The following is a 141,115-nucleotide window of genomic DNA, read 5'->3' as shown; positions in this document are numbered from 1 at the left end:
GGTTTGCTAAAACCTTATCCTTTAGATCAGGTCTCCAGATCAACCCTAGACACATGATGAGTAGCAAACAAAACAAGTGAAAGGATATAAAAATCAGCTGTGATCTAACTGCAAGATTTTATCTTTTTTCTTTCTTGCTTCTTTGCTCTCTAGATATTTACAGGAAAACAGTATCTTTGTTACTTAAAAGCCATTCCTATTGGCTGTTTATCCCCTTTAAATCATGACCCCTATGGTATCCCAACAGGTTGTTCTGAAAATGACTGAAGCACTGACATTTACTACATCCAAGAATCAAGAGTGGCAACAGATGAGCGGTTAAGAAACAAAGAACCTATTTTCAAGTAGTCTTCCTAAATAAAAAATGTCTGGTGAAGCATGGAGAAGACATGGAAGTGAAGATACATGTTTAGGGATCCAGCACAAATCCCACTGAGTTGCGTAAAGAATAAGCATGGCTGAAAGAGCTGGTGAAACTGGACCTCTGAGAAGCAGATGGCATGCTGGGACCTGAAAGTTTCATGACAGCTGTGAGCAGAGGAGGTCCATGAAAGAAGTAAGTGCAAGAAACTGGTAAGGTCTATGCACCGTGTATAAATACTGTGTATAAATCTCACTAACAGGCAATAAGAAAGAGATTTTACTCAAATACTTTAAAAATTAAGTCTATAAATCTAGTAAGAGAAACTGCACACCAAGAAAACGTGAGCCCAATGGCTACTGTAAAAGATCATGTTTCTGAACTCAGCAGATGAAAAATGACTGCATTTTCCAAAGTGCACTGACCTGACTCTGAAAATACAAGAGAAACACCTCAAGACAGACTGGAAGAGTTTCCACCGTAAGTTAAAGCATACAAAAAAATCCATTGCAAACACAGCAGGTGAACAATAATTCAATCTGAGAAAGACAGAGAGGGAATATAAATTAGAAGCTAATGTCACCTGTATGAAACAGTTGTAGAATACATGTTCACAGCACTACAGCATTAGGATGTTTGAAGTATTTACTATTTAATCTTCTTTCATGAGCAATGAGGAAAATTTCTGGTGAGAATATAGGACTCTGACTAGTTTATTAATAAAACTCAAAGTTTATTCCTCTTTGCGATATCTAATACATAACAATGAAATAAAAAGAAGAGCATCGTTGGATGTAAAATTCCACTAGAAAGACACTTTTCCTTATTTCTTTCCTAATCAGTAATCCTAGATAAAATAAGATTGAAATTGAAACAATTCAAATCTAGTTCTGAAACAAGTTCTGATTTAGTTTCTGAACTTCTTGCTGTTTAAATCAAAAGGAAAACTTCTCAGGTTATTTTTCTTATGACTACAGTGACAATGTAATTTTCAGACACATAGACAAATTTTATAAACATTAGAAATTCTATCTAAATCTAAAAATTACTCAGAGTTTATATAAATACGTCCACCCATAAGTTTAACAAAAATCCGATTCTTAACCTATTTCAATTGCCTGGACTTCAAGTAAAACTAACAGGTAACTTTAGCTGATAATTGTTGACAGTGCCTAGAAGAAAGTACATTTACTTCTTGACAGTCATTTTCAGATGTTCTTAGCAAATACATGACTGAAGTCCTACTGTTAATCATTAAATACACATTTCTCTCTCACTACCTTTTTAATCTATTCTGTCCCCCAAACACATTACATTTTAACACCTGAGAAACATTTTCTGAGTTCATCTTCTCACTTCCTGTAACCTGTACAGCATCACGTACCTGAAGTGGTCTCAACATACAAGTCTGCGTGACCACTTGGTCTTGCAAAAGCAGCCATTTGCCTTACGGACCAACGTGCCCTTGCTTGGCCTCGTTTCATTAATTGGGATTCTGCAACCTACGTCTGTGTTACAGTTGCTGCTTCCAGGATAAGAGCCCCGCTGAAAGGCGGTTTTGGCAACTCTAAGGATTCAATATACCTCGCAAATGCAAAATGTTGTTACAAACTATCAAAAAGTGCAAGTGATTAAAGTAATTCTTTTTTTAACCATTCCATAAAAGTATAATATAGACTCCAAGAAAACATTGCACAAATATTTAGACAAATATTTTATCCTCTTACCACATAAAGTCCAAAGGGGAAAAAAAAAAAAAAAAAGAAAAAGAAAACTGATATAACCAGTTGGGTAATACCGCCTGAGCATTTTCCTGGTTTGGAGTGTTATGTAAAACATTAAATGCCCTTTAAGTGGGCTAACCAGGTTAGCAGCTAAATGTAGACATAAAATAAAATATTTATGATGTGGTTTAAGAAGTAATAAGCAATTCCCAACAGAAAAAAAATAAAGAAAGAAATGGCATGTACCAGCAGCTAACGCTTTGCGGCCATACCTAGAGCCAGACATCTATCTAAGGCGACACAGGCGCTTCTCCTCGCGGGGGGTTCAGCTCTGCCGCGGAGCGAGGGGTGCCAGGCACCGGGAGGCCGCTGAAAACGGGGACTTCCGAGGAAAACCCTCGCAGGCGGCGCCGGGCCCCGCGCGCCGCGGCGGCGGCGAACCCCGGGCCGGAGCTCCGGCAGCGAGGGCGGCACACGCCGGGGCCGCACCGGGGCTGCGGGGCCAAGACCGGAGCCGGGCCGGCCGAGGCCGGGGCTCTCGCAGCGCCCCCGCCCCGCCCGCCCCCGCCTCGCTCGTTTCAAACGGGCGCAGACGGCTCCGGCCTGCCAACGGCCCCCGGGCCCGCCTCGGCCCCGGCCCCGGCCCGCTCCTTTCGCGCCTCAAAGCCGCCGCCCGGCCTCGGCTCCCCCCACCCTCCGCCACTAGCCGGGACCCGCTCGGCTCGGCTCACCGGCGGGTCTCGCTGCTCCCCCGCAGCAGCCGCGGAGCCGCTCCCCTGCCAGCGGCCGCCGTCACCTGATCGCCCGGAAGCCCGGCCCTGACGGAAGGGACCGGCCTCCCCGCCGCCGCGCCGGGCCGCGGGGCCGCGTTCCGCCTGCCCGGGGCTGCCCCGCGCCCCCGGGCTGCCCCGCGCCGCGCCCCGCAGGACGGCTCCTTGGAAACGGGGCGGAGGCGCCTCGGGCCGGGCGCGGGGTGCCCCGGGGGGGCGGCGGGGCTCTCCGGGCAGGGGGCGGTTAGCGCTGCCGGGCTGCCCGCCCTTCCCCCAAGCCCCCGAACTGGTCTCCCGGCCGGCTGTTACCGCAGCGAGAGAGCCGGTTCGGTGCGAAGCGCTCGGGCTGGCGGTGCATTCAGCCCCTGCTCAGTCACCACCACCACAACCCCTGCCTGCGCGCTCCGCGTGATTTTTAGCTCTGTTTCTATTGCATTTTTGCTGCCTGCTCATTATGAGGTGTTGCAGGGGCTGTATCCAAATGCCTGCCTCTGAAAAAAGCAAAAACTACCTATTGTCAACAGCAGCAAACGTTCGGCCCAGGCAGGGAGGGAAGGAGGGCGGCAGCTTTGAGGGAAACGAATTGTTCAAATGTGTGTGTAGAGTGCTAGGATCTGAGCAGAGGAGCATCTCCAGTATGGGAACACAGCGCTTTATAAAGGTATTTACACAGCTGTGAGAAACTGCAAAGATGGAGAGAGGGACAAAAGGGAGGGAGAAGAGGGGACCTGGTGCCTGAAGGAGAGGTCAGAGCTGAGAAAGGTGGCCAAGGAGGCACCTCTGAAGGGTTTTGTCCCTGCTCTGAGGACACTGAGGCAGAAAACAGCGCAAAAGTGCTTGTTGTTTTACACAGTGGAGAATGAGTGAGTCCTAAACAAAGGTCTCCCACTAAAGGCAAGTCTTACAAGGGAATAGCTAAGGTCAGAAGTGGAGGGAGGTTAGTGCTAAGGGAGCCTACCAGAAAGAGACCAAGGATATTGTCTGAGGCCTGTCTGCTGACAGAGATGGCCTGAAACTACACGGCTCTAACGTGAAGGTTGGAATGTGCAAGCCAGGAAGTGTTCAGCAATATAAAAACACAGCGGTACTGAACCTTCATATTGCTTTCAGTAGCACGTCGGCTTGGTGAAACCCATGTCAAAGTGGTCATCCCGCAGCCCTGCTGGAATTGCCATACACATTGATGTATCACACTGGAAAATTTGTAGTTGAGGTGAAGATGAAGATAGTATCTCAAAATGATAGTGCTTATGGCATTAGGACACATGTTGTAAAGCTGTCCTACCCACACTAGCAGTGTATTTGCTGTGTGTGAAAATTTATCTAACAAAGCAGGCTATCTCAACAAGACAGTAAAGCAGCACAGTTTGGCACAGCTTCAGCATTCAAGCAAAAATTTCGCATCTCAGTGTAGTATCAGATTAATAAGAACTTAACAAGTCCCCAAAGGTATAAATGGTATCCTCCAGATGCTGATTAAAACAAGGATGAGCTTCTGAAATTTGGTCTTAGTCACCAAGTATGTCTAGAGTCAAAAGAATTTCAGTCTAAAAAGTAAAAAAAAGGTTGATTTTTGGTACTATAATCATGGGAATAAATAATGCTCAGAACAGCCATCATTGTTTGGGTATCGTAGGATAACTAAAGCAACTGATAAGAAATACAGTTACTGCCATAGACAACATGGCCAGGGAATACTTTCACTGCCCAGTGATAATTTTAACATTTTATTTATGTTTTAAGTCTCAGAAGAATGGAATGATATTATTATGCATTTCTATAGTGACTTATTTACAGTACCCCTGTTCCACTTCTAGCAAGTGTTTTCTTTTTAAAATGGAAAAGATCCAGAGACAGGCAATGAATAAGATTGGATGAATGGAAAGTGTGGTGTACAAGAAGAGAATGAAAATTTTAATCTTGTTTACAGCTAAGGTTAATAGGAGGGGATCAGTCTTATTTAAAACAGTAGGTCAGCTGGAGAATATACATGAGACATTCAGATTTACTCCCATTGGCAAAGAATAATTACATTGAATGGCAATAATAAGTGATGCAAGGGAATACATTCCTTACTGAAGTTAAGAAATCAGCAAGAGCCATTTCCAAGAGCTTTTGCTCATTTCACTTTTCTGTTTTCAATACCACACCAGAAAGGTGGCAGACTGTACAGCTATTTCTGGTATGTGACATGCATTTGTTTGGTTTTTTCTGGCTTGTATCTCTGGAAACCACCGTATTTCAAAGAGTAGGCCCCTAAGCACACTGAACTTTGCCTGATCTGCTTGAGTAAAACATGCTTTGAAGCATCTGGCGCTTGACATCTGTGAAGGCAAATAATTGAGCTGAAACACGGTCTCAATCTGTTACAGAAATCCCCATGCCTCTAACAGCCACTTGGAAGGAAATGGCCAGAAGAATATCGTTAAGCCAAGATGAAAGATCTGCCAAGGCAAGTTGGTTAAGAGCACTAAACAGAACATCTCCCATGCAATCTTCAGGTGTTTTGAGTTAAAGATTTAATCCTTTTTTGAGGTCAGTTTGTTATCCTTGGAACTTGTCATTCCATATTTATGGACAAAGCGATTGCAAAAGGCACAAGCAGAGGAGATGCACGTTTTCTTTTCTCTGCCAGAGGTGGGGGAATTAGATGCTTTTTGCCTGCTACATTTCACATATCTTAATGAATCTTGTGTGTCTAGTACCTTTTCTCACCTGCTTTCAAAAGATAACTTCCTACAGCAGATGGATCCCATCCTATCTCATGCTTTCATGGTAGAAGATTTTTGTGCTGTCTGCAACATAACAGCGTCTGACTCCCCACCCAAAACTCCACTGGAGTGCTGTCAGTCAGTATTTCTGAAGCGGTGAAATTACCATCTCACAAAATGCAGTAAAGTGCTAGGAATTTTATTACAGTCACTCACTCTTTCCACACCCTTATTCTTTAATGCCTAGCATTCTCTCTTTCTCTACAAACACAAAAGCATTACGGGCTTTCTGGTATCACTGGTGTGTTTTTCACTCTTACTTTGTGTGAGCTGTTACATCTGAGAAACATTAAGGGATTTGCCTCTACAGCACACGTGAAAGGAGGCTGTTCAGCACCAGATGGACGCGAAAATAAGCGGTGCTTACTTTCAGCAATTTCCCATCCGCGGGCACCGCTCTTCCCAGTAGCACAAACCCAAAGAACGGGCAGGGGGAAACGGCGCCTGGGCCACCCCGGTGCCCCCGCTGCCCTTCTGGGGTTTCTCCACGGGCGGCACTGGCAGCAGCCCCGGCAGCACCGTCTGCCCTGCTCTCCTCCAGAGGCTGGTACAAATATCCAGCGTAAATATTAGATTTTTAAAGGAAAAATCCTTTTCGTGGTATCTCACAGTTCTGCCTGTGACGCCCAGTTCCTCGCGGTTCCTTCCATTTACACGCTCATTCCCAAGCTTTCTTGGTTTTTGGGAAGACCTGGCCTGCTGCCCCCCTGGACCGCCCCCCCGCTTTTCCCGTGAGCACAGCCTTCACCCGGCGTCTTTCACGGAGAAGTGACGAAACCGCGTTCGGAAAGACCCGGAGGAGCCCACCGCGGCCCTCGGGGGCTGCCGCTCTCCCGGGGTGGCCCCGCCGCGGACATCTTGTCGGACGCTACCTTGGAGGACTACAGCCCCCGGCATGCTCCGCGGCCGGCCGGCTGGACTACAACGCCCAGCGTGCCCCGCGGCTGCCGCGCTTTCAAGATGGCGGCGCCCAGGGGCGGCTCAGGCCTCGACACGGACTCGGAGTCGGACAGCAGCGGCGAGGCGGCAGCGCGGTTCCGGGAGGCCGCCTGGGACTGCGCTGCGCAGGCGGCGGCGGCGGTGGTGCGGGCGGAGTCGCGCGGCGGTGAGGGTCGGCGGCCAGCTAGTCTCCAGTCTTCTGGCAGTGTCGGCGTGTCCTGCCCGCCCGCCCGGCCTCCCTCCCAGCCGGTCTGGGCCAGGCCCCTCCGCAGCTCCTCCTGCCCCGGGGCTGTCCCGGTGGTCAGGCAGGGGCACCTCTCTGCCGCAGTGCCGGTGTCAGAGCCGAGCCGCTTCGGGAGCCGCCGGCGCCCAGTGGAGCCGAGGCAGGGCTCTGGGAGGGGGGCTCGGCCCGGCCTTGCCAGCGGCCGGCTGCGCTGTGGCGGTGCGCGGCCTCCTGCCGGGGCCGGAGCCCCTTCCCGGGCAGATTGCCAGCTACAGCCTGACCGGCGGGAGGTTTCCCTTTCCCCTCATAACTGGTTTCCCCCGAAGGTGGGCGCGGATTGTCTTTCAGGCATGATTCTTTATGCTATAAAATCACATGTGCCGGAAGGGGGATTAAGGAGGAACAGGTCACAGGTCTTTTAAACTTGCCTTTACTTCGTCCTTTGTCAGGTGGCCTTAAAAAGGATCGGTTACAGCCCGCTCAGCCTAGCCTAAGGTATTTTGCTTCTGTTTTCAGATTTATGTTTCACTGAAGAAAAATTTAATATATATTGTATTTGTGCTACTCACAGTTAATGCCTTGTGATTCTTCCTACTGGAAAGGCCTGTTCTGTTTTAGGAGTTGGTCCAACCATAATCTGAAATGCTGCTTAAATCTGAAAAAGCAAATAGGGTTTTTAAAAGAACATTTCTTATCCCTCTAGCAGCAGGGGAATATAGAAGTTGAAAATGTATTACTGCTGTCGGTTACAGCATTAGTGCTAAGTGTCAGAAGTCTCCTGACTCTGTAAGTGTCCCATGAAGGAATTAGTACAGTTAGATATAACAAAATTTATTTTTCTTCAAAAAATGTTGCAATTGCAAAGCCAAGCACTTGTTGGCTTGAAAGTAACACCTGAATTAGGAACCTTGCCATGGAGGTGATGCGGTCCTATCTAAGTTTGCACCATTTCTGTAGGCTCAGTGCTGAAGGCTGTCAGCCAGGCAACTTAATAAAAGCCTTTCTCCTGGGACAGGTTTTGCATGAATTGTGGCAGCATACACAGGAACTACATGCAAGAGAAGGGATGTCCTGATGTAATTCACTTGCTTTTGTGGGCTATTTCAATGAGAAAAATAATCCAATTATTAACTGTGATGGAGGTAGCTAAATAATGTTTAGCTCTCTCTTGAGAACTGAACTGTTACTACCGAGCTATTTTCTGTCTTTCTTAGCAGTCTTCCCTATTAAGTATGAATTGATTACTAGAGGGCGGGAGATTTTACAGTCCCTTACCTCGTGTTTGGGTGAGAGCACCAGATGTTAATTGGCCTTGAAAGAGATAATCATTATTCTTGTTTTAAACAGGCGTGAGGTGAACAGTCATGCTGAGGATGGAAATGAGCTACAGACGACACCAGAGTTCAGAGCACACATTGCAAAGAAACTGGGAGCAATGCTAGATGGGTATTGGCATGCAATACTAAAAAAGTTTGTTCTATGGGTAAAACACACCAATGCTTTTGCATGCTAAAAGCAGGAGATTAAAGATCTGAGTGGAACTTGGATATGGAGGAGACGTTGTTTCTGTTCTTATCTCCATCATTCCTGTATTTAATGCAAATTTCCAATATTCTGTGAACTAACCTGGCCCATGTGCTGTGCCCCTCTGGTGAAGACTCCCTGTGCAGCACTGCCTGTCTCCATTTGCCTCTGTGGTGAATGTGTTGTGGGGAAGAAAAAGTAGAAATGATGAAAGCACTTTCATCATTTCTACTTTTTCTTCCCCACATTTAAAGGCCGGCATGAGAATATTTCATTTATTCTTACAACCTTATTTCATTTATTTTTACAACCTAAGCCAATACCTGATTCAGGGTTGTGCCAGCAGTATGCCTCTGACTGGGCTGCCACTGTCTTTATTTATTGTGTAAATATGGCCCTGAGAACTAGAATTCCAAGTCATTCTTGTGGCATGCATTGCTGAGGAGAGAAGGTATAGCCTGCTCTGAAAGCAGGGAGGTGAGATGGCTTCACTAAGGAAAAAGTAAAAAGCTACGTAACATCTCCCTGTAGTCTTGTTTCCTAGAAATACCCAACTTTAGTTCAGCTTTCACAAATGTGTCTAAGATCTGACTGGGGTTTTCTGTTTAGTTTCATCACTGTCTTGAAGGAGTCATCAGGACCTTCACAAACTTCTGTGCAACAGTCTGACTCTGGAGATGATGGTGAGTTCTAGTCACAGCCATTGTGGCTATTTTGTGACATTATTAGTTAAATGATGACAAGTGGGATGGATCCTGCCCAGTGCCAGTTGTACACCCAACTGACTAATAAGCATTTGCAGTAGAAGAATTTCTGTTAGCATCAGTGAAGGCTGTTACTTCGATGTTATGATCTCTGTGCCCTAACTCCGCTCAAGATTGCTAGTCCCGAATTATTGCTGCCAAGGACTATAGCAATGCATGAACAGCAGTGAGGCTTCACAGGGAGGTTGCTGTTGATCGCTTTCATCTCTGTTTTATATTGTGGCTAAAATTCCCTTTTACATATTTCAGGTTTTCGCCTCTTCTCTTCCTCTGTCCCGGGAGACTGTGGGAAATCGGAGCCTTGCCCTGCAGCAAGGAGGAGACAGCCATCTAGCTCCAGGTGAGATGGTGTCAGCTGCTTTGCTCGTGAAGTACTATTTCATCCCACGTTTCAGAGCTGGCTGGGACTCTTGCAAGGGAACAGGAGGCTGAAGAGCTTGAGAATTGTGTATTTATGACTCCTGTATTTGTCTAGAGCAGATTTATTTTTTTTTTTAGTGCTGGGGAGCTAGAAATGTTTGTGGGATATTTCTTTCCCCTCCTAGTATGTGTAAAGAACACCTCAGCCTTCAAACTGGTTAAATGCTAACTGTAGGTATTGGAGTCTTGGAGCCACTGGTGTTTATCAGGTGTTCTTATTGTAGATTACTCTGCTCTTTGTGCTTTGGGTGAATTCAAAGCAAAAGTGTGACATAAATTCCTTCCCCTTTTGTTACCTTTCCAGTGACATGGACAGTGACCAAGAGTGGCAAAGGTACCAGGAGGCTGCTGTGTCAGCTGCAGACATTCTGAAGCAAAGTGCTTTTCCTGCACTGTCCCAGGATTCCAGCCAGGATCAGAGTCAGGGTTATGTAGAGCACAGCCAGAAAAAAAAGAAGAAAAAGAAAATTAGGGGAGAGAACGATATTCAAGAGAAAATAATAGATGCAGCAGAGTGTGACCAGATCAGCAAAGATTTGCCACGGTTGGTGTCTGCAAATGGACAGCATGAGAGACAGGACAGCAATCATACAGAGAGCTCAGTGTTGCCAGGAGTTGTGAAGAAGAAAAAGAAGAAGAAAAAAGGAGAATGAAGATTTTGCTCTGCAAACAGCAGGTGATTATGATGGATGAAGGATGCTGGAAAAAAAAAAATCCCAAACTAACAAAAAGAGTTGCTGCAGATGAGGGAAAATTAATTGGCAAAGCTTCTGTTCTAAAAGCCCGGTGGCCTGACAGTCTAATTAAGTGACTTCCTATGTTGTTGGCGTCCCTTGGGGAAGGGAACATTGTTCTCCTAGCACAGCAGTTATCTATGCTGATGCTTATGCAGACCTAGCATAAAAGGATTAAATACTGTGCACAGACTTGCGTGACAGAGGGTCAGCAATCATAACTGCATCCCTCCTGGTCTGTTCCTTCACATCACAAAACCAAATCTTGTGTCCTGGAGAAAGTATATGATGAATTGAATTTGGTTTACATGGCAACAGGTGATCGACTCCTTTTCCTCTTTGCCTCCTCCTAAATGCCTACTAAGAATAGCTCCAGCCTGTGGGAGTCTCGTTTATCAAGTGTCCTGTCAAATATCAGGGCCCCCTTATTTTTTTTCCTGTGATCATCATGACAATCTGTTGTTGAAACCTGCCATGTTACTAATCCTTCTGTAATCTGCACCTCTCCAGGGTCCCTGCATGTAAACAGAACGTGCAGTGAGCTTATTTCAGAGTTGTTATAAATAGGTAGTTCTGTTCAAGTTATAGCCTTTGAAATTTCTTTTTGTGTATAGTTTTTTTACGGCATTTGTTGTTATTAAATTCTACTACACTATTAGTCTTATTTAATTTGGCAGGTTTTGTACAACAGTGTCTTTCTTGCTGTATTCAGATGGCTCCTCCCACAGAGGTAAAGATGGCTGAAGATGGCTCTTTAGTTGCTTGGTGATCAATGCTATGAAATTGCTACAGGAAGGACTTAAGTCTAACTTGAAAGTCACTGTGTTTCAGTTCTTATTTTGGTTGATTGTGACTTTTGTCTCTCTGAAATACAGTGGGTTTTGGTAGTTTTCAGTATGGCTCTTAGTCCACTTATACTTCAGCTCCAGTATTTCAGGAAATGACCTGTTATTTGATAAATACTCCATTCTTAAGATTGTTGGGTTTCAGTAGCTCTAACTCACTTGACCTATTCAGGACACCAGAAAGCCAGGATAGAGAAACCGAAATAGTGAACTGTTGCTCTTTGAGCGTGGGAAAGCCCAAGATGTTTTCTTTCCTACTGTAAGATCCTTGCTGTTTTTTAATCAAGAAAACACAGTTGGCATCAAAAAATGGAAAGGCTAAGTAGAAAATTGGCTTGTAATCTAACTGAATGTGCCAGCAGAAATTACTTGTCTTATGGCCAGTTAAAACTTCAGTATACTGAAGCTAGTACCCGGTGTTTCAAATGCATAGTGGTCTAAAAATTATCTCTTGACTTGTTTTATGATGATTATTTTTATGCCAACTGGAAGTTATATGTATTTCAAATAATGCATATGGGAGATTAGGAAACAATTCTATGATAAAATTCCTCAAAGAATCTAGTTACTGAAATTAGTCTTTGATGGTTGATAGTATCCAGAGGAACAAACTGTAATGGACATCTGCAATTTTGAAATTTCCAGATGGTGATAACTGAAGAGTTTGCTGTTGGGCTTTTTCTTTTTTAGTTCTCCCTTATATCTTAACCTTTTAAGAGTCTTGAGCACTTTCTAGTCTCAAGGATTTTAATCATTTTACAGTTGAAAGAATAGCTCTGTTTCGGTCACAATGACAAAAACATGTTAATTAGGGCTTTTTTCATGTCTGGCTAGTGACATATCAGTGATGTGAAGGTTGAGAATAAATAGAGAAGAGACGAATAATTAGAAGAGGAATTATATAAGTAGATCCTTAGGGCTAAAAACCTTCACTTAGTGCAAGTAAGACTCTTAGACCCCAGGGTAATTATTTGCATATCAAGAACTACAGAATCTAGCCTACAGGGAAGCTAAGAATGAACAGCATTCTGTAAAATGAATCCAAGCTGACATCTTTATAGAGAACAACTGAAGGAACCGCTGCTCTTTGTGGAGCATGGGAGCCTCCCAGGTGTTGTGCAGTGTCAGGGACCTGTGGAGAATGCCATCCCCTGGCTCATTCATCAAAACACGAGATGAGAATCCACGTGGTTAATGCAGGGAACTGGAATCTCTGTACTGCTGTTAAACTTTAATTTCTGCATTTAAAACAAAGCAGAGCTATATCAAAAATAACCAAGCCATTTCCACAAGGACAGCATGATTTTAGAGCAGGTCATTTTTAACTGAGAATGTTTGGTATTTTTGTAGTTAATTAAAGGATTTGTAGCTTGTAGTCAGTGATCCCATACTGACAGATTTGTGCCAAGCCATTCCTGAGTCTGTTTCTTGGTGATTTTCATTGCAGCCAGGAACCAGGTTGTCTCACTCTTGCCTCCAAAGTACTGTTATTTCTCATAATTCCCATTGGTGCTTCCTTACAGCAAAGGAGGTTAGTGTTTTAAAGATGGTGTCCCTTCTTTGGCAGCTCAGCTTTGCTCTTTCCTGTATGGCTTAGTCTGGTGTTGGCAGGTTTGTACAGGCCCAGTTTGATGAAGACTGAGCAGAATGAAAGTCCCATCCACACCCTGGCATTCTTGCTATATTGCATTCAGATCCCTATCTTGATGGGATTCCTTCTTGGGCAGCCACAAAAGGATGTCTGGTTGTTCTAGGCTGGCTTGTGGGGTTTGGGTTTGCTTGGTTTTTTGGGGGGCAGTGGATTTTAGCAGTGCCAGCATTATTTTTCCATGGCTTCTGTCTTGAGCCTGAGAAATCTCCTCTCACAGAGGTGGCTGAGAAGGGAGTCGTATGAGGCAGTGGGGGCTGGAGGTCAGCTGAGTGCAGAAGCCTTTCCTTCCTGTGGAAGGCAGTGGTGACAGTGATGGCAAACACAGTTGGAGTTGTACCTGACAGGTTGGTCATGGCAGTCACACTTGAGCTAGCTGTCTTGATTACTGAGTGGAGGATGCCATCTGTGTGGAGATGAAGGTCTCGATGACATTGTGAGTGGATGGCAGCAGCTGACTGTGGCTATTGGCGGAGTCAGAGCTTTGGTACAGCACCAGGCTGCTGGAGGATACTGTCAAAGGCACAGGCAGAAGTTAAGTACAAATTGTCACTGCAGTCCTCTTATGTTTGCACACATTCAGTTTTCCAGCATGACTTAAACTTCCTGGCATAGGGGCATAACTCCTTTTCCTATTTCGTGTGCCATTATATACCTAGCTCAAGTACAAAGCTAGCCTGAAAGCATTGACAGTGTCAGGGAGTTCAGATTTGAGGATTCTAGTTGATTGTTAATGTCCTAGTTCTTCTCTTAAAACTGGGAAGATCCAACTGGAGTCTCTTCCTGAGGGAGTCTTGGGCTTTTCAGCCCTGAAAACTGCCTGCAGGATTTGCTATGCATGGACACTTGAGTTTTGTCAATATCTTTAAGGTTATTTTCCTCTCTAGATTCTGAAGAAGAGTCCCATTTCCACAGTCTGGCCTTACACAGCCTGCACAGACTGTGCTCTGAATCTTTTCCTCGTAACAGCTTTTCAAACCCCCCAAGACACTGGTGGAGCCCTCTTAGAGAATGGTGAGCCCCAGTTACTATTTTCTGTCTGGGTTTTACAGTGTTGGCAAGAGAAATGGCAATATGTGGTTTAAGACAATAGTGGCTGCAGCTCTTACCAGCAGGGCTCGAGGTGAGGCGAGGGCCTGGCTGAAGGTGCTGGATGGTTGTGTCTTGGTTCTGTAAATGTATCGTTGGCGCCTGTGACACTGGTGTATGCATCCCAGACTCTGTGTGAGTCTCTGAGTCAGATGTGAATGCCTAGAGAAAAGAAAGTTAACAGTGCCTGGTTTCCACATCCTTTCTCAGAGGCACGAGGGAAGAGTGAGCAGGTGCTGTCTTCAAGGAGATTAAATCCTCCCTGATGATGCAGTGAAGAGCTTGCTCTAATGCCTCCAGTATTGCAGCTGATAGCAGCAAGGCAAGGAGATAAGAAAGATCATCCTGCTGGGATGGTGTAGACCACACACCCAAAAACTATTTGACAAGCAAGGAGCTACCTGCAGACTGGTGCAGTTCTAAGGTGGGGGAACAAAGGCATGTGCTAAAGGCTGTTACCTGTTTAGTTGGTGTCAGGTTAGTCAGGGCGCTGAGATTGGCTGTATCTGTTATCACCATGGTTTGTGGTAAGAGGCCTGTATGTGTGTATTGGGCCACTTCAGACTTGGGGCCGTAGAGAGCTGTGCATGAAAGAAAACAAGATCATGTGGATGCTGGAGTTTTGCATGAGACTAGTTTGGCTGAGTGGTTCTCCTCATGCACGTGGACCTGCTGTCTGTCTCTGGAACAGTGGGAGTGGAGGGACAGGGAGATGAATGCAAGAGAAAAATAATTTCATAATTACAGCAACAATAACAGAAGAGGAAAATAGAGTGCTGCAAGTCCAAGGACCCAGCAAATGCTCTAGAACAGAGCCTTTATTATTTGGTTTGCTTGAGCAAATGAGTTCATGTTCTTACCATGAGGGTTCTGTATCTGGGCCATGGTAGCCATGAAGGGGCTCTGGTTGATGTGGCTCTGGACCTGCTGCATGAGGGGCTGCTGGTAGGATGGGTGCAGTTGCTGGGAGAACTGGACAGGCTGCAGGGTGGTGAGGCTGCTCCCCATGCTGTTTATTACAGGTACGCTTTGGGGCTGGGTTGAGGCCAGGCCTGAAAAACAAGGACTGACAGTAGTGTCACACACTATGGGAGGAGTGTGGCCGCTCTGCAATAGGGGTGTCTGAAACGGTCATCATGGCAGGCCTGTTGTCGCAGGGTGATTTCGGATCCTGCTTTTCAGGTGTTCTGTTTGTTATCTATGATTATTAATAGATTTCATGCCTGTGAAAATGAAGTGGGAGTGTGCAAAATGTACAACGCAGACAGGTACCATAAAACCACCTCTGATGTCCAGCGTTCCTGTGTGCATCCTTGTGTACCAGTATAGGTCACTTTCCAGTTTAGTGATAACCTGATAGAGTTCCACCGAGGAGGCCTTGCTCAGAAGTAAACTCAGAGCATCATCTCATGTCCAGTTTATTCTATTATTTTTTCTATGAAGCTGTTGGCAACAGAGACAACTATGCTGTAGCTGTCCAGCCACATGGAACAGAGTTTAAGCTCATTTTGCTTGGGCTGCCAAATTATGGAATTTGGACCAGTGAGGAAGAGGTCGAAGGTTCCACACATTACTACCCATTTCCCACGACTGTCCAGACCCTGTGCCTGTAAATCAGCAAGTCTCCAGCACTGAGAGATTTCCACGCAGTGGAATTTTTTGTTTGTTTGTTTGTTTCTTTGCACAAAATTAGAATCCATGTAATAATCTTGGGTATAAATGAGGAAATGGAAATTAGTTCACAGCTGTCACCATGGAACAAAATAAGGCCTCTCTCTTCCTGGGAAGAAAGTGTAAGAGGAGAGTATACATTTTATTTGCCTTTATCTAATGAGATGCACTTTGGCAGTAGACTAGTCTTGGAATGCAATCTCATACAAGTCCAGAAAAGCTGTCAAAGTGAAAAATATAAAAAAATAGTAATTACTGCTGTGCGTTCCAAAGACATATGCTGCTCTTTGCAGGAAGTAGAACAGGATGTTTTGTCTTTCAAGCACTACAAATATGCTTCAATTTTCATAGTTTTAAGGAAGTATTACATTTATATTTGGGAAGATGCAGAGCAGCAAAACAAAACATTTGCATAGGACTAGATTGCAAAAGTCCCTTGCTCTTAAGATGTGGGTTTGTGTGTAACTTAATTCTAACATGAATAAGGAACATCTGTCCCTTACTTCCATTGGTACTTGTAAGAGACATTACAGAACACTACTCACCTATCACCAGGGTGGAGGCACCTGTGTTGGTGAATGCTGGTGTGAGGGATGAGGTCTCGCCAGCTCCAATTGCCATTACACCTGGCAGTGATGCCATGATAAGGTTCTGAGTTTGCTGGCTCAGTGCATGTGGATTTTGCTCTAGGCTGTGCAAGGCAGTCAGGGTGCTGACAGGAGGGAGAGTTCCTCCAGGAGCTGAGACCTGTGTGAAAGGAGAACTATGAAAGTGCCATCTGCAGAAGGTTGAGCATGGCGAGTCCCAAAGCTGTGATAAACGTCTTTCTCCCTCTTCCTGCCTGCTCTGACCACATGCTAACTAGAAAGACTTCACGTTTGCTTGTCTGTAGTTTCCCCGTGCTCAACAATTAACTAGCAAAGGTCAGCTGTTGAAATACTAAGTGTAAATCCATGCTATTCTAGTTCTTTCACATTTAAGAAATCATAAAGGCTTTACAAGAATGAGATTAGTCCCACTGCATTCTCTATAGGGAAAGTTTATCTTCTGTTTTACAGCTGAGGGTAGAAGACGATGCTCAGAGAAATTAAGAGGCTCAGGTAATTTTACATAGTGATTTTAGCTGCAGAGTTCAGCACAGAATCCAGGAGTTCCTCTTTTCTTGTTCACCTTTTCCTCTGAGAAATGCCTGTAATTTCCCTTTCTCCCAGGAAGTGTTTTTTAGTGGCCAGTGAGTTTTTGGACTGAGATTTTAAAGGAGTCGCTGAAAAGTTTCCTTAGACCTTTTTCTCATACAGTATGTTCTTCAGGCTGCATTACCTGGCAGTTCCCTGCTGTTAGAGAGGAAACGTACCTGTTAGAGAACTGGACTGTTCTGTGCTTGGGTGTCTTTCCTTGTCTGTCCTTGAGTCATTGAGAAATTTAATAACTTGACTGTTTTCTCAGCCTCTAAAATGAACCATGTAACCTGCATCTATGCTCTAATGCGGTTTTGAGTTTGAAAGGCCCTTTGGAGACCTGTACTTGAAGTCCTGGGGAACATCAAAATAGCACTCTAATAATTTGGCTGATAGAGAAAATTCAATGCTTAATTATACTTTTTTCTCCCCTCAGGCAAAAAGCTATAAGGAATATTTAGGAACAGTAAGCACCAACAGGTTAAACAGTGGGACAAATCACCTTGATACCAATTTTAGAAGACAGTTGTAGAAGATTTTCAGCATCTCGTGAAAGACTTTTTTCTTCAGGAAGAGACCAGAAAGCCAGCAAAGTGAGTGACTGATGAGGTTTAAATCATACTCATTTATAGTGAACTTAAATTTGCCTCAGGCCAGTATGCAGTAATGCAAACTTCTGCCAACTGTTTCCCTGGAAGCAAGGGAACATGTGCAAACTGAAAATGATCAGTCATGTAGTTCTAGTGCTTCATTGCTAATTGTGTAGGAAAAGGTGTAGTCAAATCTCAAAAGGAAATTTGCTTTGAGAAGGCAGAGTGCTACAATCTAGATACCCAGTAAATGTCTCAATGGTACGTGCTGCATACAGGCTGTTGGGCTTAATTTTTACAGGTAAGATAGATGTAAGTATGGGTCTCTGTTCTGTCAACCCCATTGGTGTCTGATCAACTATCTTGAGATGTGTAGAGTTCAAATGAGAGCTGGAGATGACATGACAAGAATCTCACTGGGGAAAGGAGGAGAGAACAGGGCTTCCTAGGAAGAAGAAAATTATATCATACCTTGAGCTCTGTTTTTTCAGAATAGACTTTTGATTGATCGTAAGGAAATGGCTATACTTCCTGCTTTCATGCTCTAATAGCTGCCCTCACCAGCAGCCTAGAGGGCACATGTATTTCAGGACTGCTCGTGTTACATGGTCAGTGCATTGTGGCTATGTAGTATATGTATAAAACAGTCGTTTTAAGAGTATTCTAGAAAAAACTACTTCTGAATAGTCCATAATGTGACCACAGGCAGAGGACCTGTCATCCTCCAGTCACCAGAACTTAAGTATACATCACTTACCAGCTTAGTGTCTGTGCTTAGTAGGTTCTGGCTGGGCTCTAGTCCAGGGGGAGAAACCTGATGCAGGATGGTTTGGGTGGTCACCATGGAGCTGTTCCCGTGGTGGTTGCTGCTGGAGGACTCTGCCTCACTGGCTGGCTGCTGGTTGTACCTCACTCCTGCATCACAACAGGAGGGAAACCAGTTGTCAAAAATGAGAAACTGAGAAACTTTGGCAAGTGCTAAATTCAGTTTCCTTTGCAGGTGCTTACCTTTAGATGTTTGAGGCAGAGACAAGTTGGGTAGTAGGGGAACCAGGAGAACAGGCACTTTCGCCACCTTGCCCTGGCTTTCCTCTGTAACTTGGCTCAACTGCTTCCTCAAATGCTGACTTTAAAGTATGGTTGTGCGTGCTACAGGGAGCAAGCAGGGTTCACTAGAAACCACCCCTCTGGATGTGGGTGTACAGAGAGATCCTATCTTCCCAGAGTGAGAGCAATTACCAGCTCTGGCCTATGATGCTGAAAAAGCTCTGCTCTTTTTGGAGGGAGAATGACGTTTCCTGATGCTTGAAAACTCAGTCACAGAGTCTGATGGTGCTGATATATGTTGGAAAGAGTAGGAGGCACACGCGTGAGTGAAAGGATATGGAACTGACTTGTGACGGTAGCCAGTGTAACACTCCTTGAAAGGGGATTACTGCCTGCCAGCCATGAGGGAGTGCAGGATGTCAAAAGAGTAAGTGAGGAGATTTGGCTGAAATTTTGTTACTAAACTTTGTCACCCTTGCTATTCTAGCCACTCTCCTCCCTTGGAGACATGGTCTCTTTGTCACTGGTGCTCTTCCCTTGTAGCAAGTCTGCTTTTTCTATCTGTAGATTCACCTCCTAAAGGGCTGGACTTAGGAGATAGTTTTGGTGACTGACTTTGAGTAGGTTCACTGGTATCTCTTTCAGATCTCCCTCTAGTTGTTTCTTACCGTGAACTTTGCTGGGTGAGAGAGCAGATGGTGGCTGGAGGGAGGAAGAGTTGTGAGGAGTTAGAGGAGGAGCAGAGGTGGGCTGTGGTCCGCTGAAGGTGTCCATGGCCAGCTTGTGCCGGAAAGCCTCCTCCTTCCTGCGATTGGCAAACCAGTTGTAAACTCTGACCTCTGTCACCAGGTTCGAGCCCAGTCCCTGGGCCTGAGATGGGGAAACACCTCTCTGAATGCACTCTGCTCTGTTGGGGGAAAGCACAAGAAGAGACTTGCTGAGCTGGGCTTAGTCAGAGAGACAGAGTAAGTGCGCAGCCCCAAAGTGGCTGTGGCCTGATGCACTGTGTGGAAGGATCCTGCCAGGTATAGCAAGACATGAGGCATCACTGATCCTTTGTGGACAGTGAATGCTCAGTTGTGGCATTTCATTCCAATGTGGCTGGTGTCACTGGTGACATCCACTGCCATACCATTAGCCTGCCTCTCACAGGCACTAGCAAACACCAAGAACACAGAGAGGCCCTGCTATGCCCCTCTTCCTCAAAGCCAGACACCCATCTTTTACCTGTTGCACTCTTCCACCAGCGCCTCTCTCTCTTCTTTGCTGGGGTTTTTCTGTCTCTCATAGGCTTGGAACAGGATCTGTTGTGAGGCAGGGCCCCACTTAAAGCGGTTTCTTCTTCCCTTCTTGGTGGGCAAGTCATCTCCCATGGGCTCCTCTGTCAGGATACCCTGGCCAGCGTGCGTGAATTCTGCAGGCACAAAGGGGCGAGGGAGTTTGCTTTCTGTAAGCATTTCCAATAGTACTGTCTATTTGGGTGCCTAGTAGGCCCAATGCAGCTTATGCTTGGAGAATATCTCGTACAAGACGGATGGTTGCATCTAAATGGGGTAGAAATAAAGTTCCATAATCTGCTAAAACTGTTAAGATGTTCCTAGCAGGACCATATTTACCTGTCCTTTCTCTTGCATGCATTGCATCTCTGCTCCCACCTTGGAGTAGTGAAAGGAAATGCAGCTGAGTTTAGAGTAAGCATGACTGGAGTCCTGCTTTCCAAAACCATCCAAAGGCCAAATGTCTCATTTTACTTGCAACCTACCAATACAAAACTAAAGACAGATTCCAGACAGGCTTATCAATGTAGAAGTGCGTGCTGCAGGGATGGGTTCCCAGTGGGTGCCTGTAACGAAGGGACTTAGAGGGCAAGAGGTGATAGCGCATGGTGGTTTTTTGCAGTGAGTACAGCAGCCTGCTGCTTTTTGCAGCTAGAGGAACTGTTGCTTTAGCTGAAATTGCAAAAGCATAGTTCTTGGGCAGAAATTCTGTCTCTGTCATCTGTCCACTACACTGCTTTAGTCTGAGCATGGGTGTAGAACTCTAATTGCAAATGGAGAGTATTAGTTTGCTTCTCTTTAGCCAAACAGAGGGTGGGGTGGGTGACTGCAGGCTGTTTCATGAGAGAGTGTTTTTCCCTGTATTGTTTGGTTCACCTCACCACAGAATACTGACCTAGACTTCTCTAAGCTTCCTGCTAAAATTGTCTTTCCTTCTATTTTTGCTTGATAAAAATAGGGAGTAAGGATTAGCAAAGGAGAGCAGAGGCCTTTATGAAATTGAGATATGATAACAGTTGTTGCCATACTTACGCTGGGCCACCTCTCGCTGCTTGCGGACATACCAACTGTAGAGGGCTTCCCTCTTTTGAGTCTTCATGGGAGTGCCCTTGTTGAGGTGTTGTGAGAGGTGAGATTGGTTCAGACCAGTAGTGTCCACCACCTCACGCTGAGGGATGTTGTGCTGCTGGAGGTAGGACTTCACCATCTTTGCTACTCGCCAGGGATCCTCTCTGGAAGGAACAGAAAACACTTCTCAGGAGAGAGAGATCCAACACCTGCCCTCGGCAGACCTGGATTCCAAGGAAGTGCACTAGTATCTCCTGAGGTGCACCTTGCGTGTCAGTCATCACCATTGTGTTTGGTGAGGCCAGAGTGTTAACTGGCTGCATAAGGGAAAGCTGTTCCTCAGTTTGGTACCGTATTCAGTTTTGACTCTGCATTCAGGGTAAAAACTGCATGGTATTAGAAATGAAGTGCAAAAGATGTAGCCTTAGCTTCCTTTAAGTTGTTCTCTGTAGGCACTTTGATTTCCTGTTAGAGGGGGACTCTTTGGTTATCAAGGGAATTCTGCAATACATGGCCATAGTCTTTGCTGTCTGTGCTCATCTATATACAAGGGTTTGGCCTCTTCTGTCTAGGCAGTTGTCATCTGTAAATGATAAAGTGCTGACCAGTGATGCAAGCAAGGAATGGACCTTTCTGCTGAAGAGTAATGTGAATATAAAGCATTTTTGCCGCTAGTGAGAAATGGTACGAGGAGAGAAGTGATGCTGCATTTCAGTATTCGGCTGGATGTTTTATGACTACAGATCTCTCTTTCAGAGTTGGCCACTCTCTTCCCTTTCCCTATGTAACTTTTTTTCTCTATCCCCCTTTCTTTAAGGCATAGGTGCTCTGGGTAGGTGTACTTAAATTTTCCAAGACAGGTTTGTTGTGATATTAAGCTGAACCTAGCTCATGCCCTAATTCTGCTCCAGGTTGGGTTGCGTTGCAATGATTCATGAAATGAAGGCAGGCTTTCATTATACTGTGACGTGACAACTATGTATGCATGTGTATACACCATGCCATCCAGATCCAGGATTATGTTCTTGCACATCTTCTATGTGTTACTCAAACACACAGATTCACATTTAGATCCACTCAAAGCTTCTAAATGCAATGAAGAACAACAGGCGAACCACTAATTCCTCCTATTGCCACCCTCCTTTAAGGTAACAGCTGAGGGAATAGACCTATTTGAGATCTACTCACAAAACTTGAGAAGCTAATCTGATTTGGAATTTCATAATGCATACGAGTCTCTGGTTCTATGTGAAATGTCTGGTGGAAATGGTTTGCATGCTGCAGAAATACTGGTGTCACATCCCACACCAGCATCAAAGGAGCAATGGGGGGTGAACTAGGATTGAGCAGAAACTGTCACAAGAACACACAGGTCTGAGCAACAGGCAATAACTGTACTGTTCACTGCTTTTGTTGACTCAGGAGGTTGCCAGAGGCTGCAAAGTGATAAGGAGGACAAAGTCCACACCTGTTCTCTCAGTACAAACACCCTTATCTCTGTTCCCCTGCAGCCTCTCTCCCAGTGGCTGTATAGTCCAAGGAGCAAGCTCCACTGCAGTTAAAGTGTGACTGAAGCAGTGTCAGTTACAGCTTTCTGAAGAACTTGCTTTCTTAAAATAGGAACATTTGTTTCTCTTTTACGATGGGACACTTGCTGTAGAGGTTTCTATTTTCTAGCTTCTTCCCTTAACCATCTTTGTCTTTCAAAAGCCTCAAACTGGGCTGAACTTACGAAAGCTTTTCTTTCCTCAGTGTGGGTTTTTTCTTTTTTTCTTCTCCTGCTGTCCAAACCAAGGACCAATCTCCTCCCTTTGTATTTGTAATAGTCTAGCCAGCACCTGTACCCTGAATTCATTACACAAGTCCCTATACAAAGAAGAAAAGGCTCAGACTTGGAACCTCTGGTTTCTTAGATTTGAGTTCTGGCTGAGATGGGAAGAGGAAGGACTATGTTATTGCTGATGGAAACCTCTGTTACATGTCTATTTCCTTCCTGCACCCCAATCATGAGTTACTTTTGTCTCCCCTGTTGAGATTCTCGTTTTTTCGTGGTAGGAATAAAGTAGGAAGTATCTGTGAGTCTCTTCTCACAGTGGTTAAAGCCCTGTGTTTTTTCTGTTGTCTTTTGAGACAAAGCAGAGAGCTTTGTGAGGCAAAAGAGTACAGGGGAATCTTAGTACAATATGACTTCATAGGACAGTTCTATGAAATCCTAGCTACTCTGTACCTTGTCACAGCACAGGATGTAATATCAATGCAGCAATTCCCTTCAGCCCAAGGCTACATCACAGAACAAGTGAACTGAACTTGAGCTGAACCCTCGCATGAACCATTGCCCAAATACGTAGTTCCACCTGCAGAGCCTTCACCATTGTCTAAGACGTCGTAAGTTGAAACCTTCGCTCTTTCACTGGCAGTAAGACTGTCATTGACTGTCAGAGGGTAGGATTTCACCCTAAACCTAGTTCTCCTGGTTGTAGTTGCACTAAAATCTCAATTGCTTCAGTGAGCCAGAACTGCAGAAATGGGTCTGCCTTGCTCTAGCTCCCCTGCTCTATCTCCAAGACTGTTTTCTGCTTTTTAGCTTCCCTTTCTCCCCAGATGCAAGCTGTCTCCCCATTCCTCTCTTGTTCTCCAAGGTCTAAGCTCTGTCTCCAAATTCTTCTCACACAGTTAGTTTTTCCTTCTTCTTAAGTCTTGCTCTTCTGCTGTCAGTTGGTTATTGCCATCTGAGCGTAGCCCCTCTCCCTGGCTCATCTCAGCTACAGGGGCCTGGGTCCTCTCTCCATGCCAGCGTCCCATTTTCTTAGTTCTGAGGCCACTTTTTAAGGGCGTTTTCACCTCCCTTTTGTTACCTGAACAATAAGTAACCCAGGTAGTTAGTTATAAACTCAAAGGGAACAAGAGGCTGGTTGATAATTTATAGCAACATCTCAAATTTAAATGGAAAGTAAATATCAAGTTGTTAGCATTAAAGAAAACCCATTCCAGAGAGCTGGAGATGTAACATTCAGGGGACCTTCTCCCTCCTTCACTCTTCCTGAGTTTTCTCTTTCTTTTTCCTTTGTTCCTTTCTTTCCCCTAGTCTTCCTCATTCTCTCTGTCTCTTCTTCCCTTCTTTCCTGTTCTCAGATTCTCAGGCAAGAGAAGCCTTCATTTCCTTGAGGTGGGTTCTGAATTGCTGCTTTGGACCAGACCTTGCTTAAACAGAGGTTCAGAGCTGTGAAGTACTCAGGACCGTCCTCTGGCCCTTTCCTCTGGAGCCTGCTTTACAACCCTGACTGATGTCAGTGCACAGCCTGGAGCCGGGCTAGGCAGAGAGCAGGGAAGGTAAGACCATCCCGGCAGGGTTCCTTTCTATTGAACTTGGCCTGGTTTGCCTCATCTTGGTTTATATGTGGAAATGAAAGGGGTGTGGCAGCTTCATGTCTAGATTCCCCAGCTAGAGCCTTTCTAAGACACCGCTTACACGCGGAAAAGACTGAACCTTTATCATTATATCTTTGTTTTCTTTTTTCCTCATGGAAAACACTCTTTTATCCCTGCCTCCAGGGGAAATCTGTTGCTTATCTCAATTTCTCTCTTTCCTAATGGAATTTCACCCCTTGCCCTACAGGTGAATTGTTGCTATACCTCTCTCCATTTGCTGTACCTGCCATAGTATGATCTGTCCCTTCCCCTAGGGTAGCCTCTCTCTTGCTTTCTACTCTGGGGGGTATCTGGGAGTTGCTCCACACAGCTCCATCTCCCTACTGAGTTATTTATTCTTTATCATAGATGCAATTTGTTTTCTGTCTGGAGTGATATGGAAAGAATGTTTTTATTCAAACTGCAAATCTATGGAAGATCAGTGAGACAGATTAAGGGACCAAATGAAATTATGTTAATTCCTCACTAGAGAAACCTTTGTCTGAACTGCCTTTAGCATTTTTTTCTGTAGGGACAAAATCTAATCAATACCCACAGGTGTACCCAGTCGTGGGGGTGTATCTGCTCTACATTCTGTTTTACTTAGCTTTGACTAATGCTTTCCAAACTGTGGTTTCAATTTTAGTGGTCCTGTGAGGACATACTTGGTCTCTTGGTGCTGTCATTTTTTTCCTTCCCAGCTCCTGGAAAGCCTAGCAACGGACACTTTCCTGATTCTACTTTGTAAGCAATGGCTGCAGTTACCACAAAGACTTTTGTGTATCACTTATAGCTGCCCACAGGTCAATCTCTCTGTTAAAACGTGATCTACAGCATTAGACCAGGAATTGTTAATAATGCCCAAAGAGGCTTCTGCCTAAAGGCTGACGTGCCTCCCTCTGGCTTCTGGCTTTGAAATCCTTATGCAAATGCTGAAATAGCTTTGCAAGCACTGACGTTTTACTGGGAATCCCTGAGCATGGAGATTCTTGCCTGCCTTCCTTTCATCTATTGCTGGGAGTAATTTCTATTATAGACTGTTCTGCCCTGTCTTACAATACTTATAATACTATTTTAAGGACATTACCTTTCGGCATCTATTAATAGAAAGGTTTGTTCTTAAAAACAGAAAAAGTTTATTAGTAGGTAACAACTGCTTACGTATTATCAGACACTGATACTGGTTCAGATGCTTTGAATAGAGTCTCAGCCATACAGTTGCTTTTTTTAATCTTTGATCAGAAATTTGAAACATGTCAATACAGACCTCCTACTATTTTCATTTTACCTTGACTAATTTTGATCTATTATATTCCTCTGTAAGTATACTCATAACCAGAAACTGAGGCTTCTGGCCCCCTTCATACTGTCCTGAACAGAAGTCATTTGCTCTCTCCTGTGATACTGGGGACTGGTGAAAGAAAACTCTGAAGTTTCAGAACAAAACTGCCATTAAGACCCAGTATGAGGCTTAGGAGATCCTGGTTCTTGCCCAGTCCTCTCTGTGCTATCTTAGGGTTTTAGGTAGGTCATAGAATCTCTCTGTACATCAGTTCCCATTTGTAAAATGGGAATGCTGCTCAACTGACTGTCTAGACAGAGATGTGAGACTGTTCATCGGAAAACATTAATATCACAGGTTCTCAAAAGAGGTAAGACTGTTGTGCTGAGGCTGGTAGTAAGCACAGAGAAGACTGGCAGCAAGCTCCTAGAAAGGTAGGAAGGATCAGAAACCAGAATTCATCCTGAAGTGAGGGTGACAGGAAGGAATTCCATCCATCCGTGTGTCTGTTCTTAGATCAGAGTGGATGGCACCTCAGTCCTGCTTCACCCATTCATTACAGAAAATGGGACAAAGCCAGATGCTCTTCTTCAACTTCCATGGCTTCCTTTGTGGAGAGATACCTGATAAACCATCAGAAGTTAATGATCAAAAAGCTTATCAGGGTCTTTTCATCTATAAATTTATAAGACAAAAGAGAAATAATAAAGCCATTGGATAATTAGTAACTAGCCAGGGCCCGCCCGGTGCCACTGGGCTCAAACTACCCCAAGACCTGTACGCAGACTCAGGAAGATGAGAAGGAGACAAGGATGAGGGGAAGAAAAAGTGGAAGGGAGAGAGAGAATTAGCCAAGACGACAACAAAATGGGAGGAATAGCAGCAGACACAAAAGTGAGGAGGGAAGGGAAATACATAAAAAGAATGGGAAAGAGGTAAAGGGAACAGAGGAGGCTAAAAGATGTGACAGAGCTGGAAGTGGGGGACAGATGAGAGAGACATACTGGGCCAGAAAGACGACTGAATTATTGGGAATGCTTTCCCCACCCAGGTAAGAGCTGATCCAGTGAATTTTCCTCCGTTGGGTACTGCAGAGTCATCAACTCCCAATCTGCCAGGGAGCTTTCTTCTCCGAAGTATTTACAGTGAATGCTAACTCTTCTCATGCTGTTTTTCTAGCTTTGTCCTTTTGTGGTGGGATTTGATGTTTGCTTCTTGTTGTTACATTTTATCTTAATTTCCTTTGCACGTGAAGGGGAGTGATCAGAAAGCCTGAGAAGTTCTCGGGATGGATTTTAGTTTTAGTGAAGATTTTAAGTGCAGGGTGTTGCTGCATCTTTTTGTCTTCTGTCAGCTTGTCATTTCAAAATACCTCCAAAACAGATGGGCAAGAATCTGGTTCTGGTGTGATAGATAGGTTGGATGAACCTGATCCTTTCTTGGACAAACCTCTTAGGTTGCCCACGGGAATTGTATCCCAGCAAGAATCCCAAATGGGAATCCTGGTGAATGTTTCTTTGAGTCTGTCATGAGGCTTATTGGTTCAGGGAACTTTTCCTGTCTTTTGATCTCAAAAATGCTTTTATGCAAAGGCAAAATTGTGTGGCAGTAAAACCTGTAATTGTTGCTGCATAGGTACTTTGTAGTTGCGACAGGGAATGGATGGTAGAAGCAGAGTGTTCTGCCCAGGTTTTAACCTCTGCATGTATTTGGTGTGTGCTCTTCCTACAAGAAAAATCCCCACGGAAGTCAGGAGAACTTCGCACTCACAAGAATGGCAAGAACAAGTTCTCTTGGTTTGTCTTTGACCAATAATCTATAGCAAAACCCAGTGAAATTAACAATATTAATCTCCTTAAATATAGCAGGGAAACATTACAGCTTCACTTTACTGTATGTCCTCAGGCAAATATAGCACCAGTTAAGAGTGACCAGATTTGTTTTCTTTATTTTTTTCTTTCCTGATGACTGAAATTGTGAATCCTATTAAAAATTTAAATCCCAAAACCTAACATTCAGTCAGAGGGATGCAAGTTATACAGGCCTCGGACTATTCTGAAGCCTGATGATATGTAATCAGGCTCCATGGCTCCCTTCGTGCATTTTAAGTGAGATGAAAAGGAAGGTTTGAGCATTTATAAAGAATTTGGGGAGTGTTTTAGGAGGCTGCTAGCCCTGGCATGGATGAAGACTGTCCCTGTGCAGCTAGATTAACTGTGAATACCAGGGACACTGAGTGGAATGGGAAAGGAAAAGAGATTTAGAGGGAGAGTGCAAGAAAGCAGCAAAGAGGAGCAGCAAATCTGTCCTTACTGTAATAGTCTTTCCACCACAGCCTTCTGGTGAGCAGCCTCCTCAGGGCTCAAGTTTTCCAGCTCCTTCATTATTGGAGGGGTAAATTCCTCCCCGTCATCAGAGGTTTCATCTTCCGATAACCTGGACTCCCCCATTCCATTGGGGAGGTTGGGGATGTCGGGACAGGGTTCCCCTTTCTCTGTCTGGAGGGCATTGATCGCACGCTGACTTTCACTCTGGAGCACGTAGGGTTCCACTTCGCTCAGCGCCTTGATCAGGGTCTCCTTGGTTAGCCCCGACTCCAGCAGCGCTCCCAGCAGCTCCACTTGAAGATGACTCAGCTTCGAGACCATGGTCTTCAGGCTGGTGTCTCTTGGATTTGAATTTCAGGTTATCCTGCTTCCAGCTTCCCTACACCATGTTCCTGAGGTAACACGCCCGACTGTCAGGAGAGTGGGCACAGCGCAGCCTCCCGCCTTTACGCCCCCCCAAAAAAAACAAAATACAAAATTGAGCCACTTCAGACCCCCCACGACTGTCCTGAGCCAGTGCTGATAAAGGGACCCTTGGCTATCTGTTTACATTGGAGCAATGTAAATTCTCCAAGGTTCATATTTATCTGTGTGCTTAGCAAGTTACTGAACTTTGGACTTCAGCACTGCAGCAGCAGTTCACAAAGTGCAGAGGGAGAGAAAGCAGGGGGAGGGGGAAAGGGAGGGAAGCAGAAGAGAGAAAGAGAGTAAAATGAAGGGACAGAAGGTCTGCAGCATGGAAAAGAAAAGTAGGCTATGGAAAGAAAACTAGGAAAATGAGGACGGAGAAATGTGGCTTATTTCTGGCCCTATTAGTTTTAGAGAAGGAAGGAGGTGGAATACCCAAAAGGAAGAGGTACGTTTGGCTGTGCGTGGTTCAGGAGAAGGTGCTGCCATTGGAAGACTGCAGAGCCTGTTCAGAGCTCTGGCAGTGGTGAGGTTCAGCCAGTCTCAGACCCTGCCAAAGGCTTTGGGCTGAGAGAAAGCCACACTGGCAGCTTCACTAGCCTTTGTGCAACCCCCCAGCAGAGAAGTGTGACCACTGGGTTTATACAAATGTTCCCAAGACTCACAGGATGTTCTGGAGCTCCAGCTGACTTCTGTGGCAGAGCATCAAGTGTTAAATACGACTTTTTTACTTCTGGCTTTGGCTTGCTGGGTATCTTGATATGCAAATACTAGTACCTCCATTATAACTTGCTATGTTTGTTGCTTAATTGATGAGCAGGAGCAGTGTACCCACATAATTTTGGGGGATTACAGGGCTTGCCCCACTCAGCTTGTGATTTAAGCACATGATAAAGAATACCCCTGGGTATTGGTTCATGCTGAAAGTCCCTGCCGTATCATCAATTGCCCTGCTTCTTCTGAGAAGTGCTCTGGGCAGGCTTGTGGTTACCATTTATCTACCTCCGGCCCCTTTTGATACCAGCCCTGTGCCAAGGTTCTGCTCCCACCTGTTGGGTGACTTCCTAAAACATGTTCACTAGCTCAGCTGGAGTTGCTTAGTGCAGTTCTCAGAGAGTCCTTATGACTAAATTGTCTTTTCCGGTCTGAAAACATATGAATGAATCTGCCTACTTTGAGTGGCTAAATTAGGGAATAACTTGATGTGCACATGTGGACTTGATGCACAGGCATCTCATGCAAGTGATTCTTTGTCTGATCAACGGGAGAAGGATTTAAAACTATTGTATCAATGGACGTTTCCTAGGGGTGGCTACTTGTCTCTTTTTATACACTCCCCTCAAGCCTATGCTAAGAGGAGCATAGTAGGACTGTCCCTAAACTGAGTCATGTCCCAAGACAATGCTGCAGAGTGACTTTGGCCCCTGTTTTCACTTTGTGAGCACCATTAGCCATGCTCTCCAGGCTCATGCGACAACATGCTAAGTCAGCAGCTGAAGGACAGAGCTCCTTTGCAGATTGGACCCCCTCTTCCCTCCAGGCACAGCAAGCTGCGGTGGGGCTGCTGGGCTGATTCTTTCAACCAGGACTGCTGTTAACTGTTAGCTTTTGTTTCAGATGGCGTCTGTACCCAGAGTACCAGGTCCCCTCACTGCAGTGAGTTAAAAAAGCTCAGATGGATACAGAAGACTCTCTTTGTGTGGCTGAAAGGAAGCAACAGTTTGGAGACCATGTAAAAACATTTAATGTAAGAAATTTTCATGTGAACATTAATGTAAAAAGATATCTTTAGTTTCTAAAGATTTTTTTTCCATGCTCTTAATAAAGAGTATTTAAAGAATGGTGAGCTTTTTTGGCATTGTTCTATCAATTTTCGATACAATTTCCATGCATTTTATTTTTATTGCAGTTTTCCTAATTTCCTGCTCCCCCAGGTAGGCATGCCAGCAATACTGGCTGATAACAGTAATTGTCAATTGTAATTACAGTATCCAACCATGACATATAGTTTATGCATGATATGTCCTTATAATTCAAAGACTTTGCAAAGAGAGACAACAGCTTGTGGGCCTCCTGCAATATGTGACAGAGAAGATTCTGTCATACTGTGTCACTTATTTCTGTCTGTCTTTGGCATTGCGATTTCTTTTACCTAAACTAAGATGGAAAACATTGCCATTGTTCAGAAGATTGTCCAATTTATGTTCTGTAAGTATATATACCTGTTGAATGCTTGAGGGGGGATCGGGACACAGACCGTTAAGTTTTGACAAAGAACAGCAGTATTTGTCAAGGGAAACTGTAAAAGGAAGAAAACATAGCAACAAATTATCTGTCTATATTGTGTGGTTTCAAGGATTCCTTATGCACCCAGAAGTCCTGTTGCTGTTGTTTCTGCTTGCCTTGAAGACCTTCAGCTGCAGAGGCTTTTAAAGCAGCCTGTCTTGAAACCAGTGAACTTTGAGGTCTATAAAACAAGAAATGAACATCTGTTTGTATGTTAGGACCTCACTGAACGCTACAACTGGATGCCATGTGGAGAATCCTTAGCTGAATATGGAGACCTTTCAAATACTGAGGAGGAGGTAAATATTCTCTATCACTTTATCCTGAAGGGCTTTTTCCCTTGGTCTGTTAGAATTGTCCATTTGAAACTGTAGGAGCCTGGACAATTAACAAACAAGAAGTAAACTTGTACACTGTCATCTTTACATTCACTGTAACCTGCCAGACTGTGCTAATGAATAGTTCAGCACTCCATTAAGTATTTCCAATTCTTCAATGCAGGAAAACCAGCAAGCTTTTCAGTGTTTCTTAAATGTTATAAATTGCTAGTGGTCAGACTGAACATTTGGGAAGCAGGAAGGAGACTCCTGCTGTGAATTAGCCAGCACCCCTGTTTTATACCCTGGTGCTAACGATTGCAGTATCGTATTTCTCAGATTATTACAAGTGCCACAATATGCAGTTGTGAGGCAGTAAGAATAGCAGAGGTCAAGGGTGGAAGCTGCAAAGATTAACCAGCTAGATTATAGTTCTGGTAGTAGAGCAAGAGCTATAAACTACATGTAGAGTGCCATAATCCAGAAAACATTCTCCTGTAACTGAATTGTACTCAGGGATTTTGCCTTGAGGATGAATATTTGAAAGAAAAGGTCTTGGTTTTGCTATACACATCTTGATCTATTACCAACGTCTAGTATATGCTGATTTCCTTAATGGCAACAATTTGCCAGGCCATGACTTGATTCTTAAGTCACCCTGACTAATGTGATCTTGGTAATTGTGATAGGGGAAACTTTTGAACTTTGAAGACACCGAGTGATACCTGCTTGTTTTTCTCATGTTTGCAGTATCTGGTTTTGTATTTTTTTTCCCTGAAGAATTGCTTGTTTTTCCTTAACTGCAATTAATATGGTGGTTGAGACCCCTCAAATTCAGTGCGTCACTGACAAGACCTAAGCAGCTTTGCAACACTAAACTGGTCAGCTTAATAGCAAGCTCATGAACTATGTTACATTAACAAATCAGTTTGGATGCAGATTGGAGAGATATATCAATTAGTATTCACAAGAAGTCCGATTTCTATTTCATTTTAATGGCAAGTTTAATAAAGATTATTTAAACATGTTCAACTACTTTGCATTGTTCTATGTACACTTAAATACAACTTCTATGCAATTTTTTCTATGATTTTATTCTTTTCTTCTGAAGTAGCAAACAGTCTGATAACACTCTGTGACAGCTATCTCATAAAACTGGGTGCCTGCCATTCACCAATACCCTTCCAGGCAAGGATGTCTTGGGTTCCTCTAATAGAATTCTATTTTATTGGTAAATAATAGTCTGTTTTGATTAACTGTTCCAATGTAATCCCTTCTCCCTTACATGTAATAAAGTAGTTGAACTGTGGCTTACTTAACACTGAGAACGACTGCATGAAAGTGTAAATGGGTATACAAGAGGAACATTATTCTTATTTTAGATTGGTCTGTATTCTGCTTATTACACTAGGGAAAAACCAAAGTAATAGCAGAGTCCTGTGAACAGAATGGAAGGCAAAATAGACTCCCAACGCCTGACTTCTATCAATCACACAATTTTTACCTTTGATGTTTTCATTTACTGAATTACATCCATTATTAAGTGCACATGATGAAAAATACAGTAATTTGCAGGGATAAAGCCAGCGTAATGTGGCTTCAAGGAGCATACAGAGAAGGAAAAAAACCTAAATACATTTATGATAAAAGTGCTAGCAGAGGGAGCCTGTATAGTTCCATGAATATGGTGGTAAAATTGCCATTCGCAAAAGAAACTGTTCTTTTAATAATTCTTTACCATTTTACTGTTCTTCCTGCTGAGAGTGCTAAATGCTTTATTGGCCTGAATGACATTAACATCATCCCCTCCTTGAAATGTGAGAGCTATTATTATAATGTTCACCCTTATTTCTATGGTTGGGGACAAGAAAGCTACACAAGTACCGAAACTGATTATTATTTGTGCATTGGGAGCTTAGTCCCAAATGGCACACAGGAGTGTGAAAAAACTGAGATAATTGTCATTTATATGTTGTTTTTGTAGGGTTGGATTTCAGCTGTTTGTGCAAACCCTGAGTATCTCAGTGGGAAAGGACTCACTTGAATAATGGTTTTAATGTTCCAAACATATACCCATTTACATTTTGATTTAGTAGTCTTTGTTGTAAATATGTGATTATAATTGAAAATGTGATTTTACAGAGAAGAAAGCTGTGGTGTTTTTTTTTTTTTTTGTTGGTACCTCCTTCTGTACTTTCAGTAGTACAGTCAGAAGCAGAACAACCAAAACTTTCAGAGCCAAGAAGGGGCAAGGCTACCCCTTGCAAGACTGAGACACTGGAGTAACTTCTGAAGTTTCTCCGTACTACTGTTCGCAGGATTCAGCAGCATTCAGATGAACAAATATTTTACTCTTTATCTCTAAAGACAACATTTGTTAAGCTTTGGGCGTCTCGGTGAAACCCGAGGCTAAGGTGTAACAACCATTAAGAACTGGCCTGGATGCAGAGCTAGAAAGCATGGTGTGATAATGCCATAGGGCATAATGGGTTTAACTGGCTGTCTCTCTCTATGTTCCTCGTCCTGTATGGGGAAAATGGACTGCATCCTTCTTCCCAGTCATCCGTCTGTTACCCCTTCACTTACTCACGGTTTCTACCATCAGGGTGAGGATGAGATTGGAGAGCAGGAGCAGCTCTAGAGTTCAGTTAATGAAGGAGTTTCCCACTAGGTGGTAGTGAAGAGAATCGTGTCACATGTACTGGTCAGTGCATATTTTAATTATTTTTATCAAGGGGAATCCCACAAGGGTCTTACAAGGAGAATAGCCTAGTGTAGCTCTGAGCTATACTGTCAAAACCACATCTCTTAGTTTTTCTTGCCTCCCCTTTCTGCTAATTTCCATACTACTTGTTCCTCCCAAAACCAAGCAGTGTTGACAACTATACCTGTCATGTCCTTTCCTGAAAGGTGAAGTATCTACATGTAGCTGCTCTGGTTCTCCTTCCACCTCCATTATAGCAGAATCAAGCCACGGTTAGCTAAATGCCATCTAATAACATTTAAGCAATTTGGAGGTGAGGATTCTTTGTAGCCAGTACTTTCATCTGATTTTTTTCCACCACACTTGCCTCTGGGAGCTACCCTTCCAAACCCAAAAAGAAAAAAAACCACCTTATTTTTGTTTGCTGCTAGTTTTGAAATATCTTGACAGGTGTAACTAATGCATCAGTCTACATCAAAGAGTCCAGACAGAATGGGTATTTTGGAAGGACTTTATAAAGTCAGAGTAAACTGTCACTGAAATTCAGAGTAAAGCTCTCTTGTCAGCCCAAAGAAAGTCTGTACAAAAGATATGCTGAGAAAATTATCTGGAGAATGCAAGCAGTGCTCCACTTTGCAGTAAAAGCAGATGCTGGGTCTGCAAGGGGGAATAAATTTCTCCTGTGAATTCATCCCACCACTATCCTGTAATGATAGAGCAAGCTTGCAAAATCATTTAGTAGTCTAGTCACAAAGCCTGAGATGCTGAAAAAAATTATACTTTAATTGCTCATCAGCTATAAATCATTTGTGCCAAATTAATGTGCTGGAAATTTTGCAAGACCGAGAAATTGGAAGTTATTTCAATATGGACACAAAGCAGGGATATTGTTTCATAGATACCAAGATAGTTTTACATCCTATTCTCAGAGAAGAAAAAAAAAATTAAGAAAGGCTCTTTAGTACCAAGATGAGGCTGAAGCACTGATTTATCTTTCCCTGCAATGATTAAAAAAGATGGAGAGGTTCTTTTTTTCCTCTTGAATTTACTCTATCATAAACAGTGAAAAGGGTAGCATAAACAGGCATCCCAGAGACACTGGGGTTGCACCACCGTGGAGTGCGGACTCCAAATTATTTGTCCATTTTCTAATTGTTACTGTAGATTTTTCTGCTGAGGGAGAATGAAGGCAGGGAACTTCTCCATTGTGCAAGTCCTACCCAGAGCCTAAGCATTTTTTATCAGGGTATCTGTGTATGGGGGAACACCAGAATTTCCACCAAAACTTGATCGACTAGGCTGTGTATCCCACAGCTCAAGATTCTGAGCATGACTTACTCCTCTCTCCTTGCCCACCAAAGCTTTCTATACCTACTGAGATGGGCACAAGTACTGTGTATGGGGTGTAAGTTGGAGGGCAAAGAGCCAAATAGGCGAGAAAGTTTTTCAAGGTAGCCCAGCCTGAGCTGGATGAGAGGAAATGTTAGCATTACTCACCATCTAATCCTTCCAGCACTCCTAGCTGCCGTGACTGACCCCAGCAGGGACCCCAGTAAGCTAGTCAGTCACGGTACTTTGAGTATTTCCACCTCGTAGTTGATAAATCTGATTCTCAAGCAGATTTTAGTAAGTGGATAGAGTGCTGGTTATGTCAGGAGCTCTAAGGTCATTCCTGTTCTCAAGGCCAAAGGGCCATGAAAAGCACAGAGGATTTGGATGCTGAGGTGTGACAACAACCCAAATCACTTGTTTTCAATGCATAAAGATACAGGCATACAGGGGGGGAGAAGCCTTCAAAGTCCAGCACCACCTTACTAAAAGCACTGTTTAAACAGAGCACAAGAATCCCAGACATTCCCTCCACCGAAACCAAGTCAGTCTGCATTGCATATGCAGCATCTTCCTTCTGCAGTGCTCCGAAACTTCAGGTGGCTGGAACATGTTGCAGTTTCTTCTTTATCGATGAAGGAACCGAGCTAGCAGAGGTGAAGCGAGCCACCCAAGGTTACCCAGACAGCTGGTAACAGAACTGAGAAGAAACGAGCCATTCCCTTCTTGGAGTCCTGTGCCATTACTACACACCAGCCCAAGTTTTTTTCCATTTAAGAGAATAAACAAGATGGACAAAATGGAAATAATTTATTCAATCCACTAACAGAAATAAACTAGAGTGGGCTCCAAATGCCATTTTAGAGGCATCTGGCATCTCTGTAGACACAATGAGAACGTCCCAATCTCCCAATAATTTTTTTGAGATTTTAGCAAAATTATATTAAGGCATAGAACTTCTCCACACTTTTTTTTTTTTAAACAAATAGCTATTTTTACCAGAGCTGGGGCATTGTTCTTCTATCTATATTTAATGCAGTTACATCACCTCCAACTGTAAGTTAAAACTGGCTCCTCTCCCCCCACACTAAAAGGAACAACGAATGAGACCGCACAGCTGGACTGGAACAACGGCTCTCAACGCCGCCGAGCCCCGCGCGCACAAATAGCTGCACGTGAAGTAACAGGAGGCAAGGATTACTCAAGTGAACAAGCCCAAGAGAAGACGCTAGTTCTGCATTTGGCAGAAACATAATCAAGGACTGAAGATTTGGCAGCAGCACCGAAGAAACCCCCCGGGAGGAGAGAGAGAAGACCGGTATCAAGGGTGGCCAGTTCCTCTGCCTGGGGCTTGCACTGTTTCAGTATAGGGCTGGTGATAACATGAAGCATATGGGTTTTATTTGGTCGAAGTATCTTGAATGTGATTTTCCTTCCTTAAAAAAAGGATTTTTAGCATTTGATCCTATTTATTTTACTTGCTTTGTTTAAAGGATGACAAATTCAGAGACAGAGCCACCTCCAGAAACACGCTGTGAATTTAAATTCGACACCGAATTTATGAATTCTCTTACCTGAGCTTTGCATTTACCACCTAACCCTCCCTCGGGGGGGACCCACCAGGGCAGCCGCTCGGAGCCGCTCCCCGCCAGCCCCGGACTCCTGCGGGAGGGCGGAACTCAGCGGACGCGCCGGCCCGGGCGGAGAGCCGCCGGTGCCGCGCGCAGCGGAGGGGCCCCGGGGCGCCGCCGACACCCCGCCGCCGTGCCCCTCCCGGGCGTCTAGGCCGCGGCCGAGCAAGCCCCGCTCGCCCCCCCGCGGCACCTCCCAAGCCCGGGAAGCCTCTGCTCGCAGCGCTCTGCCCCTGCTCGGCTTTTCCAGGCGGGACCCCCCCGCAGGAGCGGGCGCTTCACGCGGGCAGGGCTGTCGGACGAGAGCGCATCCCCCGACCCCCGGGCCGGCGGGCGAAGCCGCGGCCGTGCCCGCCCCGCTGCTGCCGAGGCAGGCGGGACGCACCGCGGGGCCCGCGCCCCCGCTCCCAGCGGCGGCCCCGGGGAGCTCGGCGCTGCCCCGGAGCGGGCGGGCTCGGGGCGGCCGCTTCCGCGGCTGCTCGCTGCGGGACGCGAAACGCGGGGTCGGGAGTGACGCTCCCCCGCCTGAAGCTCGGAGAAGCCCCCCCGGCAGCTCGCTCTCGGGCTGCGCTGGCGGAGAAAGCTCCGGCTCTGCCGCCCGCTCCCTCCTCCAGACGCCGGGCACCGGGCGCACCGCACCGCGGGGGGGCGCGGGGTGGCCGCAGCGAACTCGCCCGCCCGCGGGGCCGAGCCGGAGCAGCGGCGCGAGGCGCGGCCGGGCCCGACAACCAGCACACCTCCCGCCTCCTCCTTCGCCCACAGCGCCTGCGCGCGGCCGGCGGCGGCGGCGGCATGTGAGGGTGTTGTGGGCACGTGACCCCGGCCCCGCCCCGCCCCGCCGTGCGCGAGCGCGGGGACGCGGCGCGGCCTGGCCTGGCCGCCCGGTGCCCGCCGCCTCCCCGCCCCCGCCCCGCCCCTCGCCGCCGCCGCCTCGCCGGCCATGAGGCCCAGCCGCCGCCGGCGCCCCAGCGCGGCCCTGCGTCGCGGCTGCTGAGCCTCCGCCCTCCCCGCCACCACCATCGTCCTCTCCGCCATCCCCTCCCCGCCCGGGCGGGGACCCCCCCTTCGCTCCCCTCCCTCCTCACAGCCGCCGCCATGTTGGGCCGGGAGCCGCAGCGGGGCCACCACTGAGCCCCGGAGCCTGCGAGGCGGAGGAGGAGGCGGAGGAGGAGGCGGAGGAGGAGCCCGGGGCCTGGCCGCCCCGCACAGCCCAGCCGGCCGGCCGCCCAGCCGCAGCCATGGCGGAGCAGACCTACTCCTGGTGAGCCGCGGGGCTGAGGCCGGGCGCCGGCGCTGCGGGCCGCGGGGCGGGGGGGGGGGGGGAGCGGCCCCGGCGAGGGCCGGGCCGGGCCGGCCGCAGGGGGTGTTCCGAGCCGGCCTCCTTCCGGCCGGCCCGGGGACGAGCGGGTCCCCGCCGCGGGGAGGGGGGGTTCGCAGGTGTGGGGGGCGTGCGGGGGCCCGGCGCCGCGCCTCGCCTCGCCTCTCGCCGCGGGACTGCCGGTTGCGGGCTGCGGTGGGGGCTGGGGCATAAAGGGAGCTGCCGGCGGAGGGGCTGTGGCCTGAGGTTTGAGCGCGGCTGAGTAGGAGGGATTAGGGGGAAGGGAGGAGGGACGTCGTGCGAGCGAGGGGATGGGGTGGTGGGGCTGTGAGGACCCCCCCGCTGCCAGCCGGGGAGTGGGAGAGGATCGCCGTGAGCAGTAGTGTGGCTGTCATCCTTCTCTGTCCCGGAGGTCTCCTTAGGTGCGCTGGATCTCTGCATGGCTGGAGCGGGTACACAGCGATCCTCGGGGCCTGGAGTAGGGACAGTCCCTGCTCTCACGTTTGTGAGGCTGCAGGTAATCTCTCTGCCTAAAGGGAGATTTATGTCAGTATAGGCTGGCTGGTAAGTCAGTGGCATGTGTGTGTGTTTTCACCCGGTGACAATAGGCTTGTTCTGTGTACAGGAAATAGAATGAGGAGGAAGAGACCAGTTCCTGTGGGAAGACATGAAGTATAGCAAATGAAAGCAGAGGGCATTTTTTCCTGTGTCCTGACACTGTCTTGGGCCTAGCTGGCAGTGGATCAAAGAGACAGGGTTTGGTTTCATCATGTAGCAGGGTTGGGTTTCTTCATATAATTCTGTTTATTTTGTATTGTCACGGATCACAACCAAAATATCTCAAATAATTTACCTGTGTGTCAGCTCTGTTGACCTGAGCACTGCAGCAATTTGTGATACTCGTACTGCATTTTAAATCCGTTCCAGTGATATCAATCAGAGTTGTTTCATACATTTTTTGAAAAAAGTTACGATATCTCTATTAAAAAAGCAGTTAAATCTCAGCTTTTGACCTTGGTGTGTGCTGAATGTGGGCAAGGAATTGAATATGCAAGGAATATTCCTATTCTGAATGGTTCTGGAAATCTTTCCCATTACTTTTTCAAAACTTGGAAACCAAAAGGGATTTCTGTTCTGCCACATGTTGAAACTTTGGCAACCCCTTCTCCCATCTTCTGTTGCTTCTCTCTCATTCATATACGTATTGGCCTTTTTCTTTTTAGATGTTCTTATTTTGTTTAACAAGCTCAGTTCAGGCAGTGGTCTGCTCTGCTTTAAAACAACAGCAAAAAGGCAGCTTTTTTGACTTAAAGGATTAACAACATATTGTTACAGTTAGTGAATGTTGGTACAGATTTAGGCCATTTAGTGTAGTTCAGTTAGATGTGTCTAGTGAACTATTGTCTTAGTGTGTTTTAATTGCAGAATGAAATTATAAGTTTGTAAACTACCCTGGGATTTGTCAGCTTTCTTTAAAAAACTAAATTAAACAAAATGCCAATCGTACATTATTTTGATCTTTAACTCCCTTGCTTTTTTGAATGAGTGTCTTTGCCATAGTAGTATTCTAAAGTGAGGGTTTTTAACAGAGGCTGGGAGGAGTATTAACTCTTCTTTATGTTGCGTGTTTTAGGGGCGTGAAGTTGGGATTTAGGTTGTTCTTCACTGCTTGCTAGGTGGATCACAAGAATGGTAGTTATTTCTTACAGTATTGAGGTTGTAACAGAACAAGGATATGAGGCTCACCTCTCAAAACACTGTAATTTTGTGTCTGTATTCACTGATGTGTCCTCATGTTTTTGAGGTTTCTGACACTTTGCATTTTGACCCGTGATCAGCATCGTCTGGGAGCTATGGAAAGACCAAAAATCCAGTTTCAGACTAAGGAGTCCTGTTCTATAACTTGTGCACCTTTCTCTGTGGGTGCATGTTTAATTACTTACACTTCTAGCAGCAATCTTGCATTCGTTTATTTTTAATTATGGTAATGCAGCTCAGCATAAAATTGGCAAGTGCTTTATTGCTTTTAGGAAAACTGCACATGTTGTCAACTGACGAAACCGGTGCTTCTGTAAAGCCATAGTACAGAATTGTGTCCAGTAATGAGTGCTGTTGTACAGTTTTGAAGTTGGCAGATCGCATCCTGTGCGTTTGCTGGACCCGGTCCTTTTTCTGTGTTGCAAAGGCTGCTTCCTCAGAACGAGTGCTTTCCGTGTTCCTCGGTGTAGTGTCTAGCTGCTGTGCAGATACCTTATTTGAAATCTGAAAATACATAATTTGACAGTAAAAAAAACCTTTCACGAACCTATCTTTGTACAGATGCAAATTGGTTCCTGGCTCCAGTATGCTTCCCTTTTGTCCAGGAGTGTGAGGCTTGATTACGCCTCTTTTTGTGCATGACTATCAACATGCATCATAGAATCACTGTAACTTCATAAGATATGATAAAGGTTTCTTTTGGGTTTGATTTTTATAAAAAATTGTCTCAGATGTGTTGGAAATACCTTGTAAAAAGTGTACTTGCAAGATATGAGTACTGGACATTAGCATTGTCAAACACGCAAAATAGGGCTTTTTTCAGTGATTGACGCCTCTGTTAATGACGGTGTTTTGAAAGATGAGAACGAATTCTCATTTTGCTATATTCATTGTTTTGAAAATATAAATCTGATATTTTAAGGTGGGTTTATATTTTTCTTCTAATTACCAAAGGAAATTGATTGCAATTACTTTCTTTCATGAAGATATAAGGAGGCAGTACTTACGCTTTTTCCTCACCCCTTTCATAATTTGAAATACATAAGTTGTCTTTTGTCACTATTCTTGTGAGTTATTTCTTGCAACAACCTCTTCTCCTTTCTTTTCTTCAGTAGTGCCCACACCTATAACCGTCTGTACTTTTATTTAGCTCTTTTTTAATGTCTTAAATAGTCTTGCTGACCCAGTATTTCGGATATGTGTGTTATCCCTGAAAGGAGGATCTACTGAGAATTTTGCTGGTGAAACTGAATACTGTCATCCTGGAAAAACTAATTTTAATATGAAATGTGGGATGAGTGCCAGATGGAAATACTCTTTCAAAGGATACGGACTTTTTTTAAAAAAGGGTGTTTGAATAAAACGCTTGTCAGTAGTAAGTAGAGAAACTTTCTTTGTCAAGCCTGCAATAATAGAAGGAAGTTATGAGAGCTGTGTATTGTACTGTTGTTACTCAAATCTGCAAGCCACAGAGGAACGCAACTGCTGCATCACAAGGTTGTTCATGATTTTCTAGATTAAATGAGAGCTGAAATTAATTTTCTGTGAGTGGAATGGATCAGGAGAGGAAAGAGATTCTGGAATACCCGTTTTTCCTTTGCTTCCTGTCTGTACTCCAGCAAGGAAATGGAACTGGGTAGTGACAAAAGTTCCTGCTACAACAGAGGGAATAAATATGGGAAGAGCTGTTTGCCCATCACCGATGTATACGTGTGTGAGTAAGAGGTTAGTAAATGCCAAGGATTTTATCTTCAGGCACCAAGCTGTAGGAAGTATTACAACAGATGAATATGGAAGCAGCAGGACCTAGATCGTGACTTCGTGAAATACTTGGTCTTTCCTTAACTTCTAGCACCGTGTGGTGAGATTTTTTGCTCTGGGTCCTGTTTAGAGGGCACAGCAGCATGCGTATGTTGTTTATCTTCAGTTAGTAGGTGTTTAGTGTTTTTCAAGGCCTGGTGTACCACCCCCTCCCTTTTTATTGTTGCCCAGTCTGGCAATAGAGATTGCTTTGTTCTTTTTTTGCCCGTTGAATACACAAAAGGTTTTCACAGCTTCCTTCATATGTGAAGAGAGAAGGGGATGGAGATTTCTACACCAAAACCAGATATATTTTTAATTTTTCCTTTCTCAGAGCGTTGTGTAAGAGTAATATGGATTGCAATGTGTGCGTGTCCTGTCAGGGTGACGATTAGGAGTCAGACTGGGAGGGTAAGCTAAGAACAAAAAAAGAAGCGTCTGTATTGAGTCACTAATCTTAAAAACAACTGAACTCCCTCTTAAATGTTTTAATCAGTGGAATGATTCTTGTATTAGCCATCAAATGTTTGATGAGTGAAATGGTGATATATTTAGAAACTTCTCTACGTCATGCAACGGGTGTGCAAATTAAGTCTAATGATGTGTCAGAGTAATCAATAAAGCTGCTGGGTTCTAGAATAAGTGTAAATGTACAATGCCGTCTTTGCTCTTGGGAGAATTCAAATTGGTTGGTGTTAAAAGTCTTTCTAGATTCAGAGGTCTGAGAATTTCGTTTCATTGCATTTAAGCGTTTAACATGCTACAGCCATGAATTAAAATACAGTCTCTTCCAGAAAACTGAGGTAGTGCTTTTAAGTCTAAGTTGGCTGGATTAGATGTGTATGTGGGAGGGCAGGGAGTAAGAGGAGCTACCGCTTGTTGACAGAACTTGTCAAGTACTAGTAAAATAATTTTTTGCATTCAAGATTTTTCACTTGCTTTGCTCAGTTTAGGTTGAGAGGATGGGAGGCATTTTACAATAGAAACAAAACAAATCGCTCACCTGAATTTTCAAAGTATTGCACTTTTTAGGTCACAGATTGCAAAGCATATAGATGAAATTCTGTTGTGCGTATTGTCTAAAGTCTTTTGTGAAAGCTTGGCATAGAAACATGGAGTTTGGCCTTTAAATTTACATTTTTCGGGAACTGAAATTACCAGCCACGTTCCATTTTAACGATTGTTAGAAGCCTCCCGAGGACAAGGATGTCATTGTATGAATGTGTGTGAGTATCTGGCATCAGAAAAGTGACTTAAACCTCAGTAAATTTGAGAATAGCAGGATTATAGTTAATGTGTTTGTCTTTCAGTACCAGCCTCACTTCACTTGTTTGTTATCCTCCCGCTAGCTTTTGCTATCTCAGACTGTATGTCATGTAGGCAGGGACTCTGTCTACAGCACTGGACTGAAAGGCAAATAAGGCAAAGAGCATGGGATTAGTTGAAGTTTACAGTTACTTGAATGTACATATATATAATGACTCTGATTAGCAAAGGGAAAAAAAATGTTCTGCTTCAATGCAAAGGCTGTATTTACTAATATATTAATAATTCTGTAAGAAGAATTTTGAAGTGCAGAACAGAAATCAATGTTTTCTTGGTGCTGGTGTGCAGTACCTATTTTAATTAAGATTTCTGTCACTTCTGCCTCTAGCCTTTCCAGGATATTGTGGCAGTGGAAGTTAATGGTTCCTTGCTTTTTACCCAGTGATTAGAGAACTTGGACAGGATATAGGAGACCAGTTCCATCCCGCAGGGTTTCTGACCTTGCATCTCTCACCTTCCAGGGGAGTGCTCTCATCACCAGACGATGTGTTATTCAGAGGTTGAGCTTTGTGTGCCCACTTAAATCTGTGTCACTTCATATACAATATTGTAAATACTTGCTGGGCCAGGGAGCAGGCATGCCTTTCTGCCTTAATGATCGAAATACTAATTTGGGATTGGCAGGGACCTGGGTTCCACCTTCTGCCTTGATACAAATGCAGTTTGGAAGACTGAAGGGGCTGTATGTAGTCTGTGGGGTAGTTCAGGCTGTTTTTCTAGAGATGAAAGTTTGAATTCCCACAAACAGAAGACGACCTGAATATGATTTCCTGGGTCGTAGGTGAGTGAGCTGTTAGGTATGTGGACCTGCCATTATGACTACCTTTTCTTGTGTTTTGTATCAGGTTTGATGAACCTGAGAGCATCTCTTTCTTCTATTGAAGGGTGTGATCAATAAAGTAATTGCTTATTTTGTGCACTTTGGGATTTTGGTATGAGTTAAGCAACTTGATGCTGTTGGAATTTGAGGAATTGTGTGGGGACCACCAGACAGGTCAAATTAATTGAGAATAGTAAGTTCTTCTGCGATTAGATGTGTTTTGGTGAATACTGACGTTTTAAATACTAGATTCAGGTGCTGAAATCTCTGTCAGTAATTGTTTCTCACTGAAACACAATGCCAAAAATTGTGTACTTTTGAAACCTTCCTACAAGAAGTAGTTTGAAATACATGTCATGCTTTTTAAAAAGCAGGGATTTCAATTTCCTAAAGTTTGGAAGATGAGCGGAATGGATTCTGGTGTGTGTGGGTTTTGGTTTTTTTTTTTAGTATCTCAGCTATTTTATTTCATTATTTCGATAATGTGATGTATCAACATCTCTGGCACGAGTGCCACCATCCTCATTGCCCTTTGACATTTTATGATGACTCTAAGCATTACAATATACTCTAAAAACAAATAATTGACACAAGCTGTTTAGTCAAACAGTCAATCTAATTCTGGTGACATTGGGGTAAAGTTTCCAGGAAGAACCAAGGCTGAAATTGGTAGAAAAAATCATTGTACACATTTTCTTTTTGGTGATACATTGCTTTAGTGTAACTGATTAAAATTTGAAACGATGTAGCCAGTTATGTGGGCTGAGTGAAGTGGGGTGAAACACAAGCTGGTGTGCTAGCTGAACTGGATCCAGGCAATCAAACTGACTGTGAAAGGTGATGATTTAATAAGATTAATGGAGCATATGTGTCATTGCAACACTTCCTGATCCCCTTTCTCCCTCTTTAGTTCTTCCAAGGATGCTAACATTGACGATTCTTTCTCCTACATCTTTTACAAGTGGTGTCTCTGCTTGAAAGACAGTGATCTGCCAGACCAGGATTCTTCTCTCATGGGCCATTCCTGCAGAAACTCAGCTCTCATGATACATTAAGTGTGTCTTTGTCCACGAGAACCACCATGATGACATTATCCTGGAACTGGTTAATTGTGTAGCTGTTGTGCTGTCATCTTCATGATTAGATTCTTTTGAGTATTTCTTTTTAGGGCCAGGTGTAAGCCTCAGGTCCCAAATTCCTTTGGATAGCCTCCATATCTGTATGTCACATTAAGTGGCATGGTATAGTCGGGTGTCAGAAAGTCAGAATGTTCTGCTGACTTTTTGGAAAGATACTCTGTAACTGATAACTAATCAATTAAATCAGAACATGTTTAATATCCTATGACAATAAGTGTTCAAAATAATAAATACATGAAATGAGACTATCCTTATACTTTGCTTGTGTGGGGACAGAGTTTAAGGATGGAGTGACTTTTTTTTTCAGGATGTCAGAACAGAAGTTATTTAAAATCATCACAGCTGGTGTCCTGAAGTAGAGGAGAGCGCAGTAAGAAAATTATTTTCTATTGCACAATGTTGTGTTTAAGACGCCTCCCCTATTACTGAAGTTGCCCCCATAGAAGTTGGAGAGATATAATCATATATTGCAGTTTACATATGGTAGCATTTTCCGTAACCAGTGGAATCTGAAAGGAAAATGATGGTGTTTGACTCTCATTTCTTCTCTCCTTCTTCCTTCTGAAACCAGTATTTTCTTCTGTGTTGTCAGGTTTGGATATTCTTCCTTTACTTCCTGTAGCTAGTTCATAGGCTTCTGACCCAAGAAAGTATTGTCCCATGCAGCACGGGTATGTAGCTGAAGACTGTGAAATGATTCTCCTCTGGTTTTACGCCTTAGCTGCGTTTCTGCAGGTGTCTCCACGACCGAGGTAGTGTGGGGGAAGCAGGAGGAGACCCAGGGGGTTCCACCCTTTCTTCACACACACAATCTCTAACTTTAGACATGAGCTGGCAAATTTACCTGCAGGAATAGGCTTAAATCTAGATTATTTTTCAGTCCAGCTGCTAAAAGAAAAAAAATGTGCTGTGCAGAGTGAACTACGGGGTTTTAAAGCTGAGCCCCCTCCAGTTCTCTGGTGTTACTGATTAGTTCTACTCCGTCAGTGCTTGTCTGCTTGCCACCTTCTGTCTCAAAACCCCAAATTTACTTCTTCGTTCCTGTGGACTCTGCTGGTTTTAGACAGAGGTATCTTTAAAAATCCTTTTGTTCGTCTGGTAACTATCCAGAAGATAACTTCTAGGAAATTTGCAATGATACATAATTTTAAATAACTTTAAAAGATTGTCAGAAGTTTCCAGAGATCAGTAGAAATGTTAAGAATTGATAGTGTTCCACTGAATCACAGAAGTTTGCAAACTCTTTCCTTACACCATTTTCTCATGTCAGTAGTACAGCAAATAAGAACTTCATGCTAGAAGAGCAAAAGCACTGCACAGATGGATTTTTAGTGCAGCCTAATTTCAGGTGGTACAAAAAATCAGGTGGTCTCAGCATGTAAATTTGGTGCACCTGTCTCTACAGCAGTGATGCAGGGATAGTTTTGCAGGGGGTTTCTCCACGCAGGTTAAGGTGGTAGCAACTGTATATCCTCAAGGTTTATGTTAATTTCAGTAGTTACTTGGATTAATAAGTTCAGTTTACTCCACTTGAGATAGTGTAGCTTGGACAAGAGCGAGCCTTATAAAATGTTTGAGCTCTGCGGTAGTGCAGTTAGCAGGACAGAGGCGAACACAGCAGCTGAGTTATGGCTCTCTCTGCCGCCTGTTAGTTCTGGTGTCTGTGGCACTTAGCAATCTGCCATCCCTTCTTCTGTTGGATAGGTAGCTCCAATTTAAAACTTGATTTAAATTTATTTGGAAACTTTCGTAGCGGGTAGAAATTCAACAATGAATTCTGAATATTCATTATAATTAGGATCAACCAGCTGTTAGTACAGATATGTTGGATGTATGAGACCAAAGCTGAATGATGTGTTGTGATACAAAGGACTATTTTTACTAGTACAAATTTACCGCTTTCAAGGCTACAGTTGTGATTTATCTCACCATCATCTGTGTCAGACCCATTTGGCAAGATAAAATAGGTGTAGCATGACTTTGACTTACTTAGTCAATGGGAAGTCCATTTTCCAGGTGATTGTTAGGCAAAGGTGGGGTTGGTGAAAGAGCAGGAAGCAAACAGAGCAAACAGAGCTGGATTATGTGGATTTCTGTAGCCTGTATTGCAGACTGGTGAGGTGAGGTACGTCTGTGTCTTGCTTTCTAGGTTTGGTGGCGCAAGGTCATTCTGGTCCTTTTTAGAAGTTCAGATTGATGGTCTGTTTGCTGGAGGAAAGATTACCTGCTTTGTGAACTCTTTTCTTGAGGCGGCTGATCCTATACCTTCACTTGAGTAGCTGCTCTGAGAAGTTATCACAAAAGGCTAAAAGCTCTTGTGGGGGATATTATGATCTCCATAGGGTTTTGAAGATGAAGAGTAGAATCTAATTAAGCTTTATGTTGAAAATAGTTTAAAGAGGTTTTTCTTGTTCCTCTCAAAAAAGGAAACTTTAAAGCTGAATGGTGAAGAGCTGGACTCTTTTTTTTTTTTTTTTTAATTTTCTGCTAACTTGACTGCTTCTAAAGCAGATGCAGCTGTCAGTAGTTACAGATGGTGCAGAACAGAAAGAACCTCTTTATCGTACTTAAGTGCCTTACAAGAACCCCAATGTTAGTTTTACAGCTAGTTATCTTTCTCTTTATTTTTTTATGTTTTTGCAGATGGAGCATAAAAAAGAGCTACCTTAAAGCTAAGTCAAAAGATGAAAAAAGTCTGCTATAAACCAGATATACTTCTCTGCAGGGTGCTTTACTGGAAGAAATTTCATAAGCATTCCAAAGCACTCTCTCTAAAGAATGTTCTTACTTTTTGTTGTTGTCACAAACAAAGGCTTTCAGATATTTGGGCTAGAATTTGTTGAAAACAACCTCCATCTGTTCTGCTGCTGCCTGATTTTTGCACGTGGAACTGAAACTGCTACCTTAAGCCTGACTGACCCTCAAGCGTATTAATGTACCGTGCTTCTCTTGCACACAGGTTGTAAGCAGAGATCAGGCCCTGACCAGTCTATCACAGGACAACTTCTCTCATGTATGTGGTGTGTTTATCTGTACACCTTTGTTACTGTCAAGACCTCTTTTAGAGTTTGCCTCTCTCTTGATTGGAGGTAGCAAAAACAGGGTGCCTGTTTGATGGGCTGTATCTTGTATTTTCATGCCAGCTGAATCCCCTTTCTTCACTTCCTGCAGTTGTGAATAGTCATGTTCGCTTCAGAATCTCGCCAACCATCATCTGACGACATTATTTTGTCTTGATACAGACCCGGCACGATGAACTCTGGCTAGACAGACTGGCTACTCTATAACTTTGACTCATACAGGAATGTACTTTCAGCATTGTCACTGAAGAGTCATAGTTTGGTGCTGATGGTGTTAACTCATTCTTTTATGGAATTTTTATGAAAAGAGTGTTTAATTCTACCCAGGCATGTAATGATAGAGTATATCATAATCCTGTACTGTGCGGGTAAGTCAACTCATCAATAGCACTCAGAGCTGCTCTTCTTGTACGACAAGGTCATATTGATCAGTTTGACTTTGGTTTTGGCTTGTTGATTGTAAGGCCTGATTGTTAAATGCTTTGATTAAACTATTAGTCGCTAGTTTTATTTTTTGATCTGACTTCTGAATACGTTGCTAGAAAGAGTTTGGATTTCCAAGCACATGATCAATAAAATACTGCCCTAAGTGTCAAAGGTATGAGGTGTGGTTTTGTTTCCATTTTTTAAGTCAACAGTAGGTCAATATAGATGACATAACATCCTCTTTTCTGACTTCAGTGATAAAAACAACCTTTTTTGTCATTAGAGAGCCTACTTCATTTTGATATCTTAAAAAAAATTAGAATCAAAATATTCTGTATATTTGTAACTTAAGTATGGGAATCACTGTGGAAGTTACACCTAGAAATGAGAAAAAATATTTTTTTGTACTGGGATGGAAAGATGTGTTTTGTCTAGGAAGCAATGCAGCATTCAGATAAATATCCTCCACATTTGACAGGACTTCATAGTGTCTTTGTACATTAAGTCTTAGATGAGTGTTCTTCCATCAGTTTGTCCAGCTGCATTTTTTAATCTATGTAAACTACAAAGTGATGATACTTAGTTGTTGGAAAAGATAGAGCTGGGGTATGTTCCTGGGACCTATTCTAGGATTTAATTTAATTAATTCTTCCCAGTAGTGCCTGCATATGTATATGTTAAGCTTTTCTGTAGCGCTTGTTACCAAAACACCTGTATCTCGCAGATAAACCAGTTGTACGGTTCTAGTACAAGTATTCTTGCACTTTTCTGTCTCTGAACCACTGTGAAGCTTCAGTTATTGTATTTTCTTTACGAGGAGGCAGTGACTTACCAAAGAGGTGGGATTTGCAGCATGTTCTGCCATCAGAGTTCTGCTCTGTTTGATCAGTTCTATCATTTACAGAAAGAAACCTTATGAATGTGAATAAACACCTCTTTTATTAGGCCTTGGCTCCAGTGAGTATTATACTCTGGGTAGTTAAAACAAGGTTAGCAGTAGAATATCTGTACTGCTGGATCTAGATGTGTTGACAGTTACAACGTCCAGAACTGGGCACAGACTTTACAGTCGTCTGGGGCAGTTTGCTCTCCTGGGGTGAAGCTTTGATTACAACATCAGGATACCCATGCAAAATGAGGAGCAGGGCTAGAGTGAGAGCCCGATGATAAAGGGTGGAGCTGGTCAAAAGGAAAATAAGTTAAACAGGTATATGCACAGAATGTTTTTAGGTAATACTCTTGAGAGCGAGTTAGGCCACTCAAGATGGACTCTCCAGTATAATGTATGTGTCTTGAGTGAACCTGTACACATAGAAGAGGACCAACTTCATCTTTTGGCTTCTGGATGAGATCAAAAATAGCATTGAGTAGAGGTATTCCTTTGTGTGCTGTTAGGAAACCTGCTGTACTTTTCCTGTGTGTTCTTCTCTGTTGCTTCAGATGGAGATACTTCTCTCACTCTGGTCTGAACTTTTTTTGTTTTAGTCACTTACCTGACTCTGCGTCCCGTAAGAAGTCAGATTACGGATTTGTTAAGATTTATTGTCTTAAATATTCAGGTATTTTTTTTGCTTGGTGTGTTGTTTCCTGTCCAAGCAAAGCTGCCAAAATGCTTATATATTTATCTTGCAGTGCTTTACAATAAGATTTACATGGTGAAGTCGGTTATTAGGTCCTCAGAGGCAAGACAGTTGGTCCTGTCTCTTGTGCTGGATTATTTGTGCTTTTCAGATGAGGGCTGCCTGGTTAGCTCTTGGTGTAGCAAGCTGAGCAGTCTCTTCAGTTCACACAATTAAGACACCTTGGCAGGCATCTGACCACGATGGCTGTGCAAAACCTGCACTTGCCTGAACGGGCTGAAGGACAGTCTCAGCACAGCAGTGTTGGCGTGGGGCTCTGCCCTTTGCACTGGGTTTTCTCTTGTAGAATATTGCAGGCTAACAGATGTACAGAAATTTCCCTGCATATCCTGAGAGTCCTCTCTTTCTGCCACATAATTAATCTGTTTTCTTTTGTCATTGCCCTTTTTTAACTGCTCGCTGGCACCATGACAACCATAATATTCTGCATATGATTGAATGTTGATAAATACCTCTGGGATGATGCACATTGGCTCAGTTGCACATTAAATGAATTGAGCCCTAGATCTTCAGAGGATGATACTCGGGTAATATAGCTGTAAGAGGAGGAAGGTAAAGTTGAGCTATTAGTTGTATAGAGTATTTATCTTGAACAATCTTATTCAGAAGAATGCCATTTCTGGACTTGGATGACTGACAGTCTCTGGGATGAGGCTGAATTGCATTACTAGAAGACAGGCTGTGTTTTCTTATGTTAAAGACTCAATTGTCTGGAACCTTGTTCAGATAACTTACTGCTTCAGTTCTGGAAAACACTAATATAGTTTGCTTTCGTTATGGTAAAGTGTGAAAATTTGTATCCCTTGTTACTAATGGTAGCTTTGAATTTACTGTTTATAGTTTAACTCTTGGAAGTTTTTTGTAATGGAATTTTTCCGTGCTATTAGGAAACTTGCCGTTGAATATCCTGTTTCTTGGTACTGCATAGGAAACGGATAGCTTTGGATGAACAGGGTTCTAGAACTCCATGGCCATTTATTAATAGCATCTATATGTCTAATTTGGAAAGGCTGCAATGTCGTAGTCTTTCAAAATTTAGACCTGTTTGTTGAAGTAAGATAACAGAATTTCCTGACCCCTCTGGACACTGAATAATGCCCCCAATCAGCTGAAGAGATCCAACTTACCCTCCATTTCTCTGGCTTATTAATTCTTTTGCTGGCAATTTGTGCAAGGGAGAGGAACAAAGGAAATAATTTATAAATAGTTGTAGGAATAGTGTGAATTCATGATTCTTAGAAGGTATGGTGCCTTATCAAGGGAGTGATGTCCCACATTTTTTCCATGCAAGCTATTCGACACTGTAAAATTAAGCAAGTATTTAGATTTTCTTAAGGTTGTGGACACCTGAGGACAGTCACTCTGGAAAATGCCCAAGTAATAGAACCTCAGAGTGCTCTTATTTTGGAAACAAAGTTTGTTTTGAGTAGTAGATGTTTTGTAACTAAAAGTGTCTTGGCTATATAATATGTCAAAATGTTTTTTAGAAATCAATGCTAAGTGGCTGTTTTTTTGGTGGTGGTGGGTCCTCAGTTAAATTTTTAGCATGTTTGTAACTAAGCTTTTTTTTCCTTTTTTGTTTTCTTTGTTTTTTAAGTTTTAATTCTTGTGTTACTAAACTTAAAGATACCCCTCCCTCACCATTTCTAATACATGGCAAGTGGGGAACATAAGGCCAAATGGTAATAAAAATCCTGCACAACTCTGTAATACCATTTGCAATTTTCATAACAAAAGTAATTTTTTCAAATCTTTTTATTATGGTATAAATGTAGCGGAGATGTACCAGAGCTTGCTTTTCATTTTGCAATTAGGAAAGTGATTAACCTTTGTCAAGTTGGGGCTCTCTTTCCCTGAGAAGAAAGATCACATAAATGGAAGAAAGATCACGTGAATGTGAAGGTGCGCTGGGTAAGGTTCGAGATACGTGTTGTAGCTCTGCTGCCATGTGATGAGCAGTGTGGTTCCTAATTCCTCTTAAGGTGTTGCTCATTTGAGATCAGCTACACAACCTCCATGCTGCCTAGCCAAGCCATGCTTTCCCCGCTGGAAAAACTCTCTTAAGAAAAAAATGGGAAGAGAGCGGCTGAGAAACCCATTATGTGACTGTGTTTGTTGGATTTAGGATCCGTGTTGTTGTTTTAGTGACATTAAGAGAGAATTGGAGGTCCGTGATCTCAGCAGAGTTTAGTGGCAAGGTAATCAGTTACCTGCTTTGGTTATTAACAGCCACAGTGTTCTGTACCAAGTGTAATTTTCACAGTAAGACATATTCCATCTCTATGGTCGAAACGGGAGTTACAAGCTGATATGTGCTCCTGAATCTAGGTCTCCTGTTCAATCTGGGATGTAGCCATTAGTCTGGCATTTTGTCTAATAGCAGCTTTGGATTGCATATGCTGGAGTTGAAAATATTTCTGTTATATCACTTCTTGGACTCGTTACTGTAAAGTGCTTGTCTCTTAGAAAATACAAGCAGTGTTACAGATCATTAGTATCAGCAAAAAAATGATAATATTAACTGTTAAAGGACTCTCCTTAAAAAGAAATTCCCTGGAAGTACTCATTAAACTTGCCTGTATGGACAGTTAGCTCTGGGCAATTCTGTGATGCTTTTTCTGGCTTATTTGTTTATTCTGACACTTAAGATTGTTTGGTTTATTTGCTAATTATAAAGATAAACACTTCTGCTGTTCTAGAACATCCTCTGTTTTAAGATGCCAGAAACTTGGGCTGTCTTTCGTAGTGTCACTCGACTACTCCCAGCTGTTCAGGAGAAAGAATGATTGACTCTGGAAACACTAAACTTAAGTTTATTTTAAATTAAGCAACCTGTATATACAAACTTTAGGAAGAGCTTCTATACTTTGGGGCATTCACTTGGACTGGGTTTTTTTGTTTGTTTTAGGAATTCATAATGGTTTAGCTTCTTGAAAGAAAATAATTTCTATTGAATGGCTTATGCTATGGCATCAGAAGTCTGTAATCAAATGCTACAGACACTACTGTTTTGCTACAACTTGCCTGTGACAATTGTCTGAACATTAAGTTAGGTAACTGTCATGGATGTGCTAGGACATTTCCAGGCTCAGCTGCTTAGATTTCTCATAGCTCACCGTGAGAAGCATCATGGCATTCATATAGCTATACTGTGTTTTGTAAAGGAATTTTTCACTTGTGCAGTAGCCTGGGCTTGGACGTGGTAGAGATGCTTATATTTTTGTTTGTCTTTTGCTAATAATGTCTCAGGTGGCGTATCTCTAGCCAATGTCTTCTGTTTGAACTTTCAGGGAAATCATCATTCTGTGCTTTGGTTATTTCCTTATTACCATGGCAAATAACTCATGCTTCTAATTGAGACACTGTTAGAATTGCACAGAAAGATGGGCAGGGAAAGAATACAGCCTGCTTATGCTCACAATTTATCTGTCTTACAGATTTATAGAACAGTTATTGCTAAGGTAGCTCACAGTCTACGAATGAAAATATATACCCTTCTGATTCATGGTATCTATCTACTGAAGGTAGAAGGGAAGAGCCACATATTTTGAAGAGCCTCGTTTTGTCTGGTGTGTATGTAGGAGAAACATTGTGCCCCGAACTAGATTTGTGTTCCACCAGAGAGGAACACATTCAGTTTAGTACTGAGGGCCTGAAACTGGGAAGGCCATGAGTTCCCTGAATAACTGATGACTGGCAGTTTCATGCTTTAGCAGAGTTTCTCATGCAGGTCTCAGAAACCAGAAGGAGACATCTTTGTAAATTGTGAAATGATTGGGAAGCCATTGCAGAGTCTGGGAAGTAAGTAGTAAATCCAGAAGACTATTTTAGTGTTGGTTGGAGTTCAAAGAGAAATTAGGAGGCCTGATTAAGGTATGTGTTAAACATCTGGGAAATATCAACACTGAAGAAAAGTGATGGTAGTGTCTTTGTTGTCCACATCTAGTAGTGGAGACTACAAAACTAATGATAATTCTGTCATATGTTGCGACTGCATATCACAAGCCAGAATGCTGCTTCTGCCTCTTCTCTTTTCCTCTTGTTATAAGTAATAGGGATTCAATTCCGTCTTGTCTGAATTGTGGTGGATAATTTGCATAGTCTTTCCTGTCTTCAGAAAAAGTTATTAGTAATTCTTGTTTAATACAAAAAGATGAAAATCATCAACATTGCCAATGACATTAGAGTGAAAGATGTCTCCATTATGGCAGTTCATACTGCACCATGTCTGTAAGTGGGTAGTGCTGCCCGTTGCACATCTACTGCAAGAGAAAATGAGATGCCTAATGTTGAAAGACGTGCTTTTCTGGTCTTTCTTAAAAAAAAAAAAGATACTGTTTTCCTTTGTCAAGGACCTATGTGATTAGATATTTATCCTCCTTCATTCCCAGGGGAGCAGACATTGTAGCTCATACTTTCTGTTTTGTGAAACAAGATTTCATATAGATGATTATGTCTCTAGAATCTATGCCATTCTCCCCTTAAAAGGAATTGATAAGCAATTTGGCTTTCTAAAACATGAAAGAAGCCTGGAGCAAACTCCTTGTCATCACATTCCTGATCAAATCCAGCATTTGCCTTCCACAGAGTTCCTAATATTTAGTGATGTCTGTGGTTTCCCGTGGGGTTGCTTAGGTGAACATAATAGGTGAGAGCTGTTGAAAGAGAAAAGAATGAAGACTGGCTTCATCATGAGCTAAAGCAGGTGAAATCTATTTTGGATTGTATATGTGTTTTGTAGGTAGTTTTCCAAAATCATACTAGTGTCAATTCATAAGTTTCTTACCTTCACAATAAGCTATTCATCAGAGAAAGAAAATACCAACTATTCAACAAAGTTTATGTAGATTATTTAATTCTTACTCATATCTGCTTCAGAAATTATGGGGTGATTATTCACATCGTCTTAATTTTAAACTCCAAATGTAGGACTGCGTAAATACCCGAACTGAATGGAGAGACCAGAGGATAATTGCAAACCCTCGGTAGAAGCGTGCCTCTCTCCACTGTCTGCGTAGGGAGCACAGTCTTGTAAATTAAGTGTTTCAGATGCCCTAGGTAGGAGGACTTGAATAACCTCTGTATCCATTTGCTACAGCACCATTTGACTGAACATCTCAAACAAATTTATAGAGAGCACGACAGTTGAAAAAAAGGGAAGTGTTCCCATTTATCTACTGAGGTGTCAGCAAGTACGAGTTGCTGTCTTAAAACTTCGCTCTGACTTGCACAAATGCAATTGCCTCAGCATCTCCAGCAGTATCACAAACAAATGTGAGCCCTTGCCGTAAGATGTATGCTGTGAGTGTGGCTCTGGATGCGTTTAGCATTTTTAGAACTAGTTTGGGGTTGAAAATATGCTTTTCAAGAGTTGCACTGTTACAGTAATTTCTGGAGAGATTGGAGGAAAACATTTGGACAAACCAATGTTAAGTCCTGAATAGAGAAAAGGCCTCTTCAATTTTTCATTCAGAAATCACATCTGTCACTTTTTTGTCACTTTCTCACATTAAGGTGTCACCCAACTTTGTTCCTTTTACACAATTACTCGCTTTTTCTTGCATTTCAGATACCTTGATTTAGAACTTTCTTAAAGTTAAAATACAGGAAACGAAACAGGCAGGAAAAATATCTTAAGCTTTGTGCTGTTTTGATTTTAAATGGCTTAATCCTGCACTTTGCTTCCTGTGAAGAGTTAGAGCAGTTTATGCCTTGTCATCAGCCTCTGCTCGTTTCCAGAGTGGTAGAGAGAAGCCTGAAGAGAAAGTCTTTTGCATATGTGCGTGTGTGCTTCTTTCCAGATACAGTGACAGGGACTTCAGCTGTGGTTTGTGCCTGCACTTGGGAAGCTCCTCTAGCCATGCTTTAGTCCATCCCTGGAACAGCATCGTTCTAGCCTTCATTTGCTGGGCTTGACAAAAATCTGGTCTGGACTGTCTGGGATCGCTGATGTAAGTCTCAAGCAGTCACTTGGATCTTCACTGTTGGAATCTGGGGAAGAATAATATTTAATGGAGATAAATTCCAAAGCTCCTTCCTGTTTCTCATCCAGAGGCTTTTGATATTTTCACACACTAGCAGCTATGCGAAAGTGACTGTTAAATGGCTGTATAGGAGGTATTAGTACTTGTATGTAGACTGAAATCACACTTCCCAGAGTGTTGTGGTTTGTTTTTTTCTAGCTTGGGATGGATTTGAGCAGAGCTGATTTTTTTTTTTTTTTTTTTGTAATAATTTAACAGACAGAGCATGAGTTTGTTCCAGTTAGAGGTTACTTATAAACTTCAAATATTAAAATTACTCTTTGAACGTCCAGAAGCAGCAGTACGTTTCTTCTTCTGCTTTCTGTGTCTTTGTTTCTGTAAACCTTTGGAAGTGATGTCTGTGAATGAAATGTATGTAGTTTACTTTTCTGTTTCTGATTGTAGTGTTTGATTTGCAACTTTATGCATGGCTGATGAAAGTTAATCACTTACACATTGATTAAGATAATTTTCTCTTTTTGTATTTCAAAAACACAAGATGCAGTTGCTCATGCATAAAATCTTAACTTAAGAAGTCCCCCAAACACCAAGCAGTGATGAAATAGTGTCTTAAAAACAGCTTAAAATTTATGGTAACTACATCCTCACTGTGCTTTACATCTTATGCAAAAGTTTTCAAATAAAATATTAAGGATGATTAAGCAATATTTTTAAATTATTGGTTTTACTTTGTTCACCTCTCTGTCCATTCAAATCTGAATAATGCTGTGAAAGTGAAATAGCATTTTAATGTTATTATGGACTCAAAACAGCATATAGTTTTTAGTTACAGGAATCAAAGCAAAGTGACAAACTGAATGTGAATTATGTCTAAATTTAGTAGGTGGCTTATGTATAATACTTAAACTAACAATCAACACAAAATGCTAATATGTTTGAGTCAGCTTTGTCATCTTGCTACTACGTTTTTCTGAGTTTAACTGTTGTAGTTGAGTTTGTCATCTTCTAGTTCTGATGTGAGTGCTTTTGCCTGTAGGATGCTCTGGGATTAAAAGAGTGTTCCAAGGGTGAACGTGGTTATTTTTAGGAAGGTTAAACATCTGGATGTTCACTATAAAACCTTTTCCAGGAAAGCATTTTGTTCCTGAGCAAGAAATATCAGCAGAAATATAAATGCAGCACAACAGCATGTAATCTCTAGCTTCCCAGGGGACTCTGATATTTTCAGACTGGTCTGTTGCTTAAAGTAACTCTGAGGATTACGGAAGGATATTGGGAGGATTTACCTGTGTAGTATTTTTGTAGGTGGCTTTGAGACACGGGAATCCAGAAGAGGGATGAAAGCGAGCAGAGGTGCCCAATTAGAAAGGAAGGAATGGTTATGGGGGACATAAGAAATCCTTTGTAATGTTTCTAAGACTCCGGGTGTTTGCATTTTGGCTGAAAAAAAGTAGATAGGTTCATTACTAGAAAATTGTCCTCTGTCAGTGTTAAACAGTTTTCTGGATTCAGAAAATACAAAAATGTTACAGGTACAATATAGGATTTGGAGAAGAAAACTTAGGCTGTACATAATGGGTTTAAGGCATGCCCATATACAGGGTGTGTGTAAGGGGAAAAACCTCAAGAAAGTTCTGAAAGTTAAATGAATTAAATGTGTTTAACTGACATAACTTTGTAGAGAGCTAGACTTCTGTTTTATATGAGCTGTCTTACATCCTTGATGATACACTTCTGAAAGCAGTATTCTGTATCCTGGCTGCCTAGCTTGAAACTTGAATGGCTAGAACAAAAGTCTTATGCAAATATGCTAATGTGTTTTGAAATTCCAAATTTCAGCAATATCGATTGCTAAAAAATTGCGTTTGCAGATGAGGGGTGTTTTTCCCCCCTTATCAGTTTCCAGGTGCTGCTTAGAGAACTCTGACATTCTTTTTTCATTTTCTTCATACATTTTGAGTATCTTTAGCTCTACACTTTTTTTTTCGCTCAAGCAGGAAAACTTAAGATTTTCCCATTTCAGTTAGTTACTATACCAATTTTCTAATACTGTTGGTATGATGGTAAATATATTTGTGGTGAGGCAATTTTTTTAACTAACTGATGCGTAGGTGGTTTATGTACCCCTTGAGGGTTTCAGAACCTCTTGTGTTTATGTATTGAAAAGCTTATGTCTCTCCAGTTGTATATTAGCTGGTCTAGTAAGAGATTGCTCCTCTCCACAAATACTGTTTGATTTTACTTGCACGTGTTACGATAGCATGAGACTGTTGCTGAGTTGAAAAAATGGTTTTGTTTATCTGAAATGCTTAAATCTGGTCACTCACTTTAATTTGTATTTTGTTATTCACTATGTCTATTACATGAAAATGTGGATCGAAATAGATGCTGAAGGATCAGCATTCAGGCTTCCAGGATGTAAAATTTCCTGGAAAGCTGAGTCTTCTACTATAGCATCAGCAGCACGTCTTCAAAACCACATAGTGTTTGTTTTATAGTAGCTCCTAGATGCCAGGCATATATTAAGTCATTCTGAGCCTGCTGGTATATGGACATCCCTATCAAGCCCAGTGGTTCTGTATTTTTCCTAAAAGTATTGAGCTATTAATTCCCTAATCCTTAGGGAAATTATTTTAAGTTAATGTAAAAATTAGAAACTGCTGTTTCGGTGGTCTTCAGGATTCATACAAAAGTGTCAGTTTGCACTTTTCAAAGCAATTCTGTTAAAGATGGGAAAAATAGAAGTTAACCAGTCTTGTATTTATGAGTTTTCCTTCCTATCCATGTGGTTGGAGCTGTCATGATTTTTAATACCACCTGAAAAATCTGATGCGGCTGCTCCTAGCAGCGCTGGATTGCACTTCTGTCTCGGTTAGAGTTCTGTTGTTGAAGATTTAATCTGACTCTGCTGTAACATTTAATGAATACCTAAGTAAAACCATATTTTTAGAAGTGGATCAGTGCTCTGATGTGTTCCAGTTTGTCTAGTGTACAACACCAATTAAATGAGTACAACTTGAATTAATGAAATAAAATGAATGTTACACTGAGAGGGAAACGTGAACAGAAGTTACCATCTTGGGTCCTTTTGCTACGGACTGTCAGTTGTATATTAGGATGACCATTGCAAATTAATGGATGACCTGTGAATAGGAGAGAACTTACTATCCTGCGTAGTTGTCTTGATGCCTTTACGTAGACGTTCGCTTTTTAAAAGGCAAACATTTTGTCCAGTAAAAATCTTTTTGGTTTCGTTTGGATTTCTAGGAGCTTTTGAACCTAGTTCCCCCTGGGCTTGTGGAAGTATTACAGACTCACCCTCTGTGTTGTCCGACACTGCAGTTGGTGCGTACGTTTCAATTCTGTGTTTGTAGAAGAAGAATGGTACATAATGCAATGACAATATCTCTCTGGTAGAACTAGTGAAAAGTTTCAAGTGGGCGTAATTTGATACTGGTCAAATATAAATTTCACTTGGTCCTGTACATGAAGCCTCATACTTCAATATGTCCATAAGGTTTACGTGGTGCAATACTGAAGACATGACAAGCTGCTGTTGTGAAAGTTTGCTGTTAATAAGCCTGGCAATGTTCAGAGGCTCAGCATGAGAGATGCCTCTAATAATCTGTCTGAACATTATCGTTTCATTAAACCTCTACTATTTAGAATAAGTGAGTACAAAAGAGCAGTAGGACACGTTCTCCTTCTTTTTCTTGTTTCTCAGGACTGGAAAGAGCATACTGGATAATATGGTTGGAATGGGTCTGTTTGTTTTTTGTGTTGTTTGGGTTTTGGTTTTCCCCCCTCCGAAAGCGCAACACGTGAAAGTGGAAGAACTGCCATCTCTTGTGTTGTCACTAGTGTTCTCGTGACTATGGAGATGATAATCTGAAAATGAACTTGGATTTCATGGTGAAAAAATCGTTCAACCATATCACTTTACCATTTGGTGTCAGGAAAGAATATGAATTCCCCTATTGCTAGTAACACAATTTTAGGTAATTTTAATCTCATAGTTCCCGCATTTGGTGTTTCCTTTTGCCTGTGTGTCTGCTTCTCCCCCTCCCCTGTATTTTTCTAGGCTAAATAAACTCAGTTCTTATCTCTCCTAGTCATCTTAGAAACTCTTCTGCCCTTGTTCCAGTGACAGGCTGATAATTCTGCTCACAATAAAACTAAATTCACACTTAAATACCAATGCCTGCCTTCCCCCTTAATAGTCCTTTCTCCTTCCTGTGCTGTATTTATTATATGCTCTCACAAAACAGGATTAGAAAGAAGAGAAATGAAGAGGAGAGAACACCTCAGGAAAAATGTGACTACAGAAGTGTCTACCCAAAATACTACTATTAGTAGGCTCAGTAGTATGGGAAAATCATAATGCTCATAATGTAAAACCTTAATTGACTTCTGTACGAAATCATACACAGTTTTAACAAGTTAATTGCATTAGAGTCTGTTTATATGCATTTAGTGCCATACTAACAATTTAAGCTGAAGTTCTACTTCCTAGCTTCATGCTACCCTGAGTCACCGAGCCTTTGGCACGGGTACCTTGGAAACATGCTGCATTAATTGTCTGTATTTCTTTGTAGTGTATCATTTTGGTGCTTTATACTCAGAAATTTTCTTCCTTGTAATAAATACATTCAGTTCTCTGGTTCCCTTGTTTCTGTTTTCTTTCTGTACTGAGTAAAATAGCCATTCTTTCCCTTTGATTAAGAGACTGTGGAGTGTGTGCTTGTGGGTGTGAGAATTTTAACTCGAGTTAATGGGGAGTGAATGACTTGCATCAGAACAGGAGCAAAATCCCAGTTTTAAGCTTAATTTCCCCCCTCCACTGCCTCAGCTGTAACTGAACTAATCATGGGAATTGTTGTGTGTTCAAATACAGCTTTGTGCATTCTCTCTGGGTGGGATCCATTCAGCAGCGAAAAGCTGCTGTTTGACTTACTGGTAATGTAGAGCCTAATGATGCTTGGAATTTTTTTGCCTGTTTAAAGGAGTTTATTCTTTGTAAAGAAGTTGTCTTGCATTTGCTTTTAAAAAGCTTTTAAAAAGCAAAATATGTTGCTGTTTGATTTTTTAGAATTACACATCTGATTTTGGGAACAGCAATGCATTATTCCTCTACAAATGAAGTACTGGAACCATGGAATAGTATCATTACAGTATTACAGAAAACCTGGTGTGAGATTTTTACTTAAAGGTTTTCATTCACTATGTGTAAGGGATGGGGTTTTTTTATATTTTAAACTCCTTACTTTTCAATTATATTGGAAAGTAGAAGGGGTGTTATTTTCAGTCAGTGCTTTTGCTTCAATGAAGAAATTAAACATACCTTAAATTTTCTGGGTTTAACTGCTGGTAGTTCCTTCACCCACTTGAAGCTCATTTTTCCCCTGCTAGCGCTTTTTTCTTGTATTATCAGGAATAACGGTGATACTTTCTGCTTATACCAATATGCCTTTTGATCATATTTGTATGTTTGGAGACTAGATTGATTCATCTTACATGTTTGACTTTTGTGTGTGTGTCTGCTAAAGTAATCTGATATTACTGTAGAGCTTTTAGTCTACTACAGACCCGAAAAGCTTCTTGTTGTTCTTGAGATGAACAAGTATAGACCTGAAGTCTTACTATCCCCCACTTTTCTAAATATAGAAAAACTTAAAGTCTGAGTGGCATGGTTTTAAAGTACTCAAAAATAAGGCTGGTCCAATGTGACCAATTTTATAAGCTTATTTTGGTGCTCTGGGAATATGTAGGAGAGAAGGTTGGGTTTGGGGTTTTTTTGTTTGTTTGTTTTTTGTTTGTTTATTTGTTTTATTCTTTTAGTGAAAACATAATTTTGTGTGTGTGTGTAAGTCACTTTTACAGGACATATTATTGGCAGAGGTTGTACATTAATTGTTTGGCAATAGCTTGCAAAGTCAATATGAATCTCTTAATTGTGAGACAGAGATGAGATATTTGCTCACCACTCTCTTCCTGATCCAGATGGAGCAGCAGTGAAGAGGGGGACAAATATTTGATTCCAAAAAATGAAAAATCACACATTTTATCAGCTCGGACAACATTTAGTTATGGCTTAGAGTCCTCTGAGATGCTGTTGGCTGAAAGTAATAAGTTGTGCCATAGTAGCTGTTTTAACAGTGTTGAGTCATGATATAAATTGCTTGTCAGCATTTTTTTCACTGCAGTGGCTTCTAACCCTGCTCGGAACAGGTCTTCCTGCTCCTGTAAGAACAAAATACCCACACTGAGCCCACATCAAGTGCGTTCTGACTGTACTGTGGCTGGCAGCAGTAACCGTTAGGTTGTAGACATCTCACTGTATAGCTTGGACGGGCTTTGTTATTGAACGAGGGATTCTTGTGCAGAAGGGATTTGTACTCATTCTTCAGGCAGTAAATGGATTTTATTGTAAGCTGGAAGTAGGGAGCATCCTCATGTTTTAGGTGATTACAGTAATTGTTAATGAGCTTTTCTGTTCAGTAAAAAAAGGCTTACAGAGATCAAAACATAGATGGGAGCCTAAGGTGAAGATTTCGGGGAAGTTATCATCATCTTCCTGTAACTAGAATTAAGTGCCATAAAATGAAACCTAGCACTAAGCAGTCTTCTGTCTAATGCAGAACTGTACTACCAAGGGGTTGAAAACTCTGGGTTGCATATATGACTGGAATATAAATTGATACCTTTATAACCCTAAAAGGTCTTAGCTGTCAAAATTGCAGAAAACTTTCCTGCGTCAGGGATAACCACTGACATTTCCAGATGGCCCTTCCTGAAAGCGCAATGTTGTTTGGATCATGACGAGGCTGTCTAGCATGAAACTGTAGACAGTTTGCACAGTGGTATGCTGTAGACTTAAATTACAGTAACCACTCCCTTGATTTGCCTTTTTTTCTGATGTAAAAAGGGCTATTTGTGGAAAATTCATACAGTTGAAAGTGGTAATTTAGATAGAAGAGCTGTTTCAGCAAAGCTTTGGGGTAGGCTAAATACTGGACTGACCTTTGCAGAGTTCACTGGTCTGTTGGAATCTGAAAATTTGCATAAAGAAATAAGCTTGTGGCTCTGGTGAGAAAGGATTGTGTGTAACAGATCTTGATTTGACCTCCTGTCTTCTCCCTCCTTCCAATCCTCCTTTTGATTATTTGTGGAAGGTGGAAACAGTTTTCCGGATGAGGAAGGTCTTCCTATGCGGTCAGTTTGTTCTTGTGGCTAAGCCGCAACCTTCTTGCTTTGTCAGATATCTCATTCATATATTTATGTATATTTTCATAGTTATATATTTACATCTTGTTCTGGTATTTGTTGATCTTAATTCTTCCACAAAAGCATTATATTCATATTTTTGTTTGGCAATTTATACACTACTACAGCAAAACTTGAATCTATCCTCTACAGTACACTGAAGTCTTCTATAAATTGAAGACAATTACAGGCAAGACAATTGCTTTACTTAGTTCAGCAAATGAGTCTTATCTCTTTTTCTCATTCTCATGAAATATTTTTTTTAACATACTAATAGTTCAGCCCTTGCAAATACAGTATGGGTTCTTCTTGTACCTTACTGAATACCCTTACATGTTAATGACTGTCTTGTTAATTGATGGCCCGTGCGTCAAGATGTTACGCTGTGGTCGGACCATGCAGCTGTAGCAAAGGTATCTGGAAAGCTGGGAGTTATAAAAGTGTACAGGCGCTCAAAAGGCTTGTGGGGACAGATAACTTTATTATAGTTTTCAAGAGATGGATACTACTGCATGCTGCAACTGTAGAGTTCACTAGTGAAAACAAATCTGGAAGGACTGAAGTAGTACAAAATATGATAAAATGTTGTCATAGATTGCAGCAATTACAGTACCTGTGGTCTGTTTTGAAAACCAACTTAATTAAACCAGTGCTGACTTCTGTGTAGAAGGTTAGTTACAGGGAAATAGGAAGGTTAGTTTTGTTTAATTTACATTAGCTCCTTTCGTCTTTGCGTCATACCTAGTAATTGTGCAACTGCTGGCCTGAATGAAAACTCACTTCACAAAAACGATAATTTGCCAGGTCAGCTTGCTGGTTTGCTGGGGTAGTTTTTCCACCTCTTTCTTCTTTTCCTGCCCATGAATAAAATTTTACTGGCAAAACCCAAGCTAATTGTAATGGCAAATGTTTGAAAAAGGAGGTTTTGTTGGCAGAGCTCTATTAACGTTGCTGAAGTCAGAGGTGAGCTAACTTAAGGTGGGTAAAATTTACAGTGTAGGGCTGGCCTGTTAGCCTCTCTTGCCTCAAAGTTTTGATTTTCAAACCAACATAGGCAAATCCTATCTTAAGCGGGACTCCTTTAGATTTAACTGTCAAGAAGGGGTAAAAGTAATAGCTGTTTTAAAAAGTAAGACCAGGGCTGTGCCTCGGCTCAGCAGTTTGCTGGGGCTGGTCTGTAGTAGGATGCCAGTATTCTGGGACAAGTTCGCTGATCTGAAACAGCTCCATTGAAATAAACATGACACAATTAAAATACAAAATTGAGTAAAACATTCACTACTAACAGGCTCTGTGTTTGGATATCAAATGTGTTTTTCCATATATTCTTGTTCAGTTTAACTCATTGAAATGATACCTACTAACTTTTCTTCCATGGGGATCCATTTTTGCAGATGTCATAGTGTGGATTTTGTTCACATTTTCAGAACATGTTTGTAGTCATGTATACTTGTGATACAGTTTCAAATCTACTTCTGGAGAGGATTCCTTGGCTGGTGGTGAAATATATTTGGCAGTAAAAGCATGCCCTGTTTTTCATGACATCTTGTTTTTTCTTTCTTTGAGAAAGAAAGAAAGAAGGATGGTTCCCAGGTCTTTGTCTGTTTTAGAGCAAAAACCCCCAAACAAATCAACCAACCAACCTTCCTCAGTAAAACAATGAACCTCAAAAAAGTCTGTTTATTTTTGTGTGTACGTAAGAGGTGAAAATTATGTATCCAGGCTCCCATTCACTCTACAAATGGATAGTATGAAATAAAAAAGCCTGTATTTTCTGCTGCAGCAATGTCAAAGGCGTTCAACATGTTTTTGGATATTTATTTTGGTTCTGGCTACTTAATACTCAACCAGATATGTGTGTCCAGTGCAACTTATTTGAAGATGTAATTTTTCTCCGTTAACCACTGATTACAAATTTTGCTTCCTGTTTACTATGGTTCCAGCAGAGCGGTGGGGAGGTCAGGAGCTGAGGATGCTTTTCAGGTACAGGAACTCTGTTCTGTGCTGGATGGAAATAATGCTCCTTTCAATGCGTAAGGTATTCTTATACTTCCATGCAGGGACTGGAAGTTGTGCTCCCATTCCTGCAGGGAAGTGAGTGCTCCAAGCTGAATGTGAAATCTGGAAATCCTTCAGTTACTGTAATTCTTAAGCACTGTGAAACATGTAATTCTTTGTTCTGTTGGCAAACAGTCGGGTGAACTAAAAGGGTAGCTCAGATAATGTTTTTAACAGAAATTTATTTTTTTTGCAAGGTTGTGTCTGCTGATGCCTTACTGGCGACGTACTTCAGTTTCTTCTCAAAGTGGGCTCAGAGGAGTGTTTTCTCTTAGCGGTTTAGTTGGGAGCTTGGCATTTGGTTTGGGGGGATAGTTTTGGGAAAGCAGCGTTCTGGAAAGGGTGGAAGAGGGACTTGGGTTTTTTAGTTGAATGTGTAAAAATAAAATAATAATAAAAATATATATTTGGTATCTAATTGTGTGAAAATGTTGTTCTGAGCCCTGTGTCTGATAAACAGCAGAATTATTCTCCAGTTACAACTTTGAAATGCCTGCCTGAGCCCTACCAAGTCTGCGTAGGAAAATCTGGTTTTAGTGGGACATCTCAAATTACTCCTTTTTTCACTTCAGACTTGCTTTAAGTTTTTTTTCTGATATGTTCCATGTTTCCTTAAATTACTTAGACTTAGCAGACCTTATCTGCACGTGACAATGAGATGAAATTGTAAACTTACATTAGAAAACAAGCTATTCCTTTAACGTAAGTGAAGCCATAGCAATTTGCTTGTTTTTCCTATGAATCACACTAAAGAATGGAATAGTGTTGAGATATGTTTACAGCTGTGGGTGCTATGACTTCACACTTAAAATTATACCTTTAACTGTTACACTCAGATTTAACTTTGGTTTGGCAGCAAGTCTAATGGAGGCTCTTAAATATGTATTTATCTTGCACATGTAAGGCAGTTGAAAGAGGCTTTTTAGTTATACCCTTGACCTGGAATCCAGTAAAGGAAAAAGTAGTATTGGTTTTACCTACGGAGTGAGTCCACCCCCCAACCGAAATGAATATTTGCGCAATTAACTGTAATTGATCTTCATGTACATGGTGGTGCTGCTCTTTCATGTGCCCTAGGGCTGTGCTCTGGAGTCCTTGAGTTTGATTTGCTCGTCTTGATAAATGATGCTACAGTGATAGCTCACAAATGCCTTGCACTGTAGCATGAAAAATGAATTGCTCTTAGCAATAAATTGTCCTGATCACTGTATTCTCTCCTACTTCTTTTAAGGAATAAAATAGCTAGTAGAATGTTTGGAAAATACAAGAGACAAGTAGATTCAAGAAAACATTTTCCTCGTGAGTGGCATACTCTTGCATGATCAAAAGCAAACAGATGCATTAGGGTCATTGCCGCAGTGTGAAGGCGAATGTTGCCTACAGCTGATAGCTCCAAAAACCAGCGGTGGGGCAGGGGAAGTGATTTGTAAAATGTTCTTCAACTTGTCTTGAATTTACCAACTAGTATTTCTTGACTTTCTGTTTTTCTATTGCTATAGCAATCACTGATGTAATAAACACATTAAATAGCTTTTGCAATGTATAAAATTTCAAAGGAGGGGGGGGAGGTGGGATGTGGGAACTTTCTTGATCCTTGATTTTATCATTTAACACCAGATTTCCAGCAAAAATTGGTTGTTTTTTCTTCTTTTTTTCTGGTTCCCTTTGAAAGAATTGACTGTCTGCTGAGATGGGACCCTCAAACTGAATGCATGCATTCAGCAAGTTCTGAAAATGAATGATGAGTAATAGGGCAGGGAAGGAGATGCTTCATTGTCACCTTTCCAATGCTGGTACCTACCTATGAGGAGTTTTCTTTTGAAGAGAAAGGAAATTGGGAAAGTGGGGTACGTGGTTTGGTGGGCATGGATTATTGTCACTTACCTTGTGAGGAGGCAGTGGACATTTGATAATAAAACTGATATTTTAATTGTAGATGAAGAGTACCATATTGATTGAATAAATAGTTGTGGCTTGTAATGTGGGCTGAAGAGTATTTGAAGTTTTGTGTGGTCACTTCTCAAGCAGCCACATCTTGCAGAAACTGAAATATGCAGGTGAATCCACATATGGATCCTGTTTGCCCCAGTTGTGTCTGGTATGAGAAGCTCCCCACGAGTTTTGAAGGATGTTTTGTATAGGAGAAAAAGCATAGACTAAAATTGTAGTCAGAAAGACTTATATTAGGTGTCAAGAAAAGTCTTCTCATTTTACCAGTTGAGTGTTTTAAACAACAGGTGAGGTAAACATCTGTCGTAACATTGTCTTTCCCCAAAGTAAGATCAAATTATAACTCAAAAGAATTATATGATCTCATGACATTCCTGTCAGTGTGAATTTCTGTGATTCTGTGATAGATGTCTGCAAGGTGTAGATTTGGTCCCGTTAAACAAAGTAAAAGACCTGTCTCTTCTATTTTAATCCATCCTTACTCTAGCCTATCTAGTGTGCTTACCTTCCTTTTACAGTTTTACTTTCCTTAATCTTGAAAGCGCTTGGATATTATGATCACTGATAAAGAAAAATACCTGATGAAATGCAATCTTCTCTTTTCATGTGAACTTTAGTGGTTAGTTCATCTACTGCATTTTTCAAGTTGATGTGATTTATTTGTTGCTCCATTGTTTGCATTCTCATGTGTGTACAGTAAATGCAGGGAAGGTTTATCTTGCTGCTGTTATAACAGCTTTTGTATGAGAATGATTCATGTCCAGGGCCTTTAAGCATGCATTGCTATGGAAACTTTGGTGCACAGGCTTCTCCTTCCCCCCTTGGCAGAATTTTTCACGGTAATTTCTCTTGTACCTGGAAGTCAGGGGAGTGATATTTGCTACTGAAACATTGAGGGGCTGAATTCTTTGATCATCCATTTAGTAGGCTTCTTGTGCAAACAGAAAGAGGTTTTTATTTCAATTACATAAAAATTCCCTGAGGCGATAGTTTTGGGGTACTTAAGCCAATGCTGCCATTGAAAAGTCTTTCCTCTTTGATTTTTATGTCCAGAAAGATGCCAGATCAGGAATCTGAATCACTTGAGAAACCTTCCCATTCATTCTCCACTATTATTCAAGCAGACAAATCCCTTAATCTAGTTTTCCTTGTGGTTTTGCAAATGGTTGTGTTGGCACGGGGTGAAGAAAGAGAATAGGTGACTGGTAAAAGGTAAGAAGTTGCTCTTGTAATGGCAGTGTTGGCTTGTGGTAACGTCAGACTGGCCCATGACGAGTATGTTATGTAGAAGGTAATGCCCTGCGCTGTCAGCAGGAGACACATTTGGTTCCTTGTTCTGTCTTTCTCTGGGTCTTCATTGAACAAAGCTGGTTGCAGATACCTAGTGCTCAACATGGAGGGCAAAAAGAGGTACCAGGCTTTGCCTAAGGGACTCCTTCTGCTGGTTTGGAAGGACTGTTGAGACTCCTATCAAGAAACTGCTTATCTTTTGATGGTAAGGGAGAGCTGAAACATGAAAACCAGTGCTTGTATTGACTGGGTGATTTTCTTGAGTTGGAAGTGCAAAAGCCATAACAAAACCAGAGGAATTAAGAAGAATGTATGTAATAGGAGAACAGTAGGGCTAAAAGAGGGGGTTTTATAAGAAATTCCCAAGCAGTCAGGTGGCAGAGACCCTGTAGGATGAAGGTTCATAGTCAAAGACAGGTGAGCTTGGACCTGTGGACACAGGGGAAAAGAGAGCTTGACCTGCAGCTACTGATACAGAGGAAAGAGAGCTTGCAAGTGTCTCTAATGTAACGGTTTTACTGTTGTTGTTGCAGTTAGCCGGTTACCGTCTTCTCTAGCTGGGAATGAAGCGGGTCTCTGTTCCCTTGGGAATACAGAAGTTATTCATTTTTTCCCAGAAGAAGGGAGAGTGATGCTTGGAACGGCAGCTGTAACTGGTGTGGCATATTGTGCATGGTTACTGTTCGAGACGCGTGGAAGTGGTGGTGTGTCGCAATGGCTGGGCATCCCTGGAATTGTTCTGTAGGTAAAGGTCTATGGAGCAGTCTGTGCCAGGCTGGAGAGCTCGCTGCTTGGATTGTTGTCTGGACAATACTTTCAGTGTATAGCTGTAGGGCTGACACACAGAATATGTTACAGAACAGTGCTTGCTGTGTCTCTGTCTTGGCATGCCTTAGCAGGCTCTGTGTTGTAAGCACTTGCCCATGAAGCTGCCAGAAATAGATGCCTAATGGCAGAGAATTTGCTAAAATTGATCTCAGCTGTGTAAAGGTGCGGGTTCAGAGTGAGAGTTGTAGAGAAGGCATTTGGGAAGTTACCTCTCACTAGCTGGCTGAGAAAAGGAGCTTACAGAGGAAAGTAAGCCATTGGTGTGTTTGGTTTTATAAAGTGCTTGGGTCTAATATATGGGTCTAATATTATAGTCTAATAACTACAAATAGTTATTTGTTACTTGACTGAGTTAGCAAGAATCTGTCTGATAGCCTGACTAAATAACTTGCTTCCAAAACAACTTCCTTACATGGATGTTGAATTCCAGGTGTGGTAGTGTTAAGAATCCTAAAAAATGTATTTCCCTGAGAAAACCAATGGTGTCTTTGTATTTTGAGCATATATACTGGAGTATGTATGTTCTGCATATATACTAGAGTTTAGAAATGAGTTGGTAGTTGTTCTTGTAATGTGGCACGCAGATGAACTGCACTAAAGCAAGTCCTTCAAAAGACAGCAGTCTTTAGCATGGCCTTATCCAGTATTAATTTTAAGAATGAGAATGAAGAGTAACGATCTTTTCTTCGTGGACTGTCATGTAGTAAGTACTAAGAATTGCTTCTAAAATCAGTATTTAAGTCAAAGGACAGCTATGCACGCTCGTCACAGGCATTTTCTGTGCCTAGGTTTCCACTGCTTGTTCTGAGATTAAATACTTAATTTTACAAAAGTACCTTGTAGAAGGAAGACGTTTTCAATTTTATATGTGCAGTGGAAGGCTGGTTAAATGTGACTGCACAAAGTCTACTCCAACTTACGACATTTTTCATCAGTGTGGTTTTTTGTTTTGGTTTGGGCTGATCCCGTTTGAGAAGAACGTAGCACTGATGTCTTGTTTGGCTGTGGGAGTATGCGAACTTGCATACTTGAAATACGCTATAGGAGAATCCAGTTATATGCATATGGACCCTGTTGGACTTGTAGAAGGTCATTTAAATTTCAGTTAAAAATACAAATGAGTTTGCAGATCACTGTCTGGCATTTTGAATAATATTCAAAACTTTGAAGAAATCTTACTTCTCGATTCTTTCATGTGATGCTGTCATTTTCTTATTATCTCTAGACTAGATTAATGCATTAGAAAGTGTTTATTTGGGATCAAGGGGTTTTAGTCTCTTAATGAACTGTCCAGTGGTTAGAATTTTAGGAATCAGTTCTGCTTTCAGGTTTTGTGCAATACCTTATATAATGTAGGGAAATTAGGTGTTAAAAAGATGCAGGGTTTTAATTCGATGAGATTCACTTCAGCATTATAAAATTATTCTTGAAGTTTGCTTGTGGGCTGCTTGTGTTGGAAACTTTGGCTGGAATCTGGACATGCCCGAGCTGCTCACTTGATTCCCGCCGTGCGGTCGCTCTTAGGCTTGTCATACTGCCTGTGTTTTGCATTGCTCTTTTTCCAGTGGCTTCAGGAAGAAGGAAAGTGTGACTATATCTCTCTGGCTCTGTTTGCTGGAGTATCAGTGAACAGGAGTTTTCCCAGACCATAATCATGATACCAACATTGAGTTTTCAGGATGTCCCGCTATAAAATCTCTAAGCGGAGAAGTCGGGAAACGTCACTGGTCTGCGATGAGTTTATAATTACACTATTGCACTTCTCTTGTGGGATGGAAGGACTTCAGTTCTCATTTCTCCCTTGCACAGAATCGGCAGATAGCTGTCCTGATCGTCACTGCAGCCTGTCAGTAGGGTTATGGTATATTAGATCATGGTTTAGAATGGGTTTGCATGTATTCAGTTTCTTTCATTGTACCAAAGGGCCCTCAGTTTTTAATACAAAACTTAACGGATTATGCACAGGACTGATCCATGACCTGTGTATCATCCTTATTTTATCTGTTTCACAAATCTTTCTAACATTTACAGCCTTGTTTTGACTAATGTTTAGTAATTATGATGAAATGCCATTTTAATTATCATAGCTTCTAAAGTTGCCACTGAATGATGAATTATGTAGAAAACATTGTTCATCTCGAAAGTATTTGCCAATTTATGAAGATTAAATTTTATGAACATCAGTTAATAAAGTTTAATGCATAACCCTGGACGTGTTCAATCCCAGTTGAAATTCCATTCAATCATTTTGCTTTTCTTATAAATTTGGAGTTCCTGAAGATTCTTTTAATAGATGAATTCCACTATTTATTCTCAAATCCAAACAGGATATGAAGTTTCCCTTTTCCTTCACTCAAGGTTGGGTGAGGGAATGCTTCTCCCTGAAACTGAAGCTAGTAACAGGACATAAAAGTAGTGTGCTCATCCTTGAGCTGTTTTGTCTCGGGGTCTCCTTAGCTGTAATCATTGGCTAAAAATAATATGCAATGAACTATACTATGTATAACCTGAACAGCATTTCTATATACACTGATTGTAAGTGCTTAGTTACATATTGCATGTATTTGCAGTTCAGGATATTGAACTTCGTGGATGCTTTTAAAACCTCTGTTCCACAGCCTGGAAACTAAAGGTCAAACATGACCGAAATAAAAAAAATATATAAAGTTTAGGATCGCCTTTATGTGTTGGCCAAGTTTATGAGCAAATAAGACATCTGTTTTTCACTGTTAGTGTGACTTAATGTTGAAGTTATTTATGGTAATTAACAAAAGTAGTTTCTCATTTCTTAAAAGCTTATTTGACAAGTATGTAATTTCATCTAAAAGAGGCAGTCTGTTTTTCAGTGATGTTTAATATTGAATTTCTATAGTAGAAGGTTCACATTTGTGTTTATATATTAAAAAAAGTATTTTAAAGTGTGTGTCTAGTGGTTTGGTAATTTTCTCTAAATTGCTTTTAAATTGGGAACGGGATGAGTGATTCTTTAACTGTCTTGTAACTTTAGTTTTTATTCGCTTAGTGATATTTAATTTGGAACTATCATGTAATTCAGTTATCTTTGTTCCATATCCATAGTCTTGCTGAAATTAAGCTTTTTGCTTGGTTTTCAGAAACGTATAGTTACCTTTTTTTGTAGGAAAAGACTAATGCAATTAACATTGTGCATCATTCTTTTCCGTTACTTTAGCACAAGTTATTGAAATACCATTGGGAGTTGTAGTGTTGTCTGTTGTACCCCACCAGCGTGGTGGCCCTCTGCTTGGCTTACTCCAGTGTGCCAGTGTTACTGTCTTTTGGGGCCCCCAAAACTGTAGGCAGTACTCAAGGTAGAGCTTCACAAGTGCTAGGCAGACAGAGAGATCATTCCTCTTGACTTGTGAGCTGTTGTCTTCTTGTTGGTCCATTCCTCAAGGTCCCCCTCAAAAGTTTGTCTGTCTGCTAGTGTATCGACCCCACTCCCCCAGCCGGCTGTCAGCTGGGAACTTGCTGAGGCTGCCTCTGTCCCATTGTCCAGACGAAAAGAAGTTTCAGTGCAAGCTACGGAGTAGGGTTTGGCCTGTCAGGGATAGGGGGGAAAAATGGCAAATATTAATATTTATATTTCCGTGCATTAAACACAAAGGTATGTTGTATCAGGAAATCGATCTAACACTGGTGTTTAAGTCTCCTGATGAAGTTTCTATTGGAAATCCCGTACCAAGTGGTCTGCAAGATGTAATAGGGAAGTAATTGTGCGTGGTTTAATAAATGAATATTGCAGCTTGTTGTGGGGTTTGGGTTTTTGGTTTTTTCCCCCCTGGACTAAGTGAATCTTGACTGACATATTGCAACCTAACTATTATCAGTCAAGACATAAGAACTCTTACAGAAAACAGGTTACTGTTATTTACATGCAAGGTTGCATTAGTTACAATTGAAGCAATTTTAATGTGTTTGAGAAAAAAAATCTGCATGTGGTGAGTTCAGAACAAATTACCACAAGGATTTTGAATTGTTCTTTGATTGTTGTACGGATTTTGCATGCTGCAGTCTTGAATATAAAAAGTTAATTTACAAGCTACAGGTTTTATATTCCTAGATGATATGAGAACTTTAGAAATAGCTGCCATAAAGATTTGTCATCCAATTCTCTATTTGTATTATAATAAGAAAAAGAATCAGAAAATGGCAGTGGAGAAATGGATACTCATGATGACACACCTGCCTTCTTTTTCCCAATTCCAGGGCATATTCCCTTGTGGATTCCAGTCAAGTGTCTACTTTCCTGATTTCTATTCTCCTCATAGTCTACGGCAGTTTCAGGTAAGATTTTTCTTCAAAGTTCTACAGAATTTTTCTTTTTCAGATCAAAATACGACAAGTGACTGAATACAGTTTATACCTTCTATTTCATCGTATCTTTGTCAGACTGATGGCTAATGTAAATGAAATACTGCTTCTGAAAAGGAAATGGAAAAGGAAGAAAAAGTAGCTAGTTGGGGTTTCTGAAAGATGTAATTGTATGTCAAGTTACAAGCACATATGAGATAACTTTGAAGTTAGTCCTTGAAGACAGTTCTGTAAAATTGTATTTGGAGGGTCTGAAAGGATTGTCAAGAGAGATAGGAATGTAATGTTATCAATAGTACAGTTTTATATATAATGTTTCAGCGTTGGTCAATTCAGCATGTCCTTGTTCTGACTGCAAATAAGTCTTGTAAAATGGAGATTCCTGAATCCCAGTACTATTTACTTGAGTGTGAGTAACAGCTTAACAGAGAAGTGGGAAACGCTGTCGATGTTGAATTCCAGAAAAGTGTCTGAGAACTGCTGCAGGATAAGTCTGAATCTTCAAAAATCAAATTTTCTCCATTTTAGGAGACTTGAGTGTAGTTTAGAGAATTGTTGTCCCTTTAGACTTGCATCTTGTATTATACAGTTTGTTTTAATGTAATGGCACCTAAGGAATGAGGTTCATACTGACATATTTAAAAAAAAAAATGACGACAGCATGAAAGCATTATTCCTTTCAAACTTAAGTACAGTATGGTTTTCTTCCTGTTTCTTGAAAAACATTGCTTCATTTAACAAGTCTGTGATAAAAGGCAATATATACACTATGAAATCTCTGAACTGCTATGAGTATTCCTGAAATAGAATCACAGAATCATAGAATCGTTTAGTTTGGAAAAGACCTTTAAGATCATTCAAGTCCAACTGTTAACCTAGCACTGTCAAGTCCACCACTAAACCATGTCCCTAAGCGCCACATCTACGTGTCTTTTAAATACCTCCAGGGATGGTGACTCCGCCACTTCCCTGGGCAGCCTGTTCCAATGCTTGACAACCCTTCCGGTGAAGACATTTTTCCTAATATCCAGCCTAAACCTCCCCTGGCACAACTTGAGGCCATTTCCTCTTGTCCTGTCACTAGTCACTTGGGAGAAGAGACCAACACCCACCTCTCTGCAACCCCCTTTCGGGTAATTGTAGAGAGTGATGAGGTCTCCCCTCAGCCTCCTCTTCTCCAGGCTGAACAACCCCAGCTCCCTCAGCTGCTCCTCATCAGACTTGTGTTCCAGACCCCTCACCAGCTTTGTTGCCCTTCTCTGGACACGCTCCAGCACCTCCATGTCCTTCTTGTAGTGAGGGGCCCAAAACTGAACACAGTATTCGAGGTGCGGCCTCACCAGTGCCGAGTACAGGGGGACAATCACTTCCCTGCTCCTGCTGGCCACACCATTTCTGATACAGGCCAGGATGCTGTTGGCCTTCTTGGCCACCTGGGCACACTGCTGGCTCATCTTCAGCCAGCTGTCAGCCAGCACCCCCAGGTCCTTTTCTGCGGGGAGCTTTCCAGCCACTCGTCCCCAAGCCTGTAGCGTTGCATGGGGTTGTTGTGACCCAAGTGCAGGACCCGGCACTTGGCCTTGTTGAACCTCATACACTTGGCCTTGGCCCATCCATCCAGCCTGTCCAGATCCCTCTGCAGAGCCTTCCGACCCTCCAGCAGATCAACACTCCCGCCCAACTTTGGCGTCATCTGTAAACTTGCTGAGGGTGCACTCTACCCCCTCGTCCAGATCATTGATAAAGATATTAAACAGAACTGGCCCCAATACGGAGCCCTGGGGAACACCACTTGTGACCGGCCACTATCTGGATTTAACTGCGTTCACCACAACCCTTGGCCATTCAGCCAGTTTTTTACCCAGTGAAGAGTGCATCCATCCAAGCCATGAGCAGCCAGTTTCTCCAGGAGCATGCTGTGGGAAACGGTGTCAAAGGCTTTACTAAAGTCCAGGTAGACTATATCCACAGCCTTTCCCTCATCCACTAAGCAGGTCATTTTGTTGTAGAAGGAGATCAGGTTATAACGTCAGGCAGGACCTGCCTTTCATAAACTCAGGGTGACTGGGCCTGATCACCTAGTTGTCCTGTATGTGCCACGTGATGGCACTCAAGATGATCTGCTCCATAACCTTCCCTGGCACCGAGATCAGACTGACAGGCCATGGTCATATGTATGATGTAAGTCGCAGCTATTAGGGTAAGAGGTTTTAAATTGCCATCATAAGGTAATAAAATCATACAATGAAAGAACCAAGTTTTTATAAGAGCTGTCTGTTGTTGCTAGTGAGCATTAAGTAACAGCACTGCTGATGGAATAAAAATAGAAGGCTTTAGGAAGACAAAATCTAGAGATGCTGAAAATAAAAAAGAAATAAAAGGCTGTATTTGAGTAGCAATTGATAAATGTTTAATTTTTTCTTTAAGTTTTGAGTCAGTCTAGCATATAGTTGAGGGACTAACTCAGTTTTTAACCACTTGAATTTATGCAGCTTTGTAAAAAGGAACTATGCATCTGGCTGCAGTAAGCCATAACATATATTAAAATTCAATTGTGAAAAGACAATGCAATATAAAAGAGCAGGAGTACTTGAACTTAAATTGGCTGCCATTTTCAGAGCTCCTTGCTCTTAAAAAATGTTCCCCTGCTGTTTGCCATCCTATTCCTATATAGACATGCTCTTTCACCGTCTTGTTCTATGATTTACATATAGAGCTGCTCACGTAACAAGAACTGCAAACTTCAGAATCATCTAACTTCTGGATGAAGTAGTGAAATGGTGATGGATACAAATCAATTGAGGAAATGTCCTGTTCCAGTCCACTACTACTTACGTGTAGCCTGAAGACCCCAAGATGCACGCTATTATAGATTAAAACAGGGTCCTATAGTTTTAAAATTAATTTCCTAATTAATTTCCTATATGTAGATCTTTAGCAGATGTCTGGGCTGAAACCCACAGTTAGGATGGTGACTTGAACAAATTCCCATTCTGTTTGGTCAGCAAGTGAGGTCAAAATCAGTTTTTTACAGAAAATTGTAAAGTGATGTTAACAAAGGGGTCTAAGATACAATTAAGTTATTTAAGAAATTCAAGTGAGGTAGTAAGTTGCAAAATTATACTCATCTGGAAGTTCCTAAAGTAGTAAAAGAAAAACTTCTGACGAAGTGGGTGGATTTTCTTAGAAATGTGACTTGCCGGAAAGATGAAAGTTATGGCTTAGGGTGCTCATTCTTAAATGACAACAATGATGTCTTCGTCTAGATTTGAGTGCTTTGTCTCAAATGGAGCTGTCATAAGACAAAAAGAAAACAGCACTCCTTAGTTAACCTTCATGCTGCAGAAAGTGGGTTTGGTTTCTGATTTTCAGTCTGAAAAGAAGCAAATAGAGTTATTGTGGTATTGCTGGCAAGTGACTTAAGCAGAAGTGCAGTAATAGGATCAGAAGGAATTGTGTGGCTGAGTCACTAGAATAAAATCCACATGTGTGGTGGATCTAATCTAACGCAAGAGGTTTCAGGGAAACAAAAGAGAGCTTTGGTCCACTGTCCTTATTCATACAAGCAGCGTTTGTCCAAAACCAAACGAAAAAAAAATCCCAAATGCCCAAGATATTCAGAAGAATGTCTAATAAATCATGGGTGAAGCCTGCATCGAAAACAAAATGCCGTTAATAGAGTTGAGTTCCCGCTTCTCATACTGTGGATGAACGAGAGTTTCCTTCCTATGTTTGTGCTGGGTCAGGAGTTTCAGCTTCAAGCCCATCTGAACATTTCTCCCATATACATTCTGACTGTCTCTCATTCCTTGAACTTGATTTACTTTACTGACTGCCGAAGAGACAAATATAATCTTATAAACCATTACAAGCTGTAAAGTGGAGCATACAAGTATATGTGTTAGTTACGGATTTTTAAAGAGGTGAGCTTAGCTTGAAACAGATTGTTTCCTATGGGTTCTTGCAAGACAGACGTCTGTTCTTGTCCAAGTGCTTCTCTGTGATTTAAATGTTAGGGTTACTTTGCAGGCAGGTAATACCTAAATCTTTTTCTGTCACGTACCCAGACATGGTTTCTCAGCTTATGTAAAGCCTGATTTAACCCAGAATCTACCTGTTCAAGTATCTGCTTTTAAACCAAACCAAGAAGCATGGGATGAAACTGGTGTCTTATGTCTCTAGGCTTTGGGTACCTAAAGTACGTGTGTAAATAGAAAATAGTTTGGTGTCCTTATAGTTGGCTTTACGACTTGACATTTACAGAAATCAGGATACATATTTCACAATAAAACGTAGAGAAAGACTGTGGAGTTCGTAAGCGTCTACAGCCGCAGCACTGGCAGGGTGGAACCAGGGGTTGGGACAGACCTTCTCACCAAAGGCTGTAAAGGTTGTCCGCACGAGTGCACGCACAAATGGGTGCATGTGAAGTACCTGCTGAAGGCAAGATGTTCTTATCAGAGATGTGGGACTCGGGCACTCTTACTCCATCTCGGCAGTGAAAACGTTTTTACATGCACTTTCTGCTAGTATTTCCCCTATTCTTATTCCCACTCTGGATCTTGCATTAGACCTTGTCTAATCTCACAGGAAAGTTTTATAAGCAACTGTAGCAATGTTAGAGCACATAACATATTTTAGGCTCTCTCTCTATAATAATTATTTAGAGCAATTGAAATCTGGCAATTCTGTGGCAACCCACAATTCTCATAGTCCCAGAGCTGTTAAGATGGGTGACTGTCCTTGCTAAGTAGAGCAAGAATATATTGCATCTGCAAGCGACTCTACAGACACATACTTGCTTTCATATTTCCTCCATTGTTTCATAAGAATATTCTCCTGCAGGGTTTCCCCGAAGCATTACTGCGGTGGAAGTGATCCATAGTTGAATCTGAACTTTCACGATAATGATGTGCCAGCAGCTTACTCATTCCATTGGCCTTAGTGTAACCCTGCTGAGTGGTTCCCTGTGGGAGGCTGAGCCGTGCCTGCTTTGAAACATTGTGCTGGAAATCCTACCAACTTGAACTGTGAGGACCCACGGAAGGAACAGCTGTGTAGTTTATTGCCTGATGGGAGGTGCTGGCTGAATGTTGCCTTTGGAAGCCCAGCAGAAACTTGAACAAAACCCCAAATGTTTCTCAGCTTGCAATTTCTTTACAGTCCAGTAGTTTTCAGTATATCTTGCTTTACAATGTAGTTTTTACCTTTCTTGGAGGATGTTTGAGTGATCACTTCTCAATTTTTTTTTTTTATTATGCTAGTGATAATTTGTAGCAGAGGGAAGAGCCAAATCATAAAATGATGGGAGATGATTCAGTTGTCTTGGGTTAGCAGCAGTGTTGCTAAGTGAAATTAATTTCCTAATTTATGCTTACTTTTGAGGTAGAGATGTTTATAGGTAATAATGTAATAATTGCTGACGCTATTGCAATGAAAGAAAAAGGGCTGAAGTTGTTTGAGCAGTAGATCTCATAGTTTGTTTCCAGTTTTCTTTGCTGATAGCAATCCCTTAAATTATGAGTTGCCGGGTGGCACTGGGAGAATGATGGTGTGAAGTTCTTGCTAAACTGCGCTAATTCAGAGAGGAAGAAAACTCTGCTCTGAGGAATGAATTATCTTGTTTGGCTGAATCTTAGATCCAGTCCTGGAGTGTTGCCAGCCTCCTCCTGGATTTTTATAGCTTGAGAGGAAAATTATGAGGCTACAATGCATTAATGGGGAAAAAGGGAGCATGAGTGAAGGATAAAGGCACCCCAAACAAGACGCAGAGTGGAGAGATCTTTAGAAGAAGCAGCTAAGAAGAACAGATTAATTTGTTAGAATTTTAGTGTTCTCCGTTGCCTCTTTGTATTTTTCGTAACTTCTTAGTTGATGATCCACAGTCTGTGTAGAAGTACTATATGTCTGAGGTTGAAGCTTCCTCACGTTTTGCCTGAGCCCAAAAGCTGCTTTAATTTCATACCACTGCTTGGGAGCGCTTGCATAATAGAAGCAGAAGCAACAAATCCATTTCACCCTGGAAGAGCCTTTTTTTTTTGTTTGTTTTATACAGTGGAACTGCTCAGCCCCTCTTTCTTTAACACACCACACCTATCTTGATACTATAGACTGTATGTGCTTGATTTCAGGTTGTATGACTGCAGCACAAAATTGCTCACCTGTGCATTGCTGTAGGTAATCTACACACTGAAATTACTTTGATACCTATAGAATCATATAGAAGATTGTGGTGTATTTCTTACTTGTCTGACAAATTAATAAAATTTACTTTGCATAGTACCATTACTCACAGCTCAGCTTGAAAAGGATTTTAATGCCAGTTAACCTGGAAGTTTTTTTGAAATACTTGATATTTGATGCTGCTGCAGACTAAAGACAGGAGCTGTACAGTGCTTCTGGTGGTTCTCTATAGCATATTTGAATAAATAAATCTGCAGCTGTGTCATGGATAACATGCATGTATCAGAATGAGAAACTCTCATGGTAAACTTGATGGCTAGCATTTTTTTATATACAGCAACCTAGAATTTAACAATAGAAATGTTTGCTGGCCAAAACAGACCTTAAATGACATTCTCCCATTTCAGAAAGTTATGCCAGATTTGTTAGAATATAATTTAGAAGTTGCATCAGAGTCAAAGACTGTAGCAAAAGGGGTAGAATACTGTGTTATTCTGGAAGTTTTTTGAAGTGCGTATATCAAAATGAAAAGATCAATCAATTAGAGCTGAGCTGCGTGTATATAGGGGAATGTTGTCAGCTCCTAGGGATGAGTTAAGTTGTATCAATTTGTACTATTTATTCAGAGCTTCCTCTAGTCATCTGTTCTGCCTGTATCTAAAATATGTATCTGGTTACTTTCTAGGCTTTGCTGCAGCTTTTCAATTAAGTAAGACCTTACATTCAGCAGACAATTACTTATAAGCTAGTTTTGGTCATCATTCATAACAAGATTTAGAGGAAGGAAATAATATTGTTTTAAAAATGAAACCTGATAGTTAAATTTGAATGAAAAGGATCAATGAGAACTTGGAAAGAGTTCAAATACATCGGAGAATTGAAACGTTTATTGCATTTCCATCATGTTCTACACTTCCCACTAATGCAGATATATGTCTTTGTTGCAGTTTGTTGTTAACGCTTACCAGTTCAGACACTATGGTGATGAGTCTCGCTATTAGAACCTGTGTGATCTGGTGCCTCATCTGGAACTATAAGCATTTTTTTATTTTTTTTTTTAATTTCTAATAATCAGCATTAAAGGGCTTTTTCAGGGAGAGGGTGCTGTGGTAGAATGGTAATGAGACCGTAGCTGATGAGCCTAAATAGGAGTTTGAAACTTGCCTGTTAAGTTTGCTTTGTTTCCTGCAGGTCTCTCAACATGGACTTTGAGAATCAAGACAAAGAGAAAGACAATAGCAGCGCAGCTGGGTCTTTTAATGGCAACAGCACCAATAACAGTAAGGGTTAGCTTTACTCCTTATCTTTCTTTCATCACTTCAGTGTGCTGCGTTTTCTTCTGCTTCATCCGTCCGTGTGTTTCAGCTACATGGGTTGTAGATTCACCTGACAGAGCGGAACTGTTTTGTCTCAGCACTTACCATCTTGCTATGCACTAATACTGCTATCTAGGTCATGCCCATGGAGGCTAAATTTAAAACATCAACGTAACATTTCAATAATGCATAGAAATTGCACGCTGCACAATTTGTCAGGTTTTACCGGAGATGGAAACAGCTTTACTTTTAAAAAAAACACCACAGAGTTATGAGAAGGGAATGTAATTTCTTTTTGTCTGGTGTTTATCACTGTGACGTATTAGCCAGTCCATAAGCAATGAGAGATCTCGTGGTATGCTAACACGTCCATAAGGATGATTCAGCTTTATCAATAGAGAAATTGAAGTATAGAGTTCACATGGCTTTGGGCAACTCATTTATAATGGACAACAAAATACGTGTCTACACACAATCTATTCAGAGTGGGGATTAACATGTCAGCTCCTACGTGGTGATTGTCCCCTCTGTAATCTATAAATAGATTTCAGGCAGCTTGGCCATTTGAGATGCATTGTTTTGCAGGTAAAAATATGTACGTGAACAGTTAAGAGTAGAATGCGTTGTATACAATGTGCTGTAAATTCACACCTGAGTTTAACTTGTAGCAATTTATATGGCCATTTTCTCAGAACAGGCTCTAGAATGAATAGTTTCAGCAAGTTTAGAAGACAGGGGTGAGATATGTGAGCAGCCCTGTCCACAAAACCCTGAATGCGAAGGTTGCTTTCTTTAACTTAAGAAATATAACTTCAAAATTATAAAATAAATAACATATGTTGTATGTGTCTTTTGCTTTTTTTGCCCTTTTTTTTAAAAATATAGACTCTTGGAATTTACATAGTTGTCAGAGCACTGCTTCTGTTGACAACACAGAGCAAAGAGGTTGCTGTGCTTGGTGATTCAGCAATGAACAGTTGAGGCTTTTGGCATCTGGGAAGCAAGAGAAGACAGTCTGGGGCTGCAAAATAAGCACATTAAGGGGATTAGCTGTCAAAATGATCAGAAATGAAATGAAGAACTTTGACATTTAACACTGCAGGCACTAATTCCTGTATGCCAAGGTGGTTTGTAGTATGTAATTTCTGGGTTTTTGTTTTGTTTGTTTTTTCCCTTTGGAAGTTAAAGGGCATGTGAATAAATGCTCTGGGAACTAGATCTAAGTCACAGATTAGAACACAGGAATTTCTGTGTCTTCACACTATCATCACTGGTCTATCTATATTGTACTTTACCCTTTTGTACCAGACCTCAGTAACACAGAAATCCCAAGAGACTGAGTTCTTGTGCTTTCTGTTTTTAAAATTTATTGTGCTACTTATGTTTCAGAATAATAGATCCGTGACCTGAACTAATAAATGACCATACAGTGCAAGTGTCGTGACTTCCATGCTCATTGTTTAGCTTTTCTTTTGTGGAAATAGTTAAATACTTATGACAGATACTAAGTTGTAATGAGTGTATTTCACGTGTGTGTTTGAGGTTTTTAGACATACGCAGATACATTGGTAACTATGAGTTGTGTAGGTAACCCATTGTTTAGGCAACTTGCCACTCTTCCGCAGAAAAAAATGAAACAGATGCATTATCACACACACAGGCACAATGTGTGTGTCTGTATACTTGTATGTGTATGTCTGTGTATATGTGCATACATACTTATGCACAGATATTCTGCTTGATAACCTAAAAGCTTATCCTTAAAATCCTGGGACTGGTAAAACCCTGCTTCATACAGCAGTGTCTAATTATTATTTTGGGATAACACCGTGATGTTAATCTGGTTTTAGATCTCATCTCGGTCTGAGTCTTGTATTAATTTTTCATTAGAGACATTTTGGATACTTCTTACCGAGTGACTACTTCAGCTGTTACCTGTTATTTTAATGCTCTACAAGTATAAATATGTCTTGTATTTTTAATTGGGTTACTACTTATGGCTTCTCCCCCCCCGCCCGCCATCATCAAATGTAAATACAGCTACAGAGACTGGTTAAGTATTAGAATTTGCAGGGATAGGTGGGCTTTTCAAAGCATGATCTTCTCAATTTTCTTAGTGATTCTAAAAACTCGTGGTAGAATATAGTAAAAAATGTCCTGTCCCATTATTAATATCCCTAGTAGTCACACTGAGTGACTGAGGTGACGGAAATAATCAGAATAACATACTTCAGTATCTCTGCATTGTTTAAAATTGCTTCCAGCTATAAAATGTGAGCATGAATTTTTGTTGGTTTTTAGCATAAAAGGTGATTATAGTGCACACTGAACTGAGTTGGTAGTTTCATAAACAGGTAAATGACTTGGGTGTTTTTTGAAAATTGCCCTTTATTGTTAGGCTTGATGTTATCTGGTGATTGCCATCAGCGATACACTTTAAGTGCATGGTGGCCTTCACCCAAGTGGAATTTGAAGCTGTGGCACCCTTTGCATGAGCTCGGTCAGCCTAACACTGTCTGCAGCTCTGCTGTTGGTCAGGCTCTTTACCTCGTGCTGAGAGGTTAAATAAAACTTTTATATGCTCTGTTCAACATGTTCATGTTGCTCAGTGTGAAATGAAGCAAATCTATAGCTGCTATATGATTCCTAATCCCTAAATAATGTTAGTTTTTGTGACTCGTTATTCATTCTATCTATGGCACAAGAAAAAATCCGTACATTTTCTCTGAACTTTCAGTTCTTGGATTCTGCAACGCAGGGCTGTTGCTGTACACACCCAGACACTGCGGTCGTGAGGTTTAGCTGGAGTGTTTTCACACAGACTGCTGTGCTTCATTACGATTGTGCACGAGGATCTCGGAGCAAACGTCTATTACACCAGCACTGAAATGGAATATATTGTCAGAGTCCTCAGTTGTGGCGGTGAGGACAGGCTGTCAATAAGTGTGTGGTAAGAAATAGCCCAAGTTAAATGTCACTTTCTTTCTTTCTGCTGCAGGTATTCAAACCATTGATTCTACCCAGGCGTTGTTCCTGCCAATTGGAGCGTCTGTGTCTCTCCTAGTTATGTTCTTCTTCTTTGATTCAGTTCAAGTTGTCTTTACAATATGCACAGCAGGTGACTTAAGTTTTCTTCTCTTTATAAGAATTGTAATAAACAGAAAGCATTGATATAATTAAATATTGTTGATAAGAATTATAATACATGTCATAGTATATTTAAAAAAAAAAAACTTCGTCAGGTTTCCCAGTTGTATTTTCATGTCTCTGTAGCTATTAATAAAGTGACAAGTATTATTTGAGAAGCATTTTCCACTTAGAGATTTGCAACACCTACTGAATAGAAATCGCCAGAGTTTTGAAAGATGCTGGATGTATTATTTTACGTAAAGTCCACTTATTTATAAATCAGTGCTCAGAACTGTATGTGGTATTGCATAATTCAGGTACTTCATAGGATCATAGCGTAACTCTGGAGATCCTATCCAGTGACTTCTTTTCCTCATTTAATTTTGGATTTTGCTGTTATGCAGTTTTTCTTTGTTTCAAGGATACTGCTGGTCTCACTAGCATTTTGAGTATTATTCTTTTGCGCTGCTTGGATTTAGAACAAAAATGTCATTTTGTCATTTAAGTAAATACCAGGGCTTTGATTTTTGGAAAATTTTGGCCTTTTGATCTTTTTGCAGTTCTTCAAGAGAACAGCTGCTGTTCAGGATAGCAAGATTCTTCCTACTGCTCCAAATTTGCATCAGCTTTTAAAAATTGTACTCCTCAGTCCACGTACTGAGTCTGTGAAGATTTTTAAACCCCTAAATACCTCTCATCCTCTCCTACTTCATGTATATGCAATGCAGGTTTTTCCCTCATGATTTAACTCCTGAGCTATGCATCCTCTCCAGCCTCTTCAACAGGGCTGATGTTGATGGGTAAAGTCTAAATCTCTGCTCTTGACACGAGTCTTGAGACTCCTATCTCTAAATCTGGAGGCACAGTCCTGTAGAGGTCTTCTGAATACTGCTTTTGTAACTTTGACCTATGCCACATATATTCTTTCCTATTAAAAAGAAATTATTACTTCATATAAATTCTACTGTATGCTAGATATTAGGGGAATATATATACCCAGACATATATAGAAGATAGTATAAGGGAAGATTTAGAACAAAAGACAAATTTTAATTTGTCAAGCTTATTGGTCCATTTATTTCCAGAATGACCTTGACATTTGTAAATTTATTTGTAACATTTGTGGTGTGTAATTGGACGATGTTTTGTCAGTTGGGGCTTGTTTCAGGTTTAAGAGGACTGAGTCTGTTTGCATTAGTGCACTTGGGTGTCTTTATTCTTTAAGCTGGTTTTATGATACTTTTGTGCTTTTCCTTGGTCTTGCATCAGAGGGCTGTCATTAAGCACAGGGGACTTTGGCCTCAGAACCTCTAAAACACAAAGCTTCCTTAGAGGCTGTACAGCAGGATGCGGACGCTGCTGGGCTTGGGAGCTGTGGGGCTTGGTCCCTCTGTCCCCTGAAGCTCAAGTAGTGCTATTTTACAGCCTCTTTTTGTCGATTTTAGAGGCTGATGTGGGGGGACTTATAGCTGATGTCTGGTTTCTTAAACCCCTCTTAAATCTTCCTCCTGCAAAGATTTGCCTTTCAGGGAAGAGTCAGGAGCGAGGGTGGGCACAGCAAACAGCCCCAGGCCAGGACCAGCTGCTAAGCAGAGGGCAGAGCTGAAGAGCTGGCGTGTTGCCTGCAGACAGGAGTTAAGCCGCGGGATTGCCAATTGAATAGTAGGTACTGAGACTAGAGGGAAGAGAAAACTTACGACTGGAAGCCTGGACAGTCAAGAACGAGATTGAGAGTGGGTACTTGTGGGCACTATGTATTACTGTGATTACATTTTAATTCTTACACTCTCTGAATGAGCCCAGCTTCAGAGCGGCAGCGGTTTGAGGGTACCAGGACAAGGAGGCGCAGCGTTCCCAGCTAGGAAGAGCTGGAGGGCGGGAAGGGAAAGGAGAGATTCCAAGGGCAAAGAGGGTCAGTCTGGGGGAGGAAGGGTCAGTCCTGCTGTGGAGGAAGCGGAGTAGGGAGCAGGGCAGGCAGGCGGCAGGGCCTGCAGGACACAGGCAGCAGGGGCACAGGTTTTGCTGTGCGGCATTCTTTGCCAAGCACCTCTGGGAAGGTTCCTAGTTCAACATGTGCAGAGTTGCCACACTCTTCATTCTTTCCCTACCCGTTCTGCTTTTTTTCCTCCTCTCTGAAATATTGATAGAACTGTGAGTTTCCGTGGTCCTGTTTGCATACAGACACTGTTTAGAATTTTCTTTTTAAATGAATTTTTTTTTTTTTTTTTTTTAAATCTTCCTCCCACCAGAAGAGGCAGAATTGAGGGGTGGAAAGATGTGGTTTGACCAAACCTATTTTTTTTCTCCAGTTGGCTTAAGCTGTGTACTAAAGAGAATGTTTGATTCCTTTCCATCATCTTCATTTGAGAAGAGGAAAAAAAAAAATCCCTTTTAAAAAACAACAACCACCACTCCAATTTTTTAAGAAATGAGTAGAGGACAGCACAAAGATTTGATTTGCAGCATGCAGAAAATGTCGAGCGACTCGTTTTCATTTCGGTCTGTTCTTGCTACAGCAGTTTCGGATGCGTGCTGCTGACACGTCTGTGTCTCCATGCCCTCCTCTTCAGTCTGTTAAACAGTCCTTAGTACAAATTCAGAGCTATTATTTAAAAAAAAAAAAAAATGGAAGGAAAAATGATTATAAATACCAGCAGTTACTAAAAGTTTTTACAAACGCGTGGGTGGGATAAGTATGCTTCTTAAAAAAGAAAATGTTTATGGAAATAGTCTGTTTGGATATTTATGTACTTTTATCGTCCTGTTTTTGAAAACTTAAAGCACTTTGTATTTTAACAGTTTTAAGTTGCCAGCTACTGGATATAACTTATCTCAAATCATACTGTGTTTCAGTAGTGAATAAAGGGTTTTGAGTGGGATGGGGAGAAAAAGTGACTATCTGCGTTAAAAAGTGGAAAAAACCCACTTTATTATGCTGACTTAGTCTGTGTCATATGTTGAATTTTAAAAGAATCTCACAACCAGTTTGTAGTAAGTTATTTCTTTTTCTTTTTCTTTTTTTTGACTCTTGGAATATTTGAAAACTGTTTTTCTTGCCGACATGATCATGAATAGCTTTAAGACTTCTTTTAAGGTTTGGGGATGGGGCGTTGCATTCCTTTGAGAACTTTTATTTTGACTGAAGTTTGAAAGCATACTAACAATAGAAGTTCTGCAGAAAACCTTGGAGCCTTTAGCTGCTCTTGCTTTAATAATACTGCAGCGTATGATAATAGGACATTGTTGCAAGAGCTTTTTCAATTGGAGAAGCTTGTTTGTGTACTGTAGAAATTAGGTCTGAATGTACTAATATTACCTTTTCTTCTTTTTCTAGTCCTTGCAACAATAGCTTTCGCTTTCCTTCTACTCCCGATGTGCCAGTACTTAACACGGCCTTGTTCACCTCAAAACAAGTAAGGACTTGAGAAATCTTTTGCTTCTCTTCTTGTACATTGTATTTATTTCTTTTAATGAGAATTCTTTAACGGAGTCTTTGGTTACGAGCATTAACCTCAGAGCTTCGGGGCTGATGTTTGTGCATATTTTTTGTGCCAACACCATGTTTCCACTTTGAAACCAGGAAGCACAATTTCTGCAAGTCAGGCAGCCTTGCCAGCCTGGGCAACGGGGTGCCATTGCAGGGGACTAGATTTCCTAACAGTGGGTTTTAAGAAGTTTGGCTTATTTTGGCTGAGATTTCAGAGTTTGGGATTTGGTATTTGATTTTAATGTTTGTTAACATTGGACTATGGATTTTAATGCTGGCTCTTTCAGAGACTGTAGTTACACTAGTGAAAATTACAGTTGTTAATATCATGTTTTGAAACGAATTTTTTTTTTTTTTTTGACCTTGTGACTGGGGTTCATGTTGCAAAAAGCAATATCTTAGATGGTACTAGGAAATAGCATTCATGGTAACAATTTCAAGAGAGGTGCTAGGATTTACAGGGTTTTTCCATCTCTGTAGTTCAGGCTTTACACACATTATTTGAATGTGAGGGAAGCTTTTGTTTTGTTGCTGTTTTGGTACCTATTTGTGGCAAAGGAACTTCCCTTCAGTTGTTCTTGGCATCTTTCATCAGCAGTTGAGCTCTGTTCCAACAGCGTCCATTTTCTGTTCTTTAAATGGAAACATAGTCTTTTAGCTAATGTTTATATGTTGTTCCTAGGATTTCCTTTGGCTGCTGCGGGCGTTTCACTGCTGCTGAGTTGCTCTCATTTTCTCTGTCTGTGATGCTTGTCCTTATCTGGGTCCTAACGGGCCACTGGCTCCTTATGGATGGTGAGTATGTGGATTAGGGCATTTTACTCCTGGTTTGCGCCTGTTCTGACACATCCAGTCACCTGGTGATGATTGGTGAAAATTGCTAATATTAATGGCTTGCTGAGTTGTAATACTGTGTGGTGGACTCCCTGAAAACAAGCACTGTCAGGAACATGCCAGGGTAGTGTTTGGGACACCTGTTTTTCTGGTTTGTAAAAGCTTCCAAGGAAGTGCCAGAACACTCATGAAAGATATTCTGCACCAGTGTGGTGTAGGGTGGGTCAGCAGTTTTAGTTAAAGATGTGTGGAGACAGTGGTTGTTTATGAATCATAACTTGATCTTCACAATCTGGTTAATATTGGTGTGCATCTTGTTGTTTTTTCGTTCAGATGATCAAATAATTTGTTGTGAGACAGTTCACAGTAGCTGGTTGTCTTTGATCTCTTTGATGCTTGCCAGTTAGGATGGTGAGATGGGTGAAGCTGGCAGGCATCCAGCTGGCTTGAAGGTGTGATTCTTTTATTATTATTATTTATTTATTTTATTTTTTTCCATGCTGGTTGAACTAAATTCACAGCTTACTGTTCCAAAAAGGAGCTCCCCTCCTGCCTTCCAAATCTCTTGTGCTAGCTCTGGCACCCATTTAATCACATGGTAAAGTGATTCAGCTCACTAGAATGGCAGCGTACTCTTTTTTTGCCAGGCTATTTTTCTGCTGGTGCAGTGAGATGAATTGAATTATTGTGCAGTCAGGTATGTGCTAAATTTGGCAAAAGGTAAGTGGCAGCATGATGGGATCTGAGAGGACGGAGTGGATGTGATAGCAAAGGGATGAAGAGGTAGCCAGGAGCAGGACTTCTGCTTCTCAGCAGCGTCAGGCAGCTAAATCGGTTTAGGACATCTCATGAAATGGCACCCTGAGGTGGTGATTGCTTGAGCAAAAATAGCTGGGACAACGTTACCTGCCCATGAAATTGTTTGTTGCAACAGAAAACGTATATCCCATCAGCTTTCCAGCTCCTCCTAAATGACATAGCAGCAGCAGAAAGTCCTTAGCACTGAAACCTCTCATGGCACCTTGATACATATCGACAGATGCATTTACTTAAAAATAGCTATTTTTGTGAACACTTCAGTCTGAAATAGTAGGCTTTGAGGTAATTGATCTGCAGAGTACTGAACTACTGGTGCAGAGTGGTTTCTGGGTTTTATTTCTCTTGGTGGTTGTTTATGATTTACTGAATTGTGTTGATACTGTCTAGCTTTGGAGAATTTTATGTAGTTTATGTTAAGAGAACTTGTATTACATAGGTAAGCCTCCTGTCATTTGTTCAAATCCAATCAAATCAACATTTGTCAGTGACATTGAACAGGGAACAGCATTTATTGGCCTTCATCAGGGAAACAGACTCTGCAGTTTTATTCCTCATACTATACTGCTGCAAGTGGGATCACATCGTCTCTGCCTTTACCCTTTGCTTCGCTGTAACTCAATACTTGATACCCCGGTTAGTCTTGTTTGGAGGGAAATGTGGGCAATAAGTACTGCTCGGTAATATATGCAAGTGGAGCGCTTGCTCGTCTTTAAGCCAGCGCCTGCCAGCTGCTGGGCGTGCTGTGCTCTGACTCCTCCTCCCCGCTCGCACGGGGATGATCTTCTGTTTCGCTGTCGGCAGAAAATGAAACAGATGTTGTGAACGTGCTTCACATCGCCTGGGCCAGTGGCTGGAGGGAGAAGTGGGGCAGGCGTTTGTCCTTAACAGTACACCTCGATTTTTTTTGTGTGTATGGTTTGTTGTTGTGCAGTTGATTCTCCCTTTATGAGAGAGTATTTCTACTTCAGAGCTGAGTAAAAAGGAAGGGAGATACTTCATGGTAACTTCCAGTCCTTACAAAATCAAGGGATGGCAGTTCCTGCCAGAACAGTCTTCATTGCTCAAATACTACAATTCCCCCGTCTGCACAGTAGTTGGTTGAACTGTTTCTGAAGCCAGGGACACTTTACAGGATAGAATGAGCAGATATTGTCTCCAGAGGGTTGTTCTGGCACGTCATGATGTACATTTATAGGTCTTGAAATGCTTATTTCTCAGAGGAGATTGTTTGATGACAGAATGATCAAGGATGGTCACTGTCCCCTGGTAAAGCCTGGTTTAAAGCTTTCCTAAATAGTGGACGTAGCTGGAGATGTACAATGGGAATATATGCAGTGTCTATCTATAGCTACAGAGTGAACTGAACAGTCACGGATACCCAGGAACTGCCGCAGACCTTAACTGCTGCGGCAGTCAGACAGAGGCTACTTCATGTGTTCTTATTCCCACTTATTTTAAAATACACTTTGAGAGTTTTATAGGAACATGATTAGATCAGAACTTCAGTACCTGTTTCTTTCCAAGGTCAACTGGTGGCCTGTGGGAGAAGTTTAAGCCTTGCCAGCTTGCATAATGCTTTGTAAACCAGGCACCATACCACCGGCATCTCGGTGGTTTCATCTGTTCTGGACACAGTAGTGCAGTAAAGCTGAAAAATACATTACATCTGGAGAGAATATGCAAGAATATTCTTAATCCTCAGAATATCCTTATTCTGTAAGGAGTGTGCTTGCAGAGACTGCGAAGGTAATTAGTTTTCTTAGTTGAAGGTTAATGCTTTCAGTTAGTTCTTTCTTATTCAGCTCCGTGAATCCGCTGCACAGCATTTCCAACGCAGAGCTACCGTTTGTGTGGCTATTTCCCTCTCTCTCTTTCTCTTTTTCTTTCCCTCTCTCTCTCTTTCTCTTTTTCTTTCCCCCTCTCTCTTTCTCTTTTTCTTTCCCCCTCTCTCTTTCTCTTTTTCTTTCCCCCTCTCTCTTTCTCTTTTTCTTTCCCCCTCTCTCTTTCTCTTTTTCTTTCCCCCTCTCTCTTTCTCTTTTTCTTTCCCCCTCTCTCTTTCTCTTTTTCTTTCCCCCTCTCTCTTTCTCTTTTTCTTTCCCCCTCTCTCTTTCTCTTTTTCTTTCCCCCTCTCTCTTTCTCTTTTTCTTTCCCCCTCTCTCTTTCTCTTTCCTCTCTTTCTCTTTCCTCTCTTTCTCTTTCCTCTCTTTCTCTTTCCTCTCTTTCTCTTTCCTCTCTTTCTCTTTCCTCTCTTTCTCTTTCCTCTCTCTCTCTTTCCTCTCTCTCTCTTTCCTCTCTCTCTCTTTCCTCTCTCTCTCTCTCTCTTTCCTCTCTCTCTCTCTCTTTCCCCTCTCTCTCTTTCCTCTCTCTCTCTCTCTCTCCTCTCTCTCTCTCTCTCCTCTCTCTCTCTCTTTCCTCTCTCTCTCTTTCCTCTCTCTCTCTCTTTCCTCTCTCTCTCTCTTTCCTCTCTCTCTCTCTTTCCTCTCTCTCTCTCTTTCCTCTCTCTCTCTCTTTCCTCTCTCTCTCTCTTTCCTCTCTCTCTCTCTTTCCTCTCTCTCTCTCTTTCCTCTCTCTCTCTCTTTCCTCTCTCTCTCTCTTTCCTCTCTCTCTCTCTTTCCTCTCTCTCTCTCTCTCTTTCCTCTCTCTCTCTCTCTCTTTCCTCTCTCTCTCTCTCTCTTTCCTCTCTCTCTCTCTCTCTTTCCTCTCTCTCTCTCTCTCTTTCCTCTCTCTCTCTCTCTCTTTCCTCTCTCTCTCTCTCTCTTTCCTCTCTCTCTCTCTCTCTTTCCTCTCTCTCTCTCTCTCTTTCCTCTCTCTCTCTCTCTCTTTCCTCTCTCTCTCTCTCTCTTTCCTCTCTCTCTCTCTTTCCTCTCTCTCTCTCTCTCTTTCCTCTCTCTCTCTCTCTTTCCTCTCTCTCTCTCTTTCCTCTCTCTCTCTCTTTCCTCTCTCTCTCTCTTTCCTCTCTCTTTCCTCTCTCTCTCCTCTCTCTCTTTCCTCTCTCTCTTTCCTCTCTCTCTCTTTCCTCTCTCTCTCTTTCCTCTCTCTCTCTTTCCTCTCTCTCTCTTTCCTCTCTCTCTCTTTCCTCTCTCTCTCTTTCCTCTCTCTCTCTTTCCTCTCTCTCTCTTTCCTCTCTCTCTCTTTCCTCTCTCTCTCTCTCTTTCCTCTCTCTCTCTCTCTCTCTCTTTCCTCTCTCTCTCTCTTTCTCTTTTTCCTTTTTTTTTTTTTTAATGATTTGGAGTACATTTCCATGGAGATCTGCCTTATATCATTTGTCAACACCATCCATGAGCTTGGATATGGATGACTTTGTTTCTCATATGATTTCTGGACTTTTTCATTGGAAAAGGAAGCTGGCTTCCATTTAGAGAAGCCTGTTGGTGGTTTGACTGCACTTTGGCCTGTATTACTCGTACTTGCTCTTGGGCATTCTTGCTTCCCTTCTGGTTTTTTAAATTTACCAATATTTCTTAAAGCAGTTGCAAAACTGCATAATTATTAGCATGTGCATTTCACTGTCATCTAAAGGACCTTTTTCCATCTCCTTTTGTACCTGTGCTTAGTTTGATGAAAGTGTGTTGTGTTGTGTGTGCCTGCGTTCGTTTCGGTGATAGAGAGTGTGTGAACAATAGATAAAACTTCACGCTGGTTAAAATATTTCCACTTCTAGTTAATTATAACCTGGAAATCCTCTCCTAAATATAGGCTTGCTTGAGCTATTATTAACATTGGCTTTAGAGAAACCTCTTTGATTTAAGACAGGCTGTTCCCTTGTATTTGCTCTTCTGCCAGAGGAAGTCTGTAACTGAAGGCTATATTGAATTACTGAATGCAGTTCTTTTTCTCGCTGCTTTGGTCTGTCAAATTCTTTAAACCTCAATAATTTGCTTACATTTTATAGCTAGTTACAGTTATGCAGCATGATTTAGGGTACATTTTTATCTGAGTAATCCCGTTACTTTGTTAAAACTGGCAGCCGTGACACTCAGTGTTGTGCTAAGCTTGTCAATTCTCGAAAGAGAAGGTGGGTTTGGCAAAGTCACTGCTGGGATGCAACCCCCGGGCACTGCAAGCAGCCGCGCTGGCAGGCGTTTGGTGGCACTTTTCTCCCCTGAATCTGTGTGGAAATGTTTCCTTAGTGCTTTGATGGAAGAACTCCACATCTTTCAGGTGAAATGCAAGTATAAGGTAGTTTTGCAGTTGCATAATTATGGTGTGACAATCTGAAGGTTAACTTGTAAATTTTGGCCTGGTCGGGTTGTCGCGCTGGTGGGCATATACGTAATGGATCGATTTTCCCCGCGGTTTCAGTTGGTCAAAATAGGATTATAACTTTTTACAAATTCTGTGTCATGTTAGACAAATACGTTTTGCTTACAAATGTCTGCATACTTAAGTATAATCTGGTCCCAACAATGCTCCATTATTCCTTGTAAATATACTGGTATCATAGGTGAAAGTTGATTTACTTTTAAAGTTTTCTTATTTTTTTTATTTTAAGTATCTCTTTAGGGATTTGCTTGTAATCAGCTGAAACGTATTCACTTGTCAGTTTGAGTATCTTTGGTAGCTAAGGCTAGGCTTAAAGAAACAGGAAATCACACAACTGTGAAGACTGGGATTTTGGGTTTTTTAGTGTAACATCTTAGTTTTCTACCCTGACAAAATCCTCCTTGGAACAGAACTAACCTCTGAGCTGCTGCGGCATGTCGTTCAGCTTGTTGATCTGGCTGAGAACTCACCCTTGGGAGAGGGGTTAGGAAAAGACTTGCCCATATTTTTTTTTTCCCGTTGGTAGGTAGGCTTTCACATAGATTTTTGTTATTGGGAAATCCTTGTATATCTAAACGATAACATTTCATAGTTAGTGTTCGGGCAGTCTTACCCAATCTTGCCCAAGCAGAAGATTGGTTTGAGGTGGGTTTTTGTCATACCATGTTCTAACATGTCACATAACCATGCTATTTCTGAATTAAGAGTCGAGGATTTTATTTATTTCATGCATTTACTACAAAACCTCCTAATAGTGTAAAAGTAGAGGTTTATGTTTGGGGCACAAAGAGTTCAACATTTATTTGTTGCTTCTGTTTTTAACTGGGTAGTCAGTGTTTTACAGGGGAGATAAGAGCCTCTAGGACAAAAGACATGAAAATATTTCTTTGTGGTGGGTAGTGGAAGTTGAGTGGAATGGGCAGTTGTGCCTGCAGAGGGATGTCTGCTTCCATGGGAGCAAGTTCGCAGTTGGCTACTGAATGCATTTTGACTTTTCTTAACTCTGGTGAGAATTATTTCAGTATCTGGAAATAGTAGCCAGTCATCGAGTGCATGCAGTGCTGCACAGGTGCAATCTGAGGCTTCTTTGGGGTGTTTTTTGTGGGGGAGGTATTGGCTTGGGGTTGGGGTTTGTTTTTTTTCTTTTTTTTTTCTTTTGCTATTTTTAATGAACTAATTATGTGCTTGCATTTTGTAGCTCTGGCTATGGGCCTGTGTGTTGCAATGATAGCCTTTGTTCGGCTGCCGAGCCTGAAGGTTTCCTGCTTGCTACTCTCTGGGTTACTAATTTATGATGTTTTTTGGGTAAGTGTTTTGTTTGGTTTTGCTAAAACTGTTTTTATCCTTTGGATCTGTAATTGGCCTTGGGCCATTTTTAAATGAATTGTACTAGTATGAAGTTGATGAAATCTGGCAAAGCCAGAAGATCAGCTTCATTGCTCCATTCTGAGACGTTAAAGTCTGCAGCAGGATGCAGAATGATTTCCCCGCTAATTAGTTGACAAAAGCAGAAACATGATTAGAATATTTCAACTTTGGCATATTATTTAAAAAAAGAAATTGGACCTCAAATTTTGAAAGCCTGGCTGAAGATCAGAACAAGCATTTCCAAGTAAACACGAAGCCTTATCCACGCTCGCACAGTATGCACGTGCCAACATCTGATTAGCACTGAAATCCGCAAAACAGGAATGCAAACTGATTTATAGCCAGTAAGGCTGGCATAAAATCTTACCGCACTTTTACAAGAAACCTGACAGAATATATTTTGTAATGCTGAAAGGATTTTTGTTTTACCTTTGCATAACACCAAGCACTGATCCAGGGAAGCGCTTGCTGACAGCTCTGGCAGCCAGTCAGTTTCCCAGTGTGAAGAGCTGTAGCGTAAGAGCCTGTTTGAAACAAGTGTTGCATCATTCCGTTTATGAGTGAGCTCCGCACTTACCTCTTCTCTGCTTTCAAGCTTTCTCATATTTTCAATATCCTGTTAGCTGCCTTTGTAGTCTTGGACCTGCCTGCTTGTATTCCGGACAGATCCTTTGCCAAAGGATCTCACAATACTGATCAATATCCTGATATCAGAAAGTATATTCCAGTTATTCTTGAGAATTAATGGTGTAAAAAAACTTTATCTGAATTTTTGAAATACATTTTGTCTTTTATCATCATATAGACAGCATATGTATATGGAAAATTTGGACAATATCCTTTCTTTTCTTGAATAAGCAAAGCAAAAATACACACAGCGTTGAGTTGCTATATAATTGCAGTTTGTAATTTCTGATGATTTCCTTGCTCCGTAGGTCTTTTTTTCTGCTTACATCTTTAACAGCAATGTTATGGTGAAAGTGGCCACACAACCAGCTGATAATCCCCTTGACGTTTTATCCCGGAAACTTCACCTGGGACCAAATGTGGGTAGAGATGTTCCCCGTCTGTCGCTGCCTGGTAAACTTGTATTTCCAAGGTAAAATCAGCAATTCTTTTACTGTGTTATATAAGAAAATTTTTCCCTCCCTGTACTTTTTAGTAGCACTAATTCTATTGGAAAATATCGACTTAGTTCCCTGTTTAGTCACTCCCTTTTCATGATAAAAAGGTATGTAATGAGGAGTGAGGATCGGACACTTTGCATGTGCTGACTCATGGCATGCAGAAATGATCCTAATTGGGTTAAAAGGTGGCCTGCTCAGAACAGGATACGCTTTTCGACGTGTGTATGTGTTCTACAGTTTAATGACTGCTATTGTAGGATTTATGACCTAATGCTTAAAAGCAAAAGACCTGAGGTTTATTATAACATCAGAATAGTCTTGATTACTGCATATTTGCAAGTGATTGGGAAGGGAGTTAGAAACTGATGAAAGCAAGGATGGCTTACCAGGTAAGTGCTGTGTCAGAGAGAGGTTATTCCACATCTCTCTACTGCAGGGGTTCCTTGGTGTCTCGGGTTTTGAACCAGGTATGTGTAGGCCTTATTGGGCAGTGAGCTCGAAGGCATCAGCAGTTATGCAGTAGGTTATGTTGGTGTATTTACTCTATTCCTGTTTCTTTAGATGTTGGAATGCTGAAATTACAGAGATTAGGAGTTGATTATCTGCAATGATAAAAACAAAATTGTTCATTTTGTCAACTTTGTGATTACTTAATTTGGCTTTGTTTTCATGAAAAAGAATTTGGGTTTAAGATAATGGGTAATTTTAGTTCTTAATCTACTTAGCGATTTGCTCTTTTCTGGGAGTCCAGTGAGACTATAGTTTTCTACATTTTTTTTCTCTGAATGAGGCCAAAGATCTGAAAAGTCCATAAATTGAGTTATTGCCTTGTATTAGAGGTGATCTATGTACACAGGAATGAAGGTGCAGTGTCTGTCAATGTTAATCAAGCAGTTTGATAAAGTGGTCAGCTGGTACCTCCCATCAACGCTTAGAAAAGAGAAGATTGAAATACTGAGTTGATGGATCTGTTTCATGCAGTGAGTTAAGGGCAAAAGCAGCCTAAACACTACTGGTAGAAATAAACTGGTTTGGAAAAGTATGTCATTACTGTCAAAATGGGTATGTTTAAAACTGAGCTGAGGTGGTGGTGAAATCACCGAGGGAAAAAATCTTCAATAGCCAGCATTTAGCTTCTACTACATAAAAGTTTGCCAGTAGAAAGAAGGGATGTGCAAAATGAAGCTGAAAACCAAAGTGGAGGAGTCTAGAGCTTGTCACATTGTGTCTTGGGCATGAACCCAATTTCATTTGCTCTCTAGTTCCACAGGCAGCCACTTCTCTATGCTGGGGATCGGAGATATTGTGATGCCAGGTCTCCTGCTCTGCTTTGTCCTGCGTTACGATAACTACAAAAAGCAAGCCAACAGTGATTCCTGTGGTGCCCCAGGACCAGGGAACATCTCTGGACGGATGCAGAAGGTCTCTTACTTTCACTGCACACTTATTGGATACTTTGTAGGTGAGTAATTAGTTTAATAGGGATAGCTGCTTAGTGAGCAAAAGCGGGATTATTGTAGTAGGTTTAAAAGATGATGAAAGCAAGTGTAAAGAGGCTTTGAGAGAATACTTGGTTACGTTCTTTTTTAATCCTCCTCTCTTTGGGTCTCGCTGACATGGTCTAGGGAGAAAAACCCTTCTACAATCTTCTTTTTAATATACTTTGTTGTTGTTGTTGTATTTTATTTAGAGGATGAAAGAGATTATCAGTGTATTTTTGTTTGCAACTTTTTATACTTTGCTTTACTAGCATAGAAGGTGTTGTAGCTCATACCTGGGTTATGGGGAAAATATGGGAGTTTCTAGATGGATTATGCTGTGCAAGAGTACATGTAGGTCATTCATCTAGGTAATTCCTGCATTTTTGTATTCTACTGTTAATACGTATGATCCTGTGGCATTTTAGTACATACAGAAAATTGTAAGTAGTCAAAACTGGAACGCTGTCTATGATTTGTTGTAGCCATCCCTCCTCCCTAACATAAAACAGATTTTTCCCTAAGGTCAGGACATGGTGTGCATATCCTGACCTCCTGCAGTCCTTCTGAGGATGAAGAGGAAAGATCATATCCTACCAATAGCCTTCCTCCTCCCCCACCCCCCCGTCTTTCCCCCTACATTCCCTTTTGGCAAGTATCCAGGAAAATCCTTCCCTGTCTGTACAATCCTTCCTCTCAGCCCCGTTTCTCAGGCGAGGGGCCTCAGACTGACAGTCTCAGTCTCAAGAGGTACCAGCCCTGGAGTAGCACTTCAGTGTGGTGCATTCAACTTCCTCCCCTTCGCCTTTTGTTATTTTGTTTGAGTTATTCTTAGCTTGATGAGCTTAGTCTTCAAGATTCAAAGCTGGAGCAAGTGGCTCAACACAGCCTAATATTAAAATAGAATAATTTTTCACTGTTTTGTTTGTTTCAATTGTATTCAGGGAAGGCGAAGCACAGATAAGTAACTTCTCCACAGCCTGTCTCTTAAAATGATGGGGAAGGGAGCCATTTGTGGATGGAATGATGAGAACATCCATATGCAACCTAAAGTCAGTTTTTTTCTTTTACAGGTCTATTAACTGCAACAGTAGCTTCTCGTATTCACCGGGCAGCCCAGCCTGCCCTACTCTATTTGGTACCGTTTACTTTATTGCCGCTCCTCACCATGGCCTATTTAAAGGTAAGACGGGATTATATATTCGCAGCAGGAAGCTCTGGGGGTCAGCTGGAAGCGGGTTCAGTGTCCTTGCACGGGGCAGCGGTTCTCATGAGGATGACGCGTGTCCTTAACAGCCCTGGCCCAGAACTAAGGTACCGCTGCTGTTGGGGTGAATCTTCATTTTGGAGGACTGAGTAACTGAGAGATCAGTTCCTGAAATAGAAGATGATTTATGTACATAAAGTACCAGTAATTATAAACGAACTAAATTCTGAAGTATTAAATGCTGCTTTAATTAAATAAGTTAATTTGTCCTCGCCCAGTTGGTCATGAAAGAATGCATGCACAAAGGTCGAACAGAGACTGGAGAGGCAGATCCTTGTTTACCTCTTTCCAGTCACCTGTTCTGAGCTGAAATTTTAAAATGTAGCCTTTCCTCTTACCAGCCTGTTGTTGAAACACACATCTAGCACTCTGCAGAGCGGAGCATAAGAAATGGCAGAATTTTCCACCTGTGTAAATATTTCCTTCCCATCAGAAACCCATTTTGGGTAGATCTGCCACCAAAATAAGAAGTTCTGGCCTGACAGGGAAAGGATTTATTTTTCACTGTCTTTATTGTAATTTGCAAAACAGGTGAAGAATAGATTTGCATTAAGACATACTTGCAATTATATATGCATTTCAAAATCTGAATTCTGAGTGGACTTTAAAGTTACTGAGGGCATGGTCCTTCTGCTGTTCTTCTGCCCAGGGCGATCTACGTCGCATGTGGTCTGAGCCTTTCCACTCCAAGTCCAGCAGCTCCCGTTTCCTGGAAGTATGATGGAACAGATAGAAAGTGACCTGAACTTCTCCCTTGGTCCTTTTCACTTTAATTTGTGGCTTTGTCGTCTCCTAAAGCTGGACTGGCTGGTGCTTGGGACGGTACCAATTACGGGACTTGTATGAAAGGACTTTGTATTAAAAGGAGGAAAAGGAAAAAAAAAAAGCTAAGATCCTGGAGCTCCGTGTGACTCCGTATCTCCCTGCAGATGTGGAATTGGGGACCCTTTGTGCAACTGCAGCCACTTTCCTCTTTTCCTCACTCGGATGGGTTAGTACCGGACTATTACCTTTGTGAGAGAGGAAGAGACAGACTTGAAACTGAAAACGGCTTGAAGTCGTTCAAAAACTTGTGAACACTAAGAGAAAAAATGGTTAAGCAAACTGAAGCTTCTTCAGAGAACCCCTCGTGGACATTGGGACCAGTTTCCTGCTGGACTTCGGTTTTGAAAAGAACTGAGACAGAAGGTCTTCTGTCACAACATTGGGTTTTTTTGATTTATTAAATATTTCCTGTGGTGTGAGGTTACTTATTAAATCCACAGACATTGAGTGACTTCTTGCAGTATACATATAAAAATTTGTTGTAACAAGTTACATTTCCACCCAGATGTCATGTTGCAGTGAAAAAGGGCACGATTTTTATACATATATATATACACACATATAGATATATATATGAATAAATAAAAAGGAAAACCTGCTAAGATCATGCTATGTAGCAGACAGGGGCTTGCTGTAATTTTTAGCATGTAGAGCAGTTTACTATGGCTTTCTTGTATATGGATCTACAATGAGCTGCTGTTTTTCTCCCCCCTCCTACAACTTGAACCTGCAGTTTAAAACCAAGTGTAGTATTTGTACTGATTGTACTCATGGACTTTAGGGGATATTTGGTTTTGATCAATGTAGCAAACTCGGGAAGAAAAAAGCTCAAACCCAACCCTGGTCGTTTGGGGGGGGAGGGTGGGGGGTGTCTTTTTTTCTTTTTTTTTTTTTTCTTCCTTTTTTAATTTTCTTTTTTTACAAACAGCTCCCTTGCAGGTTTTTAGTAGTTCCTTCTTGACCCTGTGCATGTATTATAGCAGCAATTGTCTTTGTGCTTTCTGATCATAGTAATGTATCACTTGTAAATACATTTTTTCTATTTTCTATTTTTTTGTATTTTTTTGCATTTTGTTTCATTAGTGTGCTGTATTTTTTCCATGCCCCTGCCCCTTAAAGAAAAAAAAAAAAAGGAAAAAAGAAAACTGTCCTTTACTGTTGTGACTGGTTGGAGTTTGTGTGTTGACTGCTTTGTACATGTAGCCTGTTAAAATGTGGATTTTATTTTTTTTTAAACCAGCAGTTCCAGTTCTGTTATTTTATTGACTGAAAGGATTCCTTGAGGTAACTAGAACTTTTGTCCTTTAAAATACTCTGCCAAACTGGGTTTGGGAAGCTCTCCCGAAAGCTCATAGCTCTTGTTAGTTGGATAGATGCTGATAACTGTTAGGTGACTGGAAGGAAAACAGGAATGCTTAAGAATGAACCTGTCTGAATGGTAACGTGACTTTGGGGTACGGTTTCGTTACAAGAGGTAAGGACGCTTCAGTGAAACGTCCGATCCTTTCTGCTCCGTGAGATGTTACAAGAGCATATTTAGCACAGTAGAAAATTTTGTCCAGCCACGTGTGTGTACTGTCATTAATTAACGTTTTCCTCTGTTCTCCGGCAGGTCTGCCACTGCTCGCAGGCAGAGGGGCTGACGGCCGCTGAGCTGGCTGTAACAGATCTCTCAGACAGGTGAGACATCTGAAGCAACAGTAAGAAGCAGCACAGCCCTTCGGGGGGGGCAGGGGGCTCGAAGACTTAGCAAGTGTGGGTGGGCGGGTCTGGCACGGGGGATATTGTGACTTAATTTTTTTTTTCCCAGTTTGTATCTTTCACTTAGTTAAGCATTTCCTCTAGCATGTGCCTGCAATGCTCATGGTCAGGTAACTGTCACTTTTTAATGAAGTAAATAGTTTTTAATTAAAAATCTGCTTTTTCTGTTTGTAACAGGTGTTAGGTCCCAGACTTACAGTCAGCTTGTGACAAAAGAAAGGCATCAGTTTTCAGCTACACACCTCAAACTTCAGGTGGATAAAATATTGAGGAGGGTATTCAGAGAAAGAAAACAGACACTTTTTTGTTTGTTGGGGTTTTTTTCCCCCAGAGGTTCCAAGCAGTGGAATAACATCTTTAGATCCAGTTTGCTACTGCTTTATCTTCCCGGCCCTTCCACCCAACTAATAGTAATGCACATCTTGGGTGCTTTCAGCTTCTCAGCAGTTCTCTCCTGCCTTTGGAATTAAAATAAAAGGTCTTTCTCTGTTTTGCAGTGGCATTGTTTAGTTCCTGCCAGGAAAGCGTGCCTATGAATGATTTTCTACACTTAAAAAACATTCTGAAAAAAGCTCCAGAAGTGCTAATTGACAGGTGCTTAATGTGAATTAATTTAGCTTTCCAGAAAAATCTTGGCCTTCCTTTTTAAGCTGTATTGCTCTTCTGCACACTGTGTGACCTTCTGACTTGCACCCAGGTAAGAGACTGAGCTGTAACTGCAGCACTTTGTTTCTGAACCCACAGGTAGTGCCTGCTGCGCCGAGCTGACTGCCCCGCTCCCCCGGCAGAAGCTTGCACTTGCCAGGTGAGCAAAACTGGACTGAAAGGTGTTTGCTGCCCCTTCAGCGTGGAACGGCAACCACCACCTGCGGATGGAAATGGATTTCGGTGCTTTGCAGAGGTTAACTGAAGCATAACTGTTCTAAATACAAAGCTATTGCATTTGCAGAGGGAAAAGCATTCTCCTATTTTATTTGAGTAAGTTAAAACTGTAAAGCTTTGTCCCACAGCTCTCCCGACTAGAACAACGTCGGCATTTGGGGGATTAGAAACATTCCTACCTCGGTACTCAGCTGCTGGGCCCTCTCTGTGCAGACACACCTTTTGTCCTTGTCTTCTCAGCCTGAAGATGAAATGTAGAAGCTGCTTTGGGTCCTTTGGATTTCCAGAGGCCACCGAGGGCCTAGAGTTCCCTGTCCCTGTGGGGTCTGGTATGGTTATTGATGCCTTCTTGGCTTAACATTTTGTTGAGCTCCTTAATAAACGACTTGACACAGAGTCCTGCAGTGAGATCGCCAAGCTCTTTGTTCTGAAAAGTTGTCAGGAAAAAATATTTTAATAATTGTTTGACTAACATAAGCCTTATTGTAGGAAAGTAAAAGGATACTGGCAAAAAAGTGATAGACTAGAGCATGTTTATAGCAAAGTTGTCAGGACAGGAATCAGAATTGTAATGTACAAACCTGTTAACACTTCTGGAGTGGTTTTCTGCTGCATCTTTGGGAACAGCCAGCTTAGAAATTTTACTGTTTGTATTCTGAAGTTTCCCTAAGGTCACACTTAGTCTTGCAAACAGTATGAGTTCAGAAATGACCTGGGGTTGTCTGGCCAGCCAGTATGGGTAAAATATATCAGAAGTGCAAGCTGGTCATTCTGTGTCTGTATTGGCCTGTTCAGAGCAACCTGGGAAGTTGTCAAATTTGTGCCCGGCCTGGCTGTGAGGCCATACTGTGCTGCCTGCAGAGGCTCAGGAGCACACCGGGGTCGCCAGCGCTGCGGTTTCACTTGTGTGGCATTCAGAAGCCTTTTGCCGAGATGAACGGTTCCTGTTTTGAGCGTGGGATTAGGGTATGTTCTGTGAGAGAAGGGGAAGAAGTCATTGTGGCAATTAGGAAGCACATACTGATGACGGGGTGGCTTCCCCAGCTCAGTACTGACCTCTGTGGAGGGGGAAGTGGAGGGAAGGTTCCCAAGTACTCTTTTTATAAAAGTAGTGTGTGAGTGGAGTTTGAAATTAATTTTTAGCTAAACAGTAGTAAACTGCATTTTTCATTCAAGTTACAACACTGTCACATTTTCTTATCTCTCTTCCATTTCTTCTTCCTGTTATTCTTACAGGTACTTTGCTTTTTTACTTCAGAATGTCTTTCAAATTTGGTGTTTTTTCATGCTTTCCAAGATCCCCAACATAACCTGAATGTGTGGCTCTTCCCAGCTCTCTGTGTATAATGACAGCTCTCAACTTAGACACAAGAAAATTTTAATTTAAAATCAAAATGATTTGTCCTTTTTTTGTTGTAGATAACACTGTCAGAAAAGCCTAGTAGAGGATACTATTCTTATGTGAAAGCAATACTACAGCAATTTCAGCTGAGTCCTGTAAAACGTGTTATACACTGCTTAAACTTGGAAGGCTGAGATGGCGCTTCTGTGTTTTTTCAAAATCATGTGAAACGGAGAGGTGAGCCCTGTCGCACTGTGCTCCGAGGAAGGCAGATGCTTCAGAAGGGGATCCAGACTCCAGGCTTGTTCTTGGTGGGGGACAGGCCCAGAAGGATGTGGCTCAGGTCTGTGCTCCCCAGGAAGAGTTAAGTATTTCTCACCTGTGTGTATTTAATTGTGACAGCCCAGAACAGCTCCTCTCTTCCTACAGTCTGATGGGAACTCATATGAAGAGACTGTGGGCTTTATATATGATATAAAATATATCAAATCTAAGGCGGGGGGGGAAGTAACTCCTCTTTACTGTAACTGTGTTTCCTAAGAAAGGATTCTAGTTAGGGCTCCCCCTGCTTCTGCCTCGTAACCAGTTTCATATACACTTAGAGCATTTTGGGGCAAAAACCACAATGTCCTTGAAAAGTGTAACTGTGACTTGTCTCCTTCTCCACCTCTAATTTATATATGACCCGATTTTCCCATCTCAGTGCCCCAACTTTGCAATGTTGGCCGAGTTTGTAAACTGATAAAAACTTCTGGCTTCCCCTGTAACTAGACCCTTCTCTCAAAGGAAAGCCTGGCCCTACCCAGGTTAGCGCTGTCCGGGGGTGGCTCTTGCTAAGAGCTCCCTATTTAATGCTGCAAAACTTGTTTGTGTTCAGCGCTTTCAGCAATTCTCTTCTGTAACAGCCCTGAGGAACAGACACACACGCATTACAGCCAAAATTCTCCCAGCCAGCAGCAAGGAGTAAGCTCTTAGTATCTTGCTCTGAGAAAAGCCAGCTCTTTGCTCTTGGAATTCTGGGGCAGCTTTGTGCATAACCGTGCTGTTTACCCCAAAGCAGTGCTGTGAACAGTGCTGTGTGACCGGTTACCGATCCTTCTCTGGACCTGTGGCAGCAGCAAAGGTATTGGAAAACTTTTGTCTGAGAGACTTTGCACCCTTAAAGCATGTTTTTAGGCAATAGCAAAAGAAACCTCTAACAGCATAGCTTATGATGTTCCTAGGCTCAGGAACCTGACTGGCATGCTGTACCTAGACCAGTGATTTTTGACCAGCTCCAGCTTTTCTGTAACTTGATGATGTGCAGTGTAATTTGATACAGAGTATGGCAGAGGTGCAGCACTCAGCAAATTAGCACAAAGTATGCAGTTGTGAGACAGGCCAGCTGTTACATCGATGTTAGAGCTACCACGAAGCTTGTTAACCAGGCACACAGTGCATGATCTAGGCGTTCCCAAAAGCAGGCGGGGGTCACAGGCGCAGCAGCAGGGCTCCCGCAAGCGCATTCAATTACTTGATGCTGCCCGCCCCCCCCCAATTCTCTGCAGAAGGCCCACAGGGGCTGTGGTACATCTAGTTTGTAGGTTCTTCAGGTGTGGTCTTTGTCAGCTGAGATGTTCATCACTATTCTCCTCCTTAGGCCAGCCACGGTGCGTGTACAGGGGCCATTTCACTCTGCTCTGGAGAAGAGAAGCTGCAGAGTCAGTAAATGAAGGAGGCGTGATGTTGAGAAGAAGCCATCTGAAGTGCTGACGGTACAGTAAAGCAGATCTAAGAGAAGCAGCTAGATAAAGAGAGGGGTAACAGTGCAGCAGGCGTGGCCTAAGTGTGACTGATTGCTCTGGGTCACTGGGGATTCAGCTGCACCTCAGCACACAAGGTGAGTGAAGATGAGCACTGAACATTAACTCTGCATTCCCAAAGTCCTCACTTACCTGCAGCAGGCAGCCCTACAGCTCCTGTTCTAGCTGAGTAGCTGCACAGAGAAATAAGCGTAAAATAGTATCACTTCCTCCTACACAATCACAAAAATGAACCTTCAGTAATCACCAAAGCAGTGATCAAGCTGGAAAGTGTCTCTCACTCCTAGAAGCCCTCCATAATTTACAACACAGGCATAGTCATTAGAATGGTTTTCCAGTAGAAATACTCCTGTTGAATTCACTGCCTGGCACCGTTTCTGTTAATCCTTAGGTTTGTGAGAGCAGCAAGGAGAAATTCAAGGCTTGAAGACTTTGCCCCCACATGCAGTTGCCCTGTAGCACCCTGCAAAGGGATTATTTATACTGCTGGGACATCTGCACTAGCAAACACCCGCTGCACCACGAAGCATTGTCTAACTAACTAACTGGTGCGTACAGGCCCTGCTGGTTTATGCTCCCGTGTCTTGTGACTAGAAGAAAATACTCTAAATGAATTCACATTTGCATTAAAAAAACAAGGAAGTGGGGACTGGTGGTCCTTTAAAATCAGGTTTTATTTGTCTTCTCTGCTTTCTTATGTGTAATAGAATCCTCCTGTTTTTCTCTCCACGCAAATCTAAATAAATGGCACTACAGGAAAATAACCATTTACCTCTAGTGTACTCATCATTTGGACAAGGGGGTGGGCCATACAGGCTGTATCCTCTCCATCTTTTCCTGAGTTTAGAGCTTTTCTTTTGGCTGTTGAATCTTCTAAAAGTTAATTTCTTGCCAAAGATAACTGATTGAGGATATGTGCTACTGCTAAAGCTTCCTGGCAAGGTTTTCTATGTCATCTGTTCATTTCCTTGTTGTTGCCCAAAACAGATAGAGATTAAAGGCTGTTATTGCCACTTCATGCACTTTCTTTCCTGTAGGGTAGTTGTTGGTATAGTAAAAGCAGCTTTGGGAGCAGAGGTTTTTCTGGTATTTTTTTTTTAAAAATCAGTCTCGGGCATTGCAGCTTTTCTGTCTTTGCTTTTACACCTACACCCGTCAGTGGCTGAGCGAGCAGGCTGCTGCACTCTGCCAGGCAAGATCGAGTTTTTTTTACTGACCTTTGTTTTTACATCTACATAGACAGCAACCACAGCCTGTACGAAGAGCCCTTTGTGCGCAGGTAGTACCTGTGTCCGCCCGTCTGGCTCCTCTCCTGCCGAAAGTGGGGAAAAGTGCGCTGCTGCAAGTATTACCTCGGCACAGCCTGTATCCAGTTAGGAGCTCACACATAGCTGCATCCCACACCTGAAATTCATCAAAGTCTGATCAGAAGAGGCAGTGTAACCCACAGCCTGGAACAGGGGTCACATGTCTCAGTGCCTTGAACTTTGGTTATCGAGTACCACATAGTGACAAATCCTGGCAAAACAGGCAGCGGCTGGGAAACACACAGGGAGAGCTGCTGACTTTACTGAACAGCAAAGTCATTTTGCCACAACCTAACCAAACCATTGCTCTGGTTTAGGGAAAGACCTGCACTCCCCTACAAGGACAGGGTGCCTCTCCCTCCTGCACTCACAGCCATCACTTACAAACCTAGATATGGCCTTCCATGCACCGTACTTTGTCCAAAGAAGTATCAGCACATTTTAACAAGAGGGTCAGTTACTCAGTGGTGAGGAAAACTTCCATCATTAGCCTTGTTCAAGAGGGCCAAGACTCGATCACTGTTGTGCACCGTTACGAGACACGCTGGGGCAGTGTCTTGCTCTAGTCGCCTTCTTCAGCTACGGTAGGCCTTCAGCAGTTGACCTGCTATCACCAGTCTCTGGATCTCACTGGTCCCCTCATAGATCTCGGTGATACGAGCGTCGCGGTAATGGCGTTCTGCTGGCATCTCTGTCACGTAGCCCATCCCACCTAAGATCTGGATGGCCTGAAACAAAGGTAGCAGGTTAGAAAGGAAGCAGGGTCAAGGAATTTGTTTTCTATAGAACACAGCCACCATAAAAGGAGCTAAGCCCACTGCAAGCATAACTGGGGTGGTACATGACACACGGGGATGACTGCAGCCCATTCGCAATCAGAGGAATAAACAGCATTTGAGCTGCGTAAAAGCCATAGTGATGTCCCAGACAGGGAACGAACAGCTTCTGAAGTATTTGTTAGTGATCCATGTTCAGCTAAGACACTTTTATTAAGGACAGGGGAAATTAAATGCAGACATTTATTGGAGGTACTGCTCCATTTGCTCACTATGTTGCAAGCTTACTACTAGTCCTGATGAGTGCACCCATGCGCCCTCCCGCATTGCTGATCCCGCTCAAAACTTTGACACTGCCCTGGACAGCAGCAGGCACAAGAAGACTTCAATAATACAGCTGCACAGGCCAGCATAAATCTCTGTGCACACACACACCCCCCCCCACACACCCCCCCAAAAAAAAAACATCCAACAAGTTGGCCATGCTAACCAGCTTCAGCCACATGGGTTGGTTGGTTTGTTTTTTAAAAAAATAAAGAAAAAAAAATCTAGTAAATTCCATCCCACCCTCCCCAAGCACTTGTTGTGCAACAACACAATCTCCCTTTCAACACGCTGTGTATCAGAAATGTCAATTGAAGTAATTACCTGATGAGCGATGGCTGTTGCAGCTTCTGATGCAGCCAGCTTGGCCATTGCCGCTTCCTTTGGGGAAGGAAAACATCACTGAGGGCGCAGCTATCACAAAAAGGAACACTTCACTTGCACAAGGAGCTGGAACGCCCGCAGACCAGCTGTGCAGAGGCAGGCCCAAACATTGGTGCCAGGTGTCAGTGGCCACCCCTCTCCCCTTGGCTAAAACTAGGACCCAGCTCACAGGCTGCCTGAGGCTAGACAGCAGAGTCCAATATTGATCTGCTCATCAGTTAAACAGTGACAGCGCTGGCTGGGCACGCACTGAACACAGCAATGCTGTACCTAGTGCGGTTTTCTTGCCTTGAGCCTGTGCCCAGCACTGTCACTGCTAGACTAATGCAAGGTTGGAAGTACCTTTGTGAATGGCTTCCCATTGTCTTTCAGCATCGCAGCTCTCCAGGTCAGCAAGCGCGCACCCTCCAAGGCCAGAGCCATATCTGCTAGCTTAAACTGCAACGACAAACACTGCCTTTGTTCCAGGTGGCAGCTGCTGCCCACACAAGAACACAGAGCAGAAGTCTCCCACCGCTGAGGCCAGTATTGCTAGAAAAGGAGCGCCTCCATCCCAACAATCAGTTTTAACAGTGTTTGAAAACAGAAATTACTACCTTGTTTATCCCAGACAGTGCAAAGTGCACTGCATGCCTGAGGCCACGCCCGAGACCCACATGAACCTTCCACCAGCACCAGCAATGTCTGGAACTGCCCCGTCCACATAGCTCGTACCTGCACTGCCTGTAGTTTTGTGATGGGTGACCCAAAGGCCATTCTCTTTTCAGCATAATCCACAGCACAGTCCAGAGCTGCCTGTGCTATTCCAAGAGCCTGTGACGCAATACCAATCCTTCCTGCATCCAAAGTTTGCTGTGAAAGACACAAAATATATGTGTTGTCAAGTTGTGCTTGATCAAAAATAGTACACGTGCATTTCTGCTCTTGCTGGGAAGCTGCTGTAGCCTTAGTATCCTCTGGTCAGATCTCCTCGATTCAGAATACTCCCCATTATGCAGGAATAGAGAGCTATAAAATGTACTGGGCACTGCAGAGAGAAGCCAGGGTACAAGAAGGAAAGCAGAAAGGAGAGGTATTGCTTCTTATTAGCTGGGAAAAAGAAAGGGGAGTGTGCAAAATAAGGTAAACAGCACAAGGAGAAGCATCTGCTCTGGAAGGAGCTGAAAAGAACCCTTCAGCTAGACCCCTTGCTCACTGTGCAGCTAATTTTACTTGAACTGAAAAAAAAAAAATGGCAATCTATCTGGTCAGTTTTCCTGTTTGCCCTCATCATTAGAACACACACTGAAGCAAGCATTTTTCAAAATGAGTAGTGAATTGAGTCAATAACCTGACTTAACCTCAAACACCTGCCCGTTAGGCTTTTAACTGCTTCCCTGCCTCACTATGCAAAGGAAGAATTTACAGCACAGTGAGAAATGGATTAATCTTCTCAGTCCTGGGATGAGTGTCTTAAAAAAATGGTTGGTGACTGATGCATTCTTTTACTTGTGGACATATTGGAAGGGGCTGGTCTCCAGAGAGCTCAGCCTTTTTCAAAAAGTCAGGCCAACAAATGGTGTTTTGCCCCTACAGAGAGAGCAATGAACACTTCCAAGGGGGAGTGCGTCAGTGCAGGGAACGCGCTGTTCCGCGGCTGCCTGGCTCCTCCTCAGAAGTCACACACGTGCCGTAACTCAGATTTCATCCACCTTTAGACACTATCCAGAGGTTGTCCTGTGCCTCCAGGACAGCTTTCCTCTGCCAAAGTATTTACGGAAGATGCCGTGTTTTCTCTTTATCTACGGGTACAAACTGCAGGAATACAGGGTTAGGAGAGGAGAAAAATTAAAATACACCAACCCTGCTCACACAGCACCTCAGCAGCATCAACATTCCTTCATCTAAGAACTGCCACCTTGAGTCTGTAATAAAAGTGCTGTCAAGGATCTGTGTGGTAAATTAATGATTCATCAAGCTCTATGAATGATTTCTCCAACACTGGCAAGAGGGGTCACCTGCTTAATGTTACACAGAACAGCTTATGCTAGTGGTTCTCACCAAAGTGATCCTAAGTCAGTCTGAAAATGGTTTTGAAAAACTACGGCTTTACATGACCACAGCTGCACCCCAATCCATCTCTTACCATGGCGATTTTGAAGCCCATTCCCAGCTGCCCCAGTAGGTTGGCCTTGGGTATCCGACAGTCCTCAAATATCAGGTTGGCAGTGGAAGAGGCTCGGATTCCCAGCTTGTCTTCTTTCTTCCCCAGTGACAGCCCAGCAGTTGGCATGGGAACCAGGAACGCACTAATGCCCTGCAACAACACCCAAACTCTTAGGAATGGTGCCAACTTGCCACTTACCTGGCTGTCAACAGGCCTCCTGCAAACATTTTTCATAGAAGTCACATGTCTACATAGCAGGAGAAGGGAGGGGAGAGCTGAGACAGAGCAAAGGCAGCACACATCAACCCCTCCTCTGCTCAATGCCTGTACAACTCTAAGCACAGAGTCCCCAGAGCCTTTTCAAAGTGCTTCTCCTGCACAACTCCTTTACTCCTGGCCTTTTTTCCCGATTGACCCACTGAACGCACCTTGTGTTTCAGGGATTTATCTGTAGTAGCAAACACCACGGTGGCCGAGGCGTCCCAGGCGTTGGTGATCCAGGCCTTGGTGCCATTCAGAACCCACTCGTCACCATCCAGGCGTGCCACTGTGGATGCCGCACCTGCATCACTGCCGTTTCCTGAGCAAGGCACCAGCAAACAAAACTCAGGCAATCAGTGGCAGCCTGGGGCACAAATCTACTCCCTGCCCGCACCCCCACCCCCGGTCAGGTCAGCTCAGTACACCTTTTGTAACTGTGGTAGTGTCAGCACTGTCCCTCCCAGAGGACCCAAACAGGAAGGGGAAAGGCCCATGGGTCTAAGATGTGTCCATCCCCAGAGCTCTGCTCACACAGAGGGGATGAATATTTTCAGAGTCGAACATGGGGATGGCAGTTACTACCTTGGGCACTGAGACTTCATTTACACAGAATTGCTATAAAACACCTTCCTACATGCTGTTACAATTGATGGTTGGACTTGATGATCTTACAGGTCTTTTCCAACCTTAATGATTCTGTGTGATTCTGTAATTTCACAGACCTAAAGTCCATCCTAAACCTGACTAAGGAAAGAAGGTACCCTACATTCTCTGCAACAGCAACAGTAACAGTCACATCACCTGGTTCACTAAGGGCAAAACATCCGATTTTCTCTCCACCTGTGAAGGGAGCAATCCACTTGTGCTTCTGTTCTTCAGAGCCAAACTTGAGTATTGGCCCTAAATACAGAGACTTTAAGAATCGAGAGTTGAGTTAGTGCCTCTTGAAGGTACAAGCCATCCAGTAACTTCCTAATGTCTACGTGCTCTCCAACACACCAGAACCCACCACAGGAACAGATCCCATTTCTCCCACACACCCCTCTCCAATACCCACCCCGATGCCAGAATCGGTTCCACGCCTGTCCCTCACACACAACCTGAGACACTTACATTATTGACGCTGACAATGACGCCCGTGGACGCGCAGCCCCTGCTGATCTCCTCCACGGCAATGGAATAGGCCAGATAGTCAAGGCCTGCTCCTTTGTACTCCTCCGGCACGTCCATAGCCAGCAGCCCTAAGCCACCCATCTTCTTCACCTGCATGTAGGAACGGAGAAGTAAGATCCTCTGCACCACCAGTGTCCCAGCAAATACACACAGACACATGGAGATAAAGACAGGTCATAGCAGGGCTACACACAGAGGAAAAGATGCGCACAACTCCTGGTGAAAAGGGAATCTGACTGTACAAACTGGTGTGTGTCCCCAGGTCCCAATGACTTCAACAAGAGCTGTATGCAGCCACTGCTGCCTAAGACGAGGCTCTTGTTTGTTTAAAAAGCTCTCTTCAGTACCGGGAAGGAAGGAGCCTTCTGAAGGTGAAATAGGGAGATACAACCCCACCAGTATTTCCTCAGCCTCCCACCAAAGCTTTTCCCCTTGCGTGTCTCCTGTCAATAGGAAGCTCTCAATGGGAAATCTAGCTGATAAAAATCATTAGAATTTTACCTGAGTCTGCTGAGCTTCAGCCTAGGACTGCACAAGGAAAGAATTTTACAGAATGAATAACCCACAGAACGGTTTGCAAGAAGGTGATTTTTCACTCCCGCTAAAGCCAGGTTTTGCTTCCCAGATAATTTAATTGTTGGTTACATTCCAAATTATTCCACCCCAAGTTCCTCAGCTGGACCCCTGGCTTCTTAAGCGTAAGCTCTTCAGAGCACTGACTGTCTCACTCTAGGTCTCTTAATGTTTGGCAAGATACAAGAGAAAAAACAAGCTTTCCTCTGCTTTTATATTTAAGATGTCAAGCTTTTGGTGTTGCAGAAATAAGTGTATTACCAGCCTCTGCTTGCTTTAATAGGACCCAGGAGGAATTTTTACACAAACATTTTCCCTCCTGTATGGGCACCCAAAACACTAGTCCTGCACATCAAACCCAGGGGATGAACAAAAGACAACAACTAGTTCTATGTATGTTGCTTTATCTTAATAAACACTGTTTCCATTTTGAATTTTCCCCTACGCATTTAAGTGAAAAGACTCAAAATCAAATGCAAAATTCTCAGGTAAGAACAGTGAAGTAAACAGGAAAGTTATTTTCTTCCTTAGAGCAAGTACGACTTTCCTGGCTATCTTCCTTACTCCTTAATAGAAAGAGGGGCATATGACAAAACTCGCATGGCTGTGACTGTGCTTGCTCAGAGCCTTTTGGCTAACGTAACAGTGTATATTTTTCCGGAGCTTAGTATTTCATTGCAATGAAACGGGTGAGTTAGTCAGCTCAAAATGGCACAGAATGTACTGCTGTGTCTGTACTGCTTTCCACAAAAGAAATCACATGTTTGATTGGAATCTCAGTTTCTTCACAGCCCCAGAGGATGACCAACATGCATCTCCTATCTCTTGATCATTTCTTTTCACCAGGTGCACTCAGGTCATCTACACTTCCCCACTATAAACCATTTTTATGGTTATGTGCAGTCTATAAAAGTATTTAACTGATTTTGTAAGTCAGTCAGTTGTATTACAGCCTACAGGAAAGCCAGTAAAAGAACTGAAAATTCAATGGTACTAAAGCCAAATACAGAGAAACACAAGTAAAGGCAAAGAGCGCAAAATGTCCTGTGGGCATTACAACCTCCACACTCAAAGAACCCTCCCACAAGCCAGAGCTTCATGTACGTTTTGCTTCAGGCCCCGGCGGTCCTGCCGCAGCAGCAGAGGGAAGTCAGGCTCCGAACGAGCCAGCCCGCCTCTGTCGTGCCCGCCTCCCGGCGGGAGCAGCACCCACCTGCTCAGCCGGGAAGCGGTGCTCCTTATCTAGCTGAGCTGCCAGAGGCATCAGCTCCTTTTCTGCGAAGTCCCGGCACGTCTGACGCAGCATCTGGTGGGTTTCTGGCAGCTCCGCTGTCTGGTACACCGTGTGCAGTCGGCGGAGGCACCCAAAGGCCAGTGCTGAAAGGAAGGGAAGGAATTAAGCGCCGTTGTTTCCCCTCACGCCCGGGGGAGGGGGTTGAAACCGGCCCAGGAGGGCCAGGCCCCAGGCAACGGGGCTGGGGGCCTCCCCGGAGGGACGCTTTTCCCCCGACACCGGGGCCGCGGGATCCGGGGCCGCAGCCAGGGCACAGCGGGCCGGGGCCTCAGCTGAAAGGCGGCGCAGCACCGCCCGGCCGCGGCTGAGGGAACCCGCCTCAGGCCCTGAAGGGCACCCGGGCACCGACTCCCGCGCAGGCCGCGGCGCCGTCCCACCCTCCTCGCGTGCCCGGCAGCGTCCCGAGGAGCCGCGGCGGAGCGAGGCCGAGCCCGACCTCGACGCACTCACCCCTGGGCGCCCCGCCGCCGCGGGCCAGGAACGCCGCCGCCGCCGCCATGGCCGCCTCCCGTCGCCTCAGGGGAGCGCGAGGAGCTGGGAAACCGCGCACGCGCGAGCCGCGGGGGCAGCGCCCTCTCGCGGCGCAGCCCCTCCAGCCCCGGCCCCGCCCCCCAGACTGGGCACGGCCTGTGCGAAAACGGGAGGTTTCTTTATTACTATTGCTGGTGACAAAATAACGGTTATACAAACACACCGTCACCCGGGCACCGCGCCGCGGAGGGCAGGGGGGCCGCCGGCACCGTGCTGGGACCCAGGAAGGGAGCGGAGACCCCGGCACCCCAGGACGGGAGGGGCACGGCCAGCACAGCTGCCACCGCCCCACGCCGCCGCGGGAGGAGCGCCCGAAGGGGAGCGCTCGGAGGAGGTCGACGCGCCGGCAGCCCAAAGGCCACACTGTGAGAGATACAAATTCGTGTCCTGTAACAGCACTGAGGTCCGGGCAGGCGGAGATGGCGTTTGCTGGTGTTCGTTTTTTCCTTTGCTGCAGAGGAAGAGGCGATGACTCCGCCAGGCAGCCGTCCCTCAGCCTCGTCCTCATCATAAAGCTACAGGGAGGTGGCAGCGTTCGAGTCCGAGGATTGTACCCGAAACCGGGCCATGCTCTAGGGCAGCACAAGGCTCGGTAGCACGATGTGAGAGGACAGCAGGGCAGAAGGCAAGCTCTGGGAAACAGCTGAAGAGGATGTAATGAAACACAGAGCTGAGAAGCAGAGTTACCGTGCTTGGCCCTTACTGCTTCACCACCACCACCCTCCTCATTCATTTCTGCCTTCTAAACACTTGTTTTGTTCTTCCTGAACCCTCGGATAAGCGGAATAAATATCCTCAAGCACCGGAGAGGAGGCTGCTGCTGCTTCTCTGCAGCAAGAGACATTGAAAATCCTAAGGAAAACACACAAAGGAAGACACTTCCTACCAAGAACGGAGGACAAGGACAGCAGTACCCAGTCCACAGGACAAGAAGTGACCTTCCTTCACAAGGTGCAATATGTATTCCTCAATCAATCATGAAAATAGCTGTCCAGGAAGCTTGCTTGCATGGATCCAAAGCACTCGCCTCAAAAATGCGAAAAAGAGGTCCTGGTCCTAAGAGGACAAATACTGGAAAGATACAGCATGAGTTTGTGGGTTTTGGTCCCTTTTTTTTGTTAGAGCAGAACACAATACGATCCCAACTCTTTTCTCTTTACAACTCTGCACACAACCTGCGAGAAGCTGTCTGCACAGACGCCTTTTCCCTTGCTCAAACTTTAACCAACACTGAAAGCATCTCCCTTGCGTTCAGCACCTGGCTGGGACAGACCATCCACCTGACAAAAGGTTGAGATCCCATTGGAACTTCTTCCTAGCTCACTGGCATGAGTAGCTATGACCCATCATTAAAGCATCAGAGCACATAATCCAGAAGGAAGATGCTCTGTTAAACCGTGTTTACCAAATACATCATCCCTGCCACAAAGAGAAGACACTTTATAGAAAGCATCTAAGAGAAAATGAACCTTAGGGAAGCAGCCAAAGTGGGGATGGAAGTTTGGAAATCCCTGACTTTTTCGATTACGATCAACTTTTTCAGCGCTGGGCTGCCCTCTTGTAGGGACTTCTTTTCTGCAGCAGGCTTTTTGGGCAAAGACTGGCTAATTCGGCAAAGCAAACAAATTCAGCCAGAAACTGAGGGGTACTAGTGCTACCTGCAAGTCTACCGATTTTCCTCCAGTTTTCCTTTTCTTATTGCTGAATAGCTGATACATTCACCAATGGGAAAGCAACTGCTTCAATGCTTTTTTCTCTCATCACTACTGGCAGACGTAATGACTAAAGACAGGAATCCACTTTCCTATAAGCATCAAATGCCTCATTTACATTTAGCAGAGCGCTCTCCTGCTCTCAGTAGCATTCTGCAACGCAGCGGCTAGATGGCACCCACACCCCTACCAATAGCCTGACCGCGCAGAGCTGCACTCTGACTACTACAAACAGCTCACACAAGTTGGTATTTGTCTGCACAGTAATTTCTGCTGCTTGCTCTGGCAACAGTCCATCTTCCTTTTTTAAGAACTTTCACGCAGTGACATAGAAAACAGATGGGAATGATCACACTCATAAGAAAAGCAAGAGGTTGCTTCATACAGAAAATTACATCTAAAGTAACATCTAAAGGCACCTGGATTTATACTACATACAAATTCAGCTCAATATGCTAAAATTTCCTGGGGAATAATTAGCAGGCTGTTCAGACACTATCCTGAGCATCTCAGAACACTTCAGGATGAAAAACACACTTTCAGGCAGTTCTGCCTCGTCACAACTAACTACCTGTTCTTCCATCAAAACAAATGTTTCCCACCTCACCAGCATGGCACAAGACAATCACTGCAAGAGGCATCTCAAGCTCCACCTTACAAGCAGCTTTAACTAATTCTGAAATAACTAATCAAGATTGCCTAAGTGCCTTTGGAGATGCTGGAGGGGATTGATGGTAGCAGAACTGTTCTTCATCTTTCAACCACACAGACCTTGCCCCTCCACATTCCCAAGACATTTGTTGTGGTTGCTCATGACTAATGCTCCACCCAGAACAGGTCATTTGTTGTGGTTAATCACAATTAAATATCTTCCCAAGAGCTGGAGATTCTTTCATGGCTGCCATCCCACATACTCTCACTGCTTACCTTGATGCCAGCTGATCTTCTACGCCAAAGTTAACATCATTATTCTGCGAGGTAAAGGCAGTGGTTTCTTATTGCTGTCTACGCATTAACAGGCTCCAGGCTGTGATGCCCACTGCACTTAATCCTGCTAAAACATAAACTAGGTTGAATCTTACTTAATACAACAGGTAACCAACTGTATCCACCAAGGAGTTAGGTTTCAACTGTCTCAAGGAACAAGTGAAACTAATGCTAGCAAATGTCTCTCGTCTAGATGCAACCTAACTCCCATGTACAAGAGACACAACTGACCAGCCCAGCAAGGGGACAGAAAAAATGCCAGTCTTGAGAGCCAGCAAAATAGGCAGAAAAGGGTTTTGTTAGGCTGAGATTTTGCATGGTCAGGAGCTGGGCCCCAGCATGGCTGCTGGGAAGACATGGGTCTCCTCTTCCCACTGTGTGATGCTATTTCCTATCACCAGATCCCAAACACAGCTGTGAAATACACCCTCTGGTCTGGTGGTAACTACCTTGGCAGAAGAACTTCCTAAACCATAAATAAGCAGCTAAATAGGCAAAGCAGCAATGGGAGCTCAAATAAAAAGAGAACCATGTCAATTCTCACTCTGTAAGAATCCCTCTCTGTAACAGTGAGTGATTTGACCTGGGAAGCTTTTAGCTACTAATACCTCAACTGAAACAAAGCAAATGAGCTGGTAACACCACTGTCTCTCCTTCCAGCACCTCTGACAGATCATTCAGGTTTGAAAGTATAGAAAGATTGAAGCCTAGGAAGCTCTGCTTCCTACACATTTTTCAAGTCATTTTCCGTATTTTCCCTTCTTCCTCCAAGCCCCACTAGACCGACACCTCCCCTCTACCCCAGCTAGACTGACAACGTGCTGTTGATCTAAAAAGCAATACATTCTGCAGCAACAGCCAAAATTCCTACACAAAGGGAAGCAGGAGAAATGGTAAATATAGTGAGATTAACTTCAGCTCTAAGGTTGACCACTGAGCTCCAAAATTCAACAATTTGCTCACAAGAGCTCAAATAGAAATACTATCAGGCTGACTTGATGACCAACCTGGATAAAGCCCCTTTTTTCTTGTATCTCTAGTGAAATCTCTGGCAAGACACAGATTAAACTGTTATCAGAAGCAGCTCAGGCCCCTGGAAGCAGAAGGAAGATTCCCACACTGCTTAGAAGCTGAATTAGTCTCTTATTTTATCTTTCCCACTGGAGAATATTGGGATGCACCCTAAAAAGCAATCTCAGCCATGCTACAAACTAAACCACTGTGCACTGAAGAGATGATCTATCCAACTAAAGAAGACATCCTCTCTTCAGGTGTCACTGGCTACTTGAAAGGGAAACATTTTCTTGCTAAGAAATAGCTTACCCAAACAATCTGACCTCTTGAAAGAGGGTAGTCACCCAATAGGTGAAACATCAGAAGCACTAAAAGTGCAACCTAGCTACGAAGACTGTAACAGCAATAATTTTCTAACAGTGCCTCTGATCCATGACCTAACCAAGCTACCAGAAGGTAACCAGAAATAGAGAATGAGAGGCAGGATATGTCGAGTGTTGGAGAGAGAAGTGTTGCAGGGAGATTTCCTTTACTTTCACGAGCTGTTGTCTTTGCTTCATGTTTTCAGCCTCATGCAAGGAGAAAAGGTTTGGCAAGAAGCCTTGCTGCACGAGACAGCAACTCCAGTCCACTCCTGGATATCTGGAACGGTTAACGGCAGCACAGCATCCAGTGGACATAGAATGATTACTGTCCTCCATTGTAAGCATAGTCGGCTTTGTTGTGCATAATCAACTTGTTGTCCACAAAGTAAAAGCTGTCTGAGCGGGTCTCATATGGATTTTCAACCATCAGACGGACTGTGAAAGAGAAAGCTCAATTACATTCAAAAGCCTGCCACACTCCACTGGAAAGCACAAAGTCACAGTAAAAAGGACTCTACCACTCTGCTGGATTTACCAGGCTGATGCTCTGCCCTACCCAAGTAAGAGAAGCAAACTGCTCTGCCGAGCAGCTTCAAAAGTTCTGGCCTGCCCCCTCCCATTCACAGGACAAGTGCTGTCAAAAGCAAACAAAGAGGGATCGAGTAATCTCACACAAGATGACCTTAGAAACTGTCAGAGCCACCACTAGAGCAGAGCAGCAATCATGTCTGTAAGCAGAGAGGTAGTAATCTGCAAACGAAAAAGCGGTGGCACTCCCCACATGAACACGGGTGGGGTACAAACCCTGTGCCTCCTCCCGCATCTAGGCAGCCACAGAAGGGCCCACGTGTTCCTGCTCTATCCACCCCCCGAGGTCAAACATACCCTGCGCAATGTATATTTGCAGAGCTCTTGGTAGGCTCAAAAACACACCTCTCAGAAAAGAGCCAGTTCTGTTCCAAAGCAGGATGCTTGAGCCCTAACAAGCAAGTACTGAAAACAGATGCGTGGCTACCAAGAGAACCTTTTCTCAGGGTTTTGTTATCTTCTGGGCTACACTGTTAGGCATCAGGCATGTCAGCCCTGTAACTCTGACCAGTTCTTGCAGCCTGTGACTTGACAACACAGGTTGTCTTAGGCTTTCATTTTCAAGGAAGGAGAATATGCAGCACAAATCTGTAATTCAGTCAAGACTGCACACAGCTTAAACCAGGAACCTGTATCTATCTATTCCTGTCCCCCGTTCCAGTCACAACTTCTTTCACAAGTAGAGAGAGGGAAAAAATAAGCATATGCACACACACAAACAAAACACAACTCAGTGTGGGAAAGGAGATACTTACTAAGGTCTTCTGAGAGCTGAGGGAATTCATAGATGTGTTCACATGTGTTCCTGCTACTGGGGATGCAGAAGCCAAAATCAAAGTCAAAGTTCTTCAGCAAGCGATCTCGGAAGTAATGTCTCTCAATCATTCGAAAGTTTGACACTGGCTTTTCTCCCACTGTGAATTCCACTCTGTATGCAGAAAGTAGGAAAAACCAGCTAAGACGACATACCTCTCTTCCTATTGGGAAGAACAGAGCCTTGGACCTGAGGCTACACAAGAATCCAACAGATCATTCCAGAAAGAGCGACTTTGGTATTTGTAGTATAAGATGGGTTCTCTCTAGTCTTTGACTCAGTTTTGTTATAAACTGTCAAGTGACACTTTGTAAACACCTGATTCTCCCTTCTTTCTATGAACTCATACTCACGTTGCACCAACAGTCCGAAGACGGAGAAACGCTGGGGTGAACTGGTAACGAACAAAGCGGCCTGCACTAGCGTCCAGTTCACTGTTGTCATCTTCATCCTCATCATCTTGCTCTAGAAAAGGCACCAGCTCAGAGTTATTCTGCTAATAGCGTACACGTAAGGTAATACTGGTTAGCAGGTGTATCAGGACAAGCTGGCTATTACTTAGGCACTGAAGGTAAAGGTGTTTAAGAATTGGTCTGAGGCTCATACTGTCACTAAGTAATAAAGAAGCGATCTGCTATGACAGTTGGCACAGCCTTGGTGTCCCGGAGCTGAAACCACCCTCAACCTCACAGGATATCCCCCCTGCAATTGCCAAAGCACATGAAAGATGCTCTGTACCGTAACCAGCCAACAAGGGAAGATTTGCAGTTGATAGTACTCCCCCATCTCACGATGATAACTTTGCATTTTTATGACAACAAGTTTCTCAGCAGAGGTAAACTCAGTCCCATGCTTAAAGGAGAGGAATTTAGTCACCAGGACATATCGAAGGACCCTTCTGCTTGGTTTGCATGGGTCCTGCATTGCAACTTCTCAGCTCTTGAAGTGTCTCTAGCCTCCCTGCAATGTTAGCATGACATACCTGAAGCAGATGGCTTTGCAATTTCAAACAGCACTGTTCCAGTTTCAAGGTCACGGATCTTAAACCTGGTGAAGTCAATGTTGTAAATGTTGTCCTCAGGTTTGCATAAATAATCTAGAAGAGAGAGAAAACATACAGTAGCATTTCAAAAGACCTCTGAGCAATTACCAAGGGAATTTCTTTTTGTGTTAGCCCCAGCCTGTTAAGATACGTACTGCAAGTTGTTTTGCAGAAGTTTCACAAAAGCGGGGCAAAATTGACGCTAGAAGAAACAAAGGCACACTAGGTGCCAGGTAGCAGAGCAAGAAAGGGAAGGAATCAAGACAGAAAAGCAGAGATCAGCAGCCCTGAGGAAAAACAAAAAAAACCCACCCGAAACCTCAAAAAATCCCCAAACTTTCTGGAAGTTGTAACAAAGCTGAAGGCAGAAGCAGACCGCGCTGCTGCAGCCAGCGACGGCCAACGCGCACACTCCTCAGCCGCTTCCAACGCCAGCGCACCGGCTGGCAGCACTAATCCGGGGCGCTCAAGCTCCGCCGCTCCCGCCGCCCTCTCCTCCGCCCCAGGGGCACGGACCAGCCCGGCTCCGGCAGCGATCCCGGCTGCGCAGCCCCCTCTGCCGCGGCCGAGGGAGGATTGACGGAGCACCGCGGAGGGGCGTCCGCCAGGGACCGCCGAGCGCTGCCGGCCCGCGGCGCCCCCTCCCCGGGCCCGGCGCCCGCGCTCCCCGGCCCGCACTCACTCTCCGTCACCCGGCACAGCCCCAGGACGTGCTCGGGCCGGACGGTCTCCAGCGCCAGCAACTCGGACTCGGTCCACGGCTGACGCAGCGCTGCGTCGGCCGAGCCGCGCCGCCCCCGCAGGCGGCTGAGCGGCCCCCCGGTCCCTGGCGGCGGCTTCTTCTCCGGCCCCGCCGCCGCCGCCGCCCTCGCCTTCGAGCCGCTCATCGCCCCGCCGCCGCCAAGATGGCCGCCGCCTCCCTCGGTAGCTATGGGAGCGAGGGGCGGGGCCGCGGCGGGTCAGAGGGCGCGGGCGCTGCCTAGCAACGAAAGGGGGCCCCCGAAGCTAAGCAGGATCCGCCGCGTGCGTGGCCGGAGGGGGGACCCGGGAGCCGCGCCGCGACCCGTCTCCCGCAGAGCGCCCGCACCGAGCACCCACCTCGCGGGCGTCCTCGGCCCGGGGACGGCACACAGCGGGCGGACGGGGCACGCCGGGTGGAAAAGCTGGGAGTTACCTGAGGAAAAGAAACAGAAAAAACCCAAACAAAACCGCCCACCCCCCCGGCCCGAGCAGCACCCCTCCCGCTGTCCCCGGGCCGGCAGCGCTGCGAGCCGCCAGCCCGCAGCCCGGTCCTGCTGCAGCACCCAGGCTGCCGGGAGATCACCCACAGCGGGGGCACCTGGGTCTCCCGTTAATTAAATCACACTCTGAGTCCCGCGCTGCAGCGGGTAATTACAGAGAGCGGGTGTCCCCCAGAGAGCCCCGGTCTTTTTAGGGAACGGTGGCAAGCACTTTTCGGGAAACAGCTGCGAGCCGGTGCGGTGTCAGCACGGGGGTGCCATGGAGCGCACGCCCCACTGCTGCTGTCCCCAGGGAGTGGGGACCCAGATCCGGGTCCTCTTTTCAGACTCCAGCCAACACTCAACACGCTCAAGATGACTGGAAACAGATTTAGAGCGGTGGTTAGTGACATTTGCTGCGGCTTGTAAAGCAGCACGTGCCTGCTACCACCAACCGAATGCTATTTCAAACAAGCCTGCCCACACCAGTGCTCCCACATCCTCCTCGCTGCATCAGGTTTGGTCCCTCCATCCTGTGCCTTAGGAAGTACAGACCAAAGACCCAGGCTGTCTCAAAGAGCGGCTGCTCTGCACAGGGCCGGGGTCCCTTGTCCTCAGAGAGCAGGCACCTGGAGGAGGAAGGTGCTGCTTTCTCTCTGCTCCAGCTATAGCCCCCTCTGACCGCCTCTGACGCAGTTTCAAGCTGAAATCGGGGCAGCTTGCAAAACCCCAGAAGATAGATTACATCTCTGATGTTCCTGATCTGAGCAGGAAGTAACAAAGTCCACATCAGCACTTTTAAGAGGATGTTGTACCATTCAACTAGCACTTAATCGCCCAGAACAACTGGCAAGAGAATACTGGAGCTGTACCAGAGGCCGGCAGCGGCAGGGAGAGGCTCTGGGCTGCAGCAGTGGTAGGATGTTAAACTGCATCTCGGCAGCAGCCTGCAGTCCCCTCTGCAGTGCAGTCAGTCTTGGCCTCCTGCACCGCGAGCTGTAAAGCAGAGGGGGCTCCTCCATCCCCACCACTAGAAAAGAGGGACCACCTCATCCAAGTGACAATATAATTTTGTTTATTTTCCTTTTACACACTGCTGGTTAAAACTGCCAGACAGTAGATTTCAGAGCATTCCCTCAACCAAACATCCTGGGGAAATTAAAAAATAAAATCGCTACCATGTACCAAAAATAAAATAACCCGCCCCCACACCCGTCTTTTCCCCCAAACTAGTCCCTGCAAAGCCAATGCAATCAGAAATAGACATCTGTGCTTTTCTCCCAGGGCCCAAGCTTGCTGCAAAACAAACTAAAAAAATGTCACTGCAAGTTGTTGTAACACAAAGCAATGGACAGTAAAATAAAAAATCCTCCTTAAAACCCCTTTGTACTGGTGACAAGTACAGATGGAGATCTCTCCCCAAACTGCGTCATCCTTTACAGACAACTTAGACCTGCAGCTTCAAGTAGTTTGTGATGTGTCCTCAATGCCAATGGGTCACTTCCACGCATGCCAGCCTACACAGCCGGGCACTACGGAGCGGTGGGACCATCCGCCAACACGAAAAGCTGCTACGCTGATGGGACCCACTGTCACCTGCCCAGCATCTCACAGTCCTGGCCACTGCCTCCTGGCACGAAGCACAAATCCTGCCTCTGCTCTCATGGTCTCTGGGGCTGCTTTACCAACCTGGCTACTTCTTGAGTGGGAAAGCCCTGAACACAGGAAGCCTCCGTAGAAACCACAAAAAAATCAAGCCCCCACTTGGCAGCAAGTTTCCAGACACTGCTTCACCCCTAGCTCAGGAACTGTTAAGAGTGTGACACAACAGCCGTGGTAGCACGGGCAAGCACATCACCACTGCGCGTGACGGGGAACAACTCCAGGGCAGAGATCCTGCGTTTCCTAGATTCACACTCTCCCCAGTTAAACTGGTTCAAGCTGTACTTTGCCCCTTGCCTTGAAATCTCCATCACACAAACTCTTTAGCAGAGACCTTTGATGTTGCAAAAGATTATTCACATTTTCTAATCAGCCAGCACTGTTTCTAGGAGGGAGGAAAGCACTTCTGTTTTGTTGATTATTTTTTCTTTTTTTTTTTTCTTCAATAAAGCACTTTTTGGGGGAAAAAAAAAATCAAAATCTATCCATAACCTGCAGCAGCACCCCACTGATCAGACTGGTGACAGCACTGCCATATCCCTCCCCCTCCCACATCTTCCCCCCAGTCTCCAAAAATAGTATTTAATATACAGCAATAAACTCTGAGCAAGCCAGAGTCCCGGAAGACATGGACCTGCTTTCACCTCTCCCATCCAGCCCAACACCATTTCAATGCGGTTGCTACTATACTCCTGGGACAAATCCGTTCGTATCCAAGCTGAAACACACATGCCCCAGTCTCGCTGGGCAGCGCGTGACGCAGAGGTGCAGCACAGGCAGCCTATTCATGTAATCACATTTCTGAGCCTTCACAGCTCCAGCCTGGTGTTGTGTTTGTGCCCTTGAGAATACCTGTCTGAGCCTATTTGGGACTAGCCAGTGAAGACAGACTGGTGGAACCAGGCTGACGTTAAAAAAAGCATCCTTGAATTGTATTAGACTTTGGCATTTGTTGTGGAGATGCAGAAGCGCCAGTAGGTAAATTAGCTCAGTGCTGGCCCAGCTCCCATTTCCCTTGGATTCTCAGCAAGGATATTTCCCTCCCTGCCACACAAGTGCAAGAAACAGACGGATCTCTCCCACATTTGAGCACCAAACAGAGCCTGAAACACTTGGTACTTTGCAGCTGCTCAGAATCTGTATCACATCAAGGGCTGAAGCTGCTCTGCTGGTCCTTTCCCTCCTCATGCTGTTTCCCATCAAAGACAGGCCTGTTCAGCCCAGACTTCCCATAACAAGACATTTCCCTGGCTGTTGCAATCCCATTTCAACTTAAAGGAAGGCCAAGGGGCAAAGCACGTGTCTCTGCTCCCTGATCAGACCCAAACAGTGTGGGGGCAAGCCCTCAGTGAGTGAGTTTGGGGGGCAGGACCCCCCCAAGCCACACTCTGCACCCAGAAGTTGTAAGCACCATACGACTCCCAAGACCTAGCTGTGACTCACTCAGCTCTGAACTGCACAGACATGCAGGCACCAGACCGTCTGGAAGTTCTCCATCCTGCCTTCGGGAGATTTCTGGGAGAGATCAGACCTGAAGGAGCTCTTCCAGTTCTTCTATCCCCTGCTAGGCTTTTTTTTCATTGACCTCAAGGGCTGGAACCAAAGATACTTGCTCACAGTTCTCTGCTTCAGCTGTGACCTCTGGAGCTGGCATCCAGAGACAGTGAGACAGTCCCCAGCTGATCACAAGGGCAGGGAATGAGTGTCCTTTGGGGAAAAAGAAAAAACAACTCAGAAGCTCCTTAAAAAAAAAAAAGAAGCTTCTTCAAAGAGACTTTTATTCAAAGCCTGAGACAAAGGCACCAAAAAGAGAAGGGAATTCATTTGGCTTTCTGCTCCCTGCCACCTGGGATACTCAAACGGGTCAGAGCTGTTGTTTTAGTCACACACACAGAAGGGGAAAATGGCCTGGCTTAAAGGTATGAAAGGAGGGCCTGATGAGGGGGTAATTAAAATAGGCTTTGGAACCACTACCCTGTGGCTGGATCCAGGCCTAAGACATGATCGATGGTGTTGTCTCCCCTTTATTAAGTAGAAGCTTTATTAAAATTGCCTATCTGCCCGTCTCTACACAACTGCTCCACAAATTGAGCCAGGGTCTGTTCTGACCCAGCTCCCACACTTCTGCACAGGGACACGTGCTTCTTCTGCCTGCTGCTGGCTGGAGGCAACAAAGCACAAACAGGCTTGTCGCTAATCAATCTCAGTTAAACAACATCTTGGATATTCCCTCAAATGCCCACGCTGGAAAGCTACAGCCAACCCAAACTTTTTCTTGCCCTGGTCAGGACCAGATACCTCATTATACCCATCCGTCTGGCTTGCAGCTGCCAGACAGACATGGCAAGGGGAACCAGCCTGAGTATGCCGTTCCCAGAGAGGTGCTGACTGGTTATCCCCTACCATCCTCCCATGTACCCACATGCTTTGTATGAAGGCTCCTTCCAAGGCAAACCTGTCAGGAGGGGATGGACCAACAAGGCAAACTGCTCATAGCACTGTAACAGGGTCAGGAACCCCCCCAACCACCCAGACACCAGCTTTGTAGTGACAAAAATGCATAAAAAGAGCCAAAACAACTAAATTGAAGCCTTCCTCCCTATTCTTATTCAAATAAGACAAATTCATTTGAACTGAGCAACTCAGATCACAACAGATCACACCCTGCACAGCTTTGCCTTAGGGTGGCTGATGGCACCAAATGGGTGCCCTAGCTGCCAGGAGAGGCAGGGATAAACTATCGTAGAAGACTTGTCTCAGACTTTTGCACACCTAAGTGCATACCCCTTTTCTCATGGTAGGCAAGGTGCAGAGATTACTGGGTGAGCCACAAGAAGCTGAGTGATTCCTTGCTTCAAGGATGCTCAAATAAAATGCAACCTAAAAGGCCTGGAGGAGAACAGCTCCTTACAAAGAAGCTCGCTTTCAAGCCCAGGTTCTTTGGTTAACAAATCAGCACAGCTCATGCTTCTCAAAACTGATAAAGATCTAAATGTCTCTGTGCTCCAGTTAGAGCAATCCCAAAAATGCTGGAGAATCTCTGCAGGTACCATCACCAAACAAAACAGAGCTCGTATTTTCTAAGAGTTTTATACGTACTAGGATTTTAACAGCAGCTAGAAGATGAAGCAGACAACTTCAAGTTTACCACCTTTTCATGCTAAGGTTTGTTCTTAAGATCTGCTCTCTCTAAAGCCCGTCTTCTCCTTCCATTGTGGCAGGGACCCTCTTGCTTCTCCCAAACTGTCTGTTACCACTTGTGCAATTAGAGAGAAGGTAATTAAGGTCCTACTGCTTGCTTTTTAGCTCAGACACAGAATTAGGGTGAGGCCTATAGCAGTGATGTATGCGATCAGAAAGGCAAGGTTCAGTGCCACTGCTACGCAGAGCAGTGCTTTGACACCTCCCCCAGCTCCCATCCTGGAGCCCATGAGCTGACAGCTCATATCACAGTTTGAGGGGTAGGAGGAAGAGAAGGCTTCAGCTGCTTGGGGCCAGAAGAGCAGAAAGGCTGCTCCTCTGATTTCCTTTCCAGAAACTAGAGAATTCTGCTGACCCTTCTCAGCTCAAAGAAAGGCTGAGCCACTGCAAGGTATCAAACCCAAGAACAACTGCTAGGAAAACTCAGGCCCAAGGATGAGCAGCAGCAAGGAGGACACTGCCCAGCATCACTGCTCTGGGTAAGAGAGCGCACTTCTGAGAACAACAGAGATAGCATCAGGTAAAGTGTTCTACCAGCCCAGAGCTCACCAGCATCAAAGGTGACCTGCAAGGACCCAACCCTGCCTGGGACAGATCCTGCTCCAGCACACAGAACATCTGCCTCCTGCCAGCCAGAAGTGCTCAACATGTCAGAGGCCAAGACCACGGGAAGGCAGCTCCTTGGGGCCAGCACCTCTAGATCAGCAGGCGCAGCAAGGGCTTTCGCTCTGCTCAGCCTCTGTCAGGCAGGCACCGGCTCTGCATGTGGAAACAGAAGCCTCTTGCAGAAATATCCCTGGGGAAGCAGGTGACTTTGTCTCCAGTGTTCTGCTCACTTCCAGGTCTCTGGAGGGCAACAAACCACCTTGCTCTACAGTACTGAAATGTTGGACATCTGCCCCTTCGCCACAGTGCCTTGATACACAAAAGGCCAAGCTAACTGAAGACACTAACAAACCCCACTGCATTTCTCACTGCTGCAGGCAGACCTGGTCCCTATGACAGGGAACGAGAGCTCACAGGGCGCATCTGCAAGGTTGCTCCACTCTGTCCTACAGCACAGGTTGTTCACAGTCACAGTCACGGGGCAGGAATCTAACCGTTAGGAAGGTCAAGGAACAAGTCCAGAACCTCCTCTCTAGGTTATCTGATTCTCAGCTTCTTCCAAAGGAGAGGTCACTTGCTAGAAAGGGCAAAACAAGGAGCTGGGCTTAAAATGAAACCTTTGAAAAGAAAAGGATATTAAAGGAAACAAAAGCCATAATCAATACAGAAGACAAGTGCATCTGATCAGACGCTAACACCAGCCTCTCAAAGGCTACAGCAGAATCCCTCTGCAATGGATCTAACATTACAATGGTCAAACTAGGAAAGTCTCTCCCAACTGGTGCAGCAAATCAGGCCAGATAAATCCTTCTGCTCCTGGTGCAACTTGCACTCTTAGGAGGGGAACGTCTCCACAGAGGCTGAGCAGCTAGCTGGAGTCTTGGTGTCTTTATGCAGGCGAGTACCATACATCGTGTTGCACACATTCAGGGAGATGCTGAGCCAGGCTCCGTCCTCCATAGTCGTTAGTCACCCAATGGCACCACAACACTTCCACGCTCCCGGACAAAACGTGTACCCAGGCCTGGTTTTAGGAGCTGCTTCCCTGCTTAAGGAACCGTATTCCACCCAACAAAGGCAGAGATCTTGCAGCACATGGCTTTCTCTCAGTGTGGGACATGGCCCAGGACTGCTAGCATCAGCTTCCAACAGCCCAATACACAGACAGCCAGGACTCAGTTTACTCTTGGATGCCCCAGGGAGGATCAGAGGTTGCACATGGTGCGAAGGAGAAGGCGAGGGCCTCGCTGATTGCTGGCAGGGGGAAGGTAAGCTCCCTCTTACCTGGACCTGCTATTCATTCCAAATTAATCTTTTTTTTTTTTTCTTCCCTTAAATTATGAACAATATGGAGAAATTGAAAGCAACCGTGTTTGGTCCAACTCCTTCCCTCCCAGCCCCTTGGCTGATGCTCTGTGGGGCTTGCTCTCACAATCGGCAGAGGCAGAAGAGGGTAGGAATGAAGACACCAAAGGCCACCAATATAGGAAACATGAGGCTGCTGTTGTCTGAGGCATAGGGATTTGGTGTGCGTGGGCCTGACTGAACCCGGTTCTTATTTGCCTGTTTTTTAACACTGGAGCCATCATCATATTCATCTTCATCATCATCTTCCTCTTTTTTCTCCAGACCTGGGTGCGGCTGCAGCTTTGGAACATCTGTTGGACAAGACAAAAGGTTGCAAGGAGGCAGGATGTAACATGGGAAATCACCCGAGTCACTCCCTTCCCCTCTCTCCCATCCAGCGTGTGCACTGGCAACAGGGCACCTGACACAGGAAATAGAAGCATCCTCCCTCCGAGAGGCTCACATCACTATTTCTTTCCTCCATGATGCAAGAGCATCTAAAGACCCAGTCTACAAAGAAAACGACATCCCCCCATCCCATCTACGTGTCACACAGGAGAAGTTACAGCACAAAAGCACACTTACAGCATACACAGATACCGCAGCTGCTCAGCGAGATCTAGTCAAGAACAAGCACCGTCTGCCTGCAGGACCAGCAGATACAGGTGGAAACAGGAACAACCCTTTCCACAAATGGTCCTACCTCACATCACTGCACCCCCCAACCGCAGACCTATCAGAGCAGCATGGCCCAACTCCACTAAAATCCAGTCCTCTGAGCCTGGAGCCTGAATTGCAGGTCCCCCACACAGCAAGGTGCCACCTGGCCAGAAGGTTACACACCAAATCTTCAGCAGCACTTGGCAATCCCTGACCAACAGTAAAGCAAACTGATGCTTTGGTCAGAGAGGGGTCCTAAACCTCCCCTGTTCGGGAGCTAGAGGGGCTCCAACTCCAGCACAGACTTACAAAGAGGGTGGTGAAAGAGCAAAGGCTTTACTAGCACTCCCCACTGCAATCCGGAGGAGCTGATGTCTGGGAAAAAACACTGCCTTGTCCTCGAGCTGAGGAGGCAAAACAAAGCTCCAGGTAAGAAACACTTAACTACTAGCTAAAAGATCTCCATAAATTACTTGTCCGCAGGGCTGCTGCTGACATCCAAGGCCAGAGGGAATTTACCTGTACCTATAAGCTAAGACTGACCTGACGTGTTCCCTTCTCTACCCCATATGCAGGAAGTCCCGAACCAAATTGATTTTCCTTATTCAAAAAATGACACAGCTTTGTGCACTTGGAGGAGTAGGAGGACACTACACAGCTATTTCACTCTGCAACTGCACTCTGTGGGAACTTGCTGAGAGAGAAACAGTTTTGGCAGAGGTGGGTCAGCAAGAGCTATGATCTCATGGTCTGAGAAGCAACAGGCTGCTCTCCAAGGGGGAAGAGCCTTCTGGCTCGAAAACTGTGCTTACCTTCCACTGTTCCTTGCAGGATGTATAGGGCACAGATTTTCGGATTGTCATAGTAGCCCTAGAGAAAGCAAAGAGGGAAGTCAGTGCTGTAGCTTTGAGGCAAGAAAAATTCTCCCCACCTACCATCGCCCCTCCTCCAGCATACAGCTGCACCACATGGCTGGGGAAGAAAGGGAAAAGAAAGGTTGGGGCTCTGCCCAGAAAAGCTTATTACCTTTACAAACTCAATGTGGAGCTTGCCCGTGAATGTGGAAACCTCTCCCTGGACACTCAGTTTCCCCTTTTTGATACTCATGGGAATGATCTCATCATGAGCTGTGCTGTGTCCAACTCTGTCAAAAATGTCCAAGTCCTTCACCACCACGTGGCCATTCAAGCGAACATCAAATACCTTCAGGGTGGAAGAAATGACAGAGTGTCAGAATGGATTCAGGAATGTGACGGTTGAAAGGGGAACAGAACAGGAAAGGTCTCTGCTTGTTATGCACCCAGGACCAGAAAGTATTGCAGCATGCACTGTCCCACCACACATGCTCCACTCCCTTGGGAAGGATTCAGAGCCCAAAAGCAGCCAGGTAAAGACACTGAAGCATTAACGCTGCTTTCAAATACCCCGAAATCTGCCTTCAACTTTTAAAATAACCCCTATGTCTGCTGTTCAGACCTGAGGACAGCACAATTTTATTCTGGTTTATTCATACTTTTCTTTCACAACTTTTCTTCCACCTTCTGGCTGAGGACCTGCTCCTACTACCCCAGGGTGGCTGCAGCACACCACACCCTAGGGAGTTAAGCCATTTCTAACTAACAGCCTGCAGCAGAGCGGAGAAGAGGAAACAAGCTGCTGAAGTACACAGGGTTTGAAGGAGGTAAAATGCTGAACTGCTAACCACATCTGTGAATTCAGAGCGAAAGTCCTCCTCAGGGCCGTCATGACTCAAACTTCACTCAGCACCTGGGGAATCCCAGCAGAACCACATGAAGGAAGAGGAACCAAAGATGCCTCAGCCCTTTGGTTTAATCTGAGGCTGCTTTTTGCATCCATTCTGTAAGCCAGCCCCACCAGTTCTGTTCCCTGAAATACTTCTCTGGCAGGAAGACAGCACAGTGCTTAAGGAGTAGGGCTCTAAAGAAGCTGATGGAGTCAGGGGAAAGCCAGACTAAAACACACACCACTTATCTCCCAATTTATCACACGGCTTTGAGTTCTTTGTGCTTCTGCTTCCACGTCTATACATGAGGGATTTCAAAAGTGGACAAGAATAATTTTTCTCTAAAGAGCAATAAAGAGGGTTGAATTTAGCTCTGTGCTTTCAGGACCAGTTTGAACCAGTATCAAGTCTTACTACATTCATAAAAATTATTTTGAGTAGATTATTTAACCCAGATCACTTCCCTGATTCAATCTGTGCAATACTTCCTTCAACACAAGCATGCCATCAGGTCAGGAACAAGTGTTCAGGGGAAAGGCAAAAACACTTCTCAAAGCCAGCACAGCCTAAACAGATCACAAAACTCTAGTGCTAGTTATGTTTAGTTGCACATGTTTGTTTGAATACTTTGTAATGCAATTTTCCAGGCCAACTGTCTATCTGGAATGTGGAAGACAGCTTGAAGTTTCAGAGTCCATAAGAGCTCTAGGAACTAAATTAACCATTGGTGCCTTACTTCACTCCTTTCTCCAGCATGCAAAGCAGCAGAGGCAACCTGGACATGCACAGTCTTAGCCAGGAACTCGCATCAAAGAGACAAGCAAGGAGCCGCTGCTTACCTTCTGCTGAGACTGTGCAAAATAGACCTCTGCAAACTTCAACACCAGCACATAGTCACCCTCTTCTTTGATGGGAACTTCATAGCCAAAGGTTTCCTCATTGTAACGCTCGGTCTGATACAGAATCTGATCTTCCGCATTGGACCGCAAGATTGGCAGCTTCATACCGTAGTCAGAAGCTGGGTTTCAAGCACAAAACAATGAGAGGAAGGGTTAGTTTCTGGGGCACATGGAAGAGACACTTTATATACTCTTGAAGTCCCTAAGTGGCATTAGCACTTATGCCCTTGTCAGACCTGTCTCCCCTCCTTGCTCTGACCAGGAGGAGGCACTACTGGAGCAGAAGCAGAGGTAGCCAAAGCCCCAGAACCCAGGTCCTGTAGAAAACCAGGTCTGGACCTGCTGCCGTCTAAGACACAGTAAACTCTTTCAGAAAGAAAAGTCTGTTTCACAAACAGGGCACAGAGCCAAAGGACTTGGCCATTGACTCCTGCTTCAAAGAGGAAAACCAGCTAGATATTTTTACAACATTTTCAAATTACAAACTCTGAGTACAAAACCAACAGTCAGTGTAGGACTGACTTGACTCATTCATTCAACAGATTTGAAGTCAGCAGTCGATGGCATCAGGTTTTAGAGACTCACCCTCCTCAAGTGAAAACTTGGGGAAGGGCAGAAGGGTGAAAAGCATTAGACATCTTACAAAACCCTTTCTTCTCATCACAGCCATGCAACACCTGCCAGCTTGAAGACAGGAAGAAGGAAGCAAGAAAGATACACAAGTGTCTCAAGAGCACCAGCAGCTCCATCAGCTGCTCTTCTCACAGCCACCCGGCTGAAATGGGCGCTGTCTGCAGGCATCTGAAGAGCCCCCTGAGAAGGGCCCAAACAACATTCCCAAATGGGACAATAACTGAGAAAATAACAGAATCTTAAAATCTGCCTTTTCTCAGTCATTATTTCACTACCTCTAGAGCAGCCCTCAAAAGACCTTAACCCGACTTGACATTTCATTGTGTCAGGGTAACTGTACAAATGCAAACTGATGCATGCCTCAGGAGCTCCAAATCAAATAATTCCTCAGCGAAACAGGGGCAGGAGGGAAGAATGTGGACACCACTTGCCCACTGGCACTTCAGGCAGGAGAAGTTGATCCAGACGAAGTTCTCTGCTGACACTTGCCACTTTCACCCCCATTTCCATGGGAACAGACACTGCCATTGGCCAAGACAAAGCAAGAGCTACTAACCCGGCGCATGTTGCCAAAGATGGAGCCAATGCAAACGAGGAAGAGGAAATTAATGCCAGTTCTTAGTCTCCTGTTTCACACACAGCTACTCAGGCAATCTTCTGTTTCTCTTTACCACTCGAACCCAGGCACAAAGGCTGAAGACTCTAACCACCAGAAACACAGAGCGTGAAAAGTTTAACCTGTCCTCCCACACAGATATTTCTGGCCAGCTACAGATTACAGTGATAGTGAACCAAGGACTCCACGGAAGTCAGCTCCTATTAGAGGAAAGCCTGCATAGGAAGAAAGTCCTTTAATAACCAAGAAGGTAACTGGAGAGGAAGACCTGTCACCTGCATATCAGAGGTCTGTTGACATAGCTGTGGAAGTGAGCTTGATTTCACAGCATGCTAGATGCGCTAAGAGGTAGCTCACAGAGAGACAAGCAGTATGCATTAAGCTGCGACTCAACTATGTTTGGCGCCTGGCTATTCTGTAATTGCCATCAGCACATTCTGTCCTTTAGGGCACAGCATCTGAACTGAGGCTTGCAAAAAAAAAAAAAAAAAAAAAGATTAAAAAAAAAAAAAAGGTTTTCATTTGCCCAGAGGCAGTACAGCCCAGAAACACCATCCCTAGGTCATTTCCTCCCAGTCAGCCACATATTTCTGCTGTAGCCATTACATGCCTACCAACACAGAGAGGAGCCCAGAGTAAACCGAACAATGGTGCAATAAAAAGCCATTGAGGGAAAAGCAGCTGAGAGCTCAAAGGGGTAAAGTCTCCTCTGTTGTGCCTGGCACTGCTGGCTGAAGCAGGATTACTGTAACAGCCTGCTGTTCAGAGGAGACACCACAGGCTTTCCCCAAAAGGAAAAGCATGTCACAATGTGCTTGAAAAAGACCCTTTTTTCTCCTCAACTCAAAAATAAATTGTTCCAAGTCCACGAGGACGTTCTCCTTCAAGTCACACATGTAAGAGGTCTGTGAAGGGAAGCTGACCTACAGCGATCAGGACACCTTGTGTGACTGGGGTGCCAGCTTCCATGGCGGTGAAAGACTCCTGACAAACTGTATCAGTATTTAAATGTGACCTCCCCTGTATCGACTGTGCCCAATCAGCTCTCCATTCGGGATGGCACTCATGCAGGGTAAGCAATGGCAGTCCTAGCTGTATAGCACAGGACAATCCTCACCATCCTACATGGAAACAGGGAAGGTTAGACTTAAAAGGCAGCAGATAGCTTATCTTCTCTGCACTCCACCACTCACCTGTAACTGACAGCAGAAACAGCTCAGCACAGCTAACTTTTCAAGACATTTGTAAATCAACTAAGTTTTGGTGCACCAGTTATCAGCAATAGGCAAAATTCATACAACTGGAGCAGTTTCAGGGGAAGTAGGAAAAGGTAACCCAAGTGCAAGTGTAATACCAGTTCTCCATCCTGTTCCTACTGGTAGATAGAAGCTTTTACTGATTCAGTAGTTAGAGCCATCCATCTGCCATCATATCCCATCTGCCTCTACTTCTGCTTCTGTCCCTGCCCTGCTCTTGAACACCCTGCCAGCAACTAGAGCTCGGCTGCTCAGTGTAGACCAGCCAGCTACACCTTCCTCCTGCCCAGCCCCAGCACGGGGGCTCGCAGCAAACGATCCTCCCTGTTGGGACCAGGCTGCTGGTGGCAGGCATCACCCTGCACCGCGAGCGATTCAGCTGCAGAGAGCAGGCAAAGCACGTTCTCACTTTACTGACAGCACTGCAGGCTGGGCTTCAAACTGGCAGATCTTGCTGTGGAAACTGGGGTCTTTCAGTGGAAAATGGAAAAAGAGGTGCCAGGCGGCTGCATGCGGCCGGTTTGGCAGCGTGACTGCTCCCATCGCCTTTCCAGCCGAAATTCCACTCCAGCCCGCGAGGAGCGACCTCCCCTCCGGCATTACACAACCCCGCAGCCCGAGGCCGGGAAAACCAACCCGAAGCCCGCAGGGCTCATCCCGCCGCTGCCGGGGCCCAGGGCCCGCTCCACCGCGGGGATGGGGGGTGCAGCCCCCAGCCGGGCCCGGCGGGAGGGTGGGGGTGGCCGCAGTCCCGGCGGGTGACAAGTGCCGTGCGGGGGCTGGGCCGGCGCTCCCCGCGGGCCCTCGCCGTCCCCCGGCCGCCCCCTCCACGCCACCGGGCCCGGGCGCCTGAGGGAGAGGAGACCCCGCCTGCGGGCCTGCCCGGGCCACCGCAGCCCTGCGCGGAGACCCCCCGACGCTCCGTGGCAGGGCTGGGGGAGGCGGGACGGCGCCGGAGGAACGCGGGTCCCGGACCCCCACCGACACAGGCGGGCCTCGCCGCCCCCGGCGGAGCGGAGCTCAGCGGGCCCTGAGGGCGGCCCCACAGCCCCTCCCGCCGTGGGCCGCCCGCGCGGCACCGGCGCCCCCCGCCCCCCCCTCACCTCGGCCCACGCGGCCCTCGAGCGGGTCCTTGCGGAAGTGGATGCCGTTCACGTCCACATGGGCATCGCCGCCCGCATTAACAGCCCAGACGACGCTGTCGGCGAGGCCGCCCGCCGCGCCCCGCAGCAGCGGCAGCAGCAGCAGCAGCAAGGGCGGCAGCAGCGGCGCCCCGCGCGCCCCGGCGCCCACCATCTCGGGCTCCCGGCGCCGCGCCCGCCCCTTCCTGCCGCCGCCAGGGGGCAGCCTACCCCGCTGCCGGGGCGGAGCGCGCACCGACCAATCCGCGCACCGCAAAGCGAATATTAATTTTCTGCCTGCCTGCCATTAGGTGGCTACGGGCCTCTATCTGCATATTCATATTGCGCCGGGCCAATGAGCGGAGGGAGCGGGCGAGCAGGCTTGGTTGAGAGGCGAGGGGACGGCGGCGCGCTGCGGCGGGAGGAGTGTCCGGCGGGAGCGTAGCGGGGATTCGGTCCCTGCGAGCCGGGAGCGCCCAGGGCCGGTACCGTCCGCTCGGGGAGGGGAGCGAGGACAGAACCGACTCCCCCAAGGAAGAAGCGGCGGGGAAGAACGAGGGTTCCCAGCGGCGTCTCTGGAGCGAGGACGCAGCTCTGCGAGCTCCCCTCAGCGCCGGACGCCTGAGGGAAGAGCCCCGCCCCCTCCACCCCTCCAATCAGGGAGCTCCAGCGCGGCCGGAACGCAAAGCACTGTGGGACGGCGGCGGGAAGCGGGGAGTCCGATGGGTTGCCGAGGCAACGGGCGGCGCTGCGGCAGGACGGGCCGGAGCGGCCCCGGGACCGGCGGGCAACGGGCGGGAGGGAGTGGGCTGGGCCAGGTACGGCCGCGGTGCTCGGGGGAGCGGCTGGGAGCGGAGTTTGGGGAGTGGGAGCTCTGCTGCTGTCGGGGTCGGCTCCTCGTTACCTCCCGGTAGTTTCGCGTCCGCTGTACTCTGAACAGCAACTCCCAGTACCGGTTCTCTGCCTCAACAAAACACGCCGCTTCCCCCGTTCGCCCCTGCCATGGAGTATGGGAAAAGGCAGCTACCGGCCCGCCTGGTAAGGAGTGAGACAGCTGGGTGGCATGCAGCTGCTTTGGACCACAATAATCCGCTTGAAAAGTAGAACAGCCCATAAAAGAGGAAGGTGGAGGAGGTAACCGTTACATTGCCTGGGATTTTTCTCCCTGTGTTGCGTTTTACAGGAGAACCTAAGATCCTGGGGGTTTTTCTGGAGGACGTTGGTGAGGTCTTGGGAGGGCTGGAGTGCGACGTCACAGATGGAGATTGGATGAAACACTCACTACACAGTGGGGGGGGAGCAAATAACTTAATGTTTGCCTCCGTGTTTGCCCTCCTGTCTGATCTGAGTGTTCCTCAAGGCTTCAGATGCCAGCCAAGCCTCACGTCCGCACTTCGGTCACCAGCTGCATTAGCAGCGGCTGCTCCTAAGCCCCAATGACATTTTATTAATTTGGGTCTTCCACAATGCATTTGCCTTTAGAAATAAAGGCTTAGTGCTGCAGATTGTGAATTAAATGGGATTGTTGCTTTTGTAATGTATCCCAGAGGCTTCTTAACAGGACACAGCCTTGGAGAAGTGAAGTCAGCTTGGTGAGGGGAGAGCAACCACCCACCCCCTGCACCCTAACCTGCTCTGCCCAGGTTGGAGTGGGCCCCAGAGCACGTCCTTGCTGCTGTCACATCGGCTCTTGGGCTTATGGTATAACTGGGCCAGGGCAGACATGGCATTGCTGTGCTCCCATGCCAGCACTGCTGCCGGGAAGGGGTTCCTGAGACTGCAAGATGGCTTAGGAAACCGCATCCAGAAAAGTAGTATAAAACACACAAGCTTAGCACCTCTCCAGATTAAGCCACCTCATGCTGGTTCCTGGCAAATTGTATCAGCATTACAGACCCCAGCCCTGGCAGCATCTGATCAAATCCAGACTAATCTCCTGTATCCCTGCTGTGATTGTGACCTGTTGGGTGTCCCCCAAGTTCAGTTAGCAAAGGAGTGCGAGCAGCCGTGGCCAGAACAATGCTGTCCAGCTGGTGAGGCTGAGGGAGGCCTTGTCAGAGCTCATTTGTACTGATTACAGATGATTCTCCCTAATTGCTCAAGATTTCTCAGCTTAAACTGTGATGTGCTTGGGTCAGGAGCGCAACTTCAAAGCACGTAAACACTTTGTGTGTCACCAGGTTACTGCCATGAGCTGCGAAAGTGAAGTGGGAAGAGGGACGGTGCAAATCATCAGCGGGCCAAGAAGATGGCAGGGTTGAGGTTACGAACAATGTCCATGGGTGCAAATCCTCATATTTCCAGTCCTGACACCCAGGTCAGCATGGCCCTTGCAGGTCTCACACACACACACACACAAAATGGCAGCGGGGACACAAGTGTTGGCTGGGCAGAGCCTGGCTGAAACCCTGTTGTGCCTCTCGGTGAGCTGGGGAGTATGAGGCTCGTGGCAGGACCTTCGCTACCTCAGTGGGCACAGGGGCCGTGCAGCCTGTGACTGGGGCTTCATTACAAACCCAGTATAAAACTGCTTGGCCCAGACCAAATGGGCCAAAGACAGGTCCCTCAGCTGAAGGGGCCTCTTTGGCCCTAGACATGTACAAGGGCAGCTGAGAGCTAACCTAGCTCATCCCCTGCTTTGGGAGTGTCACCAGGAGCTTTTGCGGCTGTGCCAAGCCCTGGGGTCCCTGTCAAGGGCTCCTGCACATCTTACAGTGAAATATCAGCAACTCTTCCTTGAAAAGAGAGTTGCCTTGAAAAGCAAGAGTTCCCCTCCTTGAACAGAGGGGAAAACTCCTCTTTTTGCCCTCCGTCTGAGGACTCAGCATTTTTAGAGGGCAAGGCACTGAGCATTGCAGTACCTCCTCTGCCTCCCCAGTCAGGGCATCTTCTAATAACTAGCCTGGGTGATTATCTCCCAAGAATCAGCAGCCCATCATGAAGCAAGAGGGATTAACTGAGCAGCAGCGAGTGAGGAGGGATAGTGGCTGTGCTCATCCAGGTGCAGGAGGAGCACTCGCCCTGGTTCACGCTGGCAGAGGATGGCGAATGTGCCGCGATGGCCTGCATCTGCGATGTCCTACACTGCCGCCCCTGAATCATTACTTGCGGTCACCATCAACTTGATGCCAGCTTGTGCCCCAGATGTCAAAGGCTCTGTATCCTGTTACTAATCCACTAAGTCATCAGTCCCTTGATGCAGGCTGGATTTACACCAGTAACCTACAAGTGAAAGGGCTCAGCATTGTCTTCTCAATCCCTTGATCTCTCCCTGTCCCCTGGCAGCTGTGCCAAAATGACTCTCAGTCTTGAATCAGTCCTGCCTGGTCTACAGCCCTGATGATTTACAAATGGTGTGGGGCATGTGTTTTGGATATTAGCCATTTTCTGTAGGAGAAAGGGATCAGGATTTGGGATGTCCAAAGAGAGCAACGGAGGTGTGTGGGTCAGAAGCAGACCTCATAGCTAACAAGACAGCTAAGAAGTCAACATGAGCCAGACCCGCTGCCTGGGCCAGCTCCAGAACCACGCGGGGCTACAGGGCTCAGGTGCCCAGAGGGGGCTCTGCCCTGCCATGTGGAGCTATTTGGAAGCCTCCCTGGTACTGGATTGGAGATGAGAACAAAAGGATTATCTCTGGAATTAGATTATTTAGATTGGAGCTTTAATCTCTGACCCTGACTGAACAAGAAAATAGTAAAATTCCTTGGGATTATTTGGGGTTTGTTGTTCAAGTAAAACCAGGCTTGCAGCAAGAGCTTGTGCTGGAAGGAAAAAAAAATAATGCTTTGGAGACCTGCCCTGTCTGACCTGTTCACTGTATCATGGTAAGACCTGGCAGAAAAGAGCTACAGATGATTTGGCAGAGACCCAGCTTTCCTCAGAAGTAGCTGTGGTTCCTGGACTGCCTCTGCAATGACACAAAGGTGTCCTGCAGCTACCCTTCCCCTACCACCAGTGTCCCTGCATTTCTTGGGAAGACAAACACAGTTCTGCCATGGTACAAACACAGGGACCTGCCTAAGTGAAAATGGCAGTAGTTGGCAGAGAACATCCCCAGCCACCATGATGCTGTGCTGTGGATCAGTGCAGCCTCTAGAAATGGGTTTACAATTTTAAATAAATTAAGATCGTGTCCCACCATCTGCTCCTGCGGGCAAAAGATGCGGCTGCTCACTGCAGGACCCGGGAAGGAGCAGGCAGAGGCAGCTACTGTGCCTGTTGCCTGCCACTGACTGTCCATCAGGCTTGTGCAAGCTGGCTATGGCACAAGGCATGTGCCCTGAGTCGTCACCGGTCCCTACGGGCAGGCACAGTCACTCTGCTGCATACAGGCAAACAGGGCAGCTGTCCTCTTGCTCTGCATACACATGCACACTTCTTCCTCAATGGGCTCCACTGTAAGTGAAGCACATTTGTGTACAAACACTCCCTATGGCAGACACAAGCCTGCACAGGTCTCTCCCTCACCAGTATTATTCTCAGTACATATATAACTCACCAGGACTCTGGACTCTGTTCAGTTATCACCCTCATCTCCTAAGGACAATACAGCTGCTGTACCAGTAAATATGGAGATCTGTAAATATCCATTTTCCAATTTCTTGGCTCACACGCACATTTCTAAGACTGGACCAGCTCCATAGATACACACGCATAGTTTGCATACACCCACTTGCAAACAAACTCTTCTACTGCTGTACTCCCAGGTACCTATCTGCACTTGCTGCTTTTATGTGCACACACACAAACCTTTCCCAGTGCACACACCTGTGCAAACACAAGTATACACGCACACAAATACAAGAAGAAACATAGTTTTTCCATTGCTGGGATATCAGCCATCACTGCAGCTATGCTGATTGGCACAGCAACAGAAAAGCTGAAGAGAAAATCCTCCTTTGGGACACAGATTTGTGGACCCTGAGAATTTGAAAGGGAACCTGGGAAGTGAAAGATTTGAGATGGAGGAATCAGGAGGATATTGGTTCCTAACCTTCCAGTTGGAGTAAGGGGGCAACTGAGAGGAAAACAGCTCCCAGTCACACTGAGAAATACACAGCAATGATGATGCCTTTTGAAACCAAGCAGAAATTAGTCCTGACAACTTGTGACCGAGCCTCTGCATAGAGAAAGGGGACAACTATGGGTCTGGCAGGGTAGGGGAAAGGAGCATCTTGGGGAAAGGGGAAGCAGGGTGAGCATCTGATATGTCTGGAAGCAGCTGGTAGGGCCTGGAGGCTTCTGTCGTGGTCATCACTGCAGACACGTGCAGCATTTTTGAGTGTGAACAAGCTGGAGAATGGGGCACTGCCACACAAGGAGGCTCCTGGCCAATCCCCGGCACCTATGGTGTTACAGCTCAGCTCCCGCAGCACGGCCCCCACAGTATATACGCTCACAGTTGTGTTTGAAATCGTCTGAAAAGTGGGGGGTTTGGCCATTGCTGCCTATCCCCCTCCCACCCAGCTCCCCTCTGTGCCCTTTCTCCCCTTGCTCCTTGCCGCAACACCGCAGGGGCTCTCATCTGCCCCCTTGCAAGCCAGGGAGACGCAGAGGTGGGAACCCTCCACACTGCCCTCACCGAGAGGCACCTCCAGGCCCTTTTGCCATGAGGACAGCAGGAGGG

General features: G+C 44.1%; 7 protein-coding genes across 8 annotated transcripts in view; 2 read left to right on the top strand and 5 right to left on the bottom strand.

Moving 5' to 3' along the window:
* The window catches only part of RNF185 (ring finger protein 185), a 14,884-nt gene extending 12,031 nt beyond the window's left edge, over window positions 1-2,853 (bottom strand). The window contains exon 1 of the mRNA XM_059827666.1: window positions 2,817-2,853. The gene's annotated coding sequence lies outside the window, so the exon portion shown is untranslated. The remainder of the gene's footprint in view (window positions 1-2,816) is intronic.
* Window positions 2,854-6,586: 3,733 nt separating this feature from the next.
* On the top strand, window positions 6,587-10,701 carry C21H12orf43 (chromosome 21 C12orf43 homolog). Its single transcript, XM_059827623.1, has 6 exons — window positions 6,587-6,731; window positions 7,238-7,283; window positions 8,136-8,234; window positions 8,922-8,995; window positions 9,326-9,416; window positions 9,801-10,701. Exons 1-6 carry the CDS (start codon window positions 6,587-6,589, stop codon window positions 10,147-10,149), a joined length of 804 nt encoding a protein of 267 aa, XP_059683606.1. The 3' UTR covers window positions 10,150-10,701.
* A 2,407-nt stretch (window positions 10,702-13,108) lies between these two features.
* HNF1A (HNF1 homeobox A) lies at window positions 13,109-27,981 on the bottom strand. 2 transcript variants are annotated; one of them, XM_009818555.2, is made up of 10 exons: window positions 27,647-27,981; window positions 20,608-20,807; window positions 19,526-19,712; window positions 18,967-19,205; window positions 18,009-18,166; window positions 16,029-16,230; window positions 14,673-14,864; window positions 14,272-14,393; window positions 13,833-13,974; window positions 13,109-13,236 (listed from the first exon to the last, which is right to left on the bottom strand). In XM_009818555.2, exons 1-10 carry the CDS (start codon window positions 27,979-27,981, stop codon window positions 13,109-13,111), a joined length of 1,905 nt encoding a protein of 634 aa, XP_009816857.1. The 2 variants fall into 2 exon arrangements, with proteins under 2 accessions (XP_009816857.1, XP_059683604.1); XM_059827621.1 differs by lacking the exon at window positions 14,673-14,864.
* A 9,592-nt stretch (window positions 27,982-37,573) lies between these two features.
* SPPL3 (signal peptide peptidase like 3) lies at window positions 37,574-100,276 on the top strand. The gene is made up of 14 exons (XM_059827908.1): window positions 37,574-37,596; window positions 41,031-41,125; window positions 66,700-66,794; window positions 67,726-67,736; window positions 73,243-73,320; window positions 80,722-80,810; window positions 83,845-83,964; window positions 87,310-87,388; window positions 88,145-88,257; window positions 94,577-94,683; window positions 95,682-95,845; window positions 97,136-97,335; window positions 98,425-98,534; window positions 99,268-100,276. The coding sequence occupies exons 1-14, from the start codon at window positions 37,574-37,576 to the stop codon at window positions 99,337-99,339; spliced, it is 1,356 nt and encodes a 451-aa protein (XP_059683891.1). The 3' UTR covers window positions 99,340-100,276.
* Window positions 100,277-106,052: 5,776 nt separating this feature from the next.
* ACADS (acyl-CoA dehydrogenase short chain) lies at window positions 106,053-113,967 on the bottom strand. The gene is made up of 10 exons (XM_059827458.1): window positions 113,919-113,967; window positions 113,388-113,551; window positions 111,542-111,691; window positions 111,230-111,341; window positions 110,596-110,747; window positions 110,147-110,317; window positions 108,736-108,873; window positions 108,364-108,459; window positions 107,962-108,018; window positions 106,053-107,265 (listed from the first exon to the last, which is right to left on the bottom strand). Exons 1-10 carry the CDS (start codon window positions 113,965-113,967, stop codon window positions 107,113-107,115), a joined length of 1,242 nt encoding a protein of 413 aa, XP_059683441.1. The 3' UTR covers window positions 106,053-107,112.
* Window positions 113,968-114,329: 362 nt separating this feature from the next.
* Window positions 114,330-121,408, bottom strand: UNC119B (unc-119 lipid binding chaperone B). Its single transcript, XM_059827568.1, has 5 exons — window positions 121,204-121,408; window positions 120,462-120,575; window positions 119,833-119,944; window positions 119,421-119,593; window positions 114,330-118,512 (listed from the first exon to the last, which is right to left on the bottom strand). The coding sequence occupies exons 1-5, from the start codon at window positions 121,406-121,408 to the stop codon at window positions 118,400-118,402; spliced, it is 717 nt and encodes a 238-aa protein (XP_059683551.1). The 3' UTR covers window positions 114,330-118,399.
* Window positions 121,409-128,592: 7,184 nt separating this feature from the next.
* MLEC (malectin) lies at window positions 128,593-135,661 on the bottom strand. The gene is made up of 5 exons (XM_059827742.1): window positions 135,469-135,661; window positions 131,801-131,979; window positions 130,244-130,420; window positions 130,030-130,087; window positions 128,593-128,868 (listed from the first exon to the last, which is right to left on the bottom strand). The coding sequence occupies exons 1-5, from the start codon at window positions 135,659-135,661 to the stop codon at window positions 128,639-128,641; spliced, it is 837 nt and encodes a 278-aa protein (XP_059683725.1). The 3' UTR covers window positions 128,593-128,638.
* Window positions 135,662-141,115: the final 5,454 nt, after the last annotated feature.

Source organism: Gavia stellata, chromosome 21, assembly GCF_030936135.1.
Source record: "Gavia stellata isolate bGavSte3 chromosome 21, bGavSte3.hap2, whole genome shotgun sequence".
NCBI classification, from domain to species: domain Eukaryota; kingdom Metazoa; phylum Chordata; class Aves; order Gaviiformes; family Gaviidae; genus Gavia; species Gavia stellata.
The sequence above is the reverse complement of the archived record's forward strand: the minus strand, read 5'-3'. Positions and strand labels throughout refer to the sequence as shown.

Coding starts and splice junctions, on each gene's coding strand:
- ACADS (XM_059827458.1), bottom strand. CDS start 113,967: ATGGCGGCGGCGGCGGCGTTCCTGGCCCGCGGCGGCGGGGCGCCCAGG. Junction 113,552..113,918: donor CGGCGGCGGGGCGCCCAGGG/GTGAGTGCGTCG, acceptor CCTTCCTTTCAG/CACTGGCCTTTGGGTGCCTC. Junction 108,874..110,146: donor TGGGCTTCAAAATCGCCATG/GTAAGAGATGGA, acceptor TGTCTTTCACAG/CAAACTTTGGATGCAGGAAG.
- C21H12orf43 (XM_059827623.1), top strand. CDS start 6,587: ATGGCGGCGCCCAGGGGCGGCTCAGGCCTCGACACGGACTCGGAGTCG. Junction 6,732..7,237: donor GCGGGCGGAGTCGCGCGGCG/GTGAGGGTCGGC, acceptor GTCCTTTGTCAG/GTGGCCTTAAAAAGGATCGG. Junction 9,417..9,800: donor AGACAGCCATCTAGCTCCAG/GTGAGATGGTGT, acceptor TTACCTTTCCAG/TGACATGGACAGTGACCAAG.
- UNC119B (XM_059827568.1), bottom strand. CDS start 121,408: ATGAGCGGCTCGAAGGCGAGGGCGGCGGCGGCGGCGGGGCCGGAGAAG. Junction 119,594..119,832: donor CTTCGGACTGTTGGTGCAAC/GTGAGTATGAGT, acceptor TTCTGCATACAG/AGTGGAATTCACAGTGGGAG. Junction 118,513..119,420: donor TCAGCTCTCAGAAGACCTTA/GTAAGTATCTCC, acceptor TCTCTTTCACAG/TCCGTCTGATGGTTGAAAAT.
- SPPL3 (XM_059827908.1), top strand. CDS start 37,574: ATGGCGGAGCAGACCTACTCCTG. Junction 87,389..88,144: donor CCTTGTTCACCTCAAAACAA/GTAAGGACTTGA, acceptor TGTTGTTCCTAG/GATTTCCTTTGGCTGCTGCG. Junction 98,535..99,267: donor TCACCATGGCCTATTTAAAG/GTAAGACGGGAT, acceptor TCTTCTGCCCAG/GGCGATCTACGTCGCATGTG.
- MLEC (XM_059827742.1), bottom strand. CDS start 135,661: ATGGTGGGCGCCGGGGCGCGCGGGGCGCCGCTGCTGCCGCCCTTGCTG. Junction 130,421..131,800: donor TTGCACAGTCTCAGCAGAAG/GTAAGCAGCGGC, acceptor TCCACCCTGAAG/GTATTTGATGTTCGCTTGAA. Junction 128,869..130,029: donor CCTGCAAGGAACAGTGGAAG/GTAAGCACAGTT, acceptor CTTGTCCAACAG/ATGTTCCAAAGCTGCAGCCG.
- HNF1A (XM_009818555.2), bottom strand. CDS start 27,981: ATGGTCTCGAAGCTGAGTCATCTTCAAGTGGAGCTGCTGGGAGCGCTG. Junction 20,808..27,646: donor GTGGTGGAAAGACTATTACA/GTAAGGACAGAT, acceptor TGTTCCTTCCAG/AGAGGATCCCTGGCGAGTAG. Junction 19,713..20,607: donor GCAGCGAGAGGTGGCCCAGC/GTAAGTATGGCA, acceptor TTGTGCCTGCAG/AATTCACGCACGCTGGCCAG.